The 115,783-nt window shown below is 37.6% G+C and overlaps 2 protein-coding genes across 4 annotated transcripts; both read right to left on the reverse strand.

The window, feature by feature from the left end:
* Positions 1–5,586: 5,586 nt before the first annotated feature.
* On the reverse strand, positions 5,587–71,895 carry LOC129436696 (uncharacterized). 3 transcript variants are annotated; one of them, XM_073865053.1, is made up of 16 exons: positions 71,554–71,895; positions 67,173–67,517; positions 66,733–67,089; positions 66,272–66,373; positions 65,501–65,587; positions 65,218–65,310; positions 59,133–59,204; positions 50,662–50,775; positions 48,661–48,798; positions 47,763–47,846; positions 46,747–46,845; positions 46,318–46,401; positions 45,449–45,544; positions 44,332–44,430; positions 9,779–9,807; positions 5,587–6,297 (listed from the first exon to the last, which is right to left on the reverse strand). In XM_073865053.1, exons 1-16 carry the CDS (start codon positions 71,603–71,605, stop codon positions 6,085–6,087), a joined length of 2,064 nt encoding a protein of 687 aa, XP_073721154.1. In that variant the 5' UTR covers positions 71,606–71,895; the 3' UTR covers positions 5,587–6,084. The 3 variants fall into 3 exon arrangements, with proteins under 3 accessions (XP_073721154.1, XP_073721156.1, XP_073721155.1); XM_073865055.1 differs by lacking the exons at positions 44,332–44,430; positions 45,449–45,544; positions 46,318–46,401; ... (9 more) ...; positions 67,173–67,517; positions 71,554–71,895 and adding exons at positions 11,939–12,037; positions 12,460–12,555; positions 12,819–12,902; ... (8 more) ...; positions 31,874–32,224; positions 32,456–32,814; XM_073865054.1 differs by lacking the exons at positions 9,779–9,807; positions 44,332–44,430; positions 45,449–45,544; ... (10 more) ...; positions 67,173–67,517; positions 71,554–71,895 and adding exons at positions 11,939–12,037; positions 12,460–12,555; positions 12,819–12,902; ... (8 more) ...; positions 31,874–32,224; positions 32,456–32,814.
* Positions 71,896–85,558: 13,663 nt separating this feature from the next.
* Positions 85,559–109,865, reverse strand: LOC141362746 (uncharacterized). Its single transcript, XM_073864955.1, has 13 exons — positions 109,473–109,865; positions 108,892–109,239; positions 108,450–108,806; positions 104,490–104,591; positions 97,918–98,004; positions 96,085–96,177; positions 95,364–95,438; positions 94,492–94,605; positions 91,904–92,038; positions 91,508–91,591; positions 87,139–87,237; positions 86,191–86,274; positions 85,559–85,659 (listed from the first exon to the last, which is right to left on the reverse strand). The coding sequence occupies exons 1-13, from the start codon at positions 109,540–109,542 to the stop codon at positions 85,559–85,561; spliced, it is 1,749 nt and encodes a 582-aa protein (XP_073721056.1). The 5' UTR covers positions 109,543–109,865.
* Positions 109,866–115,783: the final 5,918 nt, after the last annotated feature.

Consider the following 115,783-nt stretch of genomic DNA (forward strand, 5'->3'; position numbering starts at 1 on the left):
AATTAAATCCGCACCCGCCCGGACCCGTTAATATTTGGCCCGTTACCCGACCCGTACCCGCATAAATCACACACGCTAAAATCATTCCAATTAAAGTGCTTTATTTTTTATCTCGTACCTCTCTCAACATCACAACAGCGTCATGAATAGGCTAATGAAACAGGCTAAAGTGCGCTCTGTTTTGTGCCATTTAAGTAGCCTATCGGCACAAATGGAACCTGATAACTATACAGAAATAGACATATTAATAAAAAAACAAGAAAAAGAACAACCTACCTACACAACCCCTGCTGTGCTCCTAAGTCTCGTCTCGAAATGCTTTCTAAGAGAAGACGTTCAGCTTCCGGCTATCAACAGCAAAACTTTATGCCAGAGTCCTGCAACGCTCGCTCCAACTAGGCTACGAGAAGAATCAACAAACTGGTCGCGCACTGTTGTAGTGGTGGTGACATGATGGGTCAAATGTCATATGTTCCACGTGTAATGGTAATTAAGCCGGCGGTCAGCGTTTTTTCCGCGCTCGGCGCTGAGCGTCGAGAGTTGAAAGAGATTAAAGTTTGGGTGAAATGCTCCGCTCGTCAATGTCAGTTGTCACACGGCCGTCCAATCACAGTGGAGGAAGGGCGGGACAAGTATCACGCCAACCAACCGGCTCACAGCTTAAGTATCACAGCTAAAAAGCGCTTGGCTGAAAAAACAGCCGTGTTTCAAAGTTTGGTGTGCACATCCTTAGACATACAAATTTTGCACATATTTTCATTTGCACTACTACCCGCCCGCGCGGAGTTAATTATCCGCCCGCGGCCCCGCCCGTGAATTTTAGGAATGTCACAATCCACCCGTTGGAGACACTTTTATGCGGGTACCCACGGGTACCCGCGGGTACCCGACCCGTTGCAGGACTCTGCGCTGTAGCCTTATTCCTGATAATGAGAGCTTTCATTTGATATAAGACTTGCCCATGTTTGTCATACTTGAAAAATATGAAATATGTGAATATTAAATCATATACAAAATTGTGGGGGGGGTGATAGTGTAAATTAAGTGTAAATAACTTTCTTATAGTAAAAGATATGTCAAAGTGATACATATCTGCAGAAAGTAGAGAGTCTAAGCTTTCAAACAGTATCTCATATGTGTTACTGGGGTTCATGACAGACCATTAACAATTAAAAGAATATTTTATATTAAGTCAAAATAAGACATTTTGGACCCGGGACAGGGTCCTAGGGTTGAAGAGGTTAAAAATAACCTACACTGTAAAAAAATTCTGTAGTACACTGCAAAAAAGTGTAAAAAAGTTTTTAGACCAAAAATATCAAATTTAAGTGATTTTGTGTATAAAACAAGCAAAAACAAATCTGCCAATGGGGTAAGCAAATTTTTCTTGAATTTCAGTGTTTAGGAAAATGTTCAAGATTTTTTTTGCTTACCCCTTAATTTTACATTTATGGTATTTAGATTTCACTTTTATGGTATTTACTGGCAACAGTTTGTTGAAAAAATGACCATTAAATCATTTTCAATCTTTATCTTTTACAGTAAGTTACTGGAAACCAGTCTAATTACAGCAAATTTTACAGTGTAGCATTTTTAGAGTGCATATTAATTAAGACAGCTATTAAATAAAGCTCTAAACATATTTTGATAAGAATATTTTCTCCTGCTTGTATATCTATCAGTAGATGAGCCAGCAGAACAGAAGTGCAGATTCACACCATAAAAAATAAAAAGTTGACTTAACTTAAATTTTCAAGGCAACTTGCTGCACAGTTTTTTTGAGTTTACTCAACTCTTGGATGATGTAGTTCACCTAACTCAATTTACTGAGTAATGTCAACTTACACCAAAAAGTTGAACCAACTTAAACTGATTAGGTAATAAGCAAATTTCTATGTTTACTAGTGACTAAGTTGGGTAAAGAGTAATTTAGTATACCCAAATTCAACTAATCTACATGTTTTGGACTGTACACAGAAATGTCTCATAAACAAAATCTTTCTCTGACTTAAACCAGAGACCTTTTTGCTGTGAGGCAACAATGATGCGCGCTAACTCATTGTGCTGCCCTCTACACTGAACACACACTTCTCAATCATGGTAACAATGAACAAACATAATTCTTTAAAAATTACTCTAAATACAACATATAACTAACATTAACAACATAACAACATAAATAAATCCAGCAAACATTAAAACAGTCATCTTTTTTAGTGAATATAAACCAAAGAAGTGAACATGAATGCATGCTGGGAACCATTCCGACCATTGTTTTTTTTTTAATTGCTTGTTCAGATTTCTCAGTTTGGCAAGTTGGGTGAACGAATTGGACAAAAAAAAAACGTATACATCTAAGTCCAGTCAACAAAATAATATTTGTTAGCTGAATGATTATGCTCTTTTCATTCAGTGAACACAAAATAATCAATTGACGCCCTTCAACAAAGAAATATTTGTTCAAGTTACTTAATGTTCTTTGTTGAATGAACATTTTAAAGTTGGATTTTTTACAGTGAGTCAAATGGTTTTGTTTTATTTCTTCAATCTGCTTTTGCTGTGTTAACATGTTCAAGTAAACTGATTTACTTGTATTTTCATCTGTAAAGATAAAACTGCTCAAACAGATCCAGATTAACCAGTTTATAATACGGCATGACTTTTCCTCATTCTTATCAAGATGCTTTACAAGAATAAAAAGAAGCTTTGTGTGTTACTATTACAGTCAGTCAACTTAATTAACTCTATTATATTAAGTTTAAACAGCTGTGGCTTTTGAATAACACACACATTCAGATTAGACTGAAACATGCAGATTAATTCATAACTTTATTAAGTTCAAACCTGTAAGAATTCAGAATTTACATTTACTGATTTATTACTAATTACTTATTCATTTATCCGACAGCACTACAGTAAGAAACTCTGCTTAGAGTTTTCTGCTTTTAATAATAATTTATATCGCTTTTCTCAACCACCACCAATGTGCAGCATCCATCTGGATGATGTGATGGCAGCCATATTGAGCCAGAACGCCCATCACACATTTGGCCAGGATCCCAGGGCACACCCCTGCTTTTTTGTGCAAGACATCCTGGGATTTTTAACAACCACAGAAAGTCAGGACCTCAGTTTAACGTCACATCTGAAGGACGGTGCTTACAGTATAGTGTCCCCTTCACTATACGGGGGTGTTAGGACCCACACAGACCTCTTGCTCTAGTGTTTTGGAAACATTGAAATTTCAGGAAAACACCAGTGGAAGATCTGAGAAGATTAATGCAAAACAAACAAAAAAATAAAAACAGATGAATAAAAACAAGATTTCCTGCCAAACACATCAATAGATCTCAATCATACATTTACATAACATTCAGTGTTCAGTTTTTAATGAAAGTTTTAGACTAGCTATACATTTTTGTAAATCTATAGACTATTACTCTTTAGTGTTTTAAAGTGGGGTTAATGGTATTTTCGGAACGTTTTTTTTTCCGAACATGGTCAACTTGCGTATCTTAGACCTCATTTCTTTTATGGGCATCATGTTTCTTTGAGTAGAAGTCACAAGTATCATTGCACGCAACAACTTTGTTATAAATCAAGAATCAACAATGGCAAGACAAAATATCGTTTTTGGAAGTAAGGAGAAGAAAACCTTATTCAGCTTTCCAAGTAACCCTGTCTTAAGACAACAGTAGATGCAGATGTTTTTTTTTTCCCAGACAGCAAGATAATTGCGAATGGGTTTATGCATGTTACCTGCATTTCAGAGAGTCGATTGCTTTACAAACAAGGTCTACGCGGGATTTGACAATCATTTAAAACTGAGTGATGAAGCAGTCCCAATGTTAAAAGACCCCATTCGGGAGTTGGAACCAGAGGCGGTAAGAAAATAAAAATCTAAACTCAAGTGTTTTGTTTGTAATCAGCTCATAGGTGCATATACCTTAATGAAAATAACAGGAACATAGCTGTGCTTTATCAATAGCTGTGCTTTCAGCCTTAATCTGCAAAAAACGAAAAGTTGTTCGGTCTTTTAGGAATCTGACAACACAAAAGACTTTTTGGACATATGAAGGATGATATACTACTCTATAGGTACCCAAGATTAACATGAGATAACTGCGTGTGTTATGTGGTATACATGGAGCCTTTACTACAATAATAACTACAACAGTTACAGATTTCATTTTCTGCAGAAAAGAGGAACATATTTGATAAAAACCACTCGCATCTCTAAAAGCAAACTGTACAAAAGCAAAGAAAAGCAGGGCGATTTGTATCAAACTCAGAATTCAGCTTCATACGTTTATTTTTCCCAGATCCAGTATGTTTACCCTGATCCTTTTCTCTCTCTCTGTAAACATGCTATATGTCCCTATAAGAAATGTTGAATTTCTGTAAAATGAAAGTAAAGAAAAGAGTCTCAGACCCAATGTTTAGCATGACTTATTAAACTCTGACAAAGACAAAATAATAAACAAAACCACAACTTATCCCACCCTAAACATGACATAAAATATAAATACTACAGCAGTGGTACAAAAGTTCATCCCTACACTGTAAAAAAATTCTGTAGAAATTGCAGCTGAGTTGCTGGTAACTTACCGTAGATTTAAATTTATGTTATTTACCGGCAACATTTTGTTCAAAGTTAAATGAACATTTAACATTTACAAGTCTTTGTCTTTACAGAGTAAAACTAAAAAAACAGCATCAAGCAAAACTTTTTAAGAAACAAAATCTGAAGCAAAAAACAGAAAAAGGTTGATGATGATTTTTGATTCCCAGAATGCTTTGTATGAGGCTGTTATTGTATAGTTTTATTCTGTAAAGATAAAGACTTGTTAATATTTAAAATTTATTTAACTTTGAACAAACTCTTGCCAGAAAAGACCATAAATTTAAATCTACGGTAAATTACCGGCAACCCAGCTGCAATAACATTGTAATTTCTACAGAATTTTTTTACAGTGTATAGTACCACAGATGTACTGAAAAAAAATCGGAGAAGGCATCGAAAACTACTATACCAGTAATATTATTTGCACATCTTATTAGAAAAACATACATTTACCCTAAAACTTATCAGAAAAACAACATTTACCCTTGTACACAATGTACAAATATCATACACCACGTCCCAAACGACTCAAAGTAGAAGCCACAGAGTTAACATTACAGTACAATGGGCTCTGGTGTTGAGAGAACACTAACTTCCTGTTTTCTTTAAAACAATCGACTCCTAATTGGCTTGGATCGATAAAAGTAAAGTGTGAGGGCGTTTTCAAACTGGGCTCGTTTGCTGCAGTCCAGCCCACACTCTTAGAACGAATGTGTTAAAAACAACACATTAGTGTTAATTCTGGGACAACACACTAAATGCGTTGTCCCAGAATTCACCCATCTCTGTGTTATTATTGAAACAACACATTTTGTGTTACTTTTAACACAACATGTGTTATAATGTAACACAAAATCAACACAAAATGACACATAATGTGTTAAAATTGCACATAATGTGTTAAAAGCTTACCACACAATGATGTGTAAAAAATTAACACATCCTTTCTAAGAGTGCAAGTGCAAATATTCCCGCAGCATTGGTCTGGTTTCACACTCACTCGTTTACCAAACCCCTGTTCACTGACGTAATGTCATGTCAGCACCAACACACACATGCAAGAGAATGTTAATTACATCATGACTTAGCATATTTTGCATATATATGTTTTTTTTATATGTTGGTGTTATCATGCACAGCAGAGAGAGCAACAGCTGTGCATATGTGTTTTGGAATGCGAAATTCATCAGTTGTCATGGTTATCATGTGTTGTGGAAACTAATGATCGGCGTAATTGGCTAAAACGCTGGCACAGGTTACTTTGCTTCCTGGAAGAGGGCGCACCCGAGTCCGAGGTGGTTTCACGGTCACTCAAAACGCGCCACATGTTTCTATGAAAGAGGGCACTCCAGCTGATAGCCCCCCTCCTATGGAGCAGCTTCCCGATGCTCCTCTTTATGAACAAAAAGTCAAGGAGGAAGGTGGAGCGGAGGCAACAGAGCAGGAATCTAGGGCGGGCCTTAGACAGGGGAGGAGCCGATGGAGCCAGAGTTCAGGGAGGAGCCAGCGGAGCCAAAGACCAGAGCAGGGACAGATACCAAGGCAGAGCTGGAGACCAGGGAGGAGCCTGCGGAGCCAGAGACCAGGGCGGTACTGGGGTCCAGGGTGGTGCCGGTGGTGGCAGGAGACAGGGAGGAACTTGGGACCAGGGTGGTTCCGGTGGTGACAGGAACCTGGGCAGAGAGAGAGCGGATTTTTCATTTAGCTGACGTTTTATCCAAAGCGACTTACACTTGCTATATATGTCAGAAGTCGCGCGCCTGTTGAGCAACTAGGGGTTAAGTGTCTTGCTCAGGGACACAATGGTGTGTCACAGTGGATTTGAACTCAGGTCTCTCACACCAAAGGCGTGTGTCTTATCCACTGCGCCATAACCATCCCACCAACTCAGTCTCTTGAGTAGCACAAACACACACACAGAGTCCTTTAGGCCGCCATTGTGGCTTTGGTTATTGGCACATGCCTACAGACAGAATTAACACATGCGCATCATATGAAGTGATATGTGAAAATGATTGTGCTTTGCCATCTTGTACAGTCCTTCCAGAAAAATGCGGAGTTTTTTTGTGATTGTTGCGGGCAAAAATCCTTGATCTTGCAGCACGGTTTCTTAAAAATGCAATGGAATATGCACGATTTATGCAATTTTATGCAATGAAATAGCAGGAACTTGCAAAAACTGTTTGCAGCTTTTGCAGCTTTTTAATGATGTTCACGTCACGTAATCACATCACTTCATAACGTTTTCATGGCAACAGGGGACATGGCTGAGCTTGTGTGAAGTAAATGCAACATTTTTCAACTTTCTGCTATATTTTTGCTATGAAAATGCAAGGGTTTATGAAACCATGCAAGCCCCACATATTTTGCGCATGAAAAACCTGCAATTTATGCTGCGAAAGTGCGGCATATTTGAAAAAACGTGGCCCCCGCAAAATTATGCAGACTTTGGCTGATTACGCTCTGAATCATGTGATCGCATAATCGAGTTTTTCTGGGGGGACTGCTTGTAAGACATTTTTATTCTTTAATTGCACCGAGAGGAGACGAGGAACGAGGAGTGAGGCTTCCTGAGGAGGCATGATTGAGGATACAAATGTGTACCCAGAAGTGTTTATCATCTAAACCTGACACACATATAAATCCCCCCTTTTATCATAACTTCTTCATATCATAATTAAACATTATGGGGTGGTTTCCCGGACAGGGATTAGACTAGTCCTAGACTTAAACACTTTTAAGAGCTCTCCAAGCTGAAAACAACTTTCACTTACAGATCTTAAAATACATCAGGGCCCTTTGTTTTACTTCAAGATGCACACATGTAATGTTTTTAGTAAGGCATGTTGTTTAAAACTAGTTATATTTCCTAATTAAACTAAGGCCTAGTCCTGGATTAAGCTAATCCTGGTCCGGGAAACCGCCCCATACTGTATATGTTAGTATTAATCATTAAATAATTGTAAATGTAGACTCATTTCAGACAGTATATTTTATATTTATGTTAAATAATTTTATACATAATATATAATTATATAATTTCAAAGCACTGTTAAGAATGTTTTTATTTGGTGGGGCTTTGATTTCTAACTCAAGCACGTGTTTAACTTTATTTTTATTGTTTAATATTTTTGGTTTTTAATGCACTTGACATTTGATAATAGAGAATGAACTTTATACAGAGAGTGATGATATGCCATTTCACTTAATGCTTCGATTCCTCTGAGAAAAGACGCGAGGAAAGGAAGTGAAGAAAGAAAAAGAGGATGCATGAATAAGAATTGAGAAGCACCTAGAAAGAAGAGAGCGGCCATCTTGGCCAGGTTTGAGAGACAGGAAACAGATTCTGCTGTCATGGTCATAACAGGAAACTTGGGGAACTTTGTTTCAGCTAACCTGGTTTGGACATTGACAGTTTAGCGGGACTCAGGTTCAGACAACATGGCTGTTACAGGAATCTCAGAAGACTCATGTTGTTTCTGAAACCACTCCCTCGTTCAAAATGAGTGAGCGATTTTGGACACTGACATAAATACCATGCGTCAAAGAACTGTCACAGAGATTCGTCATAAACCCTAATGCTGAGTTTACACCAAACGCGTTTTGGGTGTCAAAATCGCGTCTACCGCGCCTAGTTTGCCGCCTGAACACTTTGAATGCATTCGCGCGTGTAGAGCGGAGTAGACGCGCGGAAAAAACAAGCATTTGACGCGCGTCCGAGGCAAAATCCGCTTCTTGTGGGAGGGGCAACTGCTGTGCGAGTGTCTGTTTGCAAGATGACCGATGTTACTTATGCATTTATCAAGAGAGTTACCAGTTTGTATTGGGTAACCTTACTGTAGTGGGAAAATAAACGGCGCGGGTAGATAAACGTCACGTGACTCAAAAGTGAAGTGTGTATTACAACTTACCAGGTTGCCCAAAGTCCTTACTGACACTCTTCCAAGCCAGGTCCTTTTTATTCCTGTCTCCTCTATAGAAATAACAACTTGTGTCATATAGCTCCGAGTGACTGCTTGAGTGAGTGACTCCGGGCGGGGCAGCCACCACAGCAGCAGGCAGGCTCCTGATTGGTTAACGCGGCGCGAAATTCCGCCAAAGTTCAAATTTTTCAACTCGGGCGTCAGCCGCAAATTCGCGTGAACCGCAAAATGCACAAAAGCACCATTCGGGCATACCGCGCACAACGCTCAATTCGCGCCTTTGAATGAGGTGGAAACGCGTCTTCCGCTCCGCGCCGAACGCCTCTTCCGCGCCGCGGGACCTCCTGACGCGCGTCAACGTGTCTGCACATTGACTTAACATTGAAATCACTCGCGCTTCAAGCCTCTACCGCGGTTGGTGTAAACGCACCATAACACCTGTGTAGCTTTATGTTTACTTTCTTATTGTTTGTTACATTTGTCATGTTTATTGTATTACTGTAGCTGATAAAAAGAGAACAAAATAACTGCTTGTCATATTTATTTACCATTACATTTTTTATTATATTTAATAAACATTATATTTTAAATAAAAGATATCACATTTCATTTTAATTGCTTATTTTTAAAAAGTAGAAAAGAACTGACAGCAAGAACTAACAAAAGTGTATAAATGTAAATGTTTGGTGTTTACTGTCAGTATCCTTCAGCTGATTCCAGTTACGCATTCATCTGCCGTTGTATCATGGGAAATAGTGAGTAAGAGAGTGTACATCGAATGTACCCTCCAATTCAGAGTGCATTGTGGGTAAAAGTACTGAACGAATGTAGGGAATAAAGTTGTTAACTCATATGTTGGACACCTTTACAAAGTGACAGACATCAAATATAGTGCAATATATAGGAGATAGGGAGCGGTTTCGGACACAGCATTAGGTTCAGCTTTTTCGGCAATGACAGGAAGCTCGGGTTCGCCCGTGACAGGACGTTAAGGAAATAAACAGGGTAATGAGACACAAGTGAGTTAATGAATCTATGCAAGGATATATAGAAAATTAAGTGAACATGGAGAAAAAGAATGTGCAAGAAGGAGAGCCATTTGATGACGATGAATAAATCACACTATCATATTGTTCAGTGCAACATAAATAAATACTCAGTGCTCCTGATATTTTATGTTAACTGTACATCACAAGAAATCAGTTTGATTAATTTTATATTTGTCACTAACCTGACAGCACTGCAGATCCTTTTTGATCCCTGCGTGTTTAGAGAAATGAAGAAAAAGCACATCAGCGGATTATTATTAAAAATTAATTTAATACAGTGACAGCTCATTACTGGATTTAAAGGATGTCCAAATGAGCAAATTTTTCAAAAGGCTGTAAAAAACATGTGGTAACACAATAACATTTGTAAATGCATTAGCCAACATAAACCAACAACAACTAAAATACATTTTTTCAGCATTTATTAATGTTTATTGTTGTTGGTTAATGTCAATGCAGTTGATCATGTGCGTTCATGGTGCATTAACTAATGTTAACACAACTTTTGATCTGTACTTAAAAGTTAAGTTTTTTTTTCTGAAAGTCTCGGTCTTAACTCAGACACTGCACTGTCATTTTAGTGATGTCGTCCTGACCTGTGTTTGAGACAGTTTTATTTGTTAACATCATTAATGTGATTAGAACTTATTTCTAATTCAATTTCTTTTGTTACATGCCGAAAAAGAAATCAATCAGGGATTGTGTCAAAAACCAAAATAAATAAAACTCAAAATTCAAGAAATAATTGCAACAATTAATAATATATTTATTTATATATTTTTGTATATGACTAAGCAATATCACAAGATCAAGAGAGCTGTTTAACACACACAACAAGCATGATTAAGCCATATATTGATTTTCTACAAACATAAACACAAAAATTATAATAAGTGACATACATTTTAAACACAAAGTTCAATTTTGCACTATTTGGGAAATGGAAATAGTTAGATAGAAATCCACAGCAAAAGTGTTGTGTGTTTCAGAGTAACTCACCACACTGGTGTTTCCTTGAATTTCCTTGCTTTATAAACACGAATCAGTTGATAAAAAAAAATCTGTCTTTTGCTCAATAATTTGATTTGCTGCCACCTACTGTTGGTTGTAGTTTTATACAAGATATCATTTGTTTTTGCATCAGATTTCTCTTATTTAAAAAAGTTTTTTGTATTGATCTCATAACATTATTTAATCAGAAGCATTTATAGACAGTTTCAGCAGTAACAAAATAAACAAACAGCTTTTGTGGACCAAACTTAACTTCCTGTAAACGTCCTCTTAGAGTAGTTTATTTCTATTATTAAGCAAAATAAATAACAATTAAATTACCTTTCATTCAGATATCATATCTAATGCGTAGCCTACTATTACAATGCGCTAACATTATTGTGTAAACTAAATATATACAATGTTAACTAAAGATCCTTAAATTCTCACCTGGCTGCCAAACCTCTCTTTACAGCGGTGATCTATGCTCACCATCTTTCCTCATCTTTAGAAAACTAGAGCTCATTCAAGAGATGTTTGGTGAAAACTCTTTAATGTACACAATGGTGCTCTTCACCAAATGAGATCAACTGAGAAACAAAACTATTTATCAGTGTTTAGGAAAACCTGGATCTGTGATTAGAAACCTGATAGAAGAGTGTGGAAACAGATATCGCGTGTTCAATAATAATCTGACTGAAGATCAAACACAAGTTTCTCTTCTACTGGAGAAAATAGATGACATAGTGAAAGCAAACGGAGGAAGTTACCACTCATCTAAGATATTCAGAGAGATGGAACAAGAAAAACATAAACAATAAATAAAGAAAATGATGGAGAGAATTAAAAAACGAGCAAAGAGAAAGCTGAAGAGAGAGAGAGAATGAAGATGATGATGGAGGAAGAACAACAGAGTCATGAGGGAGGATGAAGAAATGAGAAGAAGAATTCAAAAAAAGAAAAGAAGAATACAAGACAGAAATTAAAGTGAAAGATGAACATTTAAGAGACATGAGAAGAGAACGAGAGGAACGTGACAAACAGGAAAAGAGGAGAAACAAAGAAGAGAAGAAGATGAGAACGGTGTGAGAAACTCAAGAGTGACATCATGAAAGAGAAAGAGAGCATAAAAGCAGAAAAAGAAGATATTCAGCTGAGACATAAAGAAAAAATAAAGAGATTAACAAAACATTGTATCTGACAAGATATTTGTTCCATATAAACACATACAAACAGGTTATGTCTGAGAAAGAGGGTCAAGTGTTAAGACAGACATGTGGCGAAGATGAAGAATGACAGGATTCCAAACGGGCCAAATATAAACTAAATGTCTTCAATGATTTAATACTTACATGGTGCAGATATTAATATCATCAGCGCAGATGCAGTAAAGACGATTTCAGAGGAAAATATCACGATTCTCAAATCTCCAACTGGAGCTTCACCATTTACTGAGAATAACAATGAATAAATATTAGATGTTATTAGATTTAGATATTATCTTAATATTAACGTGAAATATTACATGTTTATTCAATAAACAAAATATACTATAAGTTTTGTTAAATATTAACAGCATACAACAGTTTAGGATAATATGGATTAATGAATTATGAATTTTGTTAGTATAAGTGCTCCAAAAAATGATGAAACAATTGGTGAATATAAATTTAGATCAGAATAATCTTACCAGACTAACCAGAAGACTTCACGGGTGATTTCTACAACATTATTTTGTACTCAGTCACTCAGTAAAGAGTAAAATGATTTTGCAATACCTGTTTATATTTATCATTTACCAGTTAAATATTTTCACTTAATTTAAATAAATAAATGATATGCTGTATGATATTAAAGTGCTGTGTTTACGCACCTGTTTTCAGTATCAGTTCAGTCATTAGTGCAACAGCGTTGATTAAAACAACACCAACTGATCCAAACACATACACGGTGATAGTACGAGTGAAATCTGTAAAGTATACATTCGACCATCATTATGTAAATGAGACACAGTAATATAATAACTATACAGATACACAGACAAAATCAGTATCAGTAAAATCTTTATGTTTGAAACTTTATCTTTGTTTCATTCATCAGAATTCTTATTCTTTGGTTTGCATTTATTCAGTTATGTTTTTGTCTTAATTTATGATTTAAGATGAACCACAAGCTCAATCTTCATTAAACGAAACAAACAAAAGGGTTTGAAGAGAATAAACAATACTGTACCCCAATCTTTAAATGACCATAAACAATTCCAAACTGTCCATAATACTTGTAGAAATCCGATCACACAGACCCATCCAACACGATCTGTAAGAAAAAAACATGTCACCTTCATTATCACCATAAATTTAACTAATGTAACTAACTTTGTATAAATTAATTCCTTTAAAGATATTCACGTTTTATTTCCAATAAACATGTAAATATTTGTATGAACATTAAAAATTCAAGAACAACTTTTTTGAATCATTTTTTTAAGATCTCCAGCTCTTTTGGTATTTGACAAATTTTTCAAAGTAATATATACAGATTTTTTTGTGTGAAGTTTACAGACTTAGTTGCATGCTTTACAGTCATACCAAAAGATTTTAAATATATACCTTTTTCATTTTCCAGTGCCAAGGTGTAGAAATACATTATTATTCCAGTCACCAATAGCATCAAGGTAAACCACACTGATCTCCTGACCAAAGGTGAACCTATTTTTTACACATATTTACACTTTTAGTATAAATTCACTCTTTGCAAAATACATGTATATATTTACAAACTCAGCAATAAAGACATTTTGTTTTTGCAGAATTTACATACACTTAGTTGGCTGAATTTAATTTGTTGAAATTTAATAAATCTGTTATTTCAGTTAAACAATGGTGTCGTGATATTAAACTGTAATGTGGTCGACAAACGTGAAACTACTTCATAGGTATGCGTTTACTGAAAAACAATGCACACCCGTAGAACGTCTATCAACCAATCAGAATAAAGTATTTGACAGCAAGTGGTATAATAGATTATAATCTTTAAAGAACAATAACATTTGCAATTATACTATACTGTATATTTTATTCTATATGTAATATTTTTCCTGTTTTTTGTGGTTTATTTTCTTAAAGGTACAGTGTGTAAATTTTAGTGGCATCTAGTGGTGAGGTTGCGAATTGCAACCAACGGCTCAGCCACTGCTGCTCACCGCTCGCTTTTGAAACACATAGAGATGCTACGGTAGCCGCCACTGAACAAAAATGTCATCGTCGGAGACAACTTAGTAAAAAAATGTCCGTTAAGGGCTTCTGTAGAAACATGGTGGCACAAAATGGCGACTTCCATGTAAGGGGACCCTCTGTGTATGTAGATAAAATCGACTCATTCTAAGGTAATAAACACATAACGGTTTATTATGAAAGGTCTTTATACACCCCTGATAATATAGTTTTGTATATTATTTGGCATTTCTGTCAAGAGATCCTTCTAAAATTTACACACTGCACCTTTAAGTCTCTGGTGTAAAGCTGGTTTGAATCAATGCAATGTTGAATAAAGCGCTAAATCTGATTGACTTGTTACTGAAACATCTCAGAAATGTCCAAAACAACTGAACACAGATTATCATGCTGAATTACTGAACAGACCCAAAATTATAAAAAAGAAAGTGATGCTGAATAGTAACAGAGGCGTGAAGATTAATGGATTTAACATTGTAATTTATAAACTTACAGCCCATCTTTTGCCCACATATAAGATTCCAGTCGTTTCTGGTCGTTGTTGTTATCACAGGTAAAATTGCAACAATGAAGAAACCTAAAAACGGAATGTTATGTGATTATATGGATTGACAGATTCATGTAAATTAAAGGAAAACACCACAGTTTTTCTATATTTTACTATGTTCGTACCTCAACTTAGATTAATTAATACATTCCTATCTTTTTTTGATGCGTGCACTTCATTTTTGTACAGCGTGTCATGAATGTGTTAGCATTTAGCCTAGCCCCATTCATTCCTTTGGATCCAAACAATGATGAATTTAGAAGCCACCAAACACTTCCATGTTTTCCCTATTTAAAGACTGTTACATGAGTACTTACTGTACACAAGTAAGTATGATGGCACAAAAAAAAACGTGGCGATTTTTAAGCGGTTAAAAAAATTAGAACTATATTGTATGGCGGAAGAGCACTTAGTTTGCAGCACAGTGAAAGGGGGAGTGGTGTTACTACAGTTGTGTTTTCCTTTAATGCAGAAACTTTGTATTCATGCTCCAAGTTTTTTTTTCTTTGATTTGATTTTAAACATAAATACTGAAATCATTTCATTATACACCATGAATGAATCCATATAGTTTATAAAGTTGATCTCACCTCCTCCAGCTGATCCAAACATGTAGAACAGAAGAATGAATTGTAATGAAGGCAGAACGTCAAAGATTGCCTTAGACAGAACATTAAATATTGTAATTATGTGTTCAGGTAACTTCCCAGAGATTCTAGCAAACACTGTATCAGAAAAAAACAACAATCATTAAATCCATGCAATATTTTATTCAGTTTTTAATTAATGTCATGAAGTTCATTCATGGCAGACTCACTCTAAAGAATGCTGGGTTATTGTTAATCCTTTCTTGGTAAATATTGGACAGAACACGGCACTGGGTTTTAAAATGTTGAGTTGTTTCAACCCATGTTTGGTAAGAATACATTTTTATTACACACTGAATATGCAAAAAACTACACACGCAATATTTATTTATTTAGGTCCTTATAATTATTTATTGTTTTATAGACCCTTTTACCATTTGTACACAATGATGACGTGGCAGCGCAAGCGCACGCATTTAGGCAATGGAAGTATAGCAAGAATCAGCAGTGAAGCAACACAGACAGAGAAAGTTATTTTAAAAAGATGACTTTATCAATTTTTTTCAACACAACCACATCCATGTACTATAGTGGAGTGGATAGAAGATGTTAGCAGATGGCCAAAAATAAAATTATAAAACGGGCAGTTCTGGTTCTTCATTCTGTTTGGTTGAAACGTGTTCTAAGCCGTGATAAAATACCCCGGTAAACCCACGGTTCAGACCGGATTACATAAGTATCACTGCATCGTTGCTGCATACTGATTTATGAAAATAAACACCACAGTCTTTGATCATATTTTTTATTTTTCTACAATTGCACAATTATGGCGATATCCAGATAAATGTCAATAAATATTGTTGAGTCATCTCGTCAATAAAGAGAAAACGTTCTCTGAGGAGTTTCTACCTCAAATTCATATTTCCGCTATCCACTGGGTGGCGATCTTACCCAACTTAAACACTGACGCATTCACTCAACACTAAAAAAAACGTGTTTTGATCAGGATCTGAATCTGATCTCTTACAAAAGTTCTTCACAAAAATGGAATTATCTTCGCTTTTAGCTGAAAATTTGAGAGGTGATAAGAGAACAAATGAAGGTAGGATGAAACGGTTTTTGTTTTTGTTTCAAAGCGGATGGTCTGTTCTTTCATTTGATATTTTATGTTTATTTAAAGATTTTTTTTCTGTATTAAACATTAAACTAAAACTGGGTGGCAACTTAAAAAAAAAAACACTGACGGGGAACGAGTTAAGCATGCTTCCAAGCATATTTGATCATCACTTTAACAGTTGCACGATATAATGTTATAAAATAGATTCATTGATTTATAAAAAATAAACACCACAGTCTTAAATCATATTTTCATTGTGTCTTTGCTGCGTCTGTGTTGCTTGAGAACTACGCTCTGTTGCAGCCACACTTGATTCTGAGGAACTACTTTGTTTGGTGGAAGACTAATATTTGTACTAATATAATTACAACTTATTTGTGTTTTATTTTATGAAATCCTGCTATCCATATGAATTAACCATTTTATAAAAGCAATAAACCCCGCAAAGCAATGGTGTTGCAGTGCATTTTATAACAGCTAAGGGAGTTGTTAGGCACGACGCAAAGTGGAGTAACCCACTGCTTCTTGGGGCTTATTGCTTTAATATATTGCCAGATACATATATATGTTTATTAGCATCTTATAATAGTGCAACCAAACGCAACAACAAGACATTTTGATGCTGGGAAACCGTTTTAATACACTGTCTGAGTTGCTACCATGTTAAAACCACTTCTGTTGCCGAAATGCGTGCACAGGCTATTGGATCACGTGAGGTGTAAAAGGGCCTATAAATATATTCATACAACAACAATCTTTATTTGTTGTTTTTGACAGGGTTCAGACTCCATTTCAGCCTAAATTAACTACAGAAGTTAATTAAAGGGTGTTTTTCTTTTTTTCAATTATTACTGCATTTTTTAGTAATTACATGGTAATGTAAATTTAATAGATTTTATTATTGTTTGTCTGGAACAAACACCCAATAATCAGATAAAACACTATTTCACAGCATATTTATTGGAGAGATGTAAATAAAAACACTCACTGTGAATAAAATAGAAGAGGAAGAAAAGCAGTACTACTCCAAAGAGGATTAGTATCATAATGCCTTCAAATCCAGCAAAACTCAGACGTTTTCCCCAGGCAGATTGATAAAGAACTAAAAAGATAAAATATCAGTTACACTGACAGTGTCAAGATTATTTAGGGAGGGTCTGATTCTGATTCAGTGTTTAATTTGGGTAGGGGGTGTTGGGGTGTATAAGTTGGGGGGTCCCCTAGTTTTTATTAAAATGTAAATACTACATAAATATAAAATTCTCATGCTGCGTTGCCACAAAGCGATACTGTCCATTATTATTGACTTAGCTATAGGGGACCCCCCATAATTTGAACACTGCCTTTTTTGTGCTGTTATTATGACATCTGACAGACATGACCACAGAACATGTACATTTAGAGGATGTTTTAATTTTTCACTACAATTTAAAAAAAATATTGTGTAAAAAGTTTGAGAACCGGGGCGAAAGTAATGCAGGACGAAAGTAACAAAGCAATTTTCTCCCCGAGCACTGATAACATTTGCATCATAAACTATGACAGCATCTTAAGCATACAAACCCTTGACAGAGCTGACAAATATCGCATTATTTGCTCAATGTTTTCTGTGTGTTGATCCAGAAAGCTGTTTCAACCATGATAAGTAAATTCCTAAAGTGGTAATTTTTTTCTTATAACGCGTTGTGTTTCATGTGTTACAATACTGATCAATCTACAGGTTATTTAGTGCTCTAACACATCCTGAAGTTTCACTTCTCAGACTTTTTCAAAATAAAATTAAATCGAGTGTACATTTCAGGAGTTCCTCTCAGGAAGAAAGTAACACTTGTTACTTTTGTCCCGCTCTTAATACTGTTGTATATGATGTGGTGATGGCGCAGTGGATAAGACACACGCCTTTGGTGTGAGCGACCCGGGTTCCCATTGTGTTCCTGAGCAAGACACTTAACCCCCAGTTGCTCCAGAGGCGTGCGACCTCTGACATATATAGCAATTGTAAGTCGCTTTGGATGAAAGCGTCAGCTAAATGAATAAATAAAATAAATAAATAATAAATATGATGAAAATTTATATTATTCTAATTTGATTTAATTTCATTTTCATGGTGTTAATACTGTTCATACTGTTGAGAAAAAAAGGTTTTATTCAAGTTTGTACTGTTGGTTGCTTTTGAAACATCTGATAAAACTGAAATTTAAAATGAAAATGTAATTTCATTATTTTTTACAAATATAAATTACCAAATATGTTTGCAATTACATATTAACGAGGTCATAGTCATGCATATTTAATAAAAACAGTTGTAACACAAAAATCTATCTTGTTGTGTTACTTTTGACACATCTGTGCAGGGCCGCCTTAACCTAATGTGAGGCCCCGGGGCTAAGAGGTTTTGTAGGCCCCCCTTCCCATCGATTTATAGTCTCTTTTTTTAAGTGTAATATCTAGGTAATCTACATCACAAAATGCATTAGTTTCTTTCGAGACATACAACAGTGAGTTTTCCCTCTTTGAGCCAGAAAACACCATAATATTGTTATTAACATATCACTGAGCCCACTTGAGTATAAACACAAGACACTTTATTTAACAACCACACACAGCAACTTGTGGTGATAATAAAACCAAAATGTGTGAAAGTTTATATGTTTATAAGCTTTATGTTTATATAGTTTTTGGAAAATAATTTGCAGAAAATTGCCACTCACTAACTAAATGCTCACCACAGTTTTAAAAATATAATAAGTTAAAGTTAGTTTTAAAGTGAAAATGCATTAATGATAACAAAAGATAAGTCTTTATAGACAGAATCTTGTTAAATGCATTAATGATAACAAATAAGTCTTTATAGACAGAATCTTGTTTTTTTTAATCATTTATTTATTTTGTAGGCTATTGAAGATATAGTATGCATTGTATTTAGTATTTATGCATACATAAGCATGTAAACCGACCAAGTATGAATATGCACAAGACAGACAGGGAACATACCTGTATATAACATCTTTAGATAGTGAGATTATAATGGTGGTATCAGGGGATGATCATTTGAGATGGTTTTGTCGCTCTTTACTTTCTTAGACTTGCACCTTTACCGTTGCGTCTCTTTCTCGTCTTTCTACCAACAGATGTGTGTACTGTGAGCTGACGTCGCATCAAACTACATCGCTCCAGCTGCGCGCGCGTCACTGATATAAACGCGAGTAAACTTAAACTTTATAACAACTAACAGCATTATGTGCGGGAACTCCTTTCTTAATTTAGCGGCACAGTTTCTTGTGCACGGGTCAGAGACTTCTGCATGCCAGAGAGCTGAACGAGCACAGAGAGAGCGAACGCGAGCGCGCGCACGAAAGAGAGAGAGAGAGCTGCACCTCACTAGTGCATTATGAAATTTCAGAAATTACTCTTTCATTTGTTGGTGGATTATTTCCCGTTTCTCTGTCACACTCAGTCTAACGTGCAGGAATGTCAAGTTGACAACGCGCACTTAATTACATTACGCAGAATAAAAAATAAGTTACGTCTGACATTTTATTTCACGTTAAGTTACAACGGACCAATCAACAGCCATGTAACGTGCAATTAGAGTGATTGACAGAAAACCCGACAAGTTACAAAACAATATGACATTTTCAGCTCGTCATGAACGCAAACTTGGGAGGCCCTTGAACTTGGGAGGCCCCTGGGCTTCAGCCCAGGTAAGCCCGTGCATTAAGGCGGCCTTGCATCTGTGTGTTACTTTAAAGTAAAGTTTTCCACCTGTAAAGTAACAATTCACTACTTATGCTTAAAGTAAAATTATACTGAAGTCATTTTACATTTGTTCAAAATTCCTCCTGGTATTGATAGACCACACGTGTGAGTAATTTTATATGGTGCTTACACTTTTGCTTTAAAGCTGTGAATATGCTGGATATAGGGCCACATACAGTGTCCCTCCGGTAAGGCACTTCAGTTCGTTGTGTATGCACGGCGTGATGGGATTACGTTCCCCCATAGCGTCAGCAACTGATGCAATGCGGAGTGAAATGGAAAGCTTAGGTTACTCACGTAACCCCGGTTCCCTTTCAGTCGGTCACTACGACGTCCATCGTGACCGACGAATTGGGAACTCGCATAGAGAGACCAATCAGCTTCGCTTGTATGTAAAAGAGCCAATGAATGTTGGCATGCAGTATTTGCATAATGCTGGCTCCACCCCGCCAGGTGGGTATAAATGCCAGCAGCAGACTGCATTCAGTAGCTTTTCGCTTCGGAGCCATCAGCTGTGTACTGCTGAATCAGAAGTAACTTGTGTGTTATTTAGTAGGAACCTGTGCGTGGTAGTTGGCGTGACAGCGCTACAGCGGCTTCCACTGCCTGCGTTCATTTTGAGTTTAAAACCAGAGCGTGTGGTTACTGTTCCCCTGTGTGCTTCATCTTCCATCTGCACTAAAAGAGTAGTTTCCTCACAAAAAGAGCTGCACAGTGATTTGTGTCTTTTTAAAGACTACATTTCTCTGTGCTCCACGGGCGGTTTCGCGTCTTTTTAAAGATGGCGTTCCGTCCGTGTGCTTCTGGATGCGGTCGATATATGGGACCGTCGGATGGTCACGATCGCTGCCTCTCGTGTCTGGGTGTTACACACGCTGAGGCAGCGTTCGTGGATGGTTCATGTTCCCATTGCGGGAAGATGACCATCTCGGAGCTGAAGACTAGGCTGTCTTATATCCTGGGTAAGACGCCCCCCGTCCCGCTGCCTCGTTCGGTGTCGACGAGCTCCGGGCTGCCACGGGTGACAGTGGGAGTGCTCCCCGCAGGGAACCAACCCTCCGGGTCCTCTCACTCTTCAGCTCCGCTGCCAGCTGAGAGTTCGGAGGGAGGTAGTGGACCGAGTGTACCACACCTATCCTTCGGCTCTCCCGATGAGGACCGTATGTCGGTCGCAGCATCGGAGGGTGGGCAGTCACTCTCGGATGCCGGCTCGGACCCGCTGCCGCCGTCGGGGCTCGTAGCGCAAACCGAGTCAGATCCGGAGATGGCTGCCATGCTCGCTCGGGCGGCTGAGACGGTCGGCTTGGATTGGACTCCACCTCCACCACCTGAACCGTCTCGCCTCGACGATTGGTTTCTCGGGGCGGCTCGCGCTGGTCCATCCCGCTCCGCCCCGGTTCCTTTCTTTCCCGAGGTGCATGAGGAGCTTACGAGGTCGTGGACGGCTCCTTTCGCCTCCCGTAACCGGCCTTGTAAGCCTTCCCCCCTCACCACTCTCGACGGCGGGGCCGCCAAGGGGTACACGGCTATTCCAACCGTGGAGCGGTCGGTTGCGATGCAATTGTGTCCAGCCACTGCTGCCTCGTGGAGGGATAAGCCGTCCCTGCCCTCGCGGGCTTGTAAGTACTCGTCCGCTTTGACGGGAGCTGCTTACAGGGCCTGTGGGGAAGCGGCCTCAGCCCTGCACGCCATGGCGCTGCTCCAGGTCCATCAGGCTAAGGCAGTGGTTCTCAAACTGGGGGTCGGGGCCCCCAGGGGGGCCGCGAGATGGTGCCAGGGGGGCCCCAGTTTTATGACATTTTATAAAATAAATTAATTTATCATGAATTCTGTGCAATTAAACCTAAAAAAATAAGACTAATAACCAACAGCCCTACTTCGTATCATTTAATATGTTTTATTTAATCAAAAGTTGAGTTTTAAAACAGTTTCTTGTCATAAATTTTCTTTGGGGGGGCCGCAAAGGAATGCGCCATACAAAAGGGGGGCCGCACGCTGAAAAAGTTTGAGAACCACTGGGCTAAGGCACTGAAGGACCTGCACGAGGGTGGTCACGACCAGACAGCCCTTAAAGAACTGCGTGCGGCTACCGACCTGGCGCTACGGGCGACCAAGGTCACCGCACAGGCTGTTGGGCGTGCGATGTCCACCATGGTGGTCCAGGAGCGCCATCTCTGGCTGTGCCTGGCTGATATGAGCGAGGCGGACAAGACATATCCCAGGCCGGCCTCTTCGGCGATGCGGTCGAAAGCTTCGCCCAGCAGTTTTCGGCCGCACAGAAGCAGACTGAGGCGATCCGTCACATCCTGCCTCGGCGTCAGCCTGCTGCTACCATCACTGCGCCAGTGGCAGCGCCTCAGCCTGCTTCCCGCCGAGGGCGTCCACCGGCGGCTGCCTCCGGTCCCGCGCCGCCCCAGCAGCGACCTAAGCGGCGTCGTGGATCCGGTCGTCGGCAGGGCGCCACGCCCGTCCAGGCTCCCGCGAATCCCGGTAGGAAACATAAGGGTAAGCGGCCCTGAGACGGGCCACCTGGAGATGGCGAGGACTGCTCTTGGGGAGACAGTGACCGCACCGCTCCCTCCCCCGGAGGAGGGCCGGGTGGAGAATCTTTTGTTACAGTTAATTTCTGTTCAGCCGGCTTTTCAGCCGGCACCCACAACTTCACCAAAAGAGCAATTTCCTATTCCTTCTCCAGGTTATCAGGGAGTGATGAGCATGCAGGGTGGCCCTCTGGAGCCAACCCGCCCGCTCATTCCTCCTTCGCCAGCGGACGTGCACGGGCATCCTCGCTGCCCCGCCGTCCATCAGCGGAGCCGGCCGAGTGTTCCCATACGCTCGCCTGTCCCCTCACGGGCGCCTACACAGCGCACCGCTGTGGGCATCTCGGCTTCGCTTGGCTGCCCCACTGTGGGTACATCTGTGGTGCCTCTAGTCCCGCTCGTACGGTACCTGGAAGCCTGGTCAGAGCTCCCCAGCCCGTCGCGGTGGCTTCTGCGCACCATCAGACTCGGCTATGCGATCCAGTTCGCCCGGCGTCCCCCCAAGTTTGCGGGCGTCCTCTTCACCACGGTGAAAGATGTAGATGCCCACGTCTTGCGTGCGGAGATCGCTGTCCTTCTGGCGAAGGACGCGATAGAGCCGGTCCCTCCAGCCGACATGAGGTCGGGGTTTTACAGCCCCTACTTCATAGTACCCAAGAAAGGCGGTGGGTTACGACCGATCCTCGACCTGCGTACTTTGAATCGTGCACTTCACAAACTGCCGTTCAAAATGTTAACGCAGAAACGCATTTTTCAATGCATCCGTCCAGGGAATTGGTTTGCAGCCATCGACCTGAAGGACGCGTACTTTCATGTCTCGATACTCCCCCGACACAGGCCTTTTCTCCGCTTTGCGTTCGAGGGGCGAGCATATCAGTACAAAGTCCTGCCCTTCGGCCTCTCCCTGTCCCCCCGTGTCTTCACGAAGGTCGCGGAGGGTGCCCTTGTTCCCCTCAGGGAACGTGGCATTCGCATCCTTGCTTACCTCGACGACTGGCTCATAGTAGCACAGACTCGAGAGCAGCTTTGCGAACACAGGGACATGGTGCTCAGGCATCTTGCCCGCTTGGGTCTACGGGTCAACTGGGAAAAGAGCAAACTCTGCCCCACGCAGAGGATCTCTTATCTCGGTATGATTTTGGATTCGGTCGAACTTACAGCACGTCTCACAGAGGAACGTGTTCAGTCAATGCTCAGGTGCTTGAGTTCGTTAGATCACAAGACGGCGGTCCCCCTGAAAATGTTTCAGAGGCTCCTGGGGCATATGGCAGCGGCGGCGGCTGTGATACCGCTCGGACTGCTCCATATGAGACCGCTTCAGCATTGGCTGCTCGGCCGAATTCCGAGATGGGCGTGGCGCAGCGGCACACACCGGGTGCAAGTCACACCAGCGTGCCGTCACACCCTTCGCCCGTGGTCAGACCCTTCCTTTCTCCGGGCAGGCGTGCCCTTGGAACAGGTCTCCAGGCATGCTGTGGTCTTCACGGATGCCTCGGCCACGGGCTGGGGCGCCACCTACAACGGGCGTGCAGTTTCAGGTGTTTGGACGGGGCCCCAACTGCACTGGCATATCAACTGCCTCGAGCTGTGGACGGTGTATCTTGCTCTGGTCCGCCTCAAGAGCGAGTTACAGGGCAAAGATGTTTTAGTCCGTACAGACAATACAGCGACCGTTGTCTACATCAACCGTCAGGGTGGTGTACGCTCCCGTCGCATGTCACAGCTCGCCCGCCATCTCCTCTTGTGGAGTCAGGAGCATCTGAGGTCCCTTCGTGCCATTCATATTCCGGGTGTTCTCAATCGTGCGGCCGACGAGCTATCACGAGCGGTGAGCCCCGGAGAGTGGCGACTTCACCCCCGCGTGGTTCAGCTGATTTGGAGACGGTTCGGAGCAGCACAGGTAGACCTGTTTGCGTCTCCAGAAACCTCCCACTGCCAGCTGTTTTATTCCCTGACCGAGGGAACCCTCGGCACGGATGCACTGGCACACAGCTGGCCTCGGGGTCTTCGCAAGTACGCGTTTCCCCCAGTGAGCCTTCTTGCACAAACGTTGTGCAAAGTCAGGGAAGACGAGGAGCGGATCCTCCTCGTGGCCCCATACTGGCACACGAGGACGTGGTTTCCAGAGCTGGTGCTTCTCGCGACAGCCCCTCCCTGGCGAATTCCCCTGAGGAAGGATCTTCTTTCTCAGAGAGGCGGCACAATATGGCACCCGCGCCCGGACCTGTGGAATCTCCACGTGTGGTCTTTGGACGGGACGCGGAGGTTTTGAGTGGTTTACCCATGCAGGTAGCAAACACTATTGCTTCGGCGCGTGCACCGTCTACTAGACAGGCTTACGCACTGAAGTGGAACCTGTTCGTCGAGTGGTGTTCCTCTCAGCAAGAGAACCCCCAGGATTGCCCGATCGGTGTCGTGCTTTCTTTTTTACAGGACCGGTTGGAGAGGAGGCTGTCCCCCTCCACCATTAAAGTCTATGCTGCGGCAATCTCCGCCTACCATGCCCCTATAGCAGGCAGGTCGGTCGGTCAGCACGACCTGGTCATCAGGTTTCTTAGGGGGGCAAGGAGGTTGAATCCATCCCGTCCCCCCTCCATACCCTCTTGGGATCTGTCCGTGGTGCTAAAGTCTCTCCAGGACGCCCCCTTCGAGCCTCTGCAGTCAGCGCATGTCAAGTTTCTTTCTATGAAAACTTTGACCCTACTCGCATTGGCCTCGATAAAGAGGGTAGAGGACCTGCACGCTTTCTCGGTCGACGAGTCGTGCCTTCAGTTCGGGCCTGCTGACTCCAGTGTTACACTGAGACCCAGGCCTGGCTATGTGCCCAAAGTTCCCACCACTCCTTTCAGAGATCAGGTGGTGAGTCTGCAAGCACTGCCCCCGGAGGAGGCAGACCCAGCCTTAGCTTTGCTGTGTCCCGTCCGCGCTTTGCGACTGTACGTGGACCGAACGCGAAGCTTTAGGACCTCAGACCAGCTCTTCGTCTGTTACGGAGGACAGCAGAAGGGAAAAGCTGTCTCCAAGCAGAGGCTGTCACACTGGATAGTGGACACCGTTTCCCTTGCGTATCAATCGCAAGACCTCCCGTGCCCGCTCAGGTTACGGGCGCATGCCACTAGGAGCATAGCGTCTTCCTGGGCGCTGGCGCGTGGCGCCTCGCTGACAGACATTTGCAGGGCTGCGGGCTGGGCGACGCCCAATACCTTCACTAGATTTTATAGTGTTCGTGTTGAACCGGTTTCCTCCTGTGTACTCACCTCTAATAGGTAGAGACACTGGGAGCCCCAGGTTCATGTGTCAGCTTGCCTTGCCGGTATGGCGTTATATCGGTGCCATAAATCCCAAAGAGATGTTTTGGTAGAGTTTGGTACTTCCTCCAACGCCCATGATAATCAGACGTGGCGGAGCGTTTGATGTCGGCTTTGCATCAGATGAATTCTTGAAAACCTGTGTTGAGCTTTGGCGTCCATATGAGCGACCCCTAGACAGGGGATCCCATGTGTGTAATGTCTGTGGAGCTAATTCAATCCCACATTTTTCCCTCAGCAGACTTTAAGTCTGCAGTCTCTGTATAGGTGTAGTCTCATTAGATAGCCACCCTAGAGATTTTTTGATATGCAGAAAGCCCTATGCGGTTATTCCATATCGTAATATGCCGCCTAAGAAACCTTTATGGGATGTGGCTTCCGCAGTGTTCTCTGCTACCGCCAGCGGGAACGCTCCCAGTGGTGCCTAGTGGTTACTGAGTGGGTTGGAACAGCAGTGACCGGCCTCCTCTGCATAGACCCAGGTTTCACTTACGTAAAGGGGTGAAAGGTTAATGCAGGGCACTGGAAGGGACAGCCTTCCGTGGCGTTTTGGTAGGGATTCCCAATTCGTCGGTCACGACGTGACGTCGTAGTGACCGACTGAAAGGGAACGTCTCGGTTACGGATGTAACCCTCGTTCCCTGAAGGAAGGGAACGGAGACGTCACGTCCCGTCGCCACGGCCGCTGTACCATTGCTGAGTCGGCCGGCCTTTTAGATGGCTCCTCAGCGAAAAACTACTGAATGCAGTCTGCTGCTGGCATTTATACCCACCTGGCGGGGTGGAGCCAGCATTATGCAAATAGTGCATGCCAACATTCATTGGCTCTTTTACATACAAGCGAAGCTGATTGGTCTCTCTATGCGAGTTCCCAATTCGTCGGTCACGACGTGACGTCTCCGTTCCCTTCCTTCAGGGAACGAGGGTTACATCCGTAACCGAGACGTTCCCTGAAATAACCGAAACGAAGCATTGCGTCTCTGGCCATTCTACAAACGTCTACGCAGCGAGTGTTATTCGGCTGCGCGCTTCAGTCGAATAAAAATGAGCTCTTGACGCTTGATCCCATGCAGAGGCGCACCTTGTCAACAGGCAAGGCAGGCAACTGCTTGGAGCCCCGAGCCACTAGAGGGCCCCCGAGTTTGTTTCTCGGATGGCCAGCTACACCCAGTAGATGAAAATAGATACTCAACATGACTGCATATCAAAATTCCGATTGGATGGAATGTTGATTGACATTGGCTTAGCCCAGTCAAAATCCAACCCAGGTGGATAACTTGCCAGTTTTGAAAATGAACGTAGCGAATGGGTGACGTTGTATCATTCAGTAGTGCTGTCGCAGTTGATCCGTACGGATCACGACCCATGGTTCGGCTCGCGTGTGATTCCCAGATTAATACGCAAATTTAAATAGGAAAAGTTTATCATTTGCACGTGTTTCAAAGGCTTGCAAATGCTAACACTCAAGTGATTTTAAACAATTTAACCGCAAAAAGGCGCTAAAGTGAGCAGCCCTCTTACGCACATGTGGTTTAATGTGTCCGATCCAGCTCCAGTCTGGCACGTGCCCAAGTGTAAATCTTTTGTGCCCCGGTGTAAATCTCAAGTTTAAATTTTAGCAGTTATAGTGCAATTCTTTACAAAGACGGATCTATATGCAATGTAGTTACCCAATTTACGCTTGTAAAAGTGACGAAGCAGTCGCAATGACGCGTGCACGCACGTATTCATGTCCGCGCGCGTCTTTGCGTTCATTCGCGCACAACCGCAATCAAAAGATGCCACACGAGTGAGTTAGCTTATGAAAACATGACGAGACTAAAGGAAGTTTCTAAATAACAATGCTTATCTTATTTTGACTCGATCACTATTGGCTTCTGTAGATGTACATCAGAAATGTTTTGTGCAAAGCAGGGAAAGGGAAGAAGAAAGGAGAGATAATGAGTTTAAAAGGGAGTTAAGACAAACTACATCCTCACCCTGTCAGGTCTCAAACATTATCAAACAAATCTCAGGAAAACCTCTTGTCAAGTCTATAGAATTGCATTGTTGCTGAGAAAATCAACAGATGTATGTGTTATACTGTTCTGTATTTTCAGATATGAAATTAATATTTAGTTTCCTAATATTTAACTCTGGACACTAACTTACATAACAGTTAGCAGTACCTATGATTGAGATTATTTAGTATAGCAGTCATAAAATGACTGGTTTCTTAAAATATTCTTGTAAAAATAAGTTATGAGTCATTGCTATCATTGTATAATGTAGAAAATAGTTATCTGCTGACATTATTTCCAAACATGTTATGCCATTTATGCATCCAAACATGTTAATAATGTTAGGTATGATGATGATTACACTTGTATATATGTATCTTTCGCAGTAACTGTTGCACTGTAGAATAATGGGTTAAGCAAAGGACATTGTATAGAAGTTTTGCACACTTCTTGCACACAGAAAATTTTCTGCTTGGGGCCCCCATAGACCCTAGAATCGCCTCTGATCCCATGCTTATATAAGGGCGTGTGCCATCCCGCGAGCGGGCTCAAACGTCATTGGTCTGTATTTTTTACAGACGTTAACCAACAGGCTTCAATCATGGAGTAAACAGCAGTTTCCCCCATAGCATCAGCAACTGACGCAATGCTTCGTTCCCGTTATTTCAGGGAACCGGGCTTATGTGAGTAACCTAAGCGTTTTCCCCCTATATATGTGTTTAGACACATTCAAAATATTCAGAATATCATCAGAATTTTATTTTCATTTTGTTGACTGGCAGTTTAACTCAACGGTTAATGTTTCAAAGTTCATGATAATGTATCTTGAGTGATATTTACATAAATCTATTTACCTGAATAAAGAATAGCTGAGAAAACAATATATTCTGTTTCATAACTGTCAATCTGGATCCACGTTTTAATGTTGTCTGTAAAAAGAAAACAATTCATGGCATCATACAATTACAGTAACACACAGAAACACAAATGTCACTAAATCACTGATGGAACTTTTATGAAATAAACAATTTTTTTTTTTTAAAGGGGGGTCCTAAAATCTAAAGATTTTATTAATATCCTTATCCATTATGCTGAACTGACAATTGTCAAAAGTGAACTCCAAATACCTTTTAAATCATTTATATATGGAGCCGCCCACAGTAACATAAGAGGTCTGAGAAAATAGAGAGCACAGCAGAAGATTGTCTCATTCAAAGATCCTGAAACACAAATGTACAAAAGCGACAAAAACACTTTGAGTGCAGGAAAAAAGAGCCAAAAATAAGATTCTGACTTCTTTATAAAAATACAACATATTTCGACTAGTTGAATCTAACAAATCTGTATAAAGTGTGTTAAAAGTTTAAAGGGTAGATATTCCTTTTTTAACATTTTACTAGACCAAGCATCATTATATTTTTCATTAATTTTTTTTAAATAAATAACACATTTATTTGCAGTGGCTTATTGTTCAGTCCTGCAGTTAAAACATATAAATGCAAGTCTAAAAATAAAAGTTAAAGTAAATATTAATGAATATATTATTTAGTGATAAAAACACTGACCTTCAGAAACACCCCAGAAGATAAAAGCAAAGAACATTGTGATATTTGGACAGAAGACCAGAAGCATCTGAAGATGCAAAACTGAATCTAGAAAATATTAAGCAAACGCCAATACTGAAAAAACAAATCTCAAACTTTCTGCCAATTATTTTTAGTACATTCTACATCAAAAACACATAGGAGCGGTTTCCCGTACAGACTAAAATGCATGTTTGCTGCTTTAATTTAAAAAGCACTGACATATCTGAATATACTGTATATCAGTGCCATTCTACCTCAATATGCATACTAGTATTGCTTTTTGTGAGGTTTGTTTAAAAACTACTTAAAAGTCCTGGATTAATCTAAACCCTGTCCGGGAAACTGCACCACTTGTATTCACATATATTTTTGTTACTTTTAATTTTATGTATAACTTAAATGCAATGTGAGTCACTTTGGATAAAAGTCTGCCTGTCTCAGGAGGAACAAATGGTTTCCAAATAATTCAGAAAGTAAATTAAAATGATTAAAAAGTAAGTATTAAAAGTATAAGTAGGTTGAGGAGGTAAATCTAGTGTGGAGTGTAAAGAGTGACTTATTTATCATAATGTTTTTAATGAATGTAATTTTAATGCATATGTTTGTTTATCACATTTAATAATAAAAGCAAATTCATCTAAATTATAGCACAAATTGAATCATACAACGCCCTATGAATGCTATTACCCAGCCTTGATCTCACAAGAATTTGTACATATTTTGCAAGTTGGCTAATTCGTATAAATTCACACAAAGTTAATCATGCAAAAACATACGATTCTCATGACAAAAAAAACAAAGGACCCCAACGTCACAGGGGTCAAGGCAAATCGTACAAAACTTACGAATGTGGTCGTATAAATTAATGCGAATTAGCCAACTGATAAAATATGTACGAATTCTTGTGAAATAGCATTGCAGCACTTGTGTAAATTAGCTTACCTGTGGTTGATCTGTAAATAAGAGAGCAGATTATAACAGCAGATCCACATGCAGTAATACAGAAAATCAACACCATTATGTGTAGACCTGTGAAACCTGTAACACACACAAACACCAGTTACTGTAGATATGACTGATTTGATCATGAATGATCTTGTTGTCGAGTGCAACTCATTTATTCAATCAGTGAGTCCAAAGAAAAAAGTTGACTTTTTAATGAAAATTATTTGTTCTGATGACTGTCTAGTGGGCAATTTGCGACAACTGACATGTGTAAGTTCTGGTTACCACACTGAAAAAAAAATGATTCATTGAATTTCAATTTTTTTAAGGTAAGTGGTTGCAATTAATTTATTTAAGCTACATTTAAACAAAAGTTTTATATTTTATTTTACTTTACTAATCTTTTTTGTTTAAATGTAGCTTAAATAAATTGATTGCAACCACTTATACCTTAAAAAATGTATTAAATTCAATGAATAATTTTTTTCAGTGCAGAGGCGGCTGGTCGTAAATTGTTTTAGGGAGAGGGGTGCACATTCAGGGGAGTTTTGGTGTTCTTAGGTTCGTTTATCAAAAGCACATTTATTTTAAATGATCGGAGGTCACTAATATTATACCCGACCCATTTCTGAGGAACACAATACATTTTAGACCCAAACTTGCTCGGCTCTCAGGTCGGACCTCGGTTTTTCGGATCTAAGTGGAGGTCTGTCCAAGTCTGTCGAACACATTACGCATTGTGTGGTAACCCTAATGTAAGTGAAATAATTGACTCCGGTCCGTGAAATAAAAAAAAATAATGCACACCCCCACGGCGTCTTGGCTGCGTTACCACCTCTTATTGTCTCACCACCTTGACCTATACCACCGCATTATTTTTTTTAATAATTCAATGCCCCATTGTCAATTATTCCTTACGAAAGCTATCTTATATGCATTGTGATGTAGCATTATTGTAAAAAGCCCATTTTGGATTTGACAGCTGTACAATTTTAACAGTGTTAAATTTTAAAGTGTCCCTGTATCTCAGTTGGCAGAGCATTGCATGTTTGCAGGATTATGGGTCTGATCCCAATATGTCTGCCAAATCCATAAATATATGTAAACATGTATATATAATATCTGTTTATGTAAACATGGCTGATTAACAGTGTGAAACTGACCTCACTCATGAGCTACTATAATCCATTAAGTTAGTCTCATACCCGTTAGTTATGGCTACAGTGTTGGTTTCAGCACATAAAACATATTTTCTATTAGGCCAATTAAAATAGTTCTTATAAAAACAGTAAGTTGAGAATGAAGTAATAAATAGTGTCTCTCTTTTTCTTATAAATAGCCAATATCCTCTAGTTTATGTTATAGACATGAAAATTATTATTATTATTATTATTATTTTGTTACACTTTGGTATATAGTTATGGAATAAAGGCTGTTAATTCTGAAAGTATCTGCTAAAATAAACAGAATTGGAGTTCACTAGCACATGGTATTATATATACATATTAATATTTGGAAGACAAAGTGGTTGTTCTGAAAATATAAACTATTACTATAAAATTGCCATAAGGAATGATCATAACCTGACACATGAATGAATGAATGAATAAATGAATGAATGAAGGAAAAATACTTGATAGTAGAAACTCAAATGTGTAAGCTTACCAAAATCTTTTAATGATATTTCAACCACAGTTTCTCCAGACTCTTGTCCAGAGTAAACTTTACATGTGTATTGTCCCTCATCTTCAGCTGTCAGATTGTTCAACAGGAGTGAGAAGTTTCCATGTTTAATGTTTTCAGTGAAGAAATGAGCTCTATCATGATAATCCTGATGTTGAGCCTCTGGTCTAATATCTTCATCTTGATACAGATGAATGATAGTCTGTGAGTCTGATCTTCTCCATTCCACCTCCAGATCTTTTAGTGGTAAGAATGAATCAACAGAACAGGGCAGAACCACTGAACCTCCCAGAGGAACAACCAGAAGACCTGAAGGACCCTTCACTGTGAAACCTAAAAAATAAATAACTCATTTGGTAATCGACCACTAGACTTTTTAGACATGCAAAGTAAATGTATTTATCTGAAATGTATACATCCAAGACAGGGTTGGGCATTACTGGTCCCACCCCTGGTCTAAGAGCTGAAGCTTAAAAAAAATAATAATAATGTTTTACCCCTCAGAAATTACGATATCACACTGAAATCTGTTGTGGTTTTATTTTATAAATAAATAAAACTCACCATCCGCGACCATCAGAAGTATTGACATTAAAGCACAACTCTGCAAACACATCTTCATATACTGTATGCACAATTAAACAAAACAATTGTCTAATATAAAATGTCGCTCTATGAATGGATTCTTCAGATGGGCGCTCATGTTTGTAGGACCGACGTTAAGACTACTTTCACTTTTACTTTCACTTTATTCTCAAGGGCTAGATCGAGTCAGGCGATCACGAATTATTATATCAAGGAAATATAGAGAGTAGACTATGCATATATTCACTTTAAGATCAAAGTGATAAATCTAGAATGCAGTAGAATAAAATATTATACGTATATTGCCATAAGTAATCTACAAACTTCGCTTCCCGTTATTTCCTGTTCTGCGCATGCTCTGATCATAGCCTACATTTGGCTGTTTTTCAAACGGAAGGCTTCATCTTCCAGTGGTCATATTTGCAGGCTGCATACGTTATAAGGTCTTATTTCAGAATAATAACAATTATAAAATTAACTATTATTTATTTTTATTTTATCATTGTATGAAAATCTGGAAAAGTAGCCTAATAATAAAATAAAAAAGCCTAAAGTATTTTGATACGTCATCCACGCCGACATATTTTTCCGGGCATGAGGGCAATAACATTTAGGCTACATTTCTCAACCTGAACCATTTACGGCCTAGGTGGAGTACAACTAAATATTTTTTATTAATTCATTTTTAGCAATATTTAATGATTGTGGCCGAAAAGCCACTAGATGGCACTATGTTCATTAATATTATTGATGCTATGCAAGAGCGACAGCAATTGAAAATAACCCACGTTTTACACAACCAATATCTTAATTATTTTCGGAAGTTACAACATGAGGGTGATAAATTAATTATAGAATGTGAATTATTGTGTGAACTAACCATTTAATTACATGCATTGTGAAACAGTTATAAGATTCAAGTTTCAAACGGTGGATAACATTTTATTCCAATTTGTAAAAACACCACATAATTTATAGGCAAACTGTCATGTTTGTAAAAAAAACCCCTAAGTTTTGAGTCTTAAGTAGATGTTTGTCAATAATAATAATAATAATAACAAATTAATTGCGTATGTTAAATGCATGATGCTTTAATTTAATGTATTTATATGGTCGTTACAACAGCATGCCACACTGTAAAAAATAATATGCCCCATCTACTCAATAAAATTGTGGCAACAGATTACAAGCAATATCATTAATTACATTCAACAAATCAAAATGGATTTAGATTTACTCTATAAACTCCTTAATATTTACATATTCAAAAAGCCAAACTGCAATTTGCAATTAAAATTTTTATTAAAATTTAAACAAAAATATTGTGTATACTAGACAAAGATCTAGCACTATACAATAAAAAACATTATGCCATATCTACTCAATAAAAGTGTTGCAACAGATTACAAGCAATATCATTAATTAAATTCCACAAATAAAAATTGTGTTAGAATCACTACATAAACTCCTTAATAGTAACCCATTCAAAAAGGTAATCTGCAATTTGCAATTAGAAATTAATTTAAATTTAAACAAAATATTGGGTATACAGGACAAAGACCTAGCACTATACAATAAATTCTATTCAATTATACCATTTTAATTTAACATCATCCATTAATATTTTTATTAGTAATGAGTATTATATCTGATTTCAGAATGACAGACAAAGATGAATCAATTCTTATTTTATTGCAGTCAAAAGAACAGGAAAGCATCTCATTTTAATGATGTATTTGTAACAGTGTACACTTCAAAAAGTATTTTACAGTCTTTAAAGAAAACCGTCCACATTTCCCGTCCACAAGGTTCCATGTTTGTGTTCTGTTACATTGATTCACACCCAGAAAATCAGACAGCAGTTTAGACTTACTGTACTGTAATCAGTTCATAAACTTTGAAGAATCCAGCTCCAAGAAAAGTTTCTGAAACACCTGAAAAGATGCCTGGGATACTGGAGATTCAATGCATAGATCCAAGGATAAAGCATGCCCTGTGAACACCTTTAAGGCCTCAATAACAATTCCAGCATCCTTTGGGCTGCCACTCCTAGAAGATCCATTCTTTACAATTACAGCCATCACAAGCTGCTCAAGTCCCGCCTCTTCATCTTTATCCTGCAACATTAAACAGCAAATATGTCTTAAAACCTTTATAAATGTATACAGCTTTAATATTGAACTAATCCACACATTAAACTTGTATATTAAAATGTTTTAAATAAAACTGGAAGATATGTGCAATGGAGTTCATCTGAGTTTAAGGCTTATTAGGTATGTTTGAAATGTGCAATAATATTGAAAACTGATTAAAAAAAATTCTCATTGGAATTACAAATAATATCAAAAAATGTTTGAAAAGATATATAATCTATATTTATAATTAGGGCAAATCTTTTCCCTACATTTTTTTCTGTCACACGACTGTCACATATTTATTTGTTAACCAAGTTACTCACATGTATACACACACATACACTATATACACAATATAATATGTACAATATATTTATTTAATAATATTCCTCACCTTTTGTTGTGAATAAAGTTCTCCCTCAGCAATGTTTCCCGTTGCCTGCAGGAAGCTGCAGTATGTTACAGGCCTTCATGAACACACAATTTAGATAATAGGTCGCGAAATTAATAATAATAAATGTTCAACTTACAATATGTAGAAAGCTTAAACATTTTAAAAAGACAACTTATACATTTAATATCTTACTCACCTTTTGTGGAATTAAATGAATGTTATATTTCCCCTCAGTAATGATACTGTAGGGGAGAGTGGGGTAAAGTGAGACATCGGGTAAAGTGAGACACCCCCTGTATCTAGGCAACGGAACACATTTGTGGTCCTGTGACCATTATGTTTTTAAGCCCCTAAAATTTCCCCTTGGCCATGAAGGACAGGACCTCATGCTGCTGTGGTTAGCATGTTTTTTTCACAAAAATATATTTTTTGCTTGTAAAAGTAAATTTTCTTGCTGTCAACTTAATCAACTGTTGTGCCTAAGCAAATTGATTCAGGTAGAAAAACTTATATCACACATGTTTATGAACTACCAACATATAAAACCTTGTGATGATGCTAGCTGAAGATTAGTCTGAATTTCCAAGAGAGATAGTTTTTTTCTAAAAGGTGGCGGTGGGGTAAAGTGAGACAAATGCTGTGGGGTAAAGTGAGACATGAGACACAAGTTCAGTTTAGTCTAAAACATATTTTAATGTAATATTACATTACATATGTTTTATTTTTAATGTTATAAACATTGCAGAAAAACCATTATACCTAGTCAATACACCAGGAAGACATTCTGGGGAAAAAACACCCCTTGAGGAGATGGAGAGGGCAGCCGCTTAGGTCAAGGAAGGAAAGAAGTCTCTAATGCTACGTATACACACCAAACGCGAGGCATCATGGTACTGTGGGTTCACACCAGACACAAGTTCAACAATTTGCGCAAGTAGATTACATAAAAAGTCAATGCAAAGACGCGATCAGACACGCGATCAGACGCGATCGCGTGTGGCGATCGATGCGAATGACGTGATATGGGTGGCGCGTTTCCCACGAAAACACGTGCTATTCGCCTCAAACGCGTCTTCGCCCAGTTTGAAAATATTTAACTTGAGCGAAAAATTTGCATGACAATGTTAAATCCTGCGAGTAATCTAGAGTGAGTAACGCGATGCCCCGCATTTGGTGTGTACGTAGCATTACTCACTCTAGATTACTCGCGGGATTTAGCATTGTGTCATGCTAATTTTTCCCTCGAGATAAATATTTTCAACTTGGGCGAAGACATGTTTGAGGCGAATAGCGCGTGTTTTCACGGCAAATGCTCCGCTCATATGGCGTCATTCGCATCGCCCCAGGCGAGGCTGCATCTGATCGTGTCTTTGCATTAACTTTGGATGTAATCTACTTGCACAAATCGTTGAACTCGCGTCTGGTGTGAACCCACAGTAAGAGCAGCTGCAAGGGATAGAAATATTGATAGATGGTTTTGATTGTCCTTTCTTCTGACCCCCAGACTGCATTCTAATCTAACTGGTTCTATCTGTCATTTTAATGTTAATTAAAACATTTTGAATTGTCGAAGCCAATGGTGTAGTGGGCAGTGCTCCGACATGTGGTGCTTTCACACTTTCTGCGACCCGAGTTCGATTCACGGCTCGTGGTCATTTGCCGATCCAATACCCTTCTCTCCTCCCTGTACTTTCCTGTCCTCTCCGAAACTCACTGTGAAATAAAGGCAAAAACTGGCCAAAAGACAAAAAAATATAACTTTTGAATTATATTATGTTGTATTTGATTTTGGTTCAGAGTTACTGTACTTTCAAGTGTTTAGAAAAATAACGTTCTTAATTGACCAATCCCCTTGATTCTGTTACTAGTCAAACATTAGTTCTGGAATGTGTGGTTGTCAAGCTAGCTGTCAGGATTTTATCTGTTACAATATGTGCTGTTATGGTAGTTTCAGAGTGGAAAAAGTAAGTGGATCAGTTTACCCCGAGCTGGTTCACTTTACCCCCTTGATTTTTCTGGTCTGTCTCAGTTTACCCCTAAGCTGGGGTAAAGTGAGACACAAGACCACTTTTTTTAAAACAATCATATTTTCACTGCTCTTTGTCCTGAATACATTCAAGTAATTTCCATAGCTAGGCAACATCCTGAATTAATGGGAAATGTGTAAATTTGACTGATATATCATTTTAACTCGCTTAGAGGGGAGCAAATGTAAAAAATGTCTCACTTTACCCCACTCTCCCCTACTCCAGTAAGACGCCTTTGTCAAACATTTCAGTCAGAAATGGTTCATGTTTTCCGCGGGAAAATTCAACACAGGGCGTCGCAATTGAGCACACAATTAATTTACAGCGGAGAATAGTTTTACATTACCAATTTATTCGAATACTTTGTGGATATAATTAACACAAAACTAAATAAACCGAAAAAGACCGCAGTAAAGTCACATTTATCTTTAAAACACGAACCAAGCGAGCGAGCGGGCAGAATTTGTCATAATAGATACATAACGTTACATATTACATATCTATGAGAGTTAGTGATAAGAGAACCCACCCATTCAGAGGAACAGTATGATTGGTCAGTTTTTCTGTCACTCAAAATGAGTTGCATCTGGACCACCAATCGCAGCATGCGAATCGACGAATGCATCCTAGATATGCGACCTCCTGGGTCCTAAAGCTGAAGTTACGTCCAAACCAATGTTCATATTAATCCTTATTGTAATTAATTTACAAATTACAAACAAATTATACAAAGAAACCCTGCTTATATACTTATAAGACCAAAGATTGCCCGTTAAATTTACCCGAAATGAATTTTATCCACAGTTTAAACACTACATTGACGTCACAGCCAGCGGAGATTTTCAGAGACACTGGCCGAGGTGAGGCGCCGTTGTCCCGTCGTTCACCCTACAGTCACATTAGCTACAAAAGTGAACGACACCGAGCGACACGCACTCGCTTGATGGGCGTTCCTTGGGTAGTTTCTCAAAGCGGTATCAAAAGTCACTTTAGAGGTATTGTTAAGTTACAAGAACGGTGTTTTTGGATTTAAAAGTATTTATTTCTCGATAAAAGTAACAAAATATATTAGATAAAATGCCAAACTTATCAGATATATACATAAATACGCATTTTCCGCCATCTTGAATTATTTTCTCAGACTCGACCACAGACCTACGTCACGCAGGTCCTTCACTCTGATTGGCAGTCGCTTTGTCGCATCGCTCAGTATTTGCATAAAATAGCCTGCTTGTCTATTTTGGCCCCGCCTTGCTCGCGCAGTGGCGAGCTTGTCGCTTGTCGCTGGCAAACGGCCACTTCCATTGAAAATGAATGGTAGCCTGTCGCTCTGTCTCTGTCGCTTGTAGCTAATGTGACTGGGGGGTCAGACAGCCAGCGACATTATCGCTGTGTGTCGCTTGTCTCTTTCAATGAGGCGTTTCTAAATCTGCTTGTGATAAACAAATGAGTACCATCCCCTCCAGTAACTGACGAGAGAAGGATGACGTGAACTCCACTGCTTTGTTCTTATTGGTAGTCGCTCCCGAAAGTCGCTCGACATTTGCATAAAGTTAAACTTTTCTTAACTTTCTCGCGTCGCTGGACACGCCCATAAGGTCGCCAACGGTCACTGTCGCTCGTGTCGCCGGAAGTCGCCAGGTTTCCATTGAAATGAATGAGATCGCGTCGCTCTGCTACTGCTTGTACGCGCGGAGCGCCCGCTGATTATCTGGAGCTCCCATCGCCACAAAACTCCAAGGAAATGTTTAAATAGGCGATATCTTTATGAACCTACTGCAGATTCTTGTTTAAAAAACATACATTCTCGACTGAAATGCTTTCAAAACTTTGTATTTTGGCACATTAACAGAAATATTTCCTAAATCCGTCTGCTCAGCGCTCACGACCTGCATATCAACCCGGAATGGTTTTTAATTTAAAACAGCTGATTAATATTACGTTGGATTTATTCAGTATTCGCTACATGCGCAGATACACAATAAGAATATCTAAATCATTCACAAAAACAATAAGCTGTTTTTATTTCAGTCATTTTTAAAGAATTTTAACACAAAAAAATACCAAACTACATGAAATTAATTTTATTAATAAAGTTTACATATTCAATTTCATCAAATCTACAAGCCTGCAGAATGACTTTTTACAGTGCACAGACACTTAAACATTGCAATTAAGCACACAGCTGATGGTAGGCTACCCATTGAATTCCATTGGATTTGTTTTCCTACTATAGAAGTAGCACAGATTGTAAGATCAAATCACATTGCCTGCGTGCTACAAGGTATTTTCAAGATACCCAAAACCCAGGATTTGCACAAACTAATCCTAAACTTACCTGGCTAAACAACTAAACTGGCTTGATGGAATAGGCCCCCGGACAAGCTTGTAACTGCAGTGATACAAAACATAAACAAAGCAGCGCTTGCTTACCAGTTTCACAAAAGTCTCGCTCATCACAGATGAATTAGTGATATATCTGAAATGTCGTATGCGCCACATATTCATGTTTTCTAATGAGAGATGGAAAAATTGTCACGATCGGGATGTAGAGACAGGACGCAAACGCAAAGTTCAAAATAAATAACATTTAATAATAAAGACACGAGGGCTGACATGGTGAATACAGGAACACAGGAAACCAGGAACATCCAACACAGGGAACAGACAGGGTAATGACAATAATCCGGCAACCGGTGTGACAGAAACAAGGCATATAAATACAAAGACAATTAAACATAAGACAGGTTTAGTGTATTGGCGTTATGAGTCAATGAGTGTCCAGGTGAGACGGATCAGTGCAATACACAAAACATGACACGGACTAGCCGTGACAAAAATATGATGAGTGTTCTCTGTGTGTTTCTTCTTGACTTGCTTCGTCACTTGTTTCTACTTCTTGTGCCGAACAGCCAAGCTAACTGATTCGACTTCCAGATGAATGCCACAGCTTATTTGACATGCTAAATCATCCAAAAAGAAAGATGACCATGGAAATTCTTTAGCGGATGAACACTGAAAACCTGCCTAACAGCCAACTGTCAGCTTGGTGTGTACCTAGAGACAAGACCAAGATGACCACAAAAAAAATGGAATGCAAATGAAGAACATAGAAGCTTCAGTTCATCATGAGAATTTTCATTCCTCAAAGTGTTTGTGGTGAAACTTGAATGATTTTCTCTTATTGTTTATTATGGTGGTGAATCAGGCTGAATTTCTTCACTTCTACTTGTCTCTTGTGTTTTCAGTAGTCGTTTCATTTCACGAGATTCTGCTGTGTTCTGGTTTGATCCGGTAGCTGGAGTTTCATCAGAATCTACTGCAATCTGAGATCAGGACAAGACACATACAGCACTTTAAACAACACATACAACATAATCTCAGTCATGCACCCAAATTGTTTAGCACTAAATATTTCAGATGTCTCGTGCATTTGCTTCACCTTTAGCCCAGGTCCAGTGAAGGTTTAATAACAAGAATTCAGGGGATTTGGATGGTAAGTACGTTTCAGTTTATTAGATTGCACCATTATCTGCTGTCTTTAGGCATGATAGGTCTGCAAAACTGTAACTCTTCTGTGTCACAAATAATAAGGACATCCAACATATGGGCTGCCTTTTGCATAAAATGTAAATGCAGAGTGAGTGTCCATAAAGCAGAGAAAAAGCAGGTTGTGTACCTCGTAGACCTCAGTGGTTCATGGTTTGTGTCAAATAAAGGAGACATTCAAAGTTGAATATCTAGAAGCAGGACTGAGAACTACTGAAATACTTCACTTTACTATTCAATTATGAAATAATGTCCTTGGGTGTAAGTGACATTTCAACAACTTTACAGGAAGGCCAGAACAAAAAAAATGAGGAGGGTTTGCTCTTACTTTGTTTACTAATTTTAATATTTAATAACTCCAAATTGAATTCACCTGTGTTCTTTTGGCAGCAGAAAGAGCTCACCAAGAGCTTTAATTGGATATATCTCCATTTCACCCAAAATGTCACATGGGTGATTCTCATGAAACCATTGAAACACCACGGCACTAATGATTTTAGCTTTAAAATGTGTAATATAGTAACATTAAAAAGCATCAGAATTAACACAATACTGTGTTCTACCTTGCACAATGTGTGATTTCAACATAAGAATTTATAATTGTAAATTTTATCTCATTTTCTGCTGAAATTATCATTACCGCAATGTGTCCGGCTGTGTTTGAACATGCGTTATGTTGTAATTTAATCAAATTAACACAAAAATATTAAGAAAAAAAATAAATGGATGTTTTGCTAGACTACTTTAGATGACAGAAAAAATATTTACTGAATATTCATGTATAATAATAATGAAGAAAAATTAGGAAAATTATGTGTCCATGCCTGATGTTCTCATCCTCCGCAACACTTTTTGAGAACAGTTTAAGCACACATACAGAATTTTAATAAAGTTTGATTTTGAGTGACCAAGCACATGGACCAGTTACTTCAAGATGGCTACCAGGTAAGATCATTTTTTTACAGTTAATTTGAAATATTGTCTTGTCAGAATGCTTACACGACATTTTGATTATCATTACCGCAACAGATGCTTATTAAATGTTAATTTAATTAATAGAAGCATAATACTTTGATTTTAAATGCATGTGCAGAATCTCCAAATTATGTTCTTTCAGGTTTGTCATGTCATTTTGAAAATATGTCAGTGTTGATGTTTTCTGACTGTTGCGGTAATGAGATTTTTTAGGACAAATTTTTTTAATTATGTTACAAAAAGTGTTAAATGATAAGTAAAAGTTTTTAAATTAATGTTCCCATTTACTTCAGACTTTGTTTTTCAATGTCTGGTGGGAAAAAAAGTAAATTTAAGCAATTTTTACATTTTCATGCTTGACATTTTTAAAACCAAGTTTTCGTGAGAATCACCCACTTATTCCCTACTGGTTCTCACCACTTGATATAATACTAACCTGAGAGCACTGATTCTGGGATCCAGTAGGTGCAGGCTGTTTAAATAAATTTAAAAAGTATGAGAGATAACAATGCTTTGCTTCGCAAGTTGCATTAAATCAAATTATAAACTGCAAATTATAAATTAATGAAATGTACATGATATGTCACTGACCTGACAACACTGGAGATCCTTTTTGATCCCTGTGTGTACATAGCAGTTGGATTATTTTTTAACAATTTCATAACACTATATCTTCATGAACATCTGGTTTTAGCTGATATAAATATAATTATATATTTATAAATAAGTGATATGACTGCTCTTTTATCTAATCTACAATAAACTTCACTGTAAAAAACTCTGTAAAAATAACAGTTTTACTGGGTATTAGATTTTACATTTATGTTATTTACTGGCAACAGTTTGTACAAAGTTAAATGAACATTTTTCAGTCTTTATCTTCTACAGTAAGTTACTGGCAACCAGCTGCAAAATTACAGCAATTTTTGTACAACATTCATGTTTACTGTGAGAAGTTGTTAGTAAAGAAAAAAATGATGCTAGCACAAATATAAACACCAGCTACAGAAAATAACACACAGATAGTAATGAACACCACAATCCATGTGTGCGTACATGAAACCTCATATTAGACTTTAGAGACTTCAATCACAGAAAGATCATTTATTTCCTGAAATGGGCTTGTGCTAAAGACATGACCAAATATTTAGATAGATATATGGCAATTTTTAGAAAGATCGCTCTGAAGCAAACATCAGAGAAATTAAAACATGTGAAGATCTGGGCTGCGTTTCCCGACAACGTTCTCTCTTAGCGCGCTACGAAGACTCTTAAGTTAAACCTTAACTACAGGTTTACCTTTTCTAGGCGTGTTTCCCGAACTGTACCTTAGCGGGTCTCTTAAGGTATACTTTCTTACGTACGACGTTACCAGGTGCTGTCCATGGCGATGGTGCTGAATAGGTTGATATCGATTGCTCGACAATCAATTGTTCACTTTATGTAATAGGTACTTCGCTGCGTTATCAGAGAGCGGTGTTATTTATTAAAGAAACATTTCAGAAATAGAAAAAGTTACATTTATTAGGAATATCTGGTAAAGATATTTCAAATTGCAAACAACTAAATATAAACCTTGTATATTTTATTTTATATCAAACCCGTGCAAAACTCGCAACTTCATGTCCAAAAGTATAATGCATAAACTACTCCAATGCATCAATTATTCCTTCACTTTAAAGGATAATTTATATTAGGGGTTCCCAATAAATGCATTGCACAGTGAAATAAGGTGGGTCGTGCAAGTCACCTGGCTTGGCATTACACTTAAAATATAGAAAAACAAATTGTTGCTCATTAGTTCACGCGTTTATGTGTTTGGACACTGCGCAAGCAGCGCGTTTACAATGCGGATAACGCTTAATGGACGCATTTCTGGAGCCGCGCCTGTCTGTTAACCTTAAATATAACATAAAATATATATTATATGATATATAAATATATAGTATGATTGTTTTAGGTTTAAGCTTTGATTAGTTTTAATGTGGAAAATTTGTTGACCTTATACAAGCAATTATCAAGTGGAGCATTTTCTTTTTAATGTTTATAAAGAATATGGCATGCAGTTGCCTCAAAGTTATAAAACATTAAAAAAACTTCGATGCAAAGTCGAATTAACATCAATAATAATATTTAGGAAAATCAACAATTATGATTTCGTGATGAATGTGCTCCCGTGGCATGCAATTTTTTAACTTGATTTGTTTTATTTGCAGCTAAAATAGCCGGTAAACTAAAGATTTAACGGATTTGAAATGCACAAATAAAATAGTAAGATTCGCTGTATAGCTGCCTGCCATAGTTTCACCAACTCCTCCACCCAAAATCTTTTTTTAATAGTTTCTTTAGCCTGTAATAATAGTTTGAAGCTGATGTTCCTTTGGAAAAAAATATAAAAAATCTAACAACCATCAGTGTAATAATGTCTAATTATGTGAATGTTTTATTCTTTAAATAAATAAAAAATGCCTAATTTAACACGGAGTGTACTTCAACTTTTTTTTAAACAGATATTTAGTTATATAGACTGCAATCTACACAAGCTTTTATCACAGTGATGGCCCCTAGCGGAGTCAAGTGGGATAAGGTACAGCTAAGATTGCTCCAGACCAACCTTCCGAACGAACGACTTACAGAAGTGATACGTAACTAAGAACGTTTCGGGAAACACGTATTAACGATAAGGTACAGCTTAAGGTACAACTTAAGAACGACGTAGAGCTAAGAAGGTTTCGGGGAACGCAGCCCTGAACTGTAATTTAACTTTGTACTTACAGGGGTCAAATAGCCGTAAAATCAGAACGGATGCACTAAAGAGACTTTCAGAGGGAAAAACGAAAATTCTCACATCCCCCACTACACCTTCACCATTAACTGAGAATAAAAATGGAAAAAAATTAGACTTGCTTTAACACAAAAGCATTTTAATACAATGGTCACTGTCTTCATTTACTTCATTTTATCAGAATAACTTTATGATTTCTGCATTAAGATGAGATACTAATCGGAATTAAAGGGGACATATCATAAAAATCTGTATTTTTTTGCGCTATAATTGGGTCCCCAGTGCTTCTATAAACTATAAAATAAAATGTATATATAAAATAAAATAATAAAATAAATAAAATTAATTAAATAATAATAAATAAAATTAATTGTGCTATTTGGCTCCCCTTGTGATGTCAGAAAGGGGTTAATACCATCCTTTGCTCACACCAACAAAGTGTCAATTTTAACATGCTATAATAAATTATCTATACGATATTTTGAGCTAATACTTCACATATGTACTCTGGGGATACCAAAGATTTATTTTACATCTTTAAAAAAATCTTGTGAAATGTCCCCTTTAATGAGGTACAGTATAGACCAGTTCAAATGATGTAAACAACACTGGTCCAGAAACACTTCCTGTTACAGTTTGTGACAGTTATTTTTTATTTCACATATATTATTATCTTTAAGATGTTTGTTTAACTTCAGTTAATTCAGGTTTATATGTTCTGTTGGTTTATTTTATCCCAACGTTTATCTAGTGTTAAAAAACGGAAACAGGAAGTGCTTCTGGACCAGTGTTGTTTACATCTGTTGAAATGGTCTATATGGCCAAATTCTTGAACATTCCAGTGAATCACATGCTTTCAAACTTTGTGCACATACTTTTGCCTTTATATTGTAATATCAGTTTATAATGTATTTTACCATGCATTAGAAAAAATAATGGTGCTAAATAGGACTAAGCGTGATTGGCTGGTGTGTACTCATAGAGGAACCACTTGAAGTGCGATATAGCACCTATGTTTAAGAATACATCGTTGCTATATAGGACTTAAAGTGGTTGCCCTAATGGATTATGTAAATATCTTTTCTCAGTTGTATGGTAATGACTCACCTGTTTTCACTGTCAGTTCAGTCATCAGAGCAACAGCGTTGATTAAAACAACACCAACTGATCCAAACACATACACAGGAGTGATACGGGTGAAGTCTGTGAATGAATACATTTTAATATCAAAAAGACAACAACGAGTACAACAACAACAACAACAAAAACAGTACAACAATGAGTTACCTGGATCTTAACCCAGGATCTTTAGGATTTGACACTTTTAGCCTAGTCAAAGTTAGATCTATCAAGAGCAGCCAGTCATTTTAAAAATACTCTTTTTGTGTTCTGAAGATGAATGCTCCTAATTTTGGTGTAAATTAACAACCACAAATGAATTAATAAAACAGTAGGCTACACTAACAGTAACCACATTTTTTTTCATGATTAGTTTGGTCTCTCTTTCTTCTTTTTTATTATGTATTACGGGTGGAACTTTATTACTTAATAAAGAGTCAGTAAAGTAACTGAACTGGAAGTAATGCAAACCAACTATTATTTAAACTGATGAAGAAAACTGTGATTTTTCACCTGACACAAGATTTTGCACAATGAGAAGGAAGTGAATACTTTCATAGCTGTAATTGCTCTGTCTTGAAAAGCTGATTGGTTGATTAAAACATGAGAGTAAAGTGTAGTCTGTGTAACAGGACAATATTCACACACACAAACACATCACATTTGTGCTTGACTGAAAAACCATTAAAGAAATAAGCCAGTGAGAGAAAGCATGAATGAAAAAAATGACAATGTTTCTTAACTGGTAAATGATGAATAATTGAACAAGAAATAAATACCATAAGGGTTTGAAAACAAATGGAATGGATGATAAATAACACAGAGAAGATGATAAAAGCAGACGATCAATACTGTACCACAGTCTCTAAATGACACTAAACAATGCCAAACTGTCCATAATACTTGAAGAAATGCAATCAGACAGCCCCATCCAACACGATCTGTACAAAAAAATAATACAATCACAGTAAAAAAAAAATCTGTAGAAATTACAGTGTTACCGGCAGCTGGTTAGTGTAGATTTTACATTTATGTTATTTACTGTCAACAGTTTGTTCAAAGTTAAATGAACATGAAACATTTCAGTCTTTATCTTCTACAGTAAGTTACTGGCAACCAGCTGCATAATAACAGCAATTTTTTTCATTGTAACAGTAAAAATCTGTTTATAGTGCCATATTTAAAAAAATTTAGATTGTAAAACATTTTAAACAAAATATTTACAAGACAAATGTGCAGAACATTTTTGTGTTTTTGTTCTTAACATTTTATAAACAATAACTTACCGTCTTCATTTTCCAGCGCTATGGTGTGGAAATAGAACAGTATTGCATTCATCAATGACACTACAATGAACCACACAATTCTCCTGACCAAAGGAGAACCTTAAACAAACAAAAACAGGAAAACAGTGCATATCTGGCTTTAAAAAATACCAAATTCAAAGGAAAAACTTTTAGAGGAGATATTCAAAGCCATTGCAGTTTTACCTTGAGGAATGTTGTTTTTGGCAGATTGGTGAATCTCTACCTAACGTGTCTTTAAGATGTCATCTTATTGACCTTCTGCATTGTTTCTCGTAGTAACACTTACTTTTAAAGCCTTTTGTTTGCCCCTGTCCTAGCTTTTTTGAGCATGTTGCAGCCATCATATTTTTATTTACTTTATTTTTTCTCTATGTGCTGTTATAAATAAAATACAGGTTTTTGAGATTTGCAAATTATTGCTTTATGATTTTATTAAAATCTTTCACAGTGTTCCAACTTCTTTGGAAATGGGGTTTGTAAAAAATCTAATAACCAAGTAGCTTTTATAACAACAGTTCCATGTACAGTTCCAAAATAATGTTTAACTGTTTAGTGCATTTTAGTTTATGACAAGACTAGTTATATTTATTTGAACTTGAGCTGACACATGGAGTCTGCATATGTTCAGGTACCATATATAGCCTACTAGCAAAATTTTGTTGACTACAGTGAATTAAAATATTTTAACATTAGAGTGAAATTCTACCACTACCAACTTCTAACTATACTGTTAACAATAACTAATGAGAATATTATTTTATTGTTGCATATGACATGCAAATGTAGGCAGATGATGATGAAGGATCCTACCTTAGATTTTTAGCGGCGTAAAATTTAAGAAAAAAAATTGTCCTTTTGATGTTGTGCATCCTCACATTGGAGACCCAAATTCATGTACAAAGTTTGGTTTCAATACGTGAAAGCGTTCCTGAGATGCAGAATTTTTTGTATTTTGTTAGGTAGGATCCTTCAATGATGATAATTTAATCACTTACAGTGCATTTGATCCCCACATGTAATATTCCAATTGTATCTGGTCGTTGTTGTTATCACAGGTAAAAGTCCAACAATAAAGAATCCTAAATACAAAAGAGTGATTAATATTAAAATGCATGTGTTAGGTATCGGGACGGGGAAAGAATAAATAGATAAACAATAAAGGCCTTTATTAACAAAAGGGGTAACAAACAGGAAAACAAAACAGAGTAAACAATAAATACACTAGACTACACAAAACTTCACAATGATCAAACATAAACTGGACTAGATCTTTCTCAATAACAAGTACTCACGGAATGGAGCGAACCTGCACAAGACACCAAACACAAGGACTTTAAATAGGGAAAACTAAATGACACACACCTGAAAAGAATCACAAGTAAGGGATCGGGGAAAAGGTGACGAGACCCGGGAAATGCGTGGTCAGAATAAATCAATACTAAAACCACGCATCTCCCACATGAAACATTGTACTGTCAGAACCCTGCCATGCTGAACTAGATCTAAATACAAACAAGGATCTGGCAGGATCCTGACAGCATGCTGGACTTCACTGACAGATCTAACAACAGATTCACAATAACATACAGTATGAGATCATTCTCACTACACAATGTGCAATTAAGCAATTTACTCATAAAAAACCAAATGACCAAACTGTCCCATACAGAATTAGGAGTGGAATATTAAAAACCACTTCCATAGTAAGAAAAACAAATATTATGGAAGTTTTGTGATAAATGATGAAGAAGATAATTGATAAATGATGGTAAGCAAGCACACAGTTGACGGTACACATTGAGTTCCATAGTATTTGTTTTTATTTTAAACATTTATACGGTTTTCTTTAACTTTTTCACACTTTAGTTAAATCACATATAAAAGTGCTCTCACCTCCTTTGACTGATGACCCAAACGTGTAGAACAGAAGGACAAATTGTAATGAAGGCAGAACATAAAAGATCATACCAGCCAGAACATTGAATATACCAGTTATCTGTTTGCTTAATTTCCCAGTGAGTTCAGCCAACCCTGCATCACAAAAACATGACAATAATGAATATATTCAAATAATTCAAATGAATTAATGTTTATCATTACAGATTTTCTGAAAGAAAAACAAAATACATTTAACAAGATGAAGAAATTTCTTTATCGTTTTAACAGGTAATAAAGACCATAACGAAATGTTTTCATCTGCAACCTAAACTGTTTTCCTTGAATATTTTTTTTTATCAAAATCTTTAAGGCTGACAGAAATAAGACATGCATGCATGACCAAGGTTAAGACTATTAAATGTCTTCATGCATATATGGATGTACAGAACTGTGATTGTACTAACACTGTTTCCAATCACATTGCACAAAAGCAACTCGCATAATAGATATGAGATCTCACCTATATAACACAATCACAATAGTGATATTGTTTTGACACCAGACAAATCTGCACAGATTCAGACCAACTCACCTTTAAGATTTGTAAAATGTAAATATGATGCGGGCCATACTTTAACCCATATTTTTACCTTTTATCAATTTTTACTTTTACCTATTATAAATATTGTTTTATTATTATTATTATTATTAAATATGTTATAACTTTTTGTTATTTTATTTTGTTATTGTTATCTTATTTTGTTTTTGTTACTTTTTGTTGTATATAAAAAAACGAAAGATGAACACAACTTGTATCCAGTATTTTGCTGTTTAATTACTGAAAAACTCATATTTTCTTTTTAAAAACAATTGCAGTTTAAAATTGCAAGCCAAATGTTAATAGTTCTACTATGAACATTGCAGAAAAAAAATTATTTTGTTTATAACTGTTTAACTTTCATAAATTGTTACATATCAAGTATTCGCAACATAGAGCCGGTGTTCTCCTAATGACTAAAATTGCACTTGATGTTCTCTTTTTTTAATATTCTTAAGATATATAGGCCAAACCACCTTTCCATTGTACGCTACATTCAGACACGACAGTCAGAGTTGTAGTGGCAGTTGTTGTGAAATTTCAGTTTAATTGTAAATTGTTTTAAAGGATTCAAGTTTTACTGATAAAGTTAAACAAAAATGATTAATATTTTCACTTTGCATACAGTGTTTTGATTGGAACACATTGAAATCACTTCCGGTCAGTGTATCACGGTGTAGTCGAACAAGTTTTTTTATGCATCCAAAGCTCAAATTGTATCGAAAAATAACGCACCCACAGATGCTTGGCACCCACACAGCCCCTTTCTGACTCTCCTGACAGTTTATTTGCCATCATTTGTAATGTACAGTATAAGGGCGGCTTTAAATTAGACAAAGATGACCTGCGGCCCAAATAAAGATGATTGGAGGGCCGCATTTGGCCCACGTGCCACAAGTTGACTAGACCTGGCCTAAACTGACTGTTGGTGTAACACAAAACATAAAAAATAGATGTTGACATGCACTTGCATCACTTACCAAAGTTGTAAACTAAAGTCATTAGCAGATTTTTATTTCAGTTGAATGCATTTTTTTAGCTATTAACAGTATCATGTCAAGCATCAAGTTAATTATTCTTATATCAAAAGCCTGCTGAATGACAGTATTGATCTTCGTGAAATCATTGATGTTTCAGACAAAACCATCCTGTCTTGCCCTAAAACTCAACATTAATACACTAAAAAATGCTGGGTTATTTCATTTTACCTAGCGTTTGGTCAAAAAGGAACAGACCAAAGTTTATATTTTATCAAACAACTCAGTATTTTGCATTGAAACAACAAAGCATAGGTTAAATTACAACCCAGCAGGTTGAAAACAATTGATAATAACCCAATAATAAATGTATTAATAAATACATACATTTTTTCAACTTTTTAGTGTAGGTGATGAAACAAAAAACAAAAATATACTCACAGTAAATGATAAAGACAAAGCATAACAGAAGCACTACAACAAAAGCGACCATTATCATGACTTTATCGGACACAGTATACTTCTGACTTTCCTCCCAGGCAATTCTGAGAAAAACTGGAATAAAAGAAGAGATATAAATTATAGCACAGCCAATACACAGGCACTGTATAGGGGTGAGCTGAGCGGGGCACAATCTAAGGGTTAATTGAAACACGACTACTTTACATACAGTATTTATACAGGGCCGAGCAATCTGTTAGTCAGTTGTCACACAGTGTTACAATTAATCATCTAACCCAGTCTCCTGAGGTTGCGTATAAATAGCACGAAGTGTAAAACTCGTGCAATACATACGCCAAATTCCACTTTGATGTGCATATGATACGCAAGTCCTTCCCATTCACTTAAACGGGGCATCTTTTTTGTCGTTTTATTTATTGGTTTCTCAATTTTTTCTGTTTTTTAAACCATTTTCGCTTGGGTTTAGGGTTAGATTTTAGATTTGCTTAATGAGGTTATTTAATATACAGGTTTCTCAATGTTTTTGTCCATATTTAAGCCATGGTCGCTTGGAGTTGGGGTTAGAGTTGGGGTTTGGGTTAGGATGTCATTTTTATATAACAAAAAGTTGTTCTAACCCTAAACCCAAGCGAAAATGGTAAAAAATAGCAAAAAAAATGAGAAACCAATAAATAAAATGACAAAAAAAGATGCCCCGTTTAAGTGAATGGGAAGGACTTGCGTATCATATGCACGCCGAAGTGGAATTTGGCGTATGTATTGCACGAGTTTTACACTTCGTGCTATTTATACGCATTTTTAGGAGACTGGGCTGAATCATCAGTTATACAATGATAATGTAATGAAAGCAATGTAAATACTATTCATCAAAATGATTACTGACAATTATGATTTTTGTCTTAATTAATATATTGACACAATTATATTTTGTTTAAAAAATATATTTAAAAAATGTAAGTATGTCTTTACAATCATATAAAAGATTTGGAAGATTATGAGAAACATTTTAGTCAAGTGTTTCCAAACTTTTGAACAGTAGTGTTATTATGAAATCACCACTTAAAGGAACAGTATGTAAGAAATGTATATTAATTAATCATAAAATGGCCCTGATATGTTACTAGACATTAAGAAATCATTTTCATTTCAAAAACTTATATCACTGACAACAGTGGTCCGGCCAGGATATTGTCATTTAAAAAGTGGAATTGCAGCCCTCAACTGATGTTTATGTTGTCATTTTGTGTATTGGCCACCAGTTGTGTGATTGTAGTACCAGTTTTAGCCACAAGTTGTGTGATTGCGATATCAGTTTTGGCCACAATCCTACATATGGAAGGTTTTTTTGGTCTTTTTTAAATTAATTAATTAAATTATAAAATAATTAATTAAATTATAAAATAATTAATTAAATTATAAAATAATTAATTAAATTATAAAATAATTAATTAAATTATAAAATAATTAATTAAATTATAAAATAAAAAATAAAATCGCTAAATATGTCCCAAATTTGAAAATGAAATGCTAAAATAAAAATTTAAACATTATATTAAATTATTTCATTTTCATTTTTAACGTGATGAAGCATTATTCCGGCCAAATTGAAAAATTAAATTAAATTGATGATTTGACATTTCATTTTCAATATAATCTTGAGTCAAGACTGACAATATTAAAATAAAAAGGCAAGCTTGAAAAGGAATCTTTAAATACATTTTTTAAAAGGCTTTTTATTCTGCCCAAACAATAATAGGGACCAAATTAAAATGTAAAGTTCAGTTTTAATTTTAAGTTCTGTTTTTCTTTTTCATTTTCGTTTTAATTTCCGTGTTCATTTTTATTTTCAACTTGTATGCAAATTCAATGTTAGTCAGTGGGTGGGGCTTACTTGCTTAAAAAAAGGGGATTGGCTGAAGCAGTGTTCAGTGTTGCCAACTCAGTGACTGTGTTGCTTGCCAACTTAGCGACCTTATTGCTACATCTAGCGACTTTTAGACTCATTTAGCCAAACTTAGCGACTGTTTGGATGAATCTTAGCTTCACATCTGTACAGATAGGCTACTGTGTCGATTGTACTGGCCCACGAGTGCCGGGTGGCGATATCACGGTGAAATGTGCGTCTACCCTCTGTGCATGGAGCTGGGCAACGCAACATTTAGACTGTATGAGCTGACGCGTGGATTGTTTACATTTCAATGGAGGAACAAACATTAAAAGAAGCTGGTCCGCTGTTATGTATGTGCATATTTTTACACATCTGATCCGGTGAGGCGTCAGTGACATCTCATATGCATACACATACAGTATCACGCAGTGTGATAATCGTGCAATACATGCGCCGAAATCCGTGAAGGACTGGTGTATCATATGCTCTCAAAATTGAAATTTGCCGTATAGCACGATAATCACACTGCGTGTTATTTGTATGCATTTCATGAGAATGGACATACACAGCGACCAGTAACTTACTTTTGCAGCGGGCACACCGGAGCAGACTTTAGCCTTTGTGACGGGGTTCAGCTTCGACCCAGTTTTAAACCCTGCATATTTGTAAGTGGTCCTCATTTGTAACGCTGATTTGTTGGCTGTGACCGTACGGGATTTTTTTTTACCGCGGTGAAGAAGCAACAAAATCACGCGGTAGGGTGTTACAGCACAACAACCCACCCCAGGAAAGCAGTAATCTTGTATATTATTAAAACAACAAATTATATTAGCAATAACAACATGAAATAATATGTATTTCTATATGCCGTGACATCACCGCACCGCATTTATGTGCGCAGCTCGTCTTTTACGCTTCAGCTATGGTCAGAACTGCAGCCTATGTTGTGTCCAGTGCAGTGTACAGAGTAGACTCCGAAAGACTCACATAGGGGTTATACTTGTGGGGTGGTACAGACAGCACAGATAATGTTCATTTAAAAGTAAGTGACTGTTTGTGTATGTCTGCAATTCATTGAACTGACACCTCACCGGATCAGATGTGTAAAAATACGCACATACATAACAGCGGACCAGCCTCTTTTAATGTTTGTTCCTCCTTTGAAATGTAAACAATGTACTCGAATCTCATCCACGCGTCAGCTCGTCCTCGTACAGTCTAAATGTTGCTTCATGCACAGAGGGCACATTTCACCGTGACAGCGCCACCCGGCACTCGTTGGCCAGTACAATCGACACAGTAGCCTATCTGCAGGGCTGGACTGGGACAAAAATTCGGCCCTGGCATTTTGGCCCAAACCGGCCCACACTACATATATTTACAAATACCACCCATCTTTGCACGCCTTTAAGCAATAGCAACTCCAATTCCATAAAAGCACTAAGCCCAATTAATAGCAGGTAGAAAAGAGTGAGAGTTGACACAACAAACACTTCTAGAACGTGTTATTTATTAATGCAGTAAAACTGTATAATCCACATGAATCCTTAAACAAGCTTCATCCTTCAAACATTTGTAAACATTTTTGTTAGGTCCTAAATACACTATTCACTACACACCGTAGCCTATAATAAATAATGAACACAACAAAAATATTCCTATCTGATTAACTGTCATATTATATGTTGATTACAGTTTTTCTGAATTGCTAAAACACTAAACCCCAATCTCTGAACCAAATTCATAGCGGCCTAAACACATTCGTCATGCACTCTTTTGGCTAAACTCTAAACAAACTTCTGAGTAAAACACACATTTTACACTGCAATGAACTTGTTTTATAAATGCTAAACACAGGCAGGCTGCTAAAGATGAACACAACTACAACTCAGTTGTCATCAAGCAAACACAACAACTCAAAATTGTACACGCTTTTTTCTAATGGTATTCTTTACCAATTGTGTGGATCAGGGGCGGACTGGCCATCTGGCAGACCGGGCAGTTTCCCGGTGGGCCGACGTACTTTTTGGGCCGATCCATCTCATACTATTTTTGTCTGAGCAGCCCAGTTAGCGTCTTTTTTTTCCTAGACAGACCGGCCCACTGACATTTAAGCAGCAGCCCATTGGCTATTTTTTTTAAACGACATTAAGCTGGCCCAATGACGGACCAGCCCAGTCATCGTCCTTTTTTTACCCTAAATAGACCGGCCCACTCACATTTAAGCAGCAGCCAATTGGTTATTTTTTTTAATGACATAAAGCTGGCCCAATCACCGCTTTGGTCTCTGTGCAAGCGAGCGTGCAACGTCGGTCAGTTCACGTGTCAAAATAGAGAGAGAGAGATGGAGAAAAAACTCAAGGGAGGTGCAGAAAAACTGCGCGACAAAAAGAAACAGACTCTTCAGGCAGACGCTGGAAAATAACACAACTGTTTTCTTCAACTCGCGTCGCTGGTGATGATGATGATGATGATGGTGGCGCGTGGCACTGGCAGCACCAGCACACAAAATGTCAGTGAGGAGAGGGAGAGAGAGACGAGGGAGAAGTGAGTTGCGGTAAGCAGAACTGCTTTCAAAACACAAGTTTAGATAGATACCCCTTGATAAAACCAAGTCAAAAACACACAATTATGGTGATAAAGCTGCAACAAAATAATTGCACTCTTTGCTCTGTGACTACAACCCAGTCAATATTTGACGACACTTGACCATTCGTCAAAATGTGACGCGGAGGGTATACCTTTCGCGTCATTTTTTGACGAACTGGGGACTTCAATACTATTCTCTTCTCCTATTTTCTTACCATTTTCGCGTCGGTTTAGGGTTAGATTTACATAATGACATCCCTACCCAAACCTAACTCTAACCCCAACGCCAGGTGACAACTGTTTCTAACCCCAACGCCAGGTGACAACTGTTTAATTTCGCATACACTGTTTAATTTCGCGTACACTGTTTAATTTTGCGTAATCTAACCCTAAACCGACGCGAAAATGGTAAGAAAATAGGAGAAGAGAATGCAACGGACGTAATAGTATTGAAGTCCCCAGTTCGTCAAAAAATGACGCGAAAGGTATACCCTCCGCGTCACATATTGACGAATGGTCAAGTGTCGTCAAATATTGACGACATGGGGTGAGACTGTGTTAGTGACTACGAGAGTGTATCTGATTCGTAGATTTTTCGTTGATTGTCTGTTTCAAAACGTGTCATTTCTCTTCAAGCAAAATCAAACAATCCAGGACATCTGCTTACAGACAAAATATATGTTTATTGTATATAACAACACAATTGACAGATAATGTTAAAAAGCTCTATTACTGTAATCACACAAGTTTAGTTCAGTGAATGTAGTAGTGAATACTTTCCTGTAAGTACTGCAAGTAATAATCAGTTTTTAATATTACTGTAAGCAGCACTTGTATTTTGTTAAAAGTCAGCAATTCAATGGCAAATTTTGCCAATTGCACCATCTCTGGTGTCCTGTTCTTCATCATAGGGTACTCTTCATCTGCCTCTCAGACTGTTTACAATCCAAACAATTGGTAAAGAATACCATTAGAAAAAAGCGTGTACAATTTTGAGTTGTTGTGTTTGCTTGATGACAACTGAGTTGTAGTTGTGTTCATCTTTAGCAGCCTGCCTGTGTTTAGCATTTATAAAACAAGTTCATTGCAGTGTAAAATGTGTGTTTTACTCAGAAGTTTGTTTAGAGTTTAGCCAAAAGAGTGCATGACGAATGTGTTTAGGCCGCTATGAATTTGGTTCAGAGATTGGGGTTTAGTGTTTTAGCAATTCAGAAAAACTGTAATCAACATATAATATGACAGTTAATCAGATAGGAATATTTTTGTTGTGTTCATTATTTATTATAGGCTACGGTGTGTAGTGAATAGTGTATTTAGGACCTAACAAAAATGTTTACAAATGTTTGAAGGATGAAGCTTGTTTAAGGATTCATGTGGATTATACAGTTTTACTGCATTAATAAATAACACGTTCTAGAAGTGTTTGTTGTGTCAACTCTCACTCTTTTCTACCTGCTATTAATTGGGCTTAGTGCTTTTATGGAATTGGAGTTGCTATTGCTTAAAGGCGTGCAAAGATGGGTGGTATTTGTAAATATATGTAGTGTGGGCCGGTTTGGGCCAAAATGCCAGGGCCGAATTTTTGTCCCAGTCCAGCCCTGGTGTGGATTGTAAACAGTCTGAGAGGCAGATGAAGAGTACCCTATGATGAAGAACAGGACACCAGAGATGGTGCAATTGGCAAAATTTGCCATTGAATTGCTGACTTTTAACAAAATACAAGTGCTGCTTACAGTAATATTAAAAACTGATTATTACTTGCAGTACTTACAGGAAAGTATTCACTACTACATTCACTGAACTAAACTTGTGTGATTACAGTAATAGAGCTTTTTAACATTATCTGTCAATTGTGTTGTTATATACAATAAACATATATTTTGTCTGTAAGCAGATGTCCTGGATTGTTTGATTTTGCTTGAAGAGAAATGACACGTTTTGAAACAGACAATCAACGAAAAATCTACGAATCAGATACACTCTCGTAGTCACTAACACAGTCTCACCCCATGTCGTCAATATTTGACGACACTTGACCATTCGTCAATATGTGACGCGGAGGGTATACCTTTCGCGTCATTTTTTGACGAACTGGGGACTTCAATACTATTACGTCCGTTGCATTCTCTTCTCCTATTTTCTTACCATTTTCGCGTCGGTTTAGGGTTAGATTACGCAAAATTAAACAGTGTACGCGAAATTAAACAGTGTATGCGAAATTAAACAGTTGTCACCTGGCGTTGGGGTTAGAAACAGTTGTCACCTGGCGTTGGGGTTAGAGTTAGGTTTGGGTAGGGATGTCATTATGTAAATCTAACCCTAAACCGACGCGAAAATGGTAAGAAAATAGGAGAAGAGAATAGTATTGAAGTCCCCAGTTCGTCAAAAAATGACGCGAAAGGTATACCCTCCGCGTCACATTTTGACGAATGGTCAAGTGTCGTCAAATATTGACTGGGTTGTAGTCACAGAGCAAAGAGTGCAATTATTTTGTTGCAGCTTTATCACCATAATTGTGTGTTTTTGACTTGGTTTTATCAAGGGGTATCTATCTAAACTTGTGTTTTGAAAGCAGTTCTGCTTACCGCAACTCACTTCTCCCTCGTCTCTCTCTCCCTCTCCTCACTGACATTTTGTGTGCTGGTGCTGCCAGTGCCACGCGCCACCATCATCATCATCATCATCACCAGCGACGCGAGTTGAAGAAAACAGTTGTGTTATTTTCCAGCGTCTGCCTGAAGAGTCTGTTTCTTTTTGTCGCGCAGTTTTTCTGCACCTCCCTTGAGTTTTTTCTCCATCTCTCTCTCTCTATTTTGACACGTGAACTGACCGACGTTGCACGCTCGCTTGCACAGAGACCAAAGCGGTGATTGGGCCAGCTTTATGTCATTAAAAAAAATAACCAATTGGCTGCTGCTTAAATGTGAGTGGGCCGGTCTATTTAGGGTAAAAAAAGGACGATGACTGGGCTGGTCCGTCATTGGGCCAGCTTAATGTCGTTTAAAAAAAATAGCCAATGGGCTGCTGCTTAAATGTCAGTGGGCCGGTCTGTCTAGGAAAAAAAAGACGCTAACTGGGCTGCTCAGACAAAAATAGTATGAGATGGATCGGCCCAAAAAGTACGTCGGCCCACCGGGAAACTGCCCGGTCTGCCAGATGGCCAGTCCGCCCCTGCCTATCTGTACAGATGTGAAGCTAATATTCATCCAAACAGTCGCTAAGTTTGGCTAAATGAGTCTAAAAGTCGCTAGATGTAGCAATAAGGTCGCTAAGTTGGCAAGCAACACTGAACACTGCTTCAGCCAATCCCCTTTTTTTTAAGCAAGTAAGCCCCACCCACTGACTAACATTAAATTTGCATACAAGTTGAAAATAAAAATGAACACGAAAATTAAAACGAAACTGAAAAAGAAAAACAGAACATGAAATTAAAACTGAACTTTACATTTTAATTTTGTCCCTATTATTGCTTGGGCATGAATAAAAATCCTTTTAAAAATGTATTTAAAGATTCCTTTTCAAGCTTGCCTTTTTATTTTAATATTGTCAGTCTTGACTCAAGATTATATTGAAAAAGAAATGTCAAATTATCAATTTAATTAAATTTTTCAATTTGGCCGGAATGATGCTTCATCACGTTAAAAATGAAAATGAAATAATTTAATATAATGTTTTAATTTTTATTTTAGCAATTCATTATCAAATTTGGGAAATATTTTGCGATTTTATTTTTTATTTTATAATTTAATTATTTATTTTATAATTTAATTAATTATTTTATAATTTAATTAATTAATTTTAAAAAGACAAACCTACATACTGTTCCTTTAATATTATTCAAAATATAATAGTATTAACATCATTTAAATCCTATTCAATGACGTGATTTAAATTCTAACAACCACCGTTTTTTTCCTTGTATTATTGTGTTCATGATCATAAGTGCTGAGTGCACTTCTTTCCATTGGCTTACCTGAATAAACAACAGTTGTGAAAGTAATATACTCTGTTACAAAACCCCAATTCAAAAAAGTTTGAAGTTGGCCTGTAAAACAAAGTAGATGCCACGATTAAATGATAATAATATATAAACACCAAAAACACTGAAACAGAAATATCACTTAAATGCTAAATCCTTTATTCGGGGAATAGAAGTTAGCTTTAAGGGGATAATTCACAGAATATTGAAAATAACCCCATAATTTATACCATCAACCCATCCGAGATACATATGACCATATTCTTTCTGACAAACACATTCCGGATATTTTGATACCCCAAAAAGGTGTTTAAAAGCTTATTTGCATATTTTCTGTTCCTTTAACATTGCTTTTCTTTACATTTACAGTTGATTTTTATTCCACACATTCTTTTCATTTCATGTTGCTTTTCTTTTACAGTTTTTCTTTTCCTTACTCTTTTAGTTAGTTATTGTACAAATTTGTTGCAGACTATGCATTCTTTAAAGGAATAGTCTACTCATTTTCAATATTAAAATATGTTATTACCTTAACTAAGAATTGTTGATACATCCCTCTATCATCTGTGTGCGTGCACGTAAGCCCTGGAGCGCGCTGCGACGCTTCGATAGCATTTAGCTTAGCCCCATTCATTCAATGCTGCCATTTAGAGATAAAGTTAGAAGTGACCAAACACATCAACATTTTTCCTTTTTAAGACGAGTAGTTATACGAGCAAGTTTGGTGGTACAAAATAAAACGTAGCACTTTTCTAAGCGGATATAAAAGAGGAACTATATTTTATGGCGTAATAGCACTTTTGGGAGTACTTCGACTCGCCTGAAAAGTCCGCTCCCCTTCTCACTCTCATAATGGGAGAGGGAGGGTGTTACTGCGCCGAGTCGAAGTACTCCCAAAAGTGCTATTACGCCATCAAATATAGTTCTTCTTTTCAATCAGCATAGAAAAGCGCTACGTTTTATTTTGTACCACCAAACTTGCTCGTATAACTACTTGTCTGAAATAGGAAAAACGTTGATGTGTTTGGTCACTTCTAACTTTATCTCTAAATGGCAGCATTGAATGAATGGGGCTAAGCTAAATGCTATCGAAGCGTCGCAGCGCGCTCCAGCGCTTACGTGCACGCACACAGATGATAGAGGGATGTATCAACAATTCTTAGTTAAGGTAATAACATATTTTAATATTGAAAATTAGTAGACTATTCCTTTAAGACTGTTTTGGAAGGAGTGTATTTGTGGGCTGGGCCAGAGTGGTTAAATTTAATGAGAGTAGAGCGCAAACAGTTCCCTTTCGAGGGAACTCGCGCTGCGTCGCCATAGAGACGCTTTGGGAACGCCTTCAGGTGTGAGTGCGTCTGAATGTGTATGTCAAATCCAACCAATGGTGGGGCGTGACGTCACCGGCGGGGTGACGCAGGAGCCGGAAAGCATAAAAGGCGACGTACAACCACGCCCCCACTATCTCTATTGCCTCAGACGGCTATCTGTGTGTGTGTGTCAAAGAGTGTCTGAATAGCTTAAAAAACTGTGTGACTGAATAGCTTAAAAATTGTGTGATTGAAAAAATGAAAGCTACAGCAAAGTCAGACTTTAGGCGATGCGTTCCTCCCTGCTCTCGATTTATTACGGGAGAGGATTCGCATGATATGTGTGTTAAGTGTTTAGGAGCGGAGCACGCTTTCGCAGCTCTCGAGGGAGCTGCGTGCCCCGACTGTGAGAATCTATCACTTAAAGCGTAACTAAACCCCTGGTCAGACCCTGACTCCACCCACTGGCAATATTTGAAAAATGCAAGAAAAGTGGGCAGATCCAAACGGAGATAGAGGGGACGAACTAAGCTCGTACCAAGTGTGTGGTGAGATCGTAACAAGGGCGTGGTGAGCTTGAACCTGCTTACGTCACGAGTTACTTTTTGGACCCAACATCCAATAGGAAAATTCAACTGCAGTAGCCACCGTTCAACCTGAAGAGGGCAGCACTCAGACGTTTTTACACCATATATTGTAGTATTGAAACACTTTATATCCAAATGTCAAAAAACTTACTAAAATCAATGAACAGCACTAATAAAGCATCATTCTTACAGAGCATTAACTAAAAAAAGTTGGTTAAGGGTTTAGTTACTCTTTAAAGTGCTTCGCTCTCGCTGTTCGCTTTTTGAGAAAGGCGGGCAGCTTCGCGCTCCTCAGGGCTCTGGTCCCGCCGCTGTCGAGGCAGCCCGGGTCCTTCACTCTTGGGGTTCGCAAATGGATCTGCTCGAGGAGGCGGAGACGGGCTCAGCCCTATCTTTTCCTCCGTCGGGCGTTCCCGCTGCTCTCTCTCCGGGTGCGGAAGCCCGTTATGCGGTTACTTCCCCCCGGGTAGAGGGTATGATGCTATCTTCCTCTGACGACGCGGATGTAGATGTAGATGTTACGAGTGTTGAATCTGGGACTGCGGGGGCAGAGGACGCCCAGCTATCCTCTCCCCCAGCGTATGATGATTTAGTTGGTGTAATAACACGAGCGGTGGCTAAGTTGAGTTTAGATTGGCCCGAAGATAAGCAGGAGGACGCTCCACAGAGTAAACTGTCAGAGCGCTTTCTGCGGGCTAAACATCAGCCATCGCGCCGTAGTTTGCCCTTTTTTCCTGATTTACACACTGAAGTTGCAAAATCATGGTCTCGCCCCTTCTCTGCACGAGTTCACACACCCCAGTCTAATATACTCTAACATAAGTGGGCATTATGATAAAGGATATGCAGGTATGCCGAAGGTTGAACAGTCGCTTGCGAGCTATCTTTCGCCTTCGGCAGCCTCGTCATTAAAATCTCCAGCTTTGCCCACGCACCCATGTCGTTTAACTTCATCGCTGGTAGGAAAAGCTTATATGGCAGCAGGGCAGGCGGCTGCATCTATGCATACCATGGCAGTTCTGCAGGCTTATCAAGCTGAATTATTAAAAGACATTGATGAGGGGGCAGCGGGCGGTTCTGATGAGTTACATGAGTTACGTAGGGCATCAGATATTTAGCTCAGAGTGATAAGAGAGACAGCTAGAGCTATTGGAAGATCTATGTCATTGATGGTGACAACTGAGAGACATTTGTGGCTTAATCTGTCAGACATTAAATCTGCGGATAAGTCAGTTTTATAAGATTCTCCTTTGTCTTCCTCTGGGCTGTTTGGCGACGCTGTGAATAGCGTTGTCGAGAGACACCAGGAATCGCGAAGGCAGGCGGCAGCCTTTAGAACCTTTCTTCCTCTGAGAGTTTATGCTTCCTCATCACGGCCGAACCCGCAAACTCCTCAGCATAGACAAGTGCAGAAAGAGAGCGTTAGCGCTCGTGGCCCCCCTCACCTCCATTTTAACAGAAGTGAACAAAATGAGGTTAGGTCAATTTCACACCAGCATATATTTCCAGAGACTGCTGGGGCTCATGGCAGCCGCAGCCAATATAATTCCGCTCGGTCTTTTGTACATGAGACCCCTGCAGTGGTGGCTCAAAAGCAAGGGTTTTTCCCCGAGGGGCAATCCTTTTCGCATGTTCAGGGTTACGCGCTCATGTCTACGTGCCCTACGAATATGGAAAGATGTCGGGTTTCTGTCACAAGGCCCGAATCTAGGTGTAGTCTGTCGCCGCAAGACGTTAACGACAGACGCATCTCTCTCAGGCTGGGGAGCAGTTATGGAAGGCCGCTCAGCCCAGGGCCTGTGGAACAGCCACCATCAGTCATGGCATATAAACGCACTGGAGATGTTAGCAGTGTTCAGAGGACTCAAGTACTTTCTCCCAGCCCTAAGGGGCCATCATGTGCTTGTCCGTTCAGACAACACAGCAGTGGTCGCTTATATAAATCATCAGGGAGGGGTCAGATCACGCCATCTATACAAACTAGCAAAGATTATTTTACTGTGGACACGGGGGAAGCTGGCTTCTCTAAAAGCGGTGTACATCCCAGGTGTACAAAATATCGGAGCGGACGTTCTGTCGAGGCAGACGTTGAGCCCGGGGGAATGGAGACTCCACCCGGACGTGGTGGAGCAGATTTGGCTCAGGTTCGGCCAAGCGAAAGCCGACCTGTTTGCAACTCAGGAGAACTCACATTGTCCTCTCTGGTTTTCTCTCATTCATCCAGCCCCGCTCGGCCTGGATGCCATGGTACAGGACTGGCCCGAGGGCCTCCTGTATGCCTTTCCCCCAATCGCTCTGCTCCCGGGAGTTCTGGAGAGGGTCCGCCAACAGAAGGCCCAGCTGTTGCTTGTAGCCCCGTGTTGGCCGGCCCGAGTATGGTTTTCGAACTTGGTCTCCCTTCTAGACGGCTCCCCATTTCAGGTGCCGATCAGGAGGGATCTGTTGTCTCAGGCGAGGGGCACTGTGTTTCACCCCTGCCCAGAGCGAATGAGTTTGTGGGTCTGGCCTCTGAGGGGGACAGACTCATAGAAGCAGGCCTCTCAGCTGATGTTGTGCAGACTATTTTGCATTCCAGAGTTCCCTCCACCAGGAAATTATACGCATTTAAGTGGAAACTCTTTGTTACATGGTGCAGAAAGCACTTATATGATCCAGTTAACTGCCCAGTAGGTTCAGTTCTGGAATTCTTACAGGAACGGTTCGCAACAGGGCTGTCTCCTTCTACCATTAAGGTTTATGTGGCAGCTATATCTGCTTTCCACGCCTTAGTGGATGGTCACTCATTAGGTAAAGACCAACTTGTTATGCGTTTCCTGCGTGGCACTCGGAGGCTAAGGCCAGCGAGTCATTCTAGGATCCCTGCATGGGATCTGTCTGTGGTGCTGGAGGGTTTATCTGGGGCACCTTTTGAGCCATTGGATACAGTGTCTGAGAAATTCCTTACACTAAAAACTATATTTCTCCTAGCTATTACCTCCCTTAAGAGGGTAGGAGATTTAGAGGCTCTCTCAGTTTCGCCTACCTGTCTCGAGTTCGCTCCAGGTATGGTAAAGGCTTTTCTATACCCTAGGTCGGGCTATGTTCCGAAAGTTTTGAGCAACATACCACGCCCCATAGTCTTGCAGGCGTTCTGCCCTCCACCATTTAAGGACGCGAGCCAAAGAAAGCTTAACTTACTCTGTCCAGTACGAGCGCTGGACATGTATGTGCTCAGAACAGCGGAGTTCAGGAAAGCAGAGCAGTTATTTTTGTGCTTTGGTTCGGCCCGGAAAGGTTTCCCGGCCGCAAAGCAAACTTTGAGTAAATGGATAGTCGAGGCTATTTCTTTTGCTTATGAAGCCTCTGGACGGCCCTCTCCTTTAACCGTCAGAGCGCATTCAACTAGAGGTATGGCAGCATCTAAAGCCCTGTGGGCAGGTGCCTCTGTTCAGGATGTCTGTGATGCGGCAGGCTGGTCCTCACCGCTCACTTTTGTACAGTTCTATGAGTTGGATCTTACTCCTACTCCTGGATCTTTGGTGCTTAGGTCTTAGTTGTGCTTTTTACACACAGACAGGCACTCGTAGTCTGGCGGATTGGGTATAGCGTTCCCAAAGCGTCTCTATGGCGACGCAGCGCGAGTTCCCTCGAAAGGGAACGTCTCGGGTTACGTATGTAACCCTTGTTCCCAGAGAAGGGAACGAGACGCTGCGTCTCCTTTGCCATACTTCCTGCGTACCTGTAAGGCGTCTTCGGCAATATTTCGGATAGTGGGGGCGTGGTTGTACGTCGCCTTTTATGCTTTCCGGCTCCTGCGTCACCCCGCCGGTGACGTCACGCCCCACCATTGGTTGGATTTGACATACACATTCAGACGCACTCACACCTGAAGGCGTTCCCAAAGCGTCTCTATGGCGACGCAGCGTCTCGTTCCCTTCTCAGGGAACAAGGGTTACATACGTAACCCGAGACGTTCTGTTGTCTAACGTCATCATATTCCAAGTCACAGTTACAAAACTTACAGAATGCGTGACTGTCCCCCACCTTGCCCCTTCTGAAAGATGATGGTCATCTCAGTTGGCTTGTGGGTAAGAAAATCATGGGGTAATTTTCATTATTATATATAACTATAACTCTGACAGTTAAGTGTAAGTTTTATGGTTTATTTCCTGATCTTTTCTAATCATCAGAGGTGAATTATACCTGTAAACTGTTCAAAATATGGAGCAGCAAAGATCAATGTGAGAGGTCTGAGAATATAAAGAGCACAGCAGCAGACTGTCTCATTCACAGATCCTGCAACACATATTAATATAGCCATTCAATTCAAAACAAATCAAATAAAAAACAACATCTGAGGAGTCTGCAGTCATCACACAACATGAGAATAAAGTAAGAATGAAAGATTAAAGTGCAAGAACAATGCTTCAGCTGTATTTCCATTAAAGTGACAGATTAAAGTGATATAATGATTATAATCACTTACCTTCAGAAACTCCCCAAAAGACAAAAGCAAAAAACAGAATGATATTTGGACAGAAGACCAGAAACATCTGAAGACAGAAAACTGAAACTAAAGAGAAAATACAAATGAATTTATTTTTAGATGTTTTGTCAAATGTTCTTTTCATTTTAAGTGAAATGAAGTGAAGTGAAAGTAACATGCTTGTCAATATGGAACGCAACGCATACTCAAAATGTGACGTCTGCATTTAACCCTTCCCATTAGTGAACACGCGCGCCAACCCAGAGCAGTGGGCAGCTATCCCTACAGCACCCACGGAGCAATTGGGTTTAAGGTACCTTACCCAAGGACACCACAGTCACAACCTTCCGACCATGAGACTCAAACTGGCCACACTTGGGTTACAAGCCTGACCCTCTCAGTTTGTGTAAATAAATATTTTCACTTGGACATATGGGTCAAAAACCACAAGATACCAAATTTGATGGGATGGTCCTGAATCTCACTTGCTACCCAAGATAGCATAATGACTCATTTGCATTTTAAACATTTTAAAACGTTCCTATACTGATAGATACTGTACAAATTGCAATGACATTTTTTTTTTTCATATCGGGTAGCCCTGGTAAGTATGCACACTTGAATCCTCATAGCATAAAATCTTGACCCCCTTTCCCACCTTTCTCTCTCCACTCACTGTCCTAAAATAAATATTGTAAATAAAAACAAAAATCTTTTAAACCGCCAAATAAACTTTGATTACAGGAAGAATATTTTACTTGAGAGACGTACCTTCTTTGTGCAAGTGACAGTAGATTAAACTACAGATAATAACTGCAGATCCACATGCAGTAATACAGAGAATCAACACCATTATGTGTAAACCAGAGAAACCTGTAACACACACAATATGAATTACAGTTTTTGGACAAACGTATCTGTACATAACTATCAAATATTACAAATCGTGAGACGAACTCTCGATTGGAATAATAGGTGGCGAAATAATACGAAAGGTGAAGCGGTTACAGTGCCTTTATCAGCACAATATCGCATAGCTCTTAGCCAATCAGATTCGAGAACCAGAAAGAACTGTTGTATAATACACAATAATATCTAGAAATGAAATGAATAAAAGAACAACTATAAATGTTGGAAATAATTGCTGAGTTTGTGTAAAACTCAAGTGTAACTGAATAACTACATTAAACTTGTAACCAATGGTTGTGTATTTTTGTCTCTGTTTGACTCACCCAATCTCTCCAGTTTAACAGTTGTGTTTGCTGATAGCCGTCCAGTAAACACTTGACAGATGTAAACTCCTTTATCTTCAGTTGTGACTCTCTTCAGTCTGAGAGAGAAGTTTCCTCTGTGGATTTCATCAGTGAAGAACTCAACTCTGTCTCTGTATCGCTCATCTGATGCGTCTGATAAAGTTTCATTGTATTGATAGACAATAACTGAAATGTCTCCATCTTTATCTCTTTTCTTCCATGAAACCTCTTCAATCTCTTCAGGTTTGATGTGAGAGTCCACAAAGCAGCTCAGAGTGACGTCAGCACCAACATACACAGATATGAACTTATTTGATCCGGACACAATCAAACGCTCTGTAGGAACAGATTAAAATATACAGAGATAAAATTACTGTTGTGAGATACTTCACATTGTTCTGCCATGTGTTGTTACTTACCAACATGTTTAATTTCCACCACAGTTTCATTCGATTCTTGTCCAGTGTGGACTTTACAGGTGTATTGTCCCTCATCTTCAGCTGTCAGATTGTTCAACAGTAGTGAGAAGTTTCCATGTTTAATGTCTTCAGTGAAGAAATGAGCTCTATCATGATAATCCTGATGTTGAGCGTCTGGTCTAATATCTTCATCTTGATACAGATGAATGAGAGTCTGTGAGTCTGATCTTCTCCATTCCACCTCCAGATCCTCCGGTGATAAGAGTGAACCAACAGAACAGGGCAGAACCACTGAACCTCCCAGAGGAACAACCAGAGGACCTGAGGAACCCTTCAGTGTAAACCCTAAACAAAAATCAAGCATTGAAATGTCATTCAATTATGACTGAAAACTCAAATTATATTTTTCTGTCTTTAAGTTTCCTTTTGTATAGATAAGATGTAAGCAACGTGAATTTCTATCAAGTGTTACAACAACCCCTCTGTTACATTGAACCCCATGGAGGAAGTTGTAGCCTACTATTTGCAGTTCTGTCACTTTTAGTGTAATTGTATACATCTGTAGAATTATCATCTCTTCCGCCAATACCCCACTTTCTAATATGGGGCTTACTATCTTTCTCTATTTTGCTTTTTTCAGTCTGAGAGACAGTACATTCTTACATACATTCTTAAAAAATAATTAACCCTTGGCTATGTGTACTGTGTTAGACTTCATGCGACTATTTCTAGTGCACTTATGTAAAGGTTTTGAGTATAAAAAGTAGCCCTTCTGTTTTATCCATTGTGGTAGCTCTGCTTGCTCACAAAAGTTTGGAGACCCCTGGTATACAATGTATAAGCCGCTGCTGTTCACTGTCAGTGGCGGCCGGTGACTTCTTTTTTGAGGGCGCACAATGCGAAGTTCGTCACAACATGTATGTAGCCCGTTGTGTGTGTGGCATATAATTTCAAAATATGTGTTCTGCAAGTCGAGGGAACCTATGCATAACGTGTCTTGTCAAAATAAGTGCCTGCTGCAGATGCGACTAAAGGGTTTATGATAAAAGAGACGCTCGCGTTTGCCGGATACTCATAATCTCATGTGTAATCAGAGTTTACTGTTAAGGGAGTGTCTTGCGTGTATTTTGTGAACGTGAGCGTCTCTTTTATCATAAACGGTTTTGACGTGTGCAGCAGGCCTGCACTTACTTTGACAAAACACGTGAGCACATGGTTCACATGACGCAACAAACACATATTTTGAAAACACGAGCAACACAGAACACTCCGAGTCCGAACACATATTTTAAATTTGCGCCCCTAGGAAGAGCAGTCACGAGCCGCGTGCTGTGCATATTAAATATGAAGAGTTTCGTTGCAAAACAAGATAACTCAGTTTTTAACATTTTTGTCAAAACATGATAATGTTATCATGTTATTACTTTGTTTTATGGTGCTACTTACCCAGCTAACAATTTTTGGTTCCCAAAACGTTCCCCTAACGTTAGTTTTTGGTTCTCAGAACGTTCCCCTAACGTTAGTTTTTGGTTCCCATAACGTTATTTTCCAAGGTTTGTTTTTGGTTAGCCAGGAAAGTTTTCTTTACAGAAATAGAACGTTATTTTTAGGTTATTTTAACGTTTTCCTAACGTTAGGAGAACGTTAGAATAACGTTAGAATAACGTTAGGAGAACGTTAGAATAACGTTATTCTAACGTTCTCCTAACGTTAGGAAAACGTTAAAATAACCTAAAAATAACGTTCTATTTCTGTAAAGAAAACTTTCCTGGCTAACCAAAAACAAACCTTGGAAAATAACGTTATGGGAACCAAAAACTAACGTTAGGGGAACGTTTTGAGAACCAAAAACTAACGTTAGGAGAACGTTCTCCTAACGTTAGGAAAACGTTAAAATAACCTAAAAACAACGTTCTATTTCTGTAAAGAAAACTTTCCTGGCTAACCAAAAACAAACCTTGGAAAATGCACAGCTGACATGGAGTGAAAAATGATCTCACCAGGGCGCGAGGGCGCGTTGCCGCGGCTCCGTGCACGCACTGACAGAGCGCGCAAGACTCCAGCCTCAGTGAAGAAGTGAAGGCTTACAAAAGTACGGCACGTCTATTAGTACATCCCATGCTGTGTTTTGGTTGGTTTTTATCTATCATATCTATCTAATCTAAGTAAAACACATTTCCGTATAAGGAGGAATAAAATAATTTATTTAATACAAAATCTATAATAATTAAATTATGCTATTACTGGAAAAAATGTCTATTAAAATATTATACCATTATATAACACAGGTTATTTTATATAAAAATACCTCAACACATCACATATTATGTATTTAGATAACATTATATTTTATCAAATATATAATAGTGACTTCAACACAATAAAGAAGAGTTAAAACAGATATTTATTGAAAATATATAAACATGTAATTCACTTTAGTTTAACAGACCTTACAGCAGCCGCCTCTCCATTATTAAGTAACAACAATCAGCATCTCTCTCTCAGTTTTTACAATAATCAAAAGCTTCTAACTTCATATTCTCTTCATGGAAATAATTAAAATATATTTTCGTTTTCACATATTTAAGCTACTAATGAAGAAACAAAAAAGAAATCGCTAGAATGATATACTCTGAAGTTAAAACGCAATGAGAAATAAATCAGTCACTTTAGGTTAAAAGATCTTACCACAGTTAGTCGGCTATCCGTTTTTACAACAATAAAAAGTTTCTAACATTATATTCTCCTCAAATTCTCCTCAAATCGATTGGAAATCACTCGTATATATATTTCTTCTCACATATTTAAGTTACTAAATCAAGAAAGAGACAAAAGAACCGCTAAAATAATGTTAGTCTCTGAGGTAAAAACGAAAGGACCGTTATTTTTTAAATTAACGACTTTTCCTGAGCACAAGATAAAGCGGGTACTCGTGAAGAAGGCGGTAAGCTCGTGCAGACAAGCACGCGCATATTAGACGTGCACACTAAAAGAATAATGGGTTTAATTATGCATTCACTTCATTTCCTAAAAAAAACACATAACCAAAAAATAACCATTAGAGAACGTTATGTGTTAGTTATTTTTAGGTTATTTTATGGTTCCAGAAAACCAAAAAAGAACCAAAAAATAACGTTCTGTATAAGTTATTTTTAGGTTATTTTAAAAATAACCACCCTGCAACGTTATGGGAACGTTATTTTATGGTTCCAAAAAAATAACCAAAAAAGAACCAAAAATAACGTTCTGTATAAGTTATTTTTAGGTTATTTTAAAAATAACCACCCTGCAACGTTATGGGAACGTTATTTTATGGTTCCAAAAAAATAACCAAAAAATAACCAAAAAATAACGTTCTGTATAAGTTATTTTTAGGTTATTTTAAAAATAACCACCCTGCAACGTTATGGGAACGTTATTTTATGGTTCCAAAAAAATAACCAAAAAATAACCAAAAAATAACGTTCTGTATAAGTTATTTTTAGGTTATTTTAAAAATAACCACCCTGCAACGTTATGGGAACGTTATTTTATGGTTCCAAAAAAATAACCAAAAAATAACCAAAAAATAACGTTCTGTATAAGTTATTTTTAGGTTATTTTAAAAATAACCACCCTGCAACGTTATGGGAACGTTATTTTATGGTTCCAAAAAAATAACCAAAAAATAACCAAAAAATAACGTTCTGTATAAGTTATTTTTAGGTTATTTTAAAAATAACCACCCTGCAACGTTATGGGAACGTTATTTTATGGTTCCAAAAAAATAACCAAAAACTAACCAAAAAATAACGTTCTGTATAAGTTATTTTTAGGTTATTTAAAAATAACCACCCTACAACGTTATGGGAACGTTATTTTATGGTTGCAAAAAATAAAACCTAAAAATAACGTTCCCAGAACGTTATTTTTTGGTTCCCAAAAAAATAACCAAAATATAACCAAAAACTAACGTTAGGGGAACGTTCTGTGTTTGCTGGGTAGCTGTATTTTTTAAGTTATGAAGGTTTAAATCAAAACAAACCAACTGCAGTTGAATTGATATTAATTGAAAAGCACAACCAAACCACGAGATTTCTGAACAATTAAAAAATCGCGTTTTGGAACCAAACTCTTCATATATTGCATATGGTAACGTTGTGTGCGTTCTACACATGAAGTACTGACGTAAGATTCTGGTTGCGTTCTGCAGAAAACGTGCAAGCAGCAGATTGGGTTCATTTCAAAATTTGAAAAAACAGGATTCATTAATCATTCTCTCTCTCTCTCTCTCTCTCTCTCTCTCTCTCTCTCTCTCTCTCTCTCTCTCCTCTCTCTCTCTCTCTCTCTCTCTCTCTCTCTCTCTCTATCAAGCGTATTCAATTAAACAAATAATACTCACCATCAGCGATCATCAGCAGTGTTGCCATTAATAGAAAGTAAGGCAGGCGCATCGTTAAATATACACCATTAGACAAAACAATCACATCTAAGATTAAATCTGCTTTGAAACAACAATTTCGCTATATACATACAACTGAATTGAATAGATAAATACTAATAATGGTGCTAACGGATGATGCTCGTGGAATGTGGACGGACCAACTTTTACTTTCAGTTTCATTATTGTACTTTCGAATGGTAGAGTCTGGTCAGTCGGGGATCAGGTATATTTCATTTAGGAAAATATATGGGTACTACAATAAACACAAGTAAAGCATAGTACATTAACTGTACTATCTAAGATCAAATTAAAGCTGAGCAACACGAAAGAAAATACATATTAGCATTAAGGATCAACAAACTACTATTCCCATAATGCACTGCTCTGCACTCGTATTTAAAGGGATAGTTCACTCAAAAATGAAAATTCTGCCATCATTTACTCATCCTCGTGTTATTCTAAACCTGTTTTTTTATTTTGATAAACACACAATAAGATATTTTGATAAATTGGTTATATAAATGCAGAGTTGACATATCAATAAAAAAAGGGTGATGCGGTTTTACCAGTGTTTTAAACCAGTAACACTTTTCAAAGCATTTGCAAATAAACAATAAATACAGTAAATAAAATCTAAAGTTACTGCACATTTGAAGTGAAAATGTTTGACTTTGGAGAGTTAACCCAGTCTGCATTTTAACGTTGAATTAACGTCAGGTACCAACGTTGAATTACCTTTTGGTTTGGAAAAAATATCAACGTTGATTTCACAACATTGTTTCAACGTCACACTTTCAACATAGGTGAATTAAGGTTGATATCATGACGCAATTTCAACTTTCTATTTCCTTGTTGTTTTTAACAATAAATATAGATTTTTACTTTACACTGCAATACTCACTAAATATTTTACTGTGTCATATGTCATATTTTTAGTGCAATTATCATATGAATGCAACTTGCTGCACATAACTTACAGTACAACCCCATTCATAAAACTAAACACCTAAAGAAGGTAAAGTTTAAATGTGGACAAATAAGATGGCAGGTGCCTATACCCTTTCCAAATAAACATGAAAGTAGCTGTTAAAATTGATATGTTATGGATAAAAACACATTCTTTCAAACTGTTAGGTTTCCAGATAGTACAGTAGTGCAGAAGTGGAATATTCCAAATATAAAATAAAATCATAAAATATGAAAACAAAATCATGTTTAAAAATCATTTTATTCATATAGAAAAACTTTTTTATTCAAGGAAAACTGCAAATATGAATTTTGTTGTTGGTTTAGTTGACAGTCTTCTTATGGCCACCGCCACCCATCCATTCTTGCTCATGGTGTACTCAATATTATTGGAGGGAAAAAAAAGTTATATCATTTTCAAAAAATGCTGCATTTTAGCCCATGTACAAACATTTTTGTTATTGCACATCAGAGCAAGATGCGTTTTCTTTAATAGTCTGACTTGAAACATTGCATAGCCATCTGATGGAGGAAGAAAGCTGTTGTGTTTACAAATGTGGCAATGAGGTTCAATCAAGATCATCTACAGTGCATTCAGAAATTATTCATACCCCTTTCACTTTCAAATTTTATGTTGTTGCATGATACTGTAATTGTTATATATTTTTTAAGTAAAAGCAGAATTTTAGAAGCTTTTGCAAATGCATGAAAAAAGAAAACTGAAATATCATATTTACATTATACATATTCAGACCCTTTGCAACAACATCTGCAATTTAGCTCAGTTGCCTCAAATTTGTCTTCATGGTTCCTGAGATGTTTCTACACCTCATGTTTATAACGACTCAAACTAACCATGATTTCAGATCAATAAGGACTTACTAATCAAAAGCCGTAGTACATGAAATAGTTGTGAATAATATCGGCTGTGCGATACGGTTGGCTGGTTTTATACATGACGATAGCATTTTGGGGTCTTGAAAGCGCAAACGTTTAAAGACAGGTTTTATAGTGCATTTTGATAAAAGGCCTTGTCGTCTCCGTGTAAACTTAACCAAACATGAATCTGTGATAACAGTGAGAAACTGAGTTATTTAACGTTCTCCAACAAAGTTCACAAAATATTGCTGCTTTATAGACCAGGGTCAACTGCCTGACGTTTTCGCCATCTTGATTGTTTGTATTTATCAATTTGTTGAAGAATGCAAGCAGTGTTTCTTTACACAATAACATCGCCATCTACTGGCCTGGCGTGCATAAAAACGGCATTTTCAGTTGTCTATGGATCTGTGAAATTTTTTGACAGCGTTATTGTGTGTGTGCGTGACATTTTTCAAAAATGCAAAAGGAAACTTTTACGTTTTTCCTTATAGACCGTTTCATCGGAGGCACATGGGTTGTCCTGATAAACATGAAGATTTTGTCCGTAACCAAACTGACCAGAAGCAACATTGACTTACATAGTAGGATAAAAGAATACTATGAAAGTGAATGGTGTTTCTGATCGATTTGGTTACAAATGAATCCAATACTGAATGCTCAAGTTATATCAACTTTATATTTTCAACACCCCCAAATGAGATGCTTAAAGCAAACATTGACTGCTTTACGTGTAGATCAGACAGCCTTTTCTGTAGTCCCTTACCAATGAAAGCTAAGTGGCACTTCAGAACCTCTGGACTGTCTGTGTGGGACTTTAAACTCTCCCAGAACAGCAGGCATCTTGTTAGCAGACATCCCGACCCGACCTGATCAAAAACTTTTGATAAGGAGATGTTCTAATCCTATTTTTAATATACATGTTTTACAAACTTACCACAGATGATCTGGCAAACCAAAGACTTATGAAACAGCGTCTTCCCAAATCTCCTCTTCAGGCTCATCTTAGCGATCATTGCATTTGATAAAGTTCGGAAAAAGAAAAACATATTTAATTAGTATAGAAACATAATTGTAATGTTTTGGTTAGAAATACAGAAAACTGTGGCCCAAGTACAACTTTTAAATAAATTAAAAATGTTTCCATTTTGTCATGACACTATTACTTCAATATCTTTTAAGGGGGAATGATTTGGGGATCTGGAAAGACACACGACTTCACCTCTCTGTATTTTATCAAACGTCTTCAAATTGCATGTTGCCTACAATTTAAAATGCATAATAAAATAAAAAACAAGTCATAGCCCCTTTTTAAAAGAAAACATAAATTGTGAAATACAAAACACTGCATCTTAATAGGATGATAGAGATTTTATGTGGCACCCCAGAGTAACTGCTGGCCACTGCCTGGCCACCCCTATGAAAAATCCCTTGCTCCGCCACAGCAAACACGTCACACAAACTGTCGAATCCGGCACGCATCATGATTTATACAGATTTCATGAATATTAAATACATATTTTAATATTCAGGCGGGTGTCTAGATCATTTTCAATAGGAGAGCCATGCGTAGAGCAGCAAAACGCGGAGCGTAGACAGGCTTCACGTTGTGCCCAAGTCTTGCAGTTTCCGTACAAATGAGATCATTTAATTTAATTAAGCCACTTAAAGCCGGAGTGCACAATGTTTGAAAGTCAATGTTGATATTCGAAATCACCTAAACAAAGACGCCCCTACCCCAATAGAATCTGGACCTTCTTTTAAAAGACCCGCCCCACACATACGCAACCCGGCAAGGATTTCGGTTACTAGACACGCTCCTTACTGCTAATTGGCTATACGTGTGTTTTGGTAGTTGGCCCCTCTCCTTTTCCAAAGCGTTTTTCAATTGATTATTCAATTATATGAATTTATTAGGCCTCTAAATGTTTTTCAGTTTTAGGTGTTCTTTACAATATCAAACATTTATTTCTGTTTCTACCTCTATTTGCCTTGATTTTTTGTGTTACATTTTATTTTTTATTTTTTGTAAGTTTTTTTTATAATCAGTCTGTATTTTGTAAGGTGGAATCGGTACAATCCATACTGGATCATGTTCCCATGTAGGAGGTAAGATATGAAAGACAATTAAGTCAAACTAGTCAATTTTGAAAATGTAATTTTGGGTTGACGTCAATAAATGATTAATAAAATTTGTGAATTTGCTACACTTGCCCATTAGGGATGAGGCTCCTGAACCTTCATGTTTTCCACTTTTAATGTAAGTTAATCAAAGAGGATTCAGCTTTGCTAAATAGTGTTGTTCACCAGGTACAGTTCAGTTCCTTTAATTGAAACAACTTTCAACTTTGTACCTCTACTTAGTAGCTGTATAGCATGTTCTGGGTACATATTCGTACTCTATAAGAACCTATTGTGTACATTAAAGGAACAGTATGTAAGAAATGTATATCAATTAATCATAAAATGGTCCTGATATGTCACTAGACATTAAGAAATTATTTTCATTTCAACTACTTATATCACTGACAACAGTTGTCTGGCCAGGATATTGTCATTTAAAAAGTGGAGTTGCAGCCCTCAACTGATGTTTATGTTGTCATGTTGTGTATTGGCCACCAGTTGTGTGATTGCAGTACCAGTTTTAGCCACAAGTTTTGTGATTGCAATACCAGTTTTGGCCACAATCCTACATACTGTTCCTTTAAGGTACAGTAAAATGTTTTGTTTCTTTAGAAACAAAATTGTACATCTATAGTACCCTTTTCCCTAGTTTTCGTTATCATTGGTAATTATTTTTTTGTTGTTTACTTCAAGAGATTTTAATAGTCATCATTACTTGAGATTTGTGTGTTGAGGTATCTGTGAAAAACTAAAGCATTTGCTTTTTTAAGTTGAATGTACTTTGTACAGTTTGTCATCAGACAGATTCAACCGATAAACCTTCATGCCCCCAATATAAAATATATGTGACCCTGTTTGACTATGAGCATTATGTATGATGTCACTCATTGATTTCATATTAACATTATATCTTAGTTAATATTGAAGATAATATGATTATATTACACACAATGTTCTTTAAATTATGTAGGATATTTTTATGTAGAAATCTGTAAATCAATAATATATCACATATATTTTTAATATTTGCATACCATAATGATACATGCACTGAAAAAATGATTCATTCAATTTATTTTTTAAGATAAGTGGTTGCAATCCATTTATTTAAGTGTAAGATTAAAATTGAAGGAACTTAATACTTGGTTACAACTTGGCACAACCCCCTGTGCTGATCAAAGACTATTGTTACAGCTGTTTATCCAATACAGTGGGGGTTAAAGATGGTCTTCTGATTGGTCAGTTGAATGTATTATGTTGGGTTTGGTCAAGTACAGTGGGGGTTAAAGGTGATCTTCTGATTGGTCAATTTGAATGTATCAAGTTAGGCTTAGTCACATGGTCAAGAGATAGAGGATAAAGGTCAAGGTTTTTATGAGCTCTGGGCCTTTGCATTTTAGCTTTTGCCTTGCATTGGCCTTTTCCCCTTTCCTTTCTTTCTTCACCTAAGTTCTGGGGTTCGGGCCATTAGGCCTAGATTTCAGTTCTCAAGTGTGAATCTCTTTCTTCTAAACTTTCTTTCTCTGTTCTCTATCTTATCAGGTAATATCTCACATACATTGGAAACAGTCAATTGTTTGTATTATTTACCATTTCATGCATTTATAGTGTAACCATTTCAACTGTAACTTTAAGTCAGTACTGTAATTAAACCTTTTCATTTACAAATCTGTTGTTTAGTTTTGATTTAAGGTTAATACTTAAACGCTCCATATTGCAATACAATATATTCATACTCTAGCAACGCTCTCAGACCTATTGTGTCCGAAACCGGGGAACGATTGCAGTTTTGTTCTCCTTCCGAAACCTGAGATCCCTTACAGTTTGGTGGCCCGTACGGGGATCCCTTGCGGTGAGTTTTCTGAGTTTTACTCTGATTGATCAACTGAATAAGGACTTTATCACGGTTAATCCTGTGAATGGATTAAAGGCCTTCTGACCACACAGTGGGTAAGTCTGTTTTCATTGTTTCATGGCATGGTTAGTGAAATCTCCATTTGCTTGAATTGTGTGAAACAGAAATAAGAAGGACCTTAAATATCCTATTTGTTGTACAGTTAGAGATTATTTCAGATTATCTCCTCGGGATGGAAGGGAATAACTCCAGTAATGATATATTGTTTGATTTATGGAGCGAGAAAGTTGAACCTACACTTTCTAAATTATATAGAAAGGGTCTGGATTACTACGCTAATGATATTCTCACATGGTGGCGCATGGTTGGTAGTGAACAAAGAAAATCCAAACATGCTGAAATCATTGAGGCTTTGAATTACATGAAGTGCTTGGAGCTACGTAAAATGGATGGACAGGTTAAGTCTATCCTGAATTCTAAGTGTGTTGAATTGAATATCAAAAATGCTGAATTACAAAAGTCAGAGGCAAAGATCCAAAATCTTCAAACTCAGATAGATCAACTATCATCTGAGCAGTTAGCCCTGGCTAAACAGTGTGAGAAGTATAAAGACATTGTTGCAGATGTAAGGGCTAAACTAATTGTGCGAGACACTAAGTCTCCCCAAACGCTTAACAGCTATGGGAATAAAAAAGATGCTACTTGTACTAAAGAGAATGTATTTTCCAGAACCCAGAAAAGTGTTCCTATTTCAGCAATTGGGGTGATGCATCAACATGCTGGAAAAGAACCGCATGATGTGAATGAAGCATTAGAGAGTCACAGACCTCCTGAAACTCCAGTAGAACCAAGCTGCAGACCCGGTGGTAAAATGAACAGGCTTTGTAGTTCCTGTCATAAAATAGGCCATACAGAGGAGAAATGCTGGTCACTGGGCAGGGGCAGACCTCCACCTTATTATTTGAAATGTAGGAAATCACTTTCTAAGGGCAGATGTAAGCAATCTGGTTTTGCAGGTAAAACTCTTACTGAGTTAACTGCATTGTTCATGCAAGGACTCCAGCTGTTAACCTCACTTGCTAGTGGCTTAGCAGCCAGTTAGCATGTGTTTAACATTCTCATAGATGATCCTGTTTGCATTTCCTGATTTGTAATTGTTCGTAATGCATTGTTGTTTCTTTAGAACACAAATTCTAGTTGTTTGTTGTACTATATGTACACATAGGCTAATGAAGTTAATTTCTTGTAACACTTGACTGTTTCCACTGTAAGTGTTTGAAAAAAACATTTAAGTGAGAGGTTGTTGAAGCTACATGTGTTCTAGACCAGTTGTCTTGTGTTAATGGAATAACTTTTGCTCTTGAAATTGTCTACCAGTTTCAAGTTGTATGTGTTTCTATGTTGAAAGATTTGTCTCCTAAGTGGTAAACTCTGCTATTCCTTGTATAGCTGCAGTAAGACCATAAAGAGGAGCACAAAAATGCCATGTGGCTACATTGTGTTATATAATTACATTAATGAAAATGTTTTACCTCACAACAGGATCCAGTAGCACTTTTACCATGCTTAACTAAAAACATGGGTGTGAGAAGATTTACAGAGCCAGATTACAATCTCAAACTTATAATATCAAAATGGCTCCCTGTTTAACAACAGGACCAAATTTGCATCACAATCTTAACTTCCTCACCTTTGTTGCAGCATGGTATTCACACATAGCCTCAGTTAAATTCACACATAGCAAACACAATTAGCCTCAATTTAGTCATTATTTCAAACGGTCTGATTTTAAGCATCTGTTTTGGTTTCTTTTCAAAAGTTTGATTAGTTTTATGTCTCAAATACTGAAATCTTGATAGAGTTATTTCCTATGTGTAATAATTTCATTAATTTTGCTATTATGTTTCACACATAATTTGCTTTTTATGCAAGACATTTAAAACTATCATGTTCTTTGTTTTCATCTTGTTCATTTCATTAATAATGGTTATACTGGAAAATTAAGATCTTTAAATATCATGTATTTGATTACACTGAATATATTGTTGTTGTTGCCCCTTCTGACAAACTGGGTTGTTAAAAATAACATTTACTAAGTTAAAAAAGCATTGTAGTGACATGTTTCCAAAAACAATGTAAGAGCTTTTATTGTTTTTTCTTTTATTCTCACCTTGACCATGTTTTAATGTATTTGACAGAGATTGTAGGCTGAAGACCAATCTGACCATTTAAAACTTGAGTAACAAATGCCATATGCTTTGCCTTTTGTTGTGCCATTTGCTTGAATCACAGTATTCCTGCTGTTTCACATCTTGGGTGTTGCCTCAAAGAGAAGGACAAAAGTGAAACCCCCTTCAGGGCCTGTTCTTGTGAAAGTGTGAAGTATCGATGGAAATCTGCATAACTATGAAAAGTGCAATTCCATTCGGTGAAGCCTTTCATGCAGGGCTGAAAGGAGAAGGACGTCTTCAAGTCTCATCAACCAGCAACCAGTTTGGACAATAAGTCTGAAGATGACCACTGCACACAACTGAAAGCATAATCTTATGAACTGTGTCATCATGGATCTTCTTACGTGTAGCCCATGTTGCCAAAGGGCGGATTGTAAGATTAAAATTGAAGGAACTTAATACTTGGTTACAACTTGGCACAACCCCCTGTGCTGATCAAAGACTATTGTTACAGCTGTTTATCCAATACAGTGGGGGTTAAAGATGGTCTTCTGATTGGTCAGTTGAATGTATTATGTTGGGTTTGGTCAAGTACAGTGGGGGTTAAAGGTGATCTTCTGATTGGTCAATTTGAATGTATCAAGTTAGGCTTAGTCACATGGTCAAGAGATAGAGGATAAAGGTCAAGGTTTTTATGAGCTCTGGACCTTTGCATTTTAGCTTTTGCCTTGCATTGGCCTTTTCCCCTTTCCTTTCTTTCTTCACCTAAGTTCTGGGGTTCGGGCCATTAGGCCTAGATTTCAGTTCTCAAGTGTGAATCTCTTTCTTCTAAACTTTCTTTCTCTGTTCTCTATCTTATCAGGTAATATCTCACATACATTGGAAACAGTCAATTGTTTGTATTATTTACCATTTCATGCATTTATAGTGTAACCATTTCAACTGTAACTTTAAGTCAGTACTGTAATTAAACCTTTTCATTTACAAATCTGTTGTTTAGTTTTGATTTAAGGTTAATACTTAAACGCTCCATATTGCAATACAATATATTCATACTCTAGCAACGCTCTCAGACCTATTGTGTCCGAAACCGGGGAACGATTGCAGTTTTGTTCTCCTTCCGAAACCTGAGATCCCTTACATAAGCTACACTTAAACAAAAGTTTTTTTATTTTGTTTTATTTAACTTGTTTTTGTTGTTTAAATGTAGCTTAAATTGATTGCAGCCACTTACCTTAAATTTAGTAAATTGAATGAATCATTTTTTCAGTGTAAGCTGCAATAAGATGCAAACAAGAGGATTGCTGCCTGCACACTGAAAAGAAGACGAGGAAGATCAAAATATTTGATTCAGATGCACAAATAATTACTTAAAAAATTCTGTTTTATAGTTTCAGACCAGTAATTGCAGAATTACTGATGTTGTAATCCCATTTATTATTGTAGACTCAAAATACAGCCAATCATGAATCTTTTTTGCAGATTTATTTTGTTTATATTTTAAAGTTACAGCAGGGCTGAATCTTAAAAGTCAAACATACTGTATTAATACAAAACAAACGTTTAACTACAAAATTAATTAACTCTTGCTCATATTTACACATATGTACAAATCTCAAAAAGAAAAAAATAGTAAGTAAACAAAAAAAATAAAGCCATCTGCATTACATAAAAAAGAGTCTTAAAGGGATACTCCAGCCAAATATCAAAATTACCCCATGATTTACTCACTCTCAAGCAATCCAAGATTTTGGAATTGTTTTCCTAAATGTCCTTGCTCTTTAAGTTTTATAAAGGTAGAAAACAGGGATCTACCTTTATAACAGGGATGGAATCTGACTTAAAAAGGTACTTTAAAAAAGGTGCATTTTAAAATGTTAAGACCGCCTCTGGGGTTTCAAATTATAAACTCACATATCCACCGCAAGTTTAATCACCAAGGAGCCATTCAAAATTACTTTTACAGACATCCTCATGAGAAGCAATTAATGTCTGAATAGGGGTTAGTCTGTCAGAGTTCATGAGATGTTTGCTCTAACAGTCATAGTCTTTGTGATGAATCTCAATGATATTCTCTCATGTTTGTGATTTCACTGAATCAAGCTGAGTTTCTGCTGTACTTCCAGTTCCTCCAGCATCCTGACCTTCAGTCTTCAGTAGAGATTGCATTTCATGAGATTCTGCTGTGTTTTGATTTGATCCACTAGCTTGAGTTTCATCTGAACCTGCTGCTGCAGTCTGAGTTTGGAAAAAAGAAATGTTTTTATCTGTTTTCAACAATATATCCACACTATATCTTAGTTATAATCCTGGAGTCCCCAGCATTGCACATTTTTGATGTCCCCCTTTCCCTAACACACCTTCAGCTCATCAGCATAAAAAGTGATAATAGTTTGGTTTGAATGGTCCTATATTGACCCTGTGCATCTATACCATTATAACTGCAAATGGCCTACAATTCTTAGGGTTGTACTTATCAGAGTCAACAGATGCTTCACTATATATTTCACATTACCGTACTTAACTTTATTTAATTCTGTGTACTTGTATTACTGTCTCCATTATTATTATTATTACTATTTTGATTTGCATTAATTGATGTTTTTTAGCCCTCATAAAAAGTCCACTACCTGTGTGCTGTAGTCTCTTGAAGGAACAATTTCATTAGTAGATACACAGATTACTACTTGTCTATCATTGACAAGCATACCTACCACCCGTGTGGGCGTGCTTCTGAGTAGTAAAAATGCTATTTGCTGTGACTCTTTTTAATTAGAGAAAGCACAAATGTGTCACTTGTCTTAGAAGTCAGCACTAATTTTCAAATTTATTTTCAAGACTGATGCTCTTGTTAGGTTTAATTTAAAGTTATAATTAAATTGTTCAAATCAGTCATCTTTCATGAGAGGCTGAACAACCTCGCCATACTGTCCACTGAAAGGCAGTTGGCTTTGAGACTAGATTTTAAGGATTAGTTTGAAGATTTAGTCAGCTAAAACGTTTGGCTTTTGGCATGTAAATCACTTGCAGGTTAAACAAAAGACTATTTTTTCTAATTTGGGTTGTGGGCCACTGTTACTTTAACTTTTAACAACCAATGAGCCACAATCATTCAGATGAATATCAATGCTAACATGTATAAAGATATTTAATACACGAAGACCTTATTACTGGACTGCTTCTGTCAAATAAGCGAAACATCTAAAATGTGCAGTGCTGTGTTACAAGAACTCACTCAGAACCACTGATCTACACAACATTTTACATGTTTATGTTTTAGAAAGTTAATAGTTATAATAGGTTTATTTTTAATGCTGGTAATGTATAAATCATATTATAAAACGGCCAGTTCTGGTTCTTCATTCTGATTGGTTGAAACGCATTCTCAGCTGTGATAAAACTCACCGGTAAACCCACGGCTCAAACCGTATTACATAGCTTGTATCACTGCGCCACTGTTGTTGTGTACTGTAGAAAATAACTGTCAAAATGTCGGATTTTGTTGTCAATTTTGATTTATTGGGTGGGCTAATTATATTATATTGTATTAATTATAATCCTCAACAATTGAACAATTAATGGCGATACCCAGATAAGTGTCAATAAATATTATTTAGTTTTCTTGTTGATTAATGCTTCCGTGAGGAGTAGTTGTACCGTATATTATCCACTGGGTGGCGATCATACACAACATAAACACTGCTGCTTTCACTCAACACTTTAAAACTCAAGTGTATTTTTTGATCAGCGATCTGAATCGGATCTCTAACAAATGTCATTCACAGAAATGGAATTATCCCAACATTTTGCTCAAAATTTGAGAGGATAAAAGAACAATTGAAGGTAGGGCGAAACGTTTTTATTTTGTTGTTTGAAAGCAGAGGGTCTGTTCTTTCATTTGATATATTGTATGTTTATATATCTAAAGAAGAAAATTTTTCTGTAAGGCATTAATGTTTAACTAAAGCTGGGTGGCAACTCTTTTAAAAAACGCTGGCAGGGAAAGTGTTAAGCATGCTTCCAAGCATATTTGATCCACACGTCAACAGTTGCACGGTATAAATGTTAATGTATAAATTAGATGAATGTTAATTTATGAAAATAAACACCACAGTCTTAATGAATCATATTTTCATTGTGTCTTTGCTCCGTCTGTTTTGCTTGGGAACCGCTCTGTTGCAGACACACTTGAGTCTGAGGAACTACTTTGTTTGGCGGAAGACTAATATCTGTACTAATATAATTACAACTTATTTGCTGTGTTTTATTATATGAAATCCTGCTATACATAATTTGAAGCAACCGTTTTATAAACGCAATAAGCCCCGCGAAGCAGTGGGTTACCAGTGCATTTTATAACGGCTAAGGGGGTTTTAGGCACTCCGCTTCGCGTCGTGCCTAACAACGCCCCTTAGCCGTTATAAAATGCACTGGTAACCCATTGCTTCTTGGGGCTTATTGCTTTAATATACTCACTGCAGAATGTTGGTCTGATCTGTTGTCTTGCTTTTGTTTACATCTTGCTCCAATCTGCATTAATGCAAACCATAGACTTTAAACAATGTTTACACAAGGTCTTTATAACTTTGGCCAGTTATTTAAAGGTGCACTTATTCTCTTTAAATGTGTTAAACTTTAATAAATGAACGGTATTTTGACAATTATGTTGTAATAATGTTCTCACACATGACATATTTTAGTCATATCAATGGCCCTAATAAAACCTGTTTTTAACATACAGTAAAAGTTGGTTCACCTTCATGGTGGCTGCCATTTTGAGATCACATGACCAACTAAACTGCGCTCACTTTATCTCAGTAACACACAGTAAATTTGACTTTGTGCTGTCGAATTATTTATTCACCTGTAAATAGGGTAAACCTGTTTCTACTTTGCTTTATCATGGTGCTGAATTTATAATAAGTTTCAGCATGAAACCTAACGACACTGACATGTTGTCCAACATAAATAATAAATCCTTAGTGCACCTTTAATATAAAGTGAGAAGTTTCCTCATATTTCAGGTCAACTGCACATTACAAATAAATGAGATTTAACCCACCTGACAATACTGCAGATGCTTTTTGATCCCTGTGTGTTTCGAGAAGTGGAAGAAAAGATTATCAAAGGATAATTAACAGACATTAATCCCAACAGACAAACCAAATATGAAATCAATCTGTATAACAACTCATTCCTATGTTTTAATAAAATTCTGTATTTATTTATATTCATAAATGTTGATTAATTAAACATTTGAGAAATAAGAAATATTTATTATTAGAGTTTAAAGGATGTCCAGATGTATTTCAAAAGGTCCAAAGGCCACAATAAATAAATAAATAGCACACATACATGCACGCACGCACGCGCGCGCGCGCACACACACACACACACACACACACACACACACACACACACACACACACACACACACACACACACACAATGTTCATTAAAGTTCAGTTTGTACTTACATGGTGCCAATATTATTAACATCAGCACAGATGCGGTAAAGAGAATTTCAGAGGAAAACAAAGCAATTCTCAGATCTCCCATTAAACTTTCACTGTTAACTAAGATTAACAATGACAACATTAGACCGGAGCAAATTTTCCTAAAATATTATCACTGGTTTCTTTAATGAATAAACAGTTATAAAGAACAGGATAGACAGATGTTTATGATATAATTAGTTATTAATGATAGGAACTGATTATGCATTCATGTTTGTGTAGGATAACTGCTCTAAAAAAGTTTTAAAAATAGTTAATATAAATTAAAATCAGAATAATCTGACCAGAATGACTAAGATCAAGAAATCAGGTGATTTCTATAGCAGTAGTTTGTACTAGTAGTCAGTCACAAAGTAAAGAGTAAATTGACTTTGCAATTTATATTTATATTTACCAGCTAAATACTTTCACTTATGTAATTTAAATAAATAAATCAAAGCTGCATGATGTTACTAACCTGTTTTCAGTATCAGTTCAATGATCAGAGCAACCGCACTGATTAAAACAACACCAACTGATCCAAACACATACACAGCAGTGAAACGGATGAATTCTGAAAATGATTACATTATAATATTTATTTGGAGTAAATGAGACTATGATGAAATTATATTAATAACTAAACAATAGACATGTCACATACACATAGACAGTTACTATCAGTCGGAACATACACAATAGTTCCATATTTAAAATCTTTATGACTTGTTATTTCTTTAATTTATCACAATGCTGATTCTCTGTAGAATTAATTTATCTTTAGTTAATTATGTGTTGTTGTTACTATTTGCCTTATGTTCCTGTAATTGCATTATAGTATAGAAGTATAATTAAAACGAAAACATATTTTAAGAAAGAGATTGTGAATACTTTTAAACTGAACATGATGAATTTAATTTAGTAAATATCTCTCAAACATCTACTTAACGTATCCAAGCAATGCACACACACGCACACACACACACACACACGCACACACACAAACACACACACACACACACACGCGCGCACACACACTACAGAGCTGATAGTAAATCAGTCATCACACAGAGAAGATGATCAAAGCAGATTAATAATACTGTACCAAAATCTCCATGTGACCCTAAACAATTCCAAACTATCCATAATACTTGAAGAAATCCAATCATGCAGACCCATCCAACACAATCTGTATAAAGAAAACAACAACATATCACCCTTATTATCAACTTTGTATAAATTCATTCTTCACAAAATATGCAGATATAAACATACATTATGAACTCAGTAGAAAAGAAACATCCTCTCACTTTTAGCTGCTTTCATTTTCAGCAGTGTAAATATTTGTATAAATATTTAATAATTAAAGACAAAAACTGGACACGATTCACGAGAGACACATAGTGAACAGAGATAGAATATTAGGTCCCTGTACAAAATGTGAGGGAGGGGGTCAAAATCAAACGTATCTCATGTTAAGTTTTACAGTGCATTTCTATTCATTGATGGCACCAGATGAGATTCCAGTTTTTTGCTCTGGTTACATCTGGTGTCCTCATGTTTCCCTGCAGAAGGACTATGACATGTTGACACAGGTAAACCAAGCATCTTTTCAGAGTCAGTTCCTCATTATTGTTGAGCTTTTAGTGTCTACACTGTAAAAAAATTCTGTAGAAATTACAGTATTACTGGGTATTACTGGCAACTAGCTGCCAGTAACTTACAGTAGATTTTACATTTATATTATTTACTGGCAACATTTTGTTCAAAGTTAAATGAACATGAAACATTTTTAGGCTTTATCTTCTACAGTAAGTTACTGGCAACCAGCTGCAAAATTACAGCAAATTTTTTACAGTGTAGTGGACTGTTCCGCAGGTACATTAATTATTTATGTATCATTGAACAAGCATGAAAAACATTTAAACCTTTCAAATAAAGATCTTTAAAGTTTATGAATTTGGCAAAATGTATCTTTAAAGTAAAAAGAGACATTTCTTTTTTTTATATTTGGAGTGTTTTAAAATAATTCCAAAAGATTTTTTGAATTTACCTTTTTCATTTTCCAGTGCCATGACGTAGAAATACATCATTACTGCAGTCAGCAATAACATCATTGCAGACCATACTGATCTCCTGACCAAAGGTGAACCTGAGCAAGATTTTTAAAAGAAATAGTTTGACCTTCAAAGACAAAATACTCTTTAAATCAAGATCATCATTTACCAAGAAACATTGCAGACAATTAACAACATAGGTCCATTTGAAAACATTAGTTAACTACATTAACTAACAATGAAGAATGACGCTGCATTCAGACAGCCAAAGATGTTATCGCTGTGTGTCGGCTATCTCTTTCAATGAGCCGTTTCTAAATCTGCTTGTCGTAAACAAATGCACTCTAAAAAATTTGCTGTAATTTTGCAGCTGGTTGCCAGTAACTTACTGTAGAAGATAAAGTCAAAAATGTTTCATGTTCATTTAACTTTGAACAAAATGTTGCCAGTAAATAACATAAATGTAAAATCTACAGTAAGTTACTGGCAGCTAGTTGCCAGTAATACCCATTAATGCTGTAATTTCTACAGACATTTTTTACAGTGTGAGTACCATCGAAATTCGCTTTACATTTGCATAAAGTTAAACTTTTCTTAACTTTCTTGCATCAATGGACACGCCCATACGGTTGCCAACGGTCACTTTCGCTCGTGCCGCCGGAAGTCGCCTGGTTTCCATTGAAATGAATGAGATTGCGTCGCTTTGCTACTGCTGGTCACTGGCTGTTTGAATGGAGCATAAACAACCCAGTCTCACAGTTGCGTATAAATAGCATGAATTGCAATACAGTTCCAATTTAGCGTGCATATGATACGCCAGCCCTTCCCATTCACTTAAATGGCGCATCGGGTTTAGGGTTAGAACAACTTTTTGTTACTTAAAAATTACATCCAAACCCCAATTCTAACCCCAACTCCAAGCGACCATGGCTTAAAAATAGACAAAAACATGGAGAAACCTGTATATTAAATAACCTCCTTACACAGTAAGACATTTTACTTTATTTAAGTTACTGCGTTTCACTATTGCTTTGTTAGAAGAGATTGCTTGATATGTCCTGTTGTAACATCTGTGTCTAAACACGTTTGTTTGACTGTTTTAATTTACTAAAAACATTAAACGATTAATAAAGGTACAACACTTAACAATACGACTGTAATTTAAAGGTAGAAATATACAAAGTTAGTTATAAAGAAGGATTTATCAGCCGCAGTTTAGATTCTGATGCCCGTTTACTGTGTTGTATACGGTAATTTAGGCAAGTTGTGTTTGAAAGGTCAAACACTCAACAAAGCTTATTTTTTATCATATAACTGTGGTATTTAACATTATGTGAATGTAAAAGCAACCTCACAAGCTCAATAGAAATATGCAAAGTTATTGATAAGGATTTATCAGCCGCAGTTTAGATTCTGATGCACGCTTACTGTGTTGTTTACGGTAATTTAGTCACGTCGAGTTTAAAGTTTTGTTTCTACTTTAATATACGTATTGTCATTTATGTGTATCATCTTTAGCACCCAGAATCTTTTGTGGCTCAAACATATTTGTGTTCGGCTGCTTTTTTTTATCACATTAATGTTTTTAAAACATTGCCCCACATGTAATGATGGGGAATGAAGCTGTCCAATCATAGCAGTGGGTGTTTACGTTCAGGTCTTCAATGCGGCCCGCCCCTTTAAACGAACCATTTCTCCAGAGAGCCACTAATCCATGTTACAAAATAGCCTATTACTTATTGCTTTTGATGTTTTTGAATGTATAAACCATGCGAACATCATAAGTAGACATCAGACAACAGTATAAAACAATAAAATCAACAAATTCGCCGCCCCTTTAAAAAGTCGGCAACGTTATACAGTCACAGCAGCATGTGACACCGCCCTTATGAATAAAGTAGACATTACAATTGTATTAGTATTTAAATATTGTAATTTAAATTTGCTTCTCGAAATGTTTAACAAATTACAAATGAGAACATGCATTTATTTTACACGATTTTGCACCATTTTGATTAAGTTTCAACATGTTAATGAAATAGACAAACGTAGTGCTATTTAAAAAATTAAGATGATGGGCCCTATCTTGCACCCAGCGCAATTGACTTTGTCAGTGACGCATGTATCATTTTGTATTTTGCACCGCCGCACAGCAGGGTTTTCCCTCCACAGGCGCACGTCGGCAAACTAGGGAATGAACTTGCGCTCCCTGGGCGGTTCAGCGCAAAAAAGGAGGCGTGCTCCGGCGCAAACCATCTCTTATGCTATTTTGCAGTTTCAAAAAACAATTGCGCTACTAACCAAAAAAAATAGTCTAAAGTCAGTGGCGCGTTGCGCGTAGTTCATTATGCTATTTTAAGGGCGCATGCTTGACCATAATGTATAGCGTGCACAACGCGCATTGCTTATCTAATCTACACAGATGCAACAGTTATTTTTGCAAATCATAAATTGTTACAATAAAAAATATAAGATAAGGGAAATCATTAAATCATAAATTGTTACAATAAAAAATACTAATACATGAGATAAGGGAAATCATTGTGGTGAGCATTGTGGTGATAGTTTTTATTTATTTTGTGTGGCAGCGTTAAACAATTATCATGCAAATAACGATTAAAATATTTTCAAAAGTTTGTTGTGTGGCTGTATTACGTTTATTTTATCTAAATAATAATTAAAATGTTTTCATAAGAAACCTTTATGTATATGAACTTGATTTGTAAGTGTACTTTGGGGTTGGACCTTGCTTGCGTTTCTTGGGTCCGATTTCAAAGCCCCCAAAACCCTTTCAGCGGTGAGGGTGGACGCATCGATGTCGTCCTGTGTGCCCGGCGTGCCCGATTTATGCTGGCAAGCTTGGGATTCCCCCGTCTCCTGACATCATTGTAGTGCTTGGCGCAGATGATGAGACAATTGTGGCTATTTCCTCTCACGCCTGTTTAACCGACGCTGATTTGGGCGGGTTTCTCCCATCCCCATACAAAACAACTTCTCTGTCTTTGACTGCTCTTACAAGAACGTGGGTCTCCTCGGCTGTGAACCGCTCCTGGCGTGCGCCTAGTAAATCCGTCATAATAATAGCAACCCGCCATGGAACTTGCGCCCTTGCGTTTAAAGGGAATGTTGGATAGCGTTCTGATTGGTTTATTTGACGTTACGCCCAAACCACACCTATGAATAATGAACGTACTTCAGACCAACCCCTTATTGATTTGCGCCTGGCGCAAGACTAATTTCTCCCGCCGGGAAAATAGCAACAGCGCCCAAGATCCGCCCACAAAGTCACTTGCTCTTTGCGCTTCGCACTTGCGTTTCAGATCGTTAAAATAGGGCCCGATGAATCACATCATTTTGATTTTACTCACAAGCTGTTTATAAAGAAAAGACTAAAGTTTGCAAACACTTAGATAAAAAATACTTTGAAGATCAAGCCTGAACCAGATGATCAAGTTAAGTTGGATTTCTCCACTTAAACACAATTGTAATTTTTGCCATCTTTGTCACTATCAGCTTGCTTACTGCTAACATGATGTTTTGGGTCAGGGTTTATACTCTATAATATATTACTTTACATGTAATGATGTAACTGCAATCTTGTAGATACTTCACATTTTTTATTGTAGATTTTACTTACATTTTATGATATTTTATTTACCTATCATATACTGTACATTTAAACATTTTTAACTTTAATTATTTCACTTAAACTGAGAATATTAACGTTGATAAAATATAAAATTTTTAGGCAATATCAATAATTTGATTCAACTTTAACTTTTTACAGTGTATATTATTCATATAATTTATATACCATTTAAGTATGCTGTCTTAATAATCCCATAAAAATTCTTGGTACTGTGCAAGCACTTGAATAAGTTTCACTAATATACATCTTATACTGTATATTATATTGTGTAATATAATATACATTGTATAAAAACCCTGTACTCTTTATTTTTCACAATGTTATATTAATTCCTGTCTACTGTCTGTATACTACTAACATGTATTTACTGTAAATTTTCTGCTCTGCAACAATGCAATAATACATTTGTCAAAAGTGCTATAGAAATACATTTGAATTAAAGTAATTCTATTCTTTGTTGTAAAGTGCATGATCTCCGCCTCTCTGCTGCCCTCTTGTTACTCTTAACTAGGTTAAGTGATCTCTCCAGCTCTCTTAAATAATTTAGTAGCTGAGACCTAGTCTTAACACTTAAGAGGCTTTATAAATCAAACTTATTCTTAAGTCTAGGAATAAAAGTAAAATGACGTCATTCTTAGAATTTTGACACACTTAAGACTAAAATTTTACTCTGAGCGGCTTTATACATACGGCCCAGATGATAATTCAAAACTTACATTCCATCTTTTGCCCACATGTAACATCCCAGTTGTAATTGGTCGTTGTTGTTATCACAGGTAAAACTGCAACAATGAAGAAACCTAAAAACAGAAGAGTTTATTAAGAGATGCATGGACTGACCAGGACAATATATCAGTCTCACTGCATAGTGTGTGTTATGGTGTTTTATTTCTTATGAAATACCTCAAGACATCAGGTTTTTAACCATCAGCTGTATAAAACTTTATATTTATATAGTTATACCTGACGAGTTTCACCAAAAGCAATTAAAATAAATTTTAAACTGCTGTATCCAATAAGTTTTCTGGAGTTTTATGTGACTTGATTTTAAACATGAATGCTGCAATCATACACCATTAATGAATCCATATAGTTTATAAAACTGAACTCACCTCCTTCGGCTGATCCAAACATGTAGAACAAGAGGATGAATTGTAATGAAGGCAGAACATCACGGAATATCCAAGAGAGAAAACGGAATATTTTAGTTATCCTTTCACTTATTTTCCCAGAGATCTTAGCCAATGCTGTATTAGAAAACACAACAATCAATAAAAGCATTGAGATTTGAAATCAGTTTTTAAGTAATGTCATTAAAGTGATTACATGATACATTGAACAAAGTGATAAAGAAGACATCAGGGCAGACCTAACAGATTTAAAGCAGGTCATTTTATTAATTGGAGGGCCTTGCAAATGCGTTTTTTTTTTTTTTTGCTTCTCTGTGTGTTGCTGTGCATACTGCTACTTTGTAATTCTGAGGTCCTTTGCTTTTTACGTGGTCGTGGATCATTATTGTTACGAGTTTGAGTTACGCAAGTCTATTTTCTTTAGGAGAACAACATGCAATGAGTCCACATCATCTTTAGGGCAACAAGTTTGACAAACGCTATTGGTCCTGATTTAAATCTGACTATGATTTTTACACCATCAGTACCATGGCGCGCCTTTCGTTAATTTTAAATGCGAGCGATAGTTTTGTCACAGTTTATAATGCAGACGCGGTGTGGTGTCATAGAATGAATGGTTCACAGCATAATCAAAACTGAACAGCTTTAAACAGCCGCCCAAGTTCAGAAAGAAAGGTGAGAACACAGATCGCACTGATTCTAATGGCGCTTTTCCAGTGCATAGTACCCCACGGTTTAGTTTAGTTTGGGTCGGGTCAGCTTACTTTTGGGAGCTTTTCCATTAGGTGCAGTACGTGGTACCGATACTTTTTTCGTACCACCTCGGTTGGGGTTCCAAGCGACCCGGGCTGATACCAAACGTGACGCGAAAACACAGTAGATCAGTGATTGGTCTGAGAGAATCATCACTACCAGCGTCATCACTATAATGTAAAAGATTAGCTTTACCTTTAGTGCTAGCTTGCGCTATCTCGAGCAAACGAGTATGATGTCACAGCAGTAGGCAGAGCAAATATAACGACACGCCTATAATCCCTCCCACTCCGAAGTGATACAAAACTCGATGGAAAAGCTAACCAAGCCAAAGTGAGGTGAGCTGACCCGACCCAAACTAAACTAAACCGTCGGGTACTATGCAATGGAAAAGTGCCATAAAATGACATAGTTTTTTTCTGTCGCTACTGCTGCTTCCTGAGTTCAAGGGGTCTCACATGTGTTTTCATAATAAGCCTGCCTTGCCTAATAGAAACTTTTGGAAAATGTTAATTGACCTTTCGCCGGCCCCTCCCCCAAAACGGCCATTGTCCAATCACACATCACAGCAACCGTTACTATGCGAGCACCTCCGACAAACATTCACGCCCGCAGCGTTTGTGAGCGGTGCATACAATGGATAAAACAGTGTGGACTGCCCCATTCAGTTAAATGTGTTGAACATTTACGAAGCATAAATACGTCTGCACAAAGGTAAGGCTTACAGCTAACTAGTTTCAGTGTGGTCTACATCTACTACCTAGAGGCAAGAACACAAATTGGACCAAAGTTATAATTACCATGAATATAATTGCCAGAATGTTAACCTACTCTCTATGCTAAATTTAATAAGTTATTTTGCCAACATTAGTTAACATGTTAGCTAACGCTAGCTACATTAGCTGCTGTTGTGTTGGGACTTTCAGCTCCCCAACTTTATTTTTCGTCAGTTTACGACAAAGTCGAACATAGCGCCCTTAACAATCAACTTTAAATAATTTGTTTTTATCTTTCATGTAGCATTTTATGAACGGAAAACCTACCCCTGAGTTTCCCAATCCCGTAAATGCTGTGCAATTTTATTATATTATACATTTTATTTATTGTATTATCTGTCCTGCAACTTTTAAGACAAAATAATTTCCTATTTGTGAAATCTGAGTATCACCATAAATAAAACATTATGATTCTCAAAACGGCTATCCTCAAAACAACAGACAGAGAAATGTTAGTTAGCTTTGAAACACGCGTAGGTTTAGCTAGCCAACACATGTTACCCTTGTATTTTAACAAAATAGCTACTTGCAATAGACATTAATAGACTATACCATATGAAAGATAACTTACTCGGCAGTGCAAGAGCATGACTGATCCACAAGGCTGTGCTGGTTGCATTTGAGTTACAGGTCATGTGGTTTCTCATTTTTTGCGTGAGACCAGTAAGCATTAGCCTCGATAGTAGTGGTGTCTCCTTCATTGCGTATTTTTATATTTTGAATATATCCCTCCACTGCATACTGTAACCTCTTTTGCCTCGACCTGGAGGAAATCGCGGAGGTATTGCTCCAAAAAATGTCACTGACACACACGGGTATATCGCTTTCCGTCATGGCAATCTGTCGCGCTGGTCATTTGTTTGTCGGAAGTAGCAACAGTAACTAAGGGGGGCGGGGCTCGGCGAAAGGCTAATTGACTGAATTCTTTTTGCACATTATTTGTCTGAAACAAAAATCTGATAATCTGATTAAAACACTAATTCACAGCATGTTCATGTGGAGATTGAAAATGATTAAAGATATCTAAAGAGAAACACTCACAGAAAATAATAAAGAAGAGGCAAAACAGAAGCACTATTCCAAAGAGGATTATCATCAAAACACCTTCAAATCCAGCAAAACTCAAACCTTTTCCCAAGGATGAATGAAAAAGAACTGAAAGAGATAAAACAACATTAACTACCAAACATAAAGTACAGACAAAACAAATATATATATCACATGGATTACTGCACAATTTTCATTTACAATAATAAGATACAGTGTGTTTTATTTACAGCATTATAGTCCAGTAATTACAGTGACGGGTCAGGTCATTGTTTCTGTCTGAAAATGATCCTGCTGTGACCTTTGTGTTTATGTGATATCTTTCAAGACCACAGAACATGTAGAGAAGTCATTCAGGTGTTCATTTAACATTACTGAAGATTTTTACAGTTACAGTAAATCATGGTGAATTTTGTAAGAGTGAATTGCAAAATGTGATCTGACCTGTAATGTATATAGTATGTCTTTTCTGACAAACAAACATAAATCATGTCATTTATTTATTTATGGTGTTGTTTTAGATGCTGTAGAACAATAGAAATATCATATAAATTCTGTTTTACTTAAAAGTTTATATGGGGTGGTTTCCCAGACAGGGATTATCTTAAACCAAGACTAGGCCTTAGTTTAATTGGGAAATATAACTAGTTTTAACAAACATGCCTTACTACAAACATTACTTGTGTGCATTTTGAGGCAAATAATAGGGCACTGATATATTTTAAGATATGTCAGTGCAAGTTGTTTTCAGTTTAGACAGCTCCTATATTTATTTTAGTCTAGGACTAGTCTAATCCCCGTCCGGGAACCCCCCCCCCCTACATTTCACAGTTAATGTTCATGTATGGTGAGTGACATTTATTTACCTGAATAAAGAATAGTTGAGAAGACAGTATATTCTGTTCTATAACTCATATACTTTAACCACCATTTATTGTGTTCTATAAAATAAAATAAAAAGATTATGACATCATACATATACAATAAAACACAGAAAGGTGATTCTCCTAAAATTAGACTCATGAGGTGTCATAAAACATTTTGATAAAAAAGTAAATGCAAAGTAAGAGTATCAAAATAAGAAGCATACAGTACAAACATCTCTTTACGTACTATTTTCCGCATGATTTCAAATGACATCATACAGAAACCAATTTTGTTGTTTTTCCACATTTAAGGGGGAAATTTTCAATATCGCAATGTGTCCATGAAAGTAAAAAATTAAAAAACCTAAAATGTGTCCATGAAAATTAAAAATTATGTAAATGCATATATTTAATGTAATATCATGTTGCGGTAATGATCACTTTTGATAATGATCATCTAAAAAATGTGAAATATTTTTTGATCCTATAGTTATAGTAAGTTCTGACCTTAATCTTATATGTGCAAAAAAAGGTTTCAAGGGCTTTTTAAAAATTCGGATGCTGGACACCTTTTAAATCTGTATTTCGTGAGAATCACCCAGAAGCACAAGTGCCACTTAATCACTGAAAACTGTGTGATGAAAATGAATAAAAAGATCTATAAGTTATGATATATCTGATATTTTGTACTGAACTGTCAATCATCAGAAGTGAATCATACCTGTAAACTCATTTATATATGGAGCAGCAAAGAGCAACATGATAGGTCTGAGAATATAAAGAGCACAGCAGAAGACCGTCTCATTCACAGATCCTGAAACATAAACACATTAATTATGATAATTCACTCATAAGCAGAAGAAACATCTGACAAGCATTTTAGAAAATAGGTATACAAATCAAAAACTATTTTGGATGCAGGACAAAAAATAAGCATAAATGCATACTGTATGCTTTAACAAATTGATTCTATTTTTTCAACCCCTGGGGAGTCTGCTGACATTGGCTTAACTTAGTATCCTCTGATATACGTTACATTATTACTACGCTTGCTAGTATGGTTAATCTTAACCGCTGTATTGTGCTGCTTATGTTTATGAGTTTTCTGTGTTTACTTCTGCATCTATTAATGTAAAGCTGCTTTGAAACAATTTAACAATTGTGAAAAGCGCAAAAAAAATTGAATTGAATTAAATCTGGAGCTTTACAGTATGTTTAGTGAAAACTTTTATTCATCTAAACATTTTCACTGGCCCCATCTCCATGATACGTTTAACAATGTATTTTTTATGTGTTCAAGAAACAAATATATATTTAATTTAGTTTCTTAAAAAATATAACATTTAAATAAATAACTGCATTAATTTAACACAATGGGCCCTATTTTAACGATCTAAGCGCATTGTCTAAAGCACAAGGTGCACGGTCTAAATGGGCGTGTCCGATGACACTTGCTAATTTAACGACGGGAAAAATGGTTTGTGCGCCGAGCGCATTGTCGAAAAGGGTTGGTCCTATTTTTTTAATGATTAATGGGAGTATTTTGGGCGTAACGTACAATAAACCAATGAGAGTCTCTGCTCTCATCCCCTTTTAAAGCCAGTTGTGCTGGCGCTATTTCTAATCCCTATTTAGATGACGGACTTTGTAAACTGAAAAACTAATTGCTGTAAATGTATTGATATCCTACATAATCAATGTAATCTCATAAAATAATTAGTAAATATGCAAGAAAAGGTTTGTACTCTAAAAATACAAACAAGAGATAAAGAACGTGCGGAGGGCCGAAACGTTTTAGCACTAGAACAGCGCCATGGGATTTTTACAAAGCATTACTTAAAATCTTTCTCATCTCACCATATCCACAGGTACAGAGTCATCATATACAATAAATCCGTAAGATAGCATTTAAAAATAGGCGCATTTACTTACCAGGCTACAGGTGACGCGGCTCTTTATGCCTTCTAACGTCTCATAATTTGTCCTCATTTATGTCCAAAAGACTCAATATTAATCCTTTAATTTTTCATATTTAAAAGCATTTTTGTGCTGCTGCGCATTCATGTATGTGATAAGCAAATCCGTGTTGTCGTCCCGTTTATAGGCGCATATTACTAATGCGCTCTTAAATTACAAAAAACATATTGCGCCATTGACTTTAGACTTTAGAGCAGGTTTTAGTTGGTCAATGGCGTAGTTAGTTAGTTAGTTGCCTCAAAATAGCAAACCGCCAACAATGCCCCTGAACACACCTCGTTTTCAGACCAGAACACCCATGGGCGCAAAAGTGGGTGCAAATGCATTTGCTATTTAAACAATGTGGCGCTAAACGTGAATGATAATTGTGCAGGGTTTAAACAAGCAAAAGACACTTGCTTCTTGCATTTCGCTGCATTGTGCCGGGTGTATGATATGTTAAATAGGATAACCCAAAACAATGTGTTAAAAATGAACACATCCTTTCATAGAGTGTATAAGAATGTAAGTCCAATAATTTAAGTAAATAATAATTAAAAGATATATATTGAGGGATATAATGATTATAAACACTGACCTTCAGAAACACCCCAGAAGATAAAAGCAAGGAACATGATGAGATTTGGACAGAAGACCAAACACATCTGGAGATGAAGAACTGTGGCTAAGGAGAAAATACAGTAAATTATTAATAAAGTAATTAAAGTACTTAATAAAGTAAATTATTATTAAAATGTTGTATTCTAATGTTTTATATTTCAATAAATAAATAACAATTTCAATTGATTCAGTTTTGTACTAGCTAGCACAACAGCAGAACAGCAAATTCAAATGCATTATTGGTAGGTTGACTAATGTTAAGTTTCTATATTTTGGTGATGTGCTAGAAAAGACAATAGGCTTGTTTGAGATGAGCAAATTCTGCGCAGAATCGATCACCGGTGATCAGCGCAAGATGCATGTCGGTTAGAAAAGTGTCATCTTGCTCTGATGTCACGCTGACGTGTGCAAAATGACTCTCGCGATGGAGAGGCGGGCTCGTCGGATTCTACAGCCGAGCGCAGTTGCTCTCCACCGACTGTGTTGTCGAAAAGCACGATGGGAAAAGACTTGCTGAAGACACAGCTTAATGCTCATTGGCCCGGGGATGTCAGCTGATGACTTCTTAATTCTAAAAACTCTAATTCCGGTAGTATTTTTATTAATTTAATTGTTCTTTACAATGACATTTATATTTTTGATGAATTCCTGTAAACTTTTGTATTGGTGTTGAATTATTTGTACTGTGAGCTGTTTATATTTCACACAACAGAAACGAAGATGTATTACCACTAGACTTAGATTTATTCATCCCAACATTTACTAAGTAACCTTTTCCAGTAACGTACAGTTCACCTTCGTTGATTCTCCTTATAAACATCTTTATGTAAATGCATTTATTGGTATTAAAATTGCATCTATTTAATCTGCTATAAAATACGCGAACGTGATCTCTGCCTATGCTGAAGTCTCTAGTCGACTGGACTGCAAAATTGGTGAGTGTCTGACTTAAAAGCTCTTTTTTCACTCCTCCCCTCACTGCAGCCGGCTACTCTCACCTATATTTCAGGCAAGGCAAGCTGCATCTCAAACCTAATAACCAGATCATGCTGACCCACAGATCTACCGTTTATAGGTGTGTGGTGAGCGGATATCGCCACAATATCCACTTTAATAGTAGAGTTAAATTTTGCCAAAATTTTATAGTCCGTCGTGAGAATAAAGACGGGCCTCCAGTTCTTTATGACACTCAAGTCCCCTTTTTGGGGAATAAGAACAAGAACAGCCCTCTGGGAACTCCTGGGAAGATTTTTCTCCTCATAACATTTCAGAATAACCTCATAAAAGTATTTACCTATTATTCTCCACATGACTCTATAGAATTCCCCCGGCAGACCATCAATACCAGGTGCACGACCAGGTTTCATCTGTTGTACAACTTCAGTCAATTCTTAGAAAGAAAAAGCTCTGTCCAAACTTGCACATTGTTTTCCATTAAGAGTCGGAAGTTGCTCAAACATGTCCAATGTACTCTGTGAATCACACGTTTCAGCTCTAAAAAACTCTGAATAATAAGTCCACAGAAATGTTCCTGATATTTTTGGGGTCCGATGTTTTGGACCCATCTGGGAAAGTCAGACAATACATTACATTCCACTTTTTGGAAACTTTTTCAAGATTAAAAAAATATGACGTTGTTGCATCCATATCATGGACTGACAAAAATCGTGACCTTATAAGTGCTCCCTTAGCTTGCACTTGTAGTAGAGAGGTAAGATATTTTTTTTTTACACAAGTTCTCAGCCATCACAGTATTTGATTGCAGTGCTACATTAGATGTAATCTTTACTATTTCCTTTTCTAATTAATTTATTTTTTTCTTAATCTAGGTTGTAGAGAAATAAGAAATCTGTTGACAAAAGGTCTTAATTTGTGTTTTTCCCAGTTCCCACCACTGAATTAATTTTCATATTCACCTTTCTGTGAAACCCAAGACCCCCAAAAGTATTAAAAACTTTCAATAAAGTCTTTCTCCTGTAACTAAAGTATATTCCGTTTCCAGTAAGGACTTTTACCCTGAATCTGTGACAAAGTCAAATTACAAGTAACAAAATGATGGTCTGAAAAACAACAAGGTACAATATTTGGAGCCACATTTTGAAAAATAATTTGCTTTAGAATAGCAGGCGATACAAAATCTAGTTCAGTATTATATCTATCCAACGTAAAATCAACTGTACAATTCCAATCACCTCCCTAAATTAGAAAATCATCTGCACTAACATTTTTCATATAATCGCTCATTTTTATATTTTTTTTAAATAAAATTATTCTGTCTGCACTTCTATTTGGAGCATAAATATTAACAAAATGTGAAATTATATTCAGGAATTTTTGTATTTACAACAAGGAGACAACCTTTTTCTACTTCTACTTTTGACACTATATCAACATTGATAAGGTGAAAAAGCATGGCTACCCCAGCACTTAAATTTGTTCCATGACTTAAAGAGTAGCTGCCCTCCCAACACAATCCCCAATCTGTCTCATTGCTCTCATTACTATACTATACTATACTCATACTAAAATGTTACATGCGAGTCTTTAAACTTAATGAACTTAAAGCTTGTTTTTCTTTATTCCTCGCACTATTAATGTTTAAAGTACTAACTCTTAAAGGGGGGGTTTAATGGTATTTTAAGCATTCTGACTTATTAACACAGTTATAGAGTTGTTTCCTCATGCTAAACGTAGGCAAAGTGTCAAAACAGCAGTTGGGCGTGTTACAGAGTATTTCTGTGCCGAATGCACTTCGCCAGGGTTCGTACAAGTTTCGGCTGGTTTTTTTCAATTACAGTTCTAACTGACGTTTCAGGGGTTTTCGATACGTATCACTTCTTTATATGGGCTTCCGCCGGAAAACATCGCCCGGAAAACCCCGCCCAGCCGTCAGTCAGCGGGAGACGCTAGAGCTTTCTAACAGCTTATCACGCCACTCAGCTTTGTTTAATTTCAAAAGTCATCAATGGCACAACAAGAAGTGTGTTTTTGGATGTAAGGAGAAGACATCCAGCCTCATGGAAACAATGGATATAGTTTATTATCCGGATTAGCAGCGGAGTTTTGCTTGTGTGTTTGATGCGGTGGATTTTCAGAACCGGGTCATGACGAGTTACACGTGGTAAGTAAGACTTCTGTCTTATGTTGGAAATAATCGCGTGCATATTATATAAATGACACGAACATGTAGTGAATCATAAGTTAAAACAGTGTTGTATAGTGTTGTATGACTCGTACTCGCTCCTCCCGTGTTATAACTCCTCCTTCTTCATTTTTTCGTACGTTATCGGAAAGATTCGGTAAAGCTAATCTTTCTTTTATAAATCTGATTAAACTAAAGACTCTTCAGAGATATAAAGGATGTCATACTACTCTATAGGTACTCCAGATTAACATCAGAAATGCAGAAACAGCGTGTGTTACGTGAGCTTTAAAGTTTGCATGTTAGAAAAATGAGTAGAGGAAACAAGAAAGAGAAAAACAACAAAAAATAAGAGCAGCACCAATAACCATGTAAACCTATTTAATTTTTATCTTTCCTTTTAAACTTTTACAAACTACTGTAGCAAGTTTTTTTTAAACAAAATCTTTTTTGTTTTGATATGACATCACATCCTACATTTTTCTCCTAACTGACTTCAAGAATTTAACAGCATCAGGAAAAAACTTCAGAACTTCTGTCCTTTACTTTGATCCAAAAAAATATTAAGTTCTTCCGCAGTATACATGTCTCCAGATAACTGACTCAACTTGAACTCAGAAACTTCTGAATAACTGTCACTATCACATATTGATACATCAACACATACATCATCATTCTCAACAAATTGTAAACCGCTTCCACGTGCCTTTTCAACTTCCATATCATTACCACATAAAACGCTCAGGGCTGCGTTCCCCGAAACCTTCTGAGCTCTACGTCGTTCTTAAGTTGTACCTTAAGCTGTACCTTATCGTTAATACGTGTTTCCCGAAACGTTCTTAGTTACGTATCACTTCTGTAAGTCATTCGTTCGGAAGGTTGGTCTGGAGCACTCTTAGCTATACCTTATCCCACTTGACTCCGCTAGGGGCCATGACTGTGATTAAAGCTTGTGTAGATTGCAGTCTATATAACTAAATATCTGTAAAAAAAAAGTTGAAGTACACTCCGTGTTAAATTAGGCATTTTTTTATTATTTAAAGAATGAAACATAACTAGACATTATTACACTGATGGTTGTTAGATTAATATTTTTTTCCAAAGGAACATCAGCTTCGAACTATTATTACAGGCTTAAGAATCTATAAAAAAAAAAGAGTTTGGTTGGGGGAGTTATAGGTGGCAGCTAGATATACAGCGAATCTTACTATTTCTTTTGTGCATTTCAAATCCGTTATATCTTTAGTTTACCGGCTATTTTAGCTGCAAAAAAAAACAAATCAAGTAAAATCGCATGCCACATTCATCACAAAATCATAATTGTTGATTTTCCTAAATATTATTATTGATGTTAAGTCGACTTTGCATCGAAGTTTTTAATGTTTTCTAACTTTGAGGCAGCTGCATGTCATATTCTTTATAAACACTCAAAAGAAACTGCTCCACTTGATTATTGCTTGTATAAGGTCAACAAATTTTCCACATTAAAACTAATCAAAGCTAAAATATAAAACAATCATAATATATATTTATATATCATATATTTTAATGTTATATTAAGGTAAACAGACAGGCGCGGCTCCAGAAATTCGTCCGCTTTATCCGCATTGTAAACATCCAGTGTCCAAGCACAATAAATGCGTGAACTAATGAACAACAATTTGTTTTTATATATTTTAAGTGTAATGCACAGCCAAGCCAGGTGACTTGCATGACCCACCTTATTCCCCTGTGCAACGATTATGTTGGCAACGCATTTATTGGGAACCCCTAATATAAATTATCCGTTAAAGTTAATGAATAATGGATGAATTGGAGCAGTTTATGCATTATACTTTTGGACATGAAGTTGCGGGGTTTGCATGGGTTTGATATAAAATAAAATATACAAGGTTTATATTTAGTTGTTTGCAATTTGAAATATTAAATATATTTTACCAGATATTCCTAATAAATGTAACTTGAACTATTTCTAAAATGTTTCTTTAATAAATAACACCGCTCTCGCCGCGAAGTACCTATTACATAAAGTGAACAATTGATTGTCGAGCAATCGATATCAACCTATTCAGCACCATCGCCATGGACAGCACCTGGTAACGTCGTACGTAAGAAGGAATAACTTAAGAAACCCGCTAAGGTACAGTTCGGGAAACACGCCTAGAAAAGGTAAACCTGTAGTTAAGGTTTAACTTAACAGTCTTCGTAGCGCGCTTAGAATCAACGTTATCGGGAAATGCAGCCCTGATCTGCTCCTTCTGAAACACCAAGCACTTTCGGAAACAGGTTTTTATGTTTTTGCAAGCACCGACAAAGTTTTTGGATATATATTTTCGTATACAACACGGCGAATGCTCTTACATGATCTTTGCAACAACGGAAAGTATGCGAGATTTAGGACACAAGAAGTGGTTTTGTTCTCACAGAAAATAAAACGAGGAGAAAACTGTAGAGACTGAAAACAATGAAATAAGTAATCAGCCGGTTTGCGGAAAAACTAACGTTAGTGATAAATTGAAAAAGTGTGTGTGTGTGTCCATATAACTCAATGTACAAACCAGAAATCAAGGTCTGTTTTTGCACAGGCCTACTAAAGGGTTAATAGTGCCACATGGTGATAAACAGTAAAAATTACAAATTTGATCTCTTTGCAAAGAGAAAAACCACCAACAATTAAGAATGCATGATTATATGGTGTCATGGCTCTGCAATCAAAACATTTTGTTATAATGGAAGTTAATGATGAAAAATGGCCACAAACCATAAATGAGGGAGAAAAAATCAAATCTGATGCTGCACAAAAACTAAAAGTGCATTAAAGCCAATGTTTTTACTAATCTTTGGCATGCCCAAGACTTTGTTGCCTTTGTTGTATTTGGCAGACAGGCAATAAAGCACAACACTGTTGCTGTTGACATGCTTTGAACTTTTTGTATGTTTTGGACATTCATTTTCCCAGCAGTGTGCACCAGTGTGGGTGTTTTTGCAGACCCCCTTCTATAAGAAATATGTGGTCATTTATCATACTAAGGTGATAATTCATGTTGATCATATGTTGACTTTTTGTGCAACTTTGTGTTGATCTTATTTGTTACATTAACCATTTCTTATTACACGGTTCTCTAAAATGCTAGACCAGGGATGGGCAACTTCGGTCCTGGAGTGCCGGTGTCCTGCAGAGTTTAGCTCCAACCATAATTAAACACACCTGAAGCAGCCAATTAAGGTGTTACTAGGCATACTTGAACTTTTAGGCAGGTTACTAAAGATGGATTTATGTTTATAGTTTTGTTTCTTTCTCTCCTCCACTGTCCTTTTAAACCCCACATATAAAATGATAATACAGATGTTTTGAAACTCCAAATGAACACTGATTACAGGAAGAATATGCTATCTGAAAGACATACCTTTATTTCGTGACGTGCAGTAGATGAGAGAGCAGATTATAACTGCAGATCCAGATGCAGTAATACTCAGAATCAACACTATTGCATGTAAAGCTGAAAAACCTGTAACACACAAACAATATTACAGTTTTTGTGCAGAATTACCTGTACATAAAATATTACAAATTGTGAGTGCCATAATGCTACAAATTTGAGGAGACCAGAAAGAGAAAACGAGAGAGTGACAGAATAAAAAGAAGGACAAGTATCAATTATATTGGGCCAGCGTTCGCTCGCTGGCGTGAACTAAAGGAGGAGGAGGGGTTTCTGACCGATGTTGACTTGGCCGTCATGCTTTGGACTAGTAAGTAATGTTATATCGCTTGCCTATACAGTATATATATATATATATATATATAAGTCCTGTCTGGCGGCCGAACACCGTTTTTTAAGTGAATTTTACTGGAGGCTACTTGGAGAGTTTAGAGAGAGACTTATATCATGTGACACTGTGGCGCCGTGGTAGTGCATGGACCTACGACATGGGCGATCTGGGTTCGATTACCCTTTAAGGAAATGTTTTAAAAAATAAACTTTAACCAAGCGACCATTATTACAACAGGCTTGTAAATGTGAGCTATGCAATCTTTTGACATTTGAAAAATTAAAAACGTGAAATTATATTCCTATGACATGCTGGAAAACTTGAGAAAATTGGGTGGGGTCAAGGGGCCACTGCTGCAAATACCTGAGTGGCCCACCCCTAGAAGATGTAATCTTACTACAAACCTTTTTTAAAACTTGAGAGCACTAGTAAGGCTGCCATATTGGGGTGAAAATGCCAACTGGACAACAGCACAGATACACAGAATGGCAACAAAAGAGAAGTCAAAGTAGAACAAAAGAACGCAATGTTCGGCAATCCACTGCAAAAACTATAAGTGTGACAATCTTGTCTTTTTAGTGTAATAGTAAACTTAATTCCTTTTAGGAACTGCAGGTCAAAGAAATCATAATAATGATAAATATGGATATGACACAAAGTTACAATAAGCTTATTAAACTCATTTCCTGAATTAATTTATTTCATTGATAACTTATTTTTGTATGTAGGGATATTCTGAATTCGAGGGGTAACATGTTTAATACTGATAACAGCAAAGCCACTGGTGTGTTTCAATGACATTCTGGACCTCTGAGGTTGACCAAAAGAATTTTAAAAACGCATCTGAACTTTAAATTATGCAAATCTATAAGTCTGACACCCTATATGCATTTGCTGCACATGTCATTATGCACAATTGATTAAACTTTGAAGAAGGTTATTAGGCACATTTTTTTGAGATACCCAAAAGATTCAATTAAGAAGAAAAGGTACAACATAGCCTACTAAATCGGCTTACAAATTAGCCATAGAGATTCCCTAAGCTGGTCAGCAGCTAGTAAAACAATTACTATAGTTAGGTTGTAATTGATTTGTATAATCAAAATACATTATTTTATTAAACTATACAACAAGTTATATCCAGTGTTATCTACAGTAGTTACCATATGTAATGAGATGAGTGACATGGCTATACATACTTTAATACTTTGTTTCTTGCCGCCTCTAATAAGTTTTCTCAACGTGGGCACCTTTCTTACCTCTCTCTCTCTCATATCTACATATTTTCATTATGACATATACGCCCCTCCCCTTTGATTGCCCTGCCCCTAGTCTCAGCCTCAGACGTCACGCTCACAGATTGTTGGCTAAACAACTGATGTTTTTCTTACACTTTTCTGGAAATGCTGTGAGAATGTTAAAGTCGTCTTAGATTGTTTGAAATAAACTGGATTTCCATGAGACGCGTGTCGCGATTAGTTTTGGTCCCTGGAAAACAAAGCTCTGACGTTCCATTGTGGAAGAGAATCAGTCGTGTTCACGTGGATAATAATGACCAGTTATCATGATCAGCTTAACATTGGATTCTCAAAAATATGCATAGTTTGCGGCATAGACTCTCTAAAAGACGTCCAAGAGTTTTGCTTGAGGCAGTAAGTGGAGTCAAAAAGTTTGGTTCTCCTGAATTGCTTGTAGGTGTTACAAAGTGGAGAGATATGCTTCAAACTGACGTTTAACGGGAGCGTCTCATTGGTGTGGCTGTTGATGAAGTGCACAACGTTGTTCTATGGTGAGTAATGTTGTTCGGTTGCGGCTGGTTATTTCAATAACTAACTAGTTGCCAGTTGCCAGTTGCCGCTAGCCGGCTCGTTATTGTGGGGAGTCCGAAACGTGAGGCTAGACGAAACAAACTGTAATTGAATGTTTGACATGTCAGTCAAGCAGCTTGTGGGTGGGCTTTGTCCAGAAAAAGCAGCGAAAACCATGCAAGACTAACCTGCCCCCAGCAATCGAGTACTCGTTCTTCAGACCTATGGATTAATCGAAATTAAACAATGACATAAATGCACATCCCTAATTACGTAAGTCTCACGCTGAATGCATGAGGGTTGGCAGCCCTGCTTTTTTGATCAGACGTATTTGATCATGTTGCATATGTTCTCCTACACACTGTCATTTGATTAATAATTACTAATGATCTTATTACTTGTAAATCATTTTAAATGATTGGGTTTTATATTTAAAATTATACTAGATGTAGAAGAAAGCATATTAAACATTTAACATTTTGTGTGTTTGATTTTAAATTGTTCAAGAAAAATACACAGCATCAGATTTGCAGGTATTGGTATTGGCCGATACTCAGAATTCTGGTACCGGGATCGGAAATGAAAAAAAGTGGTATCGGTGCATGGTCTAACTAATTTAGAGAGAAATCTAATATTAATCAATCTAACAGATTCAAATCAGAAGCGCAATATAAATTAAGTCATCAGTTAATTTTATGACACCTATACAGTAAATGTTGTATTGTCTTATATCATGTTTTGTGTTGTCAGTGGTGGAATCCAATCATTGGTATACATTTGAGGTAGTTTTAGCCTACTTTATTAAGTATTATTATTACTTTTATTAGTTACTATTACTCCACTAGGTCTAAAATATATATGGTATATTTTAATCCCCTGGAACACACTACAAACACGATGATCTTATAGAACATGATGAATTGCTGTGTCTTACATAATTAAATAATGGTTGTTTTGTACATATTTTTTTGTTGTTGTTGTTTACACTCTTGCTTTAATGGACATTCATATACTGTTTATAGTAAGTTTTACTATTACTATTAACTGTTATATTCTGGTTGTCCAACATTCCTACTTTTTTAATGCATGTCCTTAATTTATTTTCATATGATGGTACACAGCAAATTCACCAGTGTTAAATCTACACTGCTGGTGTTTATTTGGGTACCACATATATACACCAGGAGTGTACATTTAACACTGGTGAATTTGCTGTGTGTTTATTCAGTGTTTATAATGCTAATACTTGAACTTTAAAATGTTTTCAACAAAACTGACATGGTTTCTAGACAGCAAGGGTTTGTGGAAAAAAAGACGATACAAAGTCTGTAAAATAAACTGTTAAAAGGATTTGATGATCACTCTACAGACTGCAAATTATTCAGTGCTGTTAATGTCAACATTCAAGTTGGATTTCCGCTTTAATGTACTTTTTTTAACAAAGCAGCTGATAATGCCATTGCCGCAACAAGAAGCTACTGGACTACCTGGTTGCCTTCATCCCAAAATGGCGGAGGCATAAAGCTGCTGCTGGGCGTTATGTTGCAATGGAACATTCTATTGAGTTTCGCTTGTTGTCAGTATATGTTCTTGGTGCGCACACGCACACACACAATATATGTGCAATATGTGACAAAAATTTTCAAGGACTAAAATGAAAAAAGAAACACATTACTGTAAAAACTGGAAATATTACTGACTTTGTGTAAAAATAAGTTTAACTAAATAACTACATTAATATTGTATTAGTTTAGGCCGATGGTTTTTATTATTTCTTCATCGACTCACCCAGTCCCTCCAGTATTACAGTTGTGTTTGCTGAAAGTCCTTTAGTAAACACTTGACAGATGTAAACTCCTTTATCTTCAGTTGTGACTCTCTTCAGTCTGAGAGAGAAGTTTCCTCTGTGGATTTCATCAGTGAATAACTCAACTCTGTCTCTGTATCGCTCATCTGAGGATCCTGACTGAGTTTTATTGTTTTGATAGAGAAAAACCAGGATGTCTTCATCTTTATCTTTTTTCTCCCATGAAACCTCTTCAATTTCTTCAGGTTTGATGTGAGAGTTCACAGAGCAGTTCAAAATGACATCATCACCCACAGATGCAGATACGGAGTGACTAGATCCTGACACTATCAAACGCTCTGTAGGAACAGATTAAAATATACTGACATATATTCTCATCATTGTGAGACATTTCACAATCTTCTATCATGTGTTTTTACTCACCAACATGTTTAATTTCCACCACAGTTTCTCCAGACTCTTGTCCAGTGTGAACTTTACATGTGTATTGTCCCTCATCTTCAGCTGTCAGATTGTTCAACAGGAGTGAGAAGTTTCCATGTTTAATGTCTTCAGTGAAGAAATGAGCTCTATCATGATAATCCTGATGTTGAGCCTCTGGTCTGATATCTCCATCTTGATACAGATGAATGAGAGTCTGTGAGTCTGATCTTCTCCATTCCACCTCCAGATCTTTCAGTGGTAAGAGTGAATCAACAGAACAGGGAAGAACCACTGAACCTCCCAGGGGAACAACCAGAGGACCTGAAGGACCTTTTAATGTAATGAAACCTTATAGCAAAATAAATAAATAAAATAAAAATAAATATTACTCATTAATAAATAAACACTAGACTGTTCAAGATTACATTTACAAAAACATGTGTTTATGTGGAATATCTATCAATTAAAGAGCTGAAGCTATATAAAACTTAAACCCCCCATATAAAACTTTACCCTCAGAAAATTTACGACAGCGAGTTAAAGCCTGCTGTTATTCTCCTTAATAAATGAATATCACTCACCATCAGCGATCATCAGCAGCATTGACATTAAAACACAGCTTAGCAAATACATCTTTAAATATATAAACATTTAGTTCAAAACAATCACGTCTATAAATTATCGCAAAAGTAGATTTCTTTCTTCAGACGGAAGCTCATGTTTGTCAGAATGTCGGCATAACTAACGTTACTTTGATTTTATGCTTTCCAGAGCCGGCGCCAGACCATAACGGGGGGCACGCGGATTCCAACGGGGTGCACGCAATTAGCAACAATAACTTGAAAAAAGACATGAAAACAACAAATACAGTGCAAGCACACACTCGTACAACTGTTACAGACTGTCAGCTCATTTCCCGTATAAAGTGCAGAAGATCACAAACTATGCGCAAGAGTTAAACTATTTTGAACTTTGTCCGCTGCGCACGCGCTTTGCTCGACGCAACAGCAAATCGCCCTCGCGAGGCGCAAGCCATTGAAATGAATGGTTTAATAGCGCAGCCCAGCGCACACCGCGTCGCAATGCTGTTAACGGTCTATATATCCACACTTCACATTTAAGCTTACGTAAATTAAAACAACGCTAACTTACCTTTAAAAAAGCTGAAGCCGGCGTGTACGAACATTAAACTTCCTTAAAACAGTGTCCTGTAGATTTGAAAATTCCACCTCAGATGGAGCAGACGGTGCTGGTTCGTTCTAAATGTTCTAATATCCATATTTTACACGATCCATAAAATGCCGCGTAATATCAAGTCATGCTAAAGACTACGCATGAGACCCCGCAATACAACCAGAGAAATCAGAGAAACTTGTCTATTTTAATTAAATAAAACATATATCAACTATATTTTCCTCATTTGATTACATTAAAAGTCATGAAACATTCAATGTTTAATTTATTTTAATTATTCTTGATATATATTAAATGAATAGAAAAACTGTGTTAGGGGGCACAACAACCTGTTTAGGGGGGGACGGTCCGCGAATGCCGCCCCTTGATGCCGGCCCTGTAATACTTTCACTTTCTCCACAAGGGCTGGGTCGAGGCGATTCCCTTAATGCACTGTTCTGCACATGCGTAGTTCTGCAAACTAGTGATGGGGAGTCCGGCTCTTTTCAAAGATTCGGCTCTTACGACTCTGGCTCCATTTAGTATCACTTGGAGCTTGGAGACTTCTTTTTAGCCCAGATTTGCAATTGTGAATGGTTTGTGTGTGTTGGTATGCAATATTGTTGTATTAATTGTTTTTATGAAAGCCTTATTTTATTTTATCTTATTAATTTTTTGTCAGAAAAAAATACACAGTTAGTATTATTTAACATTATAATAAAACTTTAATTAAACAATTTAACAATGAACACACAACCACAGTAAACAAACCTAATAAATAAAGACAAAATTAGTATTTTTCGTTTTTCACTCATGACTTAACTTTCTTCTTCTTTTTGTTAAATGCCTCAACTTTCTCCCAACACACGTACAGTTTAATCCGGAGGGATATTGCACAAAAGCAAGATAAGTGATTAAACTGGGATTTTCCAGTTATCCTGGCTGAATTTAGCCATAACTCGGTTGCATGAAGGGAGGCTAAATTAATCTAACTTACTTTACTCTTTGCAGCTAGCCTGCTCCAGAGCAGGCTAACAACCAGGCTAAGATTAATCCCCAGGGGGGAATTGTTTTTGTGTTTCAATCATAGAAAAGAAAGAAAAAAGAAATAAAATAAATACATATACATATATGCCAATAAATTATTTAAAAATGAATAGATAAGACATTAAAAATTAATAAACTGTGCCAATATAAAAAAGACTAAGTTAATTCAATAGTGAATTATCCCAACACAGCGCAACATACAGTCTAATGACCACAGGTATAAAGGATATTCTAAAACGTTCAGTAGAACATTTCGCAGTGATCACTCTCTGACTAAATGTACTTCTCTGGTCGGCCAGCACCCTATGTAGTGGGTGAAAACTGAAGTATTATCCAGAAATTAATTTAGTTTTGACAGTATTCTTCTCTCAGCCACAACATGAACAGAGTCTAGCTCCATACCAAGTACAGAGCCAGACCTTCTAATGATTTTGTCCAGTTAATTTCTGTCTGCCACCTTCATACTAAATCCCCAACCGACCACTGCATAACCGGTCTCAAGACCACTTTTTAAAGGTCTTTGTCTCGTCTTGGAATCAACCGCATTTTAACTCGGTCTCGTCTCGGTCTCAGACAAAGAGGACTCAGAATTTTATTTCAAGAGAGGTCAAAACCACAACTGATGGCACATCACAAATGTATTTTTTTATCATTAATTTTATGCAGTTCATTCAGGTTTGGCATATGATGTTGGCATTGTTAAGCATTGTTTAAGTTTATCCCAATGACATTTTTATTTCTAAAACAACTGCATTGTGTTAAGTGGATGGCAAGCCATGGAAAGACAGTTCAGAATAAATGGTTAAGTTGATTTTAGCTCTTTAGTGTTTGTTCATTTTTATTTGCATATAGAAAAAGATAAATTCTTATCGTATTATTTTATCAACTTCTCTGATGACACACACACATACACGCACGCACGCACGCACGCACACAGACAAGAAGTGCCTAATCATATATATATATTCCAATTCCAAAATCTTGAACAAATTCAAAACAAAGCTCTATACAACACTGTACATTGTTTTGAATTTGTTCTAGATTTTGCAATTGTATATTTACCAATAACGGCATGCCTCGTGAGATATGTATGTACATTAGAGGCTAGAGCTCAGAAAAAGTTGCCCATACAGACAATCTGGAGTTTCCCATAAATTAATTTTATTTATAAAGCAAACATTTTAGAATAAATACATTTCAAGCATCCCTAAAAAAGGGGCTAGCCTTGCCCATGAATAGGAATTTGCACCTATGGTGCAGGCCACTTCGGTGCTCAGGCCCTAATATCAGCAAAGAAACTCACAAATGTGGTACAAATTGAATGAATAATGAAACTGCTATAAGGCTATAGAGCACAGATTCTGCCACAAGTAAATGTTACTTAATGAGATATAGACACTGCAGCTGTTATCTTTAGACTGTGTTGTTGTATAGGGGAGAACCGGGGCAAAAGTAACATGGGACGAAAGTAACAAAGTGCTTTTCTCCGAGCCCTGATAACATTTGCATCCCAAACTATGACAGCATCTTTACCACACAAACCCTTGACAGGGCTGACAAATATCACGTTATTTCCGCGTGTAGATCCATAAAGGTGTTTTCAACCATAAGATAAGTAAATTCCAAAAGCGGTCATTATTTTCTTATAACGCGTTGTGTTGCTGGTTTCATGTGTTACAGTACTGATGAATCTACGTGTTATTTAGTGCTCTAACACATCCTGAAGTGTGACTTTTCAGAGTTTTTCAAAATAAAAGTAAATTATGGTTAAATGTGAGGAGATCCTGTCGGGTCGAAAGTAATACTTAACTTCCCCTTCAGTCGGTCACTACGACGTCATGTCGTGACCGACGAATTGGGAACTCGCTTAGATTGCTTAGAGAGACCAATCTACTTCGAGTACTACTAAAACGCCAATGAACTTGGCATTGAGATATTTGCATAATGCAGGCGCCGCCCTGCCAGGTGCATATATAAGCAGCAGGTGCAAATATGGAAATTAGCTATTTTCGCTTCGAAAGCCGGCAGATCTACTACTATCGAGAAGCTCTCTTACCTGCTCAGGAAGACGCTGCTGGCTCGTAGTGGATTGAGGATTCCAGCCATTGCAGTGGAAGCTCGCGGATCTTAGCCTCAGTTTAAACTTGAGTCTGAGTGTGTGCGTTGCCTCTCCCTGCGCAACACATCCTCACCCCATGTCGTCAATATTTGACGACACTTGACCATTTGTCAATATGTGACGGGGAGGGTATACCTTTCGCGTCATTTTTTGACAAACTGGGGACTTCAATACTATTACGTCCGTTGCATTCTCTTTCCTATTTTCTTACCATTTTCGCGTCGGTTTAGGGTTAGATTACGCAAAATTAAACAGTGTACGCGAAATTAAATAGTTGTCACCTGGCGTTGGGGTTAGAGTTAGGTACGACAGTTGTCACCTGGCGTTGGGGTTAGAGTTAGGTTTGGGTAGGGATGTCATTATGTAAATCTAACCCTAAACCGACACGAAAATGGTAAGAAAATAGGAAAGAGAATGCAACGGACGTAATAGTATTGAAGTCCCCAGTTCGTCAAAAACTGGTAAGGTATACCCTCCCCGTCACATATTGACGAATGGTCAAGTGTCGTCAAATATTGACGACATGGGGTGAGGATGGGTTGCCCTGCGCGCTTCATCAACTCAGCACAGCTAAGAGTGTTTTTCCTTTAAAAGAGCAGCACAGGTGGAATTTGTGTCTTTTTAAAGACAGCCATTCTCTCGTGTCACGGCGGGGTGCGTCTTTTTAAAGACGTAATTTCGTCCGTGCAGTTCCAGATGCGGCAAATGCATGGGTTCAAAGATGGTCACAATCTCTATCTCTCGTGTTGGGCATTCAGCACGCTGAGACGGCGTTTGTGGAGGGTTCTTGTTTTCACTGCAAGAGCATGCCCTCGCAGATATGCGGAAAAGGGTTAGGTTCCTCCGGGAACGCCCCACCCCTTCGGTTGCGGAGCTCGGTTAAAGGTGTCATGGGAACATTTTTGGATTTTTTTTCTGCATCACAGTACTGAAACGGTCAGCAGGTATGTCCTCTGGCTCTCAGTGCTGATCAGCAGCAGCGGTTCCAATGGAGAACGGTTGGCTCGTGTTCTACGAGACTGCCGGTATCTGTTGGTCCCCCCCCATACATGTCGCTGCATTGGAGGTGGGCCGTCTGTCTCTGAGGCTGACTCAGATCCGCTTCCCCCTTTGGGCCGGGTTGCACACCCCGAGTTTGGTCCTGAGATGACGGCCATGCTCCCTCGGGTGGCGGTGACAGTAGCTTGGAGTAGACCCAATCTACCCCACCCGATCTGTCCTTCCCTTTACGGTTGGTACACGGAGCTGCTCGTGCGTCTTAACACTCACCTCCAGTACCTTCCTTCCCCGAGGCGCATGATGAGCCGGCTGGGTCATTGAGAATGGTTGGCTCGTGTTCTACGAGACCGCCGGTATCTGTTGACCACTTCAGCCTCACCCCTCACCACTCTAGATTCACGGGCCGCTAAAGGTATGGTGATGTCCCGACTCTGGAGGGGACAGCCTGTCCTTTCCTCACCGACCGGTAGCAGTCGTCCGCACAAACGGCGTCTGTAAATCAGGTTCACGAAGAGGTGGCCCCTGCACTACACGGCATTGCCGCAGGTATGTCAGGTTAAGGCTCTGACAGATCTACACGAGGGAGGTCACGACTCAGCCATCAGTGCGCCCTGGTCACCGCCAGGCTGTTGGTTGTGCAATGTCCCACATTACTGGTCCAGGAACACCATCTCAGGCTGTGTCTCGCAGATATGAGTGAGGTCGATAAGAATAGTCTCCTGAATATCCAGACTGGCCTTTTCGGCGATATGGTAGAGTGCTTTACAGCAGTACTCGACTCCAGCAGATTGAGGCCATCATGCCGCGTCGGAAGCCAGCTGCCCCCAGCTGAACACATTGCTTCTTCCCCCGGAGGAGGGCCGGGTCGAAAATCCTTGGTTTCATTCTGCTGTTCCGCCAACCGGTACCCACAGACCACACTAAGAGTGCATTCCTCTTCCCTTTCCCGGTCTCCTGAGGATTGAGAGAGCCGTGAGCGAGCACACACCAGCTCACCCTCCTCCTCCTCTATCACCAGCGGGTGTTTTTTCCGGAGTCTGCGCTCTCCGCGCAGGAGACCAGACGACCATCACACTCACCAGAGTCTGCACTCTCCGTTTAGGAGACCAGACGACCATCACCCTCAGCGGGCTCAGGTCAGTGTCACACCACACACTGTAGTTGCCTGTTCCGCTCGGCTGCCCCACCGCAAGCTCTCCGGTAGTGCCGCTAATTCCACTCGCACGGTCTCTGGTGGCCTGGCTTCAGCTCACCAGCCCGTCCCGTTGATTATTACGCACGATCCGCCTCGGCTACAGAATTCAATTCAATCGAGCCGGTCCCTCCTGCCAAGATGAGCTGTATTTCATAGTTCCAAAAAAGGGCGGTGGGTTACAACCGATCTTGGATTTGCGCGTTCTGAACCAGACTCTCCAAAAATGATCCTTCAGAATGTTAACCCCGAAACCCCGATATTTCAGTCAATACGCCCCCAAGATTGGTTTGCAGCGATAGACCTGGAAGACGCGTACTTCATGTGTCCATTCTCCCTCGCCACAGGCTGTTTCTTTGCTT

This window comes from Misgurnus anguillicaudatus, unplaced genomic scaffold (genome assembly GCF_027580225.2).
Source record: "Misgurnus anguillicaudatus unplaced genomic scaffold, ASM2758022v2 HiC_scaffold_29, whole genome shotgun sequence".
NCBI lineage: Eukaryota > Metazoa > Chordata > Actinopteri > Cypriniformes > Cobitidae > Misgurnus > Misgurnus anguillicaudatus.

Bases quoted from the DNA above. Each gene is read 5' to 3' on its own strand.
- LOC141362746 (XM_073864955.1), bottom strand. From the start codon at position 109,542: ATGTTTATATATTTAAAGATGTATTTGCTAAGCTGTGTTTTAATGTCA. The intron at 91,592-91,903 runs GTGAGTTCAGTT...TTCTGTTTTTAG, and splicing joins GTTTGGATCAGCCGAAGGAG to GTTTCTTCATTGTTGCAGTT. The intron at 85,660-86,190 runs GTACAGTATTAT...AATCATTTTCAG, and splicing joins AGGGTCACATGGAGATTTTG to AATTCATCCGTTTCACTGCT.
- LOC129436696 (XM_073865053.1), bottom strand. From the start codon at position 71,605: ATGCGCCTGCCTTACTTTCTATTAATGGCAACACTGCTGATGATCGCT. The intron at 67,518-71,553 runs GTGAGTATTATT...ATTTTTGTTTAG, and splicing joins ACTGCTGATGATCGCTGATG to GGTTTACACTGAAGGGTTCC. The intron at 45,545-46,317 runs GTACAGTATTGA...ATTCATTCACAG, and splicing joins AGTGTCATTTAGAGACTGTG to ACTTCACCCGTATCACTCCT.